Source organism: Gopherus flavomarginatus, chromosome 4, assembly GCF_025201925.1.
Source record: "Gopherus flavomarginatus isolate rGopFla2 chromosome 4, rGopFla2.mat.asm, whole genome shotgun sequence".
Lineage (NCBI taxonomy): Eukaryota > Metazoa > Chordata > Testudines > Testudinidae > Gopherus > Gopherus flavomarginatus.
The window spans coordinates 113,397,520-113,541,698 of record NC_066620.1 but is presented as its reverse complement, the minus strand read 5'-3'; the positions used below and the strand labels follow the sequence as shown (position 1 = coordinate 113,541,698).

At 41.2% G+C, this 144,179-nt stretch overlaps 3 protein-coding genes across 5 annotated transcripts in view; all 3 read right to left on the bottom strand.

The window, feature by feature from the left end:
- ALDH8A1 (aldehyde dehydrogenase 8 family member A1) overlaps positions 1-17,356 on the bottom strand; it is a 22,180-nt gene extending 4,824 nt beyond the window's left edge. The window contains exons 1-4 of the mRNA XM_050949733.1: positions 17,219-17,356; positions 4,435-4,582; positions 3,405-3,560; positions 194-343 (exon numbers count right to left, since the gene is read on the bottom strand). Of these exons, the coding sequence (XP_050805690.1) occupies positions 194-343; positions 3,405-3,560; positions 4,435-4,582; positions 17,219-17,356 (592 nt within the window). The remainder of the gene's footprint in view (positions 1-193; positions 344-3,404; positions 3,561-4,434; positions 4,583-17,218) is intronic.
- A 13,400-nt stretch (positions 17,357-30,756) lies between these two features.
- Positions 30,757-141,539, bottom strand: LOC127049158 (HBS1-like protein). 3 transcript variants are annotated; one of them, XM_050949655.1, is made up of 18 exons: positions 141,357-141,539; positions 136,103-136,168; positions 134,032-134,169; positions 122,189-122,383; positions 69,204-69,312; positions 59,906-60,165; positions 59,230-59,395; positions 57,071-57,188; positions 52,510-52,656; positions 51,526-51,600; positions 45,880-45,997; positions 45,608-45,676; positions 43,282-43,386; positions 39,608-39,698; positions 37,457-37,565; positions 36,322-36,422; positions 32,824-32,968; positions 30,757-31,557 (listed from the first exon to the last, which is right to left on the bottom strand). In XM_050949655.1, the coding sequence occupies exons 1-18, from the start codon at positions 141,397-141,399 to the stop codon at positions 31,546-31,548; spliced, it is 2,067 nt and encodes a 688-aa protein (XP_050805612.1). In that variant the 5' UTR covers positions 141,400-141,539; the 3' UTR covers positions 30,757-31,545. The 3 variants fall into 3 exon arrangements, with proteins under 3 accessions (XP_050805612.1, XP_050805610.1, XP_050805611.1); XM_050949653.1 differs by lacking the exons at positions 136,103-136,168; positions 141,357-141,539 and adding an exon at positions 122,905-123,041 and having other exon boundaries at positions 134,032-134,129; XM_050949654.1 differs by lacking the exons at positions 136,103-136,168; positions 141,357-141,539 and having other exon boundaries at positions 122,189-122,357; positions 134,032-134,130.
- Positions 116,171-121,971, bottom strand: LOC127049271 (uncharacterized). The gene is made up of 2 exons (XM_050949881.1): positions 121,455-121,971; positions 116,171-120,779 (listed from the first exon to the last, which is right to left on the bottom strand). Exon 2 carries the CDS (start codon positions 120,749-120,751, stop codon positions 119,939-119,941), a length of 813 nt encoding a protein of 270 aa, XP_050805838.1. The 5' UTR covers positions 120,752-120,779; positions 121,455-121,971; the 3' UTR covers positions 116,171-119,938.
- Positions 141,540-144,179: the final 2,640 nt, after the last annotated feature.

Sequence of the window (144,179 nt, the reverse complement as noted above, 5' to 3'; positions counted from 1 at the left end):
GGGGAGGGAAGATATGGGAGAGAGACTGGGATAGAAGTCATTTCTCCAGGGCAGAATTCAACTGCCTTAACCCTGTGATTATCCTTTCTCCTCCCGCAATCCCCTGCCTCATTCACTGTGCACCTTCCAACTTCTGCACGAAAGGAGGCAACAGACAGCAGGGATCCCTGTGCCGAAGGTGTTTCCAAATTACCTGCTCTACCCAGAAGTTTGCACATCATCCAAGCAGTGACAGATGTCATCTCACTGGGCTTGGCGATGACAGTGTTTCCAGATGCAATGGCTGGGGCTATTTTCCAGGTCAGCAAGTGAAGTGGCAAATTCCAAGGACTTATTAAACCAGCTACAAAGGAAAAAAGGACAAAATCAAGAGGCCACATGTATTGGGACAGGAGATCTGAATCTGATGCCCAGGCTTGACATCTCCTACCCTGAAGGAAGTCAAAGTTTCAGTATGGCAGGACAATGAAGGAAATTTTACACCTCTACCTTATTCTTAATGGTACAGTGAACCCTACAATCAGAGCCATTTCTAATGGCCAACACCTTCTAAATAACCTGCCTAAACTATGCCAAACATTTACAGTGCAAATATATTTGACCACCTCAACTGGACAACTGATTTTTGCTGTACTTTTGTCCCAGCGTAGCAGAGAGATATTGCAGTAGGAGCTCTTTCATGCTCTACAGACAGGTCCAGGTGTTCAGAATTCACAAATCAATGATATATGCAAATTGAAATTTGTTTTGTTTTGTTTAACAAATATGCATCGATTGCCACTTCTGGCTCTTGTCAAACATTAGAGCTGAGTGCATCATGCACAATGAATAATTTACCTGATGAATTTAGTCCAGAATAATAATAAACAGACTGACTTCCTCAAATTGCAGTGCTATTTAAATGTATTCAATTACTATCTTCATGAATATTTTTACTTTGTGTATTTATCACAAATATTTGAAACCCAAGCTGTGATGCTTAGTTGTGATTGGTCATGTGATATTCCTTGTTGCTAGATAGGTCCATCAATAGCTATTAGCCAGGATGGGCAGGGATGGTGTCCCTAGCCTCTGTTTGCCAGAAGTTGGGAATGGGCAACAGGGGATGGATCACTTGATGATTACCTGCTCTGTTCATTCCCTCTGGGCAGCTGGCTTTGGCCACTGTAGGAAGACAGGATACTGGGCTAGATGGACAGTATGGTCGTTCTTGTGATTGAATGAGTGAACAGCGTTCCAACACAAGCATGTGTAATGAATTTACAATTTGATATCTGTGAATATTTTTGGTCAGTAAGACTCAGATTCTCAATTGCTCATGGGAAGAGAACTAAACAGGTCAAATGTATTAGACAAATGTATTAAATAATCAAACTGATATAAAAATATTTGCACCATTATTCATATAGCTCTAAAACAACACATATATTCAAACATTCTCTGAAGTGACAGTGCCATCTTGTGGCTAGCTTTCCAAAAATAATGGATTTAAATGTGTCAAGTATCAGGGGGTAGCCGTTTTAATCTGTATCCACAAAAACAACAAGGAGTCCGGTGGCACCTTAAAGACTACCAGATTTATTTGAGCATAAGCTTTCCTGAGTAAAAAAGCCTCACTTCTTCAGATGCATGAAGAGAAGGGAGTACCTCACAAGTGGAGAACCAGTGTTGACAGGGCCAAATCAATCAGGGTAGATATAGTCCACTCTCAATTCCAGGAGAGGCAAAACTGCTTTTGTAATAAGCCAGCCACTCCCAGTCCCTATTCAAGCCCATATTAATGGTGTAAAATTTGCAAATGAATTTTATTTCTGTTGTTTCTCTTTGAAGTCTGTTTCTGAAGTCTTTTTGTTCAAGAATAGTTATTTTTAAATCTGTTATAGAACGTACAGGGAGATAGAAGTGTTCACCTACTGGCTTTTGTATGTTACCATTCCTGATGTACGATTTATGTCCATTTATTCTTTTACATGGGGACTGTCCGCTTTGGCCAATGTACATGGCAGAAGGGCATTGCTGGCACATGATGACATATATAACATTAGTAGATGTGCAGGTGAATGAGTCCCTGATGGTGTGGCTGATGTGGTTGGGTCCTCTGATGGCGTCGCTAGAGTAGATATGGGGACAGAGTAGGCAACGAGTTTTGCTACAGGAATTGGTTCTTGGATTGGTGTTTCTATGGTGTGTAATTGCTGGTATTTGCTTCAGGTTGAGGGGCTGTCTATAAGCGAGAACTGACCTGCCTCCCAAGTCTGTGAGAGTGAGAGATCGTTTTCCAGGATAGGTTGTAGAATGTTGATAATGCTCTGGAGAGGTTTTAGCTGGGGGCTGTACGTGATGGCCAGTGGTGGTGTTAATTTCCTTGTTGGGCCTGTCCTGTAGTAGGTGATTTCTGGGTACCCGTCTCACTCTGTTAATCTGTTTCCTCACTTCCCCAGGTGGGTATTGTAGTTTTAAGAATGCTTGATTAAGGTCTTGCAGGTGTTTGTCACTGTCTGAGGGATTGGAGCAAATTCAGTTGTATCTTAGGGCTTGGCTGTAGACAATGGATTGTGTGATGTGTCCTAAATGGAAGCTGGAGGCATGTTGGTAACTATAGCAGTCAGTAGGTTTCCGGTATAGGGTGGTGTTAATGTGACCATCACTTTTTTGCACTGTAGTGTCCAGGAAGTGGATCTCTTGTGTGAACTGTTCCAGGCTGAGGTTGATGGTGGGGTGGAAATTGTTGAAATCCATGTGGAATTCTTCAAGGGCCTCTTTTCTGTGGGTCCATATGATGAAGATGTCATCAATGTAGCTCAAGCAGAGGAGGGGCGCTAGGGGACGAGAGCTGAGGAAGTGTTATTCTAAGTCAGCCATAAAAATTGGCATACTGTGGGGCCATGCGGGTACCCATAGCAGTGCCACTGACTTGAAGGTACAAGTTGTCCCCAAATCTTAAATGGTTGTGGTTGAGGACAAAGTCACAAAGCTTAGCCACCCGGCATGCTGTGGCCTCATGAGGGATACTGTTCCTGACAGCTTGTAGCTTCTACCTGGATTTCAACAATTTCCACCTTACCATCAACCTCAGCCTGGACCAATCCACAGAAGATTTTGAGGATGGGAAATGTCCTACTGTGGGAAGAAGGAAATTTTTAGGATAAATGTTGTAATTGTTCACTGATTTTGCGGTATGCAGGTGCCAGAGTGCACAGTGGAGTATCCAAGCTTAGCATGGGATCTAGAAGCAGTAAACATTAACTTTATGATAATCCTTTCTCCCTCTGCCCTTGAAAATGCTGCCTGAAGTTAAAAAAATAAGCAGCAGAGCTCAAGGCCCCCCTTTTTCTTATATTTTTCCCCTCTCTTGGCAGACAATCTGCCAAGCTTTTCAGCATTTGTCCTTTGAGAATACCCACCAATGCCTACTGGAGTTCTCACGGTGTAATGCATACAGTCCATGTAGTCCATCTGAGTGCATTCTGTGGTATGGTGAAGGATAGAAGATGCAAAGAACCGGAAGTTGTATGCTGCCCGTGGGATGTCCACTGTTCTAGCGAATGTAATTGTTTTTCCTGAAAGAGAAAAGTAACAAGCATGTTGTTGTGTCATTGTCATGCACTTTCTCTCAGGGGAAAAACTAACGTATTTATATAATGCCATAAGTGTACATACTGCTGTAAACACACAGGAAGACAAGCATCTGCCCTGAAGAGCTTCCAAATCAAACTGGAGCTCTGAACTAGGATTCCTACCCACTACCTAGGGAAGAACTTTGTTGGTGATGATAAATGGTGAAGCAATTAGATGCCTGGAAAGCATCATGATTAGCATAAGTATAAATTATAGCGTAAACAGACATTTAGATGATAAGAAATTTGGGGGCAGAGACCATGTTTTTGTTGTGTGTGCACACATTGTGCCTGGCACAATGAGGTCCTGGATTCTTGTCTGGGAGCCTCTAGGCACCACTACCACTATAGATTAGATAGATGATTTTATAGTACCTCCATAGGACTGGTAATGCTTTGCTCTTTGGCAGTATCCTCTATCTGAGGACCTCAAAGTGCTTTATGAATATTGATTAAATTAATCTCAGCCCCTCTGTGCCGCAGGAATTGCCATCCTTATTTTGTAGAGAAGGAAACAGAGGCATGGAGGAGTTAAGAGGCCCACATTTTCAAAACCAGCCTCTAGTATTGAGTGCCCAACTTTAGAAACATAACACCTCTGAAAATCAAACCCAAGGACTGTCTAGTTAGGCACACAAAATTTGTGGCAACTTCAAAAATTTGGCTCTAACCGACCCAATCACACCGACAGCCTGCATTAGAGTCAAGAATAGGACCTGGCCATTGTGACTCAGTCCTGATATTTAACAAGACTCTCCTTCTCCATAACCTCATTTGGGGACAGACAGCCAAAGAGATGGACAAATTGTGCCTTTACCTTGATCTTTTGATTCTGCTTGTGCAAATGCCTCCAGGTCATGCTCTATCAGGTCTGCTAACTTGTTCATTATCTGAGATCTTTCCTGAAGGCTTTTGGAGGACCAGCTTAGAAAGGCATCTCTGGCAGCTGTGACTGCAATTTCTACCTGAAAGAATAAAGCAGAGATGGCAAACTTCAAGAGTGCTTCACGGGGGGAAACAATCAATAGAGCCATTGACATTTGAGAGAATAAGATCTTTTGAGTCAGTTTGTCCTTGCAGAAGACTGTTCCTGCCTTACATTATAGTCTCAGGCAGTGTGTCCCGTTGGCATCCCTCAAAGTTCTCAAGAGACAACCCACAATCTAACCATCATTAAGAGGGCATTTCTTCTTGACACTGCCTAAAATTTAACACTCGTCTTTCTTCTAGTTATACTCCTTTTTATCACTTCTTGATGCTTACAGCCTTCCATTTTTTTCTGTGACAAGTTACTTCTCTTTTCTTTTTGTCCCAGTCATTTAAACAAATGAAACATATTTAGTTCTTTAAAATCTTTCCTGTATGTCAGTCCCTCTCATCTGGCTAACCGTTGCAGTGGTGCTTCCACAAATTCCTTCCAGTTTCCTGACATGTCTAGAAAAAGACGGTTACTCACCTTTGTAACTGTTGTTCTTCGAGATGTGTTGCTCATATCCATTCCAGTTAGGTGTGCGCGTGCCGCGTGCACATTCGTCAGAAGACTTTTACCCTAGCAACACTCGGTGGGTCGGCTGCGTCGCCCCCTGGAGTGGCGCCACTATGGCACCGGATATATACCCCAGCTGACCCAACCACCTCTCAGTTCCTTCTTGCCAGCTACTCCGACAGTGGGGAAGGAGGGTGGGTTTGGAATGGATATGAGCAACACATCTCAAAGAACAACAGTTACAAAGGTGAGTAACTGTCTTTTCTTCTTCAAGTGATTGCTCATATCCATTCCAGTTAGGTGATTCCCAAGCCTTACTTAGGCGGTGGGGTCGGAGTGAGATGTGGCAGAGTGCAGAACCGCTGAGCCAAAGGCTGCATCATCTCTAGATTGTTGGACCAGAGCATAATGCAAAGCAAAGGTGTGGACCAAGGACCAGGTAGCTGCGTGACATATTTCCTGGATTGGTACATGGGCCAGGAAGGTGGCTGATGAAGCCTGAGCTCTGGTAGAATGTGCAGTGAGATGGCCTGAGGGAACACGAGCCAAGTCATAGCACATGCGGATGCACGCTGTCACCCAAGAGGAGATCCTCTGGGAGGAGACAGGTAGGCCTTTCATCCGGTCAGCCACTGCAACGAAGAGTTGGGGGGATTTACGGAAGGGCTTCATCCAATCGATATAAAAAGCGAGCGCCCTACAGACATCTAAGGAGTGTAACTGCTGTTTCCATAGGGATGAATGAGGCTTCGGGAAGAAGACCGGAAGGAAGATGTCCTGATTGGTATGGAAGGCCGACACCACTTTAGGGAGGAACGCCGGATGTGGTCGCAACTGTACCTTATCCTTGTGAAAGATAGTATACGGTGGGTCCACCGTAAGTGCTCGAAGCTCAGAGACTCGTCTGGCCGATGTAATGGCTACTAGGAAAACTGTCTTCCAGGACAGGTATAGCAGCGAGCAAGTTGCCAACGGCTCGAATGGTGGAAGCATAAGCCTGCTTAGGACTAGGTTGAGGTCCCAAGTAGGGGCAGGGTGGCGTACTTGGGGGTAGAGGTGCTCCAGACCCTTGAGAAATCTAGTAACTATAGGGTGAGAAGTCACGGAGTGGCCACTCTCTCCTGGATGGAATGTGGAGATGGCCGCCAAGTGCACCCTCAAAGAAGATACTGCCAGGCCCTGCTGCTTAAGGGACCAGAGGTAGTCCAAGATAGTGGGGATCGAGACCTCAGAGGGAGTAGTATTCTGCGTTTCACACCAGCAGGAGAAACGTTTCCACTTGGCCAGATATGTTGACCGAGTGGAAGGCTCTCTGCTACTCAGGAGTATATGTTGTACCAGAGCGAAGCAGCGTAACTCCGACCTGTTTAGCCATGCAGTAGCCACGCCGTGAGCTGAAGGGCCTGCAGGTCCGGGTGGTGGAGACTGCCATGGTCCTGCGTTATGAGGTCTGGGTGGAGTGGCAGGGTAATTGGGCTGGCTATGGACAGGTTGAGCAGTGTGGTGTACCAGTGCTGTCTGGGCCATGCTGGCGCAATCATGATTAGGTGCACTGTGTCCCTGCGGAGTTTTATCAGAACCTTGTGAACCAGTGGGAAAGGTGGGAAAGCATAGAGCAGCCGGTGCTTCCACGACATGAGGAATGCGTCCGAGATTGATCCCGGTGAAAGACCCTGGAAGGAGCAGAACGTTTGGCATTTCCTGTTCATGTGAGAGGCGAATAGGTCTATGTGGGGAAAGCCCCACTTCTGGAAGACCGAATGAATAACGTCTGCTCTTATCGACCATTTGTGACACAGGAAGAATCTGCTCAGCTGATCCGCCAGAGTGTTCCAAACCCCTGGGAGAAAGGACGCTATCAGGTCTATCGAGTGGGTTATGCAGAAGTCCCAGAGTCGGATGGTCTCCTGACAGAGGGGGGAAGATCGAGTCCCTCCCTGTTTGTTTATATAATACATGGCCGTTGTGTTGTCTGTAAACACTGAGACAACGGCCGTGTAGATGCTGCTGGAGTGTCTGGCACGGCAGGCGGACCGCTCTCAGCTCTCGGACATTTATGTGAAGCGCCAGTTCCTGCGATGACCAGAAGCCCTGGGTACGAAGGTGTCCGAGGTGAGCCCCTCATCCGAGAGATGACGCATCTGTCGTCAGGGACAGTGAGGGTTGGGGTGGATGGAACGGTAACCCTGCACATACCAGGGAGGGGGTTAGCCACCAGTCGAGGGAGCGTAGGGTGCTCGGGAGAATGGTGAATATTGTGTCTATCGGGTCCCTGCCCAGACAGTATACTGAATTGAGCCACGTTTGAAGAGGTCGAAGGCGGAGCCTGGCATATTTGGTCACATATGTGCAGGCAGCCACGTGACCTAGGAGACCGAGACAGGTGCGAGCCGAGGTCGTTGGGAAGTTCTGCAGACCTCGGATGATTGTTGCCATTGTCTGGAACCGCGGCTGAGATAGGTAGGCCTTGGCTAAATTGGAGTCCAGGGTAGCTCCTATGAAGTCTAGCCTTTCTGGTGGATTTCTCCACATTGAGCATCACGCCTAAGTGTGTGAAGAGGTCCCTGACAATGCCTACATGTTGCGTGACTTGTGTCTCAGAAGTCCCTCTGATGAGCCAGTCGTCCAGATACGGGAATACGTGTATCCGACGTTGGCGGAGGTGTGCGACGACTATGGCCATACACTTTGTAAACACCCTTGGGGCCATGGAGAGGCCAAAGGGAAGGACCTTAAACTGGAAATGATGACAGTTGGCTACAAAGATATCTCCTGTGCGGAGGAAAAATGGCGATGTGAAAGTATGCATCCTTCATATCGAGGGCAGCATACCAGTCTCCAGGATCCAAGGACGGGATAATGGTCCCCAGGGAGACCATGTGGAACTTCAACTTTATCATGAACTTGTTGAGGCCTTGCAGGTCTAGGATAGGCCTGAGGCCTCCTTTCGACTTGGGGATCAGAAAGTAACGGGAGTAAAACCCTTTGCCCTTTTCGCCTTTTGGTACCTCCTCTATCGCTCCTATGGCAAGGAGCGTCTGCACCTCTTGTAGGAGGAATTGCTTGTGAGAGGGGTCCCTGAAGAGGGACTGGGTTGGAGGGTGGGAAGGCGGGGTTGAAACAAATTGGAGGTGGTATCCTTGTTTCACCGTGCATAGGACCCAGAGGTCTGAGGTCAATTGGGACCACGCCAGGAGGAAGTAGGAGAGGCGGTTGGAGAAGAGAGGAAAAGGATTCTGTCCTGAAACTGGTACTCCGTCCTCGGGCGTACCTTCAAAAGGCAGACTTTGGTCCAGCTGGTGGTTTCGCGGGACCGTGGTTTTGGCCCCCTTGGGGTCCTGACTGGCGTCTACGCCCACCCCACCTGCGCCGTCTGCTAAAGTCTTGCCTGTGTCTGGGCACAAAGTACGGGCAGTGAGTCTGGGGACGGAAAGGTCTGTGTTGGGTCACAGATGTATGCATGCCCAAAGAAAGCATGATGACTCTATTGTCTTTCAAGCTTTGTAGCCTGAGGTCAGTCTTCTCCAAGAATAGACCCTTACCATCAAAGGGTAAGTCCTGGATGGTATATTGTAACTCCGGTGGGAGGCTGGAAACCTGTAGCCATGAGATGCGCCTCATGGTGATACCGGAGGCCAGAGTTCTGGCTGCCAAGTCGGCCGCATCTAGTGAAGCCTGGAGGGAGGTTCTGGCCACCTTTCTCCCTTTCTCTAAGAAAGCAGCGAATTCGGGGGGAGTAGTTCTGTGAATCTACCCACCTCCACCCAGGTGTTGTAGTTATATCGGCTCAGTAGAGCCTGCTGATTTGCCGCCCGGAACTGTGGGGCGCCTGCCGAATACACCTTGCGGCCGAGTAGGTCCATTCACCTAGCCTCCTTTGACTTTGGGGCTGGCGCCTGTTGGCCATGGCCCTCCCTCTCGTTGACTGATTGGACAACTAGCGAGCAGGGTGGACATACAGATACTTGTACCCCCGAGAGGGTACCATGTATTTATGCTTGATCCCCTTTGCCGTAGGGGGGATGGAGGCTGGGGACTGCCATAAGGTGGCGGCATTGGCTTGGATGGTCCTGATGAAGGGCAAAGCCACATCCGCCGACAGGATGCTCACTACAGGGTCCTCGACCTCCGGGACCTCCTCCACCTGGAGGTCCATGTTGAGCGCTATCCTCCTGAGGAGGTCCTGATGGGCTCTTAGGTCTATTGGAGGCAGCCCTGAGGAGGAAGTCCCTGCCACTGCCTCATCTGGAGAGGAAGAAGAGGAAATGCTGGGGACGAGCGGGTCCTGTATGGCCTCTTGCTCTTGCGCCAGTCCTGCTCCAGCGGTACCGGGGAAACCGGTGGGTGGACTAGCGCTTCTTCTGTCCCAGGTGGAGGAGGATGGCTAACTGTGGCCTCTGGTGCTCGGTGCTCTGACGAAGCAGAGTGGGCCAGAACTAACAGAGCACCTTGGGCCTGGTGGTAAGCCCAAGGTGTCCAAAAGGACCACTGGTGAGGTCTCGGGTCCTGAGACTGGGCTTCTTGGAAAACTCTGGTGGGCACATCCGAACCGTGGTCTTGGGCGTAGTAGCTGTCCGAGTGGGACGACCTGTCTGGATGGCCATGGAGGAGCGGAGAAGCCTTGGGCAGATGTTCCAACGGACTTCGCTCCACTAAGTATCAGGGACCGGTGCTGGGAAGCATATCGGTACCGGGAGCGAGATCGGGACCTGCGACCAGATCGGTGCTGGGAGGTCGACCGAGATCTCGAACCCCGGCACCGTGAATGGCTTCGGAAGGCACAGTGCCTGGAGCGGTGCCGAGATCTGGAGCGGTGCCGTAAGTAGTGAGCCAGTGAATGGGATACCGATTGGTGCCATGAGTCTGACTGGTACCGTGTAGCGGAACAGTGCCGGGACTGCGAGTGGCATCGAGAGCGGGAGCGCCATCTGGACCTGGAGCATCTGCGGGACAGCGATCATGAGCGGTGCCGGTCCGCTGTGCTGACAGAGGGTGGTCTAATCAAGGTTGGTTTGCCTATGGATTGAATTACCCACACCTGCAGTGCCAGGGGTAGAGGCAGTGCCAAGTCTGTCAAGGCGATCAGGTCCCTCGCCGCTGAGAACGTCCCTGGCATGGACGGTATGGTGAGCTCTACCGCGGCACGCGCCGGGGAGCTAACAGGCGCCGTACTCGACGGCCCTTGTGGGACTGGAATCAATGGTGCTGACTTAGTCGGTGCCGTTGTGGATGTTGGCGCCGGGCGATCCAACTTAGGCGCACTCTCTGGCTGCGGTGCGGGTGGTGCCGAAGCAGCAGGAGTCTTGGCCTTCCTCAACCTCGGGGAGAGGGAGCAGCGTGAAGCCGACTTCGGTGCCAGCGACATCCGGTGCCGAGAGGCTTTGGCTGTAACGGTGCAGTCCGGTGCTGAGGAGGCGCTTCTGCTCACTGACTGACCAGCGCTCGGTGCCAAGGGTGGAGGGGTTAGAGCCGCCTCCATGAGGAGCTGTTTAAGTCTAAGCTCCTTTTTTGTTCATGGCTTGAAAGCCTTGCAAATGGGGCACTTAGCTGCCAAGTGTGCTTCAAGTGCAGATCTCCTGTTGGCATCGGCGTGTGGCAGGCAGAGCACGGTTTGAAACCTGGTGAGCCGGGCATAGGCCCCGGCACCGGGGAAGGGGCTAATCCCCGAACCCCGCTAACTATTACTAAACTAACTATGCTATTAAAGTAACTAACTAACTAACTATAACTATATATATATATATATAAAAGGATTATAACTATATACACAATAACGAACAAGAAACTACGAGTAGCTCGGGAAGTGGAGGTCAGCTAAGCTGCGCTCCACTGTTCCAACGACCGACATGGGCGGTAAGAAGGAACTGAGAGGTGGCTGGATCAGCTGGGGTATATATCTGGTGCCATAGCGGCGCCACTCCAGGGGGCGCCCAGCCAACCCACCAAGTGTTGCTAGGGTAAAAGTCTTCCGACGAACGTGCACGCAGTGCGCGTACACCTAACTGGAATGGATATGAGCGATCACTCGAAGAAGAACATGCGCGTTGCCATACCAGACTAGACCTATGGGCCATCCACTGCACCATTCTGTCTCCAGCAGTAGCCAAGACAAGATGCTTCAGAGGAAAGTGCAAGCAATACAGTTATGGAATAACCTGCCCCAAAAAGTTTCATGCTAATCCTATCATTTGGAACTTCACTTATGCCCCAAACCAAGAGAATTTCTCTCTCCCTTCCAAAGCACTTGGGTTTTTCATTCTTACTAATGTGAGGTGCCCAGGACAGTACACAGCCTCTCTCAGTTCCTTCTAGGAACACTGCAGTACATTTTGCAGATGCAGGCCCCTCATTTGAGGCCGTGCCTCCCCCATTACCTTGTCTGACCTCTGCCAACCTCTGAGGAGGAAGATAATACAGAACCATTACATCATCTATTCTGATCTCCTGCGTATCACAAGCTCTTAAACTTCACCCAGTTACCCCCATATTGAGCCCTGTTTGGCTAAAGCCTGTCTTCTAGAAATGCATCCAGTTTTGTTCTGAAGACATCAAAAGATGGAGTTGGTAGTTTGTTGCAATAGCTAATCACCCTCACTGTCAAGGCACAAATTTTTATTTCTAATTTGCATTTGTCGGGCTTCAGCTTCCAGCCATTGGTTCTTGTTATACCTTTCTCCGCTAGATTAGACAACCCTTTAATGCCTGGTATTTTCTTCCCATGTAGGTACTTATACCCTGTAAACCAGTCACCTCACAGTCTTCTTTTTGATAAGTTAAACAGACTGAGCTTCTTTAGTCTCTCACTGTAAGGCATTTTCTCCAGCACTTAAATCATTTTTGTGGCTCTTTTTTTATACCCACTCCATTTATTCAACATCCTTTTTAAAATGTGGACATCAGAACCGGATTCCTGACTCAGTATCACCAACGCCGGTTATAGAGGTGAAATCATCCCCTTATGCCTGTGTGCTTCTTCTCTACTTATATATGCAAGGATCACCCTAGCTTCGGATGGCTTGTTGGTCTAGGGGAATGAGTCTCATTAGGGTTTAAGCAGTCCTGTGTTCAAATCCTGGGCAAGCCCAGTTTTCAGGCTGGAAATAGACGTAAATCTTTAACAGTGAGTAATTATCCATTGGAACAAAGTACCAAGGGTCATGGTGGATTCTCCCTCAATGACATTTTTAAATCAAAATTGGGTATTTATCTAAAAGATGTGCTCTAGAAACTATTTTGGGGAAGTTCGGTGCGGTACAGGAGAGCAGACTAGATCACAATGATCCCTTCTGATCTTGGAATCTATGAAGCCCTCTTTTTGCCTCAGCATCACACTGGAAGCTCATATTGTTATTTGCCCTCTATGCCTCTGAGATTCTCTTCAGAGTCACTGCTTTCCAAGATAGAGCCCCACATTGGGTAGGCCTTCATTCCTTACCTCTAGAGATATTACTGTCACTTGGCTGTACTAAAACATTTTGTTGGAATAGGGCCAGCATCGCCAGCAATCCAGATAGCTCTGCACGACTGTCCTATCCTGACTCTGCTAATCTTTGTGTCATCCACAAATTTTACCAGAAGTGATTTTATATTTACTCCCAGATCATTGCTGAAAATTTTGAATTGCTTCAGGCCTATTACGGATCCTTATAGAACTCCATTAAAAATACCCCCAGTGGAACGATTCCCAATTGATGACTACCTTTTTTATATCTGTCAGTTAGCCAGTTTGTAGTCTATTTAATGTCTGCTTATTGACATTGTATAGTGCTCATTTTTTATTCAGAATGTCATACACTATTACATCAAATGCCTTACAGAAGTCTTTTACATCTAGGCACTTACCATTATCAACCAAACTTGTAATCTCATCAAAGAATGAAATAAGGTTTGCTTGTCAGGACCTATTTTCCATAAAACCATGTTAAATGACATCAATTATATACTTATCCTTTAATTCTTTCTAAATCTGATTCCCCCATCAGCTTTTCCATTATTTTGCCTGAGATTTATATCAGGCTATAGTACTGGGTTACCTTGCTTGCCCTTTTTGAATATTAGCACATTAGTTCTCTTCCAGTCTTCAAGAATTTCTCCAGTATTCCAAGATATAATAAAAATGAAAATCAGCAGGCCAGAGATCTATTCAGCCAATTCTTTTAGCACTTTTGGGGGCAATTAATCCAGATCTGCTGATTTAAAAATGTTTATCCCTAACAGACGTTTTTAACATCCTCCTTTGTTACTAATGTTGTTCATTATCCTTTGTTCATCATCCTCACGATATAAGTACATGATATACTGCTTCTTTTCTAATACAAAAAATATTATATTTCTGAATTAGTAACAATTTCACCATCTCCATATAGTAATGAGAGTATATCTTTTATAGGATTTCTTTTGTCCCTAGTATATATAAAAATTCCTTATTGTCCTTAGCTCTGCCAGCCATGGAATTTTTCTGGTGTCTTTAAGCTTCCCTTTTCTATTTTTTACACTTCATAGCTTCTAATTTATATCGACTGCTATCAATTTCTCTTTTTATCCATTTCTTATAGGGTGTTTTTTAATTCTAATTACTGCCTTCACTTTGGCACTGAATTAGAATGGGCTTCATTTCTTGATTGGGGACTCATGACTTTTGGCCATCTAATAAACTATTCTTAAAGAGTTGCCAATATTCATTCACATTTTTTTGTCTATATTATGATTCCCAGACAATTTCCCTCAGCTTTAGAAAATTAGACCTTTTTAAAGGCGCGTGCACACACAGGTTGGGACTGCCTTCTCTTTGCCCATACTGAATGTAATCAGGTCAGTATCACTGGTATCAAGGTAACCACTAACTTCCAGTCCTATGATTAATTTATTTTTATCTGTCATGATGAAGTCCAAAATAGAATTGCCTTGGGTTGGATGCAATACAGTTTATGTCAGGAAATTATGTTCTATGAACTCTAATGGTGTTTTACTACTGCTTGCATAACTGCTGACTGGATCCAGTACGCATCATTTAAATCGAAGTCCCCTGTAACATACTGTTCCTTTTCATACATTATGGTGAGGTGATGAGCTTACCATTTAAACAGATGAGACAAAGGCTGGAAGAAACAGGGGCACAGGGAAGTGAAGTGTCCTGCACAAGATCACACAGCAGGTCACTGGCTAAGCCAGAAACAGAACACAGGGCTCAAGACTCCCTATTCATTTGACCGCATTGTCCCACCTCCAACTCCTTTTTTAAAATAACCTACTCTTCCGCCCTTCCGCCACTAGGTGCCATCCTGCTGCTGTGGCTGCTTCTCCATTTCCTCTTTTCGCTGCCACTTCCACACCATGTTGTATGCCTCAGTGCAGTAGCTCATCAGAGGAGGAAGCTGCCTGATCCAGAACTAATTGCCCCATGTAGCAGCCAGAGATCCCCCTCTCCCTGAACATTTTGGTGATTTTTATAGGGATGGGGTGTGAGCACTACAGAGGGATTCTCCCAGGCCGAGAGGGGAGGTCAGCCTGTGGAAAAGAAAAAAAAATGTGGGGGCAAGGACGAGAGATGAGGAGAAGGAAGTGGGAGGGACTTAGTGTAAGGAGAAAACAAAAAGGAAGAGGAGGAAAAGGAAGAAGAGGTACGGAGGTAGAAATACAGTGAGGGGGAAGGTGCAAAGAGTTATAGAGAAAATAGACTGAAATTGATTGAGGGAAAGAATCAGAGAGAGAAGGAAAAAAACAAAAATTGAGCCAAGACAGACAATGTGTGTAATCAAAATGTAATGATAAATCTATTTTTATTTTCATACATACTTCCCTGCCCTCCTCCTTCATATAAGAAAATAGAAGTAACAGCCTAAAAACCAGAGACAAAGCACAATTTAAAAAAAGCTGGATGTTAAAATGTTAGCCAAAGTACACATGGTAAAGTAAATTTGTTTCTCTCCATCAGGAATTGTAGGAGGGCAAGAGCCTTTAGGATAAAGGGGTTTTGCCAGATCTAGTTGTCCATGGGAACCAGTGTTCCTGTATGTGAATGAGGGGGAATAACCTACTTAGTAGGGTTAAGTTTGATTTTGGCTGTTTGAATGTTTATATGTGCGCATGTCTGGTGGGGAATATGGGCCCAATCCTGCGAACCCTTATACATGTGAATAGCCTTACTCATATGGCCACTGACCCAGTACTGAATTCTAATACAGTAGATGCTTATTTTCATTTTGAATGGTCTTAATATCTCTCCTAAAATGCAGGCAACTGGACCTGGTATTTCAATATTTTCCACTGGAGGACTCTAGCCTCTCCCCTAGCTCCCAGTTTTGTAGAGCCTCCCCACTTTTGTTGAGCAGCCCACAGGCCTAAGCAGAAAACGTTTCTTAGTTGCTTGGTGCCTAAGTATAGTTCCTAAGGTGCATGCTGCAGCTCACTCAGGAAACTGAATGAGAAGTTAGTGTTTCTTCAAATATGCATTACCTTACACTTAGGTATCTAGAATTTAGTCTGCTATGACCTCATAACCTATTTTTGTTAGGTCCCTCTGGCATGCTCACAAATCTCCGTTACTGTTATAATTATTTGTGCATCTACTTATGTGAATAAATAGAATGGGGACCAAGGTAGTGTTTATGCATGAAAGAAACAATTCTTTGAGCACAAAGAGGTTTTGGACTGACTTGATTTTACATTAAGCATATTCTAGCAAAGCCAGCCTGGTTACACTTTAACCATTAGTTATCAGCACCTTGCAAATATTTACCCAACCAAAATTATAGTGCTAAAGGTCTCTGCTGAAAAGGGAAAACAAGATCAACATGATTGATACATATGTGAAAGAGGTATTCATGTACAGTAAAAAGTCTTTTAAAAAGACCATTTATTCTGAAAATGAAACAATATTGAGCACTTATTAGTCAACATTTTGAAAGTCCTTGGAGCGTAATACAACTCCTTTCTGTTCATCTGTCCCCTTGCTGAACCCAATGCATTACATTGTACACACCTCTAATTTCGTTGTTTATAAACGGTGCTTTGCCATAAACTAAATGGCAGTTTCCAATATGAGTGTCTCGTTACCCTAACAATTGATGTGGCAAAAAACATACGGCAAAGATTAATTACAGAGCCGAAAAGAAATATTGCATTTCTGCTCTCGTTGATTGGAGCAGGCTACTGCACCATACAGAAATCACATTCATGCAGCTGCACTAAAACGATTTGTTAAACTTTTCACCTGCAATATCAATGCTCTAAACCAGGGGTTGGCAACCTTTCAGAAGTGGTGTGCCAAGTCTTCACTTATTCACTCTAATTTAAGGTTTCGTGTGCCGGTAATACATTTAAACATTTTTAGAAGGTCTCTTTCTATAAGTCTATAATATATAACTAAACTATTGTTGTATGTGAAGTAAATAAGGTTTTTAAAATGTTTAAGAAGCTTCATTTAAAATTAAATTAAAATGCAGAGCCCCCTAGATCAGTGGCCAGGACCCAGTCAGTGTGAGTGCCACTGAAAATCAGCTCCTGTGCTGCCTTTGGCACACATGCCATAGGTTGCCTACCCCTGTTCTAAGCACTCAACATCGATCTGCAGAGATCAAACCCCAGGAAGGCAGTGAGATTTTGATCCTATTCATGGAAAGAGCTCTGGTGTGCAAAGTCCTTTAAAAGAGTAGTAGAAATTAAAGCTATTAAGAGAGAAGATATTAATTTGGATACAGTGTATCCAGAGCTGTTCATGGAGGGGAGATGAACAGCCCCTTTTTTCCTGACTCCAGTGTTATCATCTGCAAACTGCTGATGTGACCATTGCTTTCAACCTGCATCTGCAAGACTCCATCCTCTGCTGGTGTAATTGATGTACCTCCAGTGAAGTCATTGAAGCTGCACTGATTGACACTAGCTGAGGAGCTGGTCCATAGCCTTCAATAGTGAACAGTGTGACAAAAAGGATTTGTTCCCAGAGCAATGTTACCTGGCCTTGTAGTAATGTTAAGAACTTATTCATTTAAACAATTAATCACTAGGACAATCCTCTTCCTGATTTTCCGACCTTCCACCCCACAAACAACTTCACTGATGTTATTTATGTTCCCATTTTTTCTTCACCTTCTGTTAGTGAAACTGCTGTACTCACCTCTTCTTTGCCACTGTCTGGTACTCTGCAATACACGTCTCCTGTGGATGGATCATAGGAGTCTATGTAGGAGGAACAAGGGACAAATTTACCATTTATGAAGTTCTCCAACACTAAGAGAGTCTTTGGGCCAGCCATTGTCAGCAGCTGGCTTAATATGTGATTTCTTTCAGCTGTCAGCTTATATTGCTGGTCTCATATCTAGTTACACAACAACTCTGAGCTCCACCCCTTCTTTCTCCCTCTCCAGTGTGAGAGTGAGAAACCCAACAAATAACCCCTTGTGCACCAACAGAAACAAATGAGCAGAAAAAGGGTTGCTTTTCCTATGGCTCACCAAGAATATTCTGTGTAATGTAAGAAGGGTGGCAGGATCAGCAAAAATCTTGAAGGCAGGACAAAAGAGATGTAGAGCTAAAACTAGAACAGAGCAGGACAAACAGTGGGGGCAGGGGAGGAGAGAAAGCAAATTGCTCCCGTCCAGTACATTTTCTAGCTTCTTTTTCAGTCTAAATCTCACAAGGAGTGGGACTTTCCCTCCTTCCTTTGCATAACTATTCCCCAGTATAAAACACCTTCCCATCAGGAAGTTTCTTCTGTTGTTTACTTAAGCAGTTTTGTTTTACTTGCCTGAGAAATAGAAGCAGACACTAATGTTAATGTCTGCCGAGATTTTTCTCAAACTGTGCAGATTATTTCAATAAGTAAATCCGCCGTCATCAAATTATACAAGCCATCATATTGCTGTATTCAAAATGTATTCCTCAACAACCACAACTTCAAATTCAATGAACAGTGCTAGAACAACAGGGTTAGATAAGTACCTAGACAGCATGCAGACTGGTACAAAGTGGTACGCAATGAAACCCCCACACCTCAGCCCCTGGTTGGAAAGATGGACTGCACCTCCCCACAAGTTGCATATATGCGAACAGCACAACAGTTAGTCAGGCTTTGTGTGGCCACTACCTCACTTGTATAAAGCAAATACATATGATTTATTTACAGATTAGCTTACTTGTTCATTTGTATTTTATCGTAAAAGATGTGTTCATAGGAATAGAGGGGGCAGGGGAGACGATCAAGTGGAATTAGTTGGTAAAGATCATTCAGTACACAGGACTTCTGGGTTCTCCACTTTGCACTGATCCAGGGGTAAAATGGGGATTGGGACCCAAGGAAAAAGAGCACATTAAATGTAATAAAAGCACTTTTAGGAAGAACAATTTTTTTCATCTTTGTAATGCACCAATCACACAAAAGACCACGCATTTTACAAAATAAGGGATACCCATGCAGCCATCCTACAACGGCTTTACATTTTGCAAAGACAGTTTTGTAAACAGTGTGAGATGCATTGCTCATCCCTAGAATTTTTCTGTAACTACATCCCTAAGACAGAGTATTGTTAGATACTTCTATAAGGAAAGTAATCTGGACAGCCTAAAGCTACCAGCTAAAGAGATCTGGGAAATCCTCCTGAATTCCGTTTTTTGTTTAAGAACTGGGAAACAGACAACACACAAGCAATACTTTCACTTTGCCCTCAGAGAGCCATGATTGACCTATTTTAAGTACTATGCTAGGGCTTTGCAAGTCCATCTTCAATAGCACACAGGGAAAAGATGGGGGTAGACTCTTGGCCCCATTTCAGTTAGGCTAAATATTTACCCAGAGTGTCCAGATATTTGACTCATGTTCCACTGGAAACATTTTACCATCATCTTCTAACCCAGAGGTTTTCAAACTGTGGGGACGCAGAGGAAAATTTGGGGGGAGCAGCAACCCACTGCCCCACAGGATTGGGCTCAGAAAAGGAGCACCACCTCCATCTCCTGACTCACCTCAGTGAGCCACCCAAGCCAGTGAGTGTCAACGTCCGCCATGTCCATGCTGATTTCTGCTCCCGGAAGCCTCTGCACCCAGTACTGGCTCCGCTCCCAGAGACCATCATACATGCCTTCCCCAACCCAGAAAAACCGAAGAGGAAGGGGGTAGATATTGTGTCTTTTTTTGTCTGGATTGGGAGAATGCAATCAAAAATTATAACTCAAAGGGGGCAGCAGGGGGGCCTCAGCTCAAAAAGTTTGAAAACCACTGTTCTAACCCAAAATGTACAGAACTCTAAGACATGCTCTTCCTGAGAAATAATAGTAGTATAGTGGAAAAGATGGTTACTCACCTTTGTAACTGTTGTTCTTCGAGATGTGTTGCTCATATCCATTCCAGTTAGGTGTATGTGCGGCGCGTGCATGTTCGTCGCAAGATTTTTACCCTAGCAACACTCGGTGGGTCGGCTGGGTTGCCCCCTGGAGTGGCACCTCCATGGCGCCGGATATATACCCCTGCCAACCCAACAGCTCCTCAGTTCCTTCTTGCCGGCTACTCCGACAGTGGGCAAGAAGGGCGGGTTTGGAATGGATATGAGCAACACATCTCGAAGAACAACAGTTACAAAGGTGAGTAACCGTCTTTTCTTCTTCAAGTGCTTGCTCATATCCATTCCAGTTGTACCAGGTGATTCCCAAGCCTTACCTAGGTGGTGGGGTGGGAGTGAGATGTCGCAGAGTGTAACACTGCAGAGCCAAAGGCTGCGTCATCTCTGGACTGCTGAACCAGGGCATAGTGAGAGGTGAAGGTATGGACCGAGGACTAGGTAGCTGCGTGACATATCTCATGGATGGGCACGTGAGCCAGGAAGGCAGCAGATGAAGCATGAGCCCTGGTAGAGTGTGCAGTGACGTGGCTCGAGGGAACATGAGCCAAGTCGTAACAGGTGCGGATGCACGATGTCACCCAGGATGAAATCCTTTGTGAGGAAACAGATAGGCCCTTCATATGCTCTGCCACCGCGATGAAGAGTTGGGGTGTTCTGTGGAAAGGCTTTGTCTGCTCGATATAAAAAGCGAGTGCTCTACGGACGTCTAGGGAGTGCAATTGTTGCTCCCTGTGCAATGAATGTGGCTTTGGGAAGAAGACTGAAAGGAAGATCTCCTGGCTAACATGGAAGGCCGATACCACTCTGCGGAGAAAGGCCGGATGTGGTCGCAACTGCACCTTGTCCTTGTGGAACACAGTATATGGAGGGTCCGCCATGAGAGCCCGAAGCTCGGAAACTTGTCTTGCCGATGTGATGACCATGAGGAAAGCGGTTTTCCAGGACAGGTACAGAAGGGAGCAAGTTGCTAACAGCTCGAATGGGGCCGACATAAGTCTGGTAAGAACCAGGTTGAGGTCCCAGGTTGAGGCAGGGCGGCGTACCTGGGGGTATAGGCGCTCCAAGTCCTTGAGGAATCGAGATACCATAGGATGTGAAAACACTAAGCGGCCATTCTTCCCTGGGGGGAAGGTAGAGATGGCCGCCAAATGTTCCCTCAATGATGATACCGCTAGGCCCTGCTATTTAAGAGACCAGAGGTAGTTCAAAATGGTGGGAATTGAGACCTCGGCAGGAAGAATGTTCTGCTCTCCACACCAGCATGAGAAACGCTTCCACTTGGCCAGATATGTTGATCTAGTGGAAGGCTTTCTGCTACCCGAGTACTTGTTGCACTGGGGCAGAGCAACGCAACACAGACTAAGTCAACCACTTAGGAGCCATGCCGTGAGATGGAGGGACTGTAGGTCTGGGTGGTGAAGTTTGCCGTGGTCCTGAGTTATCAGGTCTGGGTGAAGAGATAGAGGGATGAGATTGGCTATTGACAGGTTGAGCAACATGGTGTACCAGTGCTGCCTGGGCCACGGTGGACCGATCATGATCAAGCGGGCTCTGTCCCTGCGTACTTTCAGCAGGACCATGTGGATGAGCGGAAACGGTAGAAAAGCGCAGAGCAGGTGAGTCGTCCATGGTATCAGGAAAGCTTCTGCTATCGAACCCTGGGAGAGACCTTGAAAGGAACAGAATATCTGGCATTTCCTGTTCTCGCGGGACGCGAAGAGGTCTACACAGGGAAATCTCCACTTCTGGAAGACCGAAAGAATAACGTCCGGGTGAAGCGACCACTCGTGAGAAAGGAAGGATCTGCTGAGGCGATCCGCCAGAGTGTTTCAAACCCCCGGGAAAAAGGACGCTATGAGGTCTATAGAGTGGGCTATACAAAAGTCCCAGAGTCGTATGGCTTCCTGACAAAGGGTCGAGGACCTTGTCTCGCCCTGTTTGTTTATATAGTACATGGCTGTTGTGTTGTCTGTGAATATTGACACACAATGGCCTTGCAAGTGCTGCTGAAAAGCCTGGCACGCAAGGCGGACTGCTCTCAGCTCCTGGACATTGATGTGCAAGGCCAGCTCCTGAGATGACCAAAGGCCTTGACTGTGTAGATGTCCGAGGTGAGCACCCCAGCCGAGAGATGACGCGTCCATCGTCAGGGACATAGAGTGCTGGGGCGGATGGAACGGCAGCCCTGCACACACCAGGGAGGGGGTCAGCCACGATTCAAAGGACTCTAGGATGCTTGGGGGAATGGTGACTATCATGTCTATGGCATCTCTGCCTGGTCGGTACAGTGAGTTGAGCCACGATTGGAGGGGACGGAGGCACAGTCTGGCGTGTTTCGTCACAAACGTGCAGGCTGCCATGTGACCCAGGAGACTGAGGCAAGTGCGAACCGAAGTCAATGGAACAGCTTGCAGGCTCTGGATGATGGCCACCATTGCCTGGAACCAGGGCAGTGGTAAGCAGGCTCTGGCGAGATTGGAGTCCAGGGTGGCGCCAATAAAGTCTATCCTCTGAGTGGGAATCAGAGTGGATTTTTCCGCATTGATCATCAGGCCTAGATGTAGGAAAAGGTCCTTGACAATGCCTCAGAGGTCCCTCAGATGAGCCAGTCGTCTAGATATGGAAAAACATGTATCCGACGGTGGCGGAGGTGGGCAGTGACTACAGCCATGCATTTCATAAATACTCTTGGGGCTGTAGAGAGGCCAAATGGTAGGACCGCCAACTGAAAACGTTGGCGGTTGGCTACGAACCGGAGGTACCTCCTGTGAGGAGGGTAGATGGCTATGTGAAAATATGCATCTTTCATGTCAAGGGCGGCATACCAGTCTCCGGGATCCAGGGATGGGATGATGGTCCCTATGGATACCATGCGAAACTTCAACTTTATCATGAATTTGTTGAGTTCCCGCAGTTCCAGAATAGGTCTGAGACCCCCCTTTGCCTTGGGGATTAGGAAGTAGCGGGAGTAAAACCCCGTGCCCCTTTCGTGTTTTGGTACCTCCTCTATGGCTCCTTTGGCAAGGAGCATCTGCACCTCCTGAAGGAGGAATTGCTCGTGAGAGGGGTCCCTGAAGAGGGACGAGGAAGGGGGGTGGAAGGGGGGGCATGAAATAAATTGGAGGTGGTACCCAAATTCCAGCGTTCATAAGACCCAGGGAGCGGACGTTAGCTGGGACCATGCAGGGAGGAAAAGAGAGAGGCGGTTGGAGAAAGGAGGGAACAGAGCCTTTAATGAAACTGGTATGTTGTCCTCGGGCACACCTTCAAAAGGTGGGTTTTGGCCCTGTGGGTGGTTTGAGGGACCTTGGTTCTGGTCCCCTTGGGTGCCTGACTGCCTCCAAAGACTGGTTCTACCCCGCCTTCTGGCAAAGCCCTGTCTTTGTCTGGGCTGAGTGTAAGAGCCGTGTGGCTGGCGGCAGAAGGGCCTGCGCTGCGTCACTGGCATGTGCATGCCTAGTGAGTGCATAATGACCCTGTTATCTTTTAGGCTTTGCAGCCTAGGGTCTGCCTTTTCGGAGAAGAGGCCTTGCCCTTCAAAGGGGAGGTCCTGGATTGTATGCTGGAGCTCCAGAGGAAGGCCTGAGACTTGCAGCCATGAGATACATCTCATAGTAACTCCGGAGGCTAGGGTCCTGGCTGCAGAGTCCGCTGCATCCAAGGAAGCCTGGAGGGAAGTTCTAGTCACCTTTCTTCCTTCGTCCAAGAGGGCCGCAAATTCCTTCCGGGAGTCTTGTGGGAGCAACTCCTCAAACTTGTCCGCCGCCGCCCAGGTATTATAGTTATAGTGGCTAAAGAGGGCTTGTTGATTAGCCACGCGGAGTTGGAGCGCCCCTGCAAAGCAGACTTTGCACCCCAGCAAGTCCATGCGCCTCGCGTCCTTTGATTTCGGGGCTGGGGCCTGCTGGCCATGGAGTTTTTTCTCATTGACCGACTGGACAACAAGGGAGCAGGGAGGAGGATGGACGTATAAGTATTCGTAGCCCTTGGAGGGCACCATATATTTACGTTCCACTCCCCGGGCAGCAGGTGGGATAGAGGCCAGAGACTGCCAGATCGTGTTGGCATTGGCCTGGATCGTCCGGATAAAGGGGAGGGCCACTCTCGTGGGGGCATCAGATGATAAAATGTCCACAACTGGGTCCTCTACCTCTGGGACCTCCTTGACTTGCAAGTTCATATTTAGTGCCACACGCCTGAGGAGGTCCTGGTGGGCCCTCAGGTCAATTGGCAGAGGGCTTGCAGATGATGTTCCGGCTACTGCCTCATGAGGGGAGGAGGATGAGGAAAGACCAGGGACAAGCAGGTCAGTTGAGGCCTCTTCTTGGTGGCCAGCCTCTGTCTCCCTTGGGATCTGAGAGTCTTGTGGCTGGACTGGCACTTCCTCTGAAGTAGAAGGAAGTGGCTTCCGGCACCCGGTGCTCCGATGTGGCAGAGCGAGATGGGCCTGGATGTGCACCTTGGGCCTGATGATATGCCCAAGGTGTCCAGAATGCCCACTGGCGAGGGCCATGATCTTGGGCCTGGGGCTCGTGGAATATCCTGGCGGGCACATCAGAGTCTCTGTCCTGGATGTACGAACTGTCCGCCTGCGAAGACACAGATGGGAGCCGGGACGGCCAGGGAGGAGCTGAAAGATCCTGATAAGAGTCCTTCTCTCTCACCGTTGCTGATCTCCTCGGCACCGGGGATCAGTACCTGGAGCCATACTGATAACGAGAACGAGATCGGCACCTGTGACCTGCACGGTTCCGGGAGGTCAACCTGGATGTCGAAGGTGTGCGCCGGGCACAGCTGCAAGAGTTGTGGTGCCGGGAGCTGGAGTGGTACCAAGAGTACTGAGCCAGAAGCCGAGACGTCAGTCTATGCCACGAGTACGACCAGTACCAAAGAGGCGAGCGGCGCTGGGACTGCAAGTGGCATAGAGACCGTGATTGTCGATGGGACCGCGAACGGCACCGGGACCTGGATCGTGATCGGTGCCGATCTGCCGGGTCAACTGAAGGCGGTCTCATTAGGTCTGGCTTGCCTATCGAGTATAATACCCGCACCGGCGGTGCCAGAGGTTGAGGCAGGACAGACTCCGTCATAGCTATGGAGGTCCCTGGCTGTGGAGAATGTCTCCAGTGTAGAGGAGACCATAAGCTCAACCACAGGCCTCAGCGGGGAGCTCTCAGGGACCGGACTCGACGGCCCCTGCGGGACCGGACTTGACGGTACCACAGCAGTTAGTGCCGCGGCAGATGTAGGTGCCGGACGGTTCCAATGAGACTGCGTCTGCGGCGCAGAGAGCACAGAGGTAGTGGAGGACTTCGACCTCCTCAGTTTTAGGGAGAGAGATCGGTGCCGAGCAGGTCCCTGAGCCGAAGACAGCCAGTGCCGCAGCGTCTTAGCAGTCTGGTGCCGGAGGAGTGCTTCTAGCAGAGTGCTCAGCGCTCGGTGCCAAGGGTGGAGGGTTCAGAGCTGCCTCCATGAGGAGATTCTTTCGGCAAAAGTCTCTTTCTTCAGCCTCGGCTTAACTGCCTTGCTAATACAGCACTTACCTGTAACGTGCGATTCCCTGAGGCACTTGAGACAGGAGTCGTGGGGATCTCCTGTAGGCATCGGCTTGCGGCAGGCCAAGCAAGGTTTGAATCCCAGTGAAACGGGCATGGGCCCCGGCACCGGGTGCGGGGAAGGGGCTAATGCCCAAACCCCGCTTAACTATATACACTATCTAAAGAACTATTAAACTAACTGTAATTATATAAATTCCAACTGTATACAACAAAGATATCAAAGGAGCTACAAGTAGCTAGGGAACTGTAGGACAGCTAAGCCGCGCTCCACTGTTCCAATGACCGACATGGGCAGTAAGAAGGAACAGAGGATTGGTTGGGTCGGCATGGATATATATCCGGCGCCATGGTGGCGCCACTCCAGGGAGCGACCCAGCTGACCCACTGAGTGTTGCTAGGGTAAAAATCTTCCGCGAACACGCACGCGGCACGCGCGCACACCTAACTGGAATGGATATAAGCAAGCACATGAAGAAGAACCTGTACTTTTAAAATAAAAAAATCACTGATCTCGAAGTTGTAGCATATCTTTCCTTCATCTTTTTCACCATTTATTTATTTCTGTCCCTTGTACTAACCAGCTGTAACACTTGGGTCAATTTGCACTTTTAAGGAGAAAAGAATCTATGATGTATATGGTTCCTAGTGCACACGAGTCAGGAACTAGACTGAAATTTTCTTCCACTCCCAGCACTTCAGCTCTCCTGGTATTTCAGATCTATAAAGGGTGTTACCTTGGTTTTAAGTAAGTCTACTGAGGTGGCTTACCACAGGTGTTTGGGAGTATGAAAGCTCTGGAATCTTGTCAGCCTCAGGACTGCTGCCATAATGGTTTAAGTGCAACTTTAAGGACATGCATTGTTAAAGATCTATTGGAAGCCATAATTAATGGTTCTGGTATAATGGTATAATTCACAAGTGTTCAGTTCTGAGGGTAATAGGCCCAGAAATTCATGTAACTTGAGATCAACATGGCCTGTCTGGTTAGAAACCAACTTTGGTTTACCATGGGCCAAAACCTGCCCACTTAACACTGAGGATGTAGGCAAAACCATTCAAGTGCTGATAGCACTACAGTGCCATTCTCACAGTTCCCCCGAAGGACAGACAAGTTCTCCCACAACTGATGCAATTGACTGTGAAACAATATTAGTGTCTCTCGCCACAAAGAACCATAGGATAAGCTCCCAGGACACACATGGCTGAGTGCAAGAACAGTGATGACATTCATACCTGGACTAGGCTAACATCGGTGCCAATTACCCATATTAAACATGCAGTGAAGACACATCTTTAGGCTTCAATTCTGCAAACACTTATGCACATGCTTAACTCGACACACATAAGTATTCCCACTGAAGTTAATGGGATAATTCACATGTAAAGTTAAGCACTTGTACAAGTATTTGCAGAACTCGGGTCTATTCGTTTGATTGCAGTCAAAGTGACTTCCACCAGTATTAGAAGAGTAAAGATAGATGAGCATAGGTAGATGCCTATAGGAATGTTTTTGCGCAACCACTTGAATCAAATTATGAGCCCAGTCTTCAGTGCTCTTCACATCTCAGAGAATGTCTTCATTGCAGAGTTAATCCAGGTCATCGCATTCACGTCTGGGCACCCAGATCAGACTGGGGGCTTGGCTACACTGGAGAGTTGCAGCGCTGGTGGTGGCTTTACAGCGCTGCAACTTACTCACCATCCACACTTGCAAGGCACATATAGCGCTGTATCTCCTTGGCTACAGCCCCACCTCGGCCTGGGGAATGACGACTGCAGCGCTGGTGATGCAGTGCTGCTCCACCAGTGTGGCCACCAAAAGTGCTGTTATTGGCTTCCAGAGATATTCGGAGGTATCCCAGAATGCCTGCTCAGCCACTCTGCTCATCAGTTCGCACTCTACTGCCCTGGCCTCAGGTGACCCGCCCTTTAAATGCCCCGGGAATTTAAAAAATCCCCTTCCTGTTTGCTCAGCCAGGTGTGGAGTGCAATCAGTGAATCTTTCCAGGTGACCATGTCTCCACGCGCCAAACGAGCCCCAGCATGGAGCAATAGCAAGTTGCTGGACCTCATCAGTGTTTGGGGGGAGGAAGCTGTGCAGTCCCAGCTGCGCTCCAGCCGTAGGAATTACGATACCTTTGTGCAGGTATCAAGGACCATGCTGGAAAGGGACCATGACCGGGACGCGCTGCAGTGCAGGGTTAAAGTGAAGGAGCTGTGGAGTGCCTATTGCAAAGCCTGCGAGGGAAACCGCCTCTCCGGCGCTGGTCCCACTACCTGCCGTTTTTACAAAGAGCTGGACGTGATTCTTGGGGGTGACCCCACCAACAATCCAAGGACCATGATGGACACTTCAGAGCGAGGAGGGAAGGAGGAGGAGGAGGGGGGGAGAGGAGGAAACCAAGAGTGAGGGTACTGGGGTGGGGGGAGACACCCCGGAGTCCCTGGAGGCATGCAGCCAGCTCTTCTCAAGCCAGGAGGAAGGTAGCCAGTCGCAGCAGCCGGTACTTGGTGGAAGACAAACAGAGGAGCGGATTCCCGGTAAGCGGCTTTTATTTTTAGGATGGAAATTTTTTGGGAGAGGAGGGAGGGTTCTGCATGCATGCATGCATGCTTAGATGTGGAATAGCGAGGGGTGGGAGGACTATTGCTGCACACAGGTAAGCTGCATAGGGGCCAGGGCGGAATCCGCACTGCTGTAGAAGACCCTCCCACTCTTCCCAGGTGACCCGCAGCAGCGAGATATCTTCCAGGATCAACTCCTGTGGAAAATGCTGGGAGAGTGTTCAGTATAGGTGCCCCCTGCAGCTGTTTGCTTTCCCCAACGCACAGAAACCCCGAGGACAGTACAGCCCTGAAGCAATCAGTCCCCCTTACACACCATTTCGGGGCTCCTGTGGGTTGTGTGCGCTCTCTTTGGTATGGGAAAATTATGCTATTGTGAAGAATGTTACTCCTTCACTGTGTGGGAATAACTGTCTGAGATATAAACAATGCTGCCTCTGTTAAGTGTTGCCTTTTTTGCCTTTCCACAAGCAACTTTGAGTTCTCAGCTGCCCGTGTTATCAATAGCCCAAAGACTCCAAAACCTCCGGAAGAAGCCGCGAAGAAGATCTGCTGCAAGCAGTTATGGATCACTCTGACACAGAGAATCAAAAAGTGCAGGACTGGAGGGAAAGGGAAAGCAGGATCTGCCAGAAAAACGCAGCGGCCAGGAAGAAAAGCACAAAGCAGCTGATAAGCATCCTGGCGCGCCAAGTGGACTCTATCCAGGCGCTCGTAGCCATGCAGGCAGAGCACTACTGCGCCACCCCCTACTCCCCTCCGTCCCAAAGCTCTTTCCCTTGTGTCCCAATATCAGCACAAAACCCCCTTCCCCAGCATCCAGGTTCTTACCACCACCAGCTGCCCCCAACACCTGTACATTCACCAACCGGCCCTGAGAATGACGACCCTTACCCTCTGCACTCAATCCCCATCACCATGCAATATAGGCATCCTGAAGTGCAGCAGTCATTGCACAGCACTATAGACAGGACATATTCAAACTTGTGACTGTACAGTTCCCCACCACACCCCCCTGCCCTTTTAGGTTCCCAAAATGTTGTGTGTCTGTCAAGAAAGTTATTTTCTTTTCAGCAAATGAATTCTTGGCTTTGAAAACAGTCTTTATTATTGCAGAAAGTCAAAGATACCTTAGCCCAGGAAAGAAACAGATATTGCAAATCAGCTGAGGAAAAACAGATTCCTACCACCATTGTAACCACTGTACTTCACTCCTGTGCAAGGCACCAAACATCACTGTTGGTTTTCAGCCTCAAATTCTTCCCTCAAGGCATCCCTAATCCTTGAAGCCCTGTGTTGGGCCTTTCTAGTAGCCCTGCTCTCTGGCTGCGCAAATTCAGCCTCCAGGCGTTGAACCTCGGAGGTCCATTCCTGACTGAATCTTTCATCCTTCCCTTCACAAATATTATGGAGAGTACAGCATGCAGATATAACTGCAGGGATGCTGCTTTCCCCCAAGTCTAGCTTCCAATACAGAGATTGCCAGGGCCCCTTTAAACGGCCAAAAGCACACTCCCACAGGCATTCGGCACCGGCTCAGCCTGTAGTTGAACCGATCCTTGCTTCTGTCAAGCTTCCCTGTATACAGTTTCATGAGCCAAGGCATTAACGGGTAAGCGGGGTCTCCAAGGATCACAATGGGCATTTCAACGTCCTCTACTGTGATCTTCCGGTCTGGGAAAAAAGTCCCAGCCTGCAGCTTCCTGAACAGGCCAGTGTTCTGAAAGATGCGTGCATCATGCACCTTTCCAGGCCAGCCTGTGTTAATGTCAATGAAAAGCCCACGGTGATCCACAAGTGCCTGGAGAACCATAGAGAAATACCCCTTCCGATTAACGTACTCGGATGCTAGGTGGGGTGGTGCCAGAATAGGAATATGCATCCCATCTATCGCCCCTCCACAGTTAGGGAAACCCATTTGTGCAAAGCCATCCACAATGTCCTGCACGTTCCCCAGAGTCACAGTTCTTCTTAGCAGGATGCCATTAATGGCCCTGCAAACTTGCATTAAAATGATTCCAACGGTCAACTTTCCCACTCCAAACTGGTTCCCAACCGATCGGTAGCTGTCTGGAGTTGCCAGCTTCCAGACTGCAATAGCCACCCACTTCTCCATCAGCAGGGCAGCTCTCAATCTCATGTGCCGCAGGGTGGGGGCGAGCTCAGCACACAGTCCCATGAAAGTGGCTTTTCTCATCCGAAAGTTCTGCAGCCACTGCTCGTCATCCCAGACTTCCATGACGACGTGATCCCACCACTCAGTGCTTGTTTCCCAAGCCCAAAAGCGGCATTCCACAGTGCTGAACATTTCCATGAATGCCAGAAGCAATTTAGCGCCATACGCGTCAGGCGACTCGCTATCATCGTCAGACTCCTCATCACTTTGTATCTTAAGGCATCGCTCAACTGCCAAACGTGATGTGCTGGCGAGACTCGTCAGCACACTCCTCAGCAGTTCGGGCTTCATTTCCCACAGAAATCATGCAGCGCAGAAACCGCTGAGAGTCAAGATAGCGCTAAACAGATGGAAAAAAAGGGATTGCTGGGATGTGAAGCAATGCATCACGCGGCACTGGGACAGGAAGCAGAATGACTCGCACCCTCCCACAACCCACGGCGCAAAATGGGACGAGGTGCTCTGTGGGATAGCTGCCCATAATGCACCACTCCCAAACACGCTGCAAATGCTGCAAATGTGGCCACACTCCAGCGCTTTCCCTACACAGCTGTACGAAGACAGCTTTAACTCCCAGCGCTGCATACCTGCAAGTGTAGCCATGGCCTGGAACAGTCGCACTGCAAAGTCCTACCCAAGTTACTGTGTCCTGCACTTGCTAGGACTTCTGGGGTCATATCCCACGGCTCTTTGTGATGCAGCAAGCTTAGTCGCTCTGGGCCCAATGAACAGTGGGACAACTTGCCTGCTCTTCAGGGCACACAGGGTGAATTGTGGGAAGACACTGAAGGACTACCAGCACTAGAGTGGTTTAGCATGCATCCTCACTCCAAAATAAGCAGGTTACCAGCCCAACTGAAAACAGCATTCAAGCTATAGCGTGTACCCCAGGACAGGATGCTCGTGTTGAAAGAACCACTAAAATCAGATCAGTGGGTTTTTCTGATGATGGGGGCGTGTTGGTGCTATGTGCAAGTAAGAGCCTGGACTAACTCTGCAGTGAAGACATACTCTCATATGCTAAGTATGCAGTTTCTAGTTTTATTTTATAATGTTTACATAGAAGCATTTTGTCCTAAAAATTACACTCAGTTTAATGGAATTTAGCAAGGGTTTAAATTAAATAATATGGTTTGAAGGAGGCAAAACATATTATGCTTAGACCAGGCTACTTTATTATATTTTTATACTTCAAAAATAAAATTAGTCATTGTTGGCACAGCTTCCACTACACATGAAATTAAACTTTCTTTTTTAAATAAATTTTGGGATGAGAGAAATAATCTTGTGGCTGACACTACATACCATTCTCTGAAATTGAAGGAAATGGTTATTTTTTCCCTGAAAATGCATCCATCTCAAACCTTAAAATATATTAGACCAATTAAGTTACTTTCTGGATTAATGTGCAGCAATGAGCAAATCAAAGAAAAAAAATGTAAACAGTCTATGGCTGGAAGTAGAAAGATGGTGAATCATCATGAAACAATCTTTTCTTCTAATGCATCTTTCCAATCAAGTTTCCATAAAGCTCTGTGAGCTGCAAATGTGGGGTGAATTTCACACAGAGAAATACAGAAATTTTTGAAATGAGATTGTGCAACATTAGCATTTCCATGTCAGTTGGCATTTTGTTTCCCAGTAGGCAGAGACTGATAAAAAGTTCACTAAATGTCCAATGTGGATTTAAATTTTTTTCTTTTTTTAATTTAATTGCACTTAGTTCCTTCAACTGAAGTAACTGGATTCGGAAAGCAGTTTGGATGGCTGATTGCATTTTGGTTGGGTCATGGAAGCCTTAGCACCACTGTCATTCTTTAATCTAAAAAGAAGAAAAGAAGCAGTAGGTTTTCTTGTCACTTCATAAAAAAAAACAACACAAATGAAAATACTACAGCAAAAAACAACAGACCACAAAAAAGGGTCATAATGGATACATAACATATACATTTAATAGATTATCTATCGATACGTTTTCAGTGATAGTAGTCTGAATTTTCTATGAGATTCTTTGAAACAACACTGAGTCCTACAAAAAGTTATTTCCAAAGAAGAGCCTAACAAGCCACAAGCTTATTTAGGCCCCAGCCTACAGGCACTTAGGCATGTGTTTAACTTTAGTAGTATAAGGAGTCCTGATGAGACTCCTCACAATAGTTAAGTTAAATGTGTGCAAGTGATTTATAAGATCATGGCCCCAGCTCAGAGTCCTGTGTAAACTGTAACAAGAAAGTATGTTAAGACACCTTTGTAACATAGTTCACAAAGCCTCATGAGCTCTGGGAATTTGTTTTAAGCATAGAGAGAAGAGTTCTAATTCAGGCTCTGTTACTGACAAATTATTAAACCATGGGCTTCTGTATAAAAGTGGGATGATACCACCACCTTTCCATAACACACTAAACACAGCTGGAACTAGAACTCCAGTTCTACAGATCCAAAAACACAGGCCTCAAAAAAGATGACTTTACCTGTCAGTTTAGAAGAATCTTTATATTTTCAAAGGTGCAATCCTGATAACAGAAGGCAAAAAGCCTTTACGCATGCGCTAAGTGCCTATCCCTGCATCTTTTGAAGTTAACAGCAGAAAATGCTTACAAATATCAGTGGGAGCAGGATTCGATTTACAAGCCCTTTAAATTCAGGACTGGGCCTAAAGCTACTGGCAACAAAAATTAACAACGTTGCTTAATTGCAACCTATTTTCTTTAAACATCACTGGGGGAAAAGTTTTTAGGGAAGTTTGTCTATATGGAAACTTTGAAGGGATGGTAATAAGCCTATTTTTAGTTGGAGTGATATGAAGAAGAGAGATTTTAAAATTTCAAACCATGGTTCTTTTCGTTTAATGACCTGTAATTCAAAGAAAACAGTTAGACAAATATTCCTCAAAACTTTGCAGAAATGTTCTCCTTTGTTTTCACAGTACATCTGACAATTTTCAAATCAAATTAATTTTCCAATCCATAGTAATAGGGCTGATAAAATAGGGCTCTGTCATGGAAGCTGACTTCAAACCTTTATTATGGAGAAGCTGCCACCTCTCCATAATCAACATTCTAGAAAGTCTGTTACAAAAGCATCGTACCTCTGTGACAACTCCTGCAGCAATAGTGGATCCGCTGTAGCGTAACATAAACCTTCCAAGTTCTTTAAAGTCTTTGTACAATTCCAGGGCAACAGGCCTTTGTGTTTGTAGTTCTATTAAAGCATTCTGTCCTTTAGTCAGGACCCTGCAAATAAAATATTAAAACATCCAATTTTTATATCTATCAATATATCTATAAAATAATAATGAAACATCTGTCATCAGATATAAAATTTAATCCAACTGCAACCTATAGATTAATATATTATAAGGCCAGCAGGGACTACTATGATAATTGAGTGTGACCTCATGTGGTCACTGTCATTGTATCTTTTAGAAAAACATACAATCTTCATTTAAAAATTCTGAGTGACAGAAAATCCACTATCCCCCTTGGAAAATTGTTCCAATGGTTAATTGCCCTCACTGTTAAAGATTTGTGTCATATTTCTAGTCTGAATTTGTCTAGCTTCAACTTCCAGCCACTGGATCTTGTCATACCTTTCTTTATTGGACTGAAGAACCTTCTCTTATCAAATTTCTGTTCCCCACTTCGGTACTTACAGACTGTGATCAAGTCACTCCCAACCTTCACTTTGCTAAGTAAAATAGATTGAGCACCTTGCGTCTATCACTATAAGGCATGTTTTCCAATCCTTTAATCGTTCTCATGGTTCTTCTCTGAACCCTGTACAATTAATATCTTTCTTGCATTGTGGATAGTAGAACTGAATACAGTATTCCAGCAGCAGTCACACCAGTGCCAAATATAGCAGTAATACAACCTTCCTAGTCCTACTCACTATTCCTCTGTTTATACATCCAGGGATAGCAGTAGCCTTTTTGGTCACAACATTGCAATGGAAGCTCATGTTCAGCTGATTACTCACCCTAACTCCCAAGATTTTTTCAGAGCCATGGCTTCCTAGGATAGAGAACTCCATCCTGTAAGTATGACCCGTATTCTTTGTTCCTAGACATTATGAGTGTACATTCGGCTGTACTAAAATGCATATTGTTTGCTTGCACCCAGTTTACCACGCCATCCAGATTGCATTTGATTGGTAACCTGTCCTCTTCATTATTTGCCACTCCCTCAAATTTTGTGTCATCCACAAGCTTTATCAGTGATGATTTTGTCTTTTCTTCCAGGTTACTGATAAAAATATTAAATAGTGTTGGGCTAAGAACCAATCCCTGTAGGACTCTATTAGAAACACATCTGCTTGATTATGATTCCCCATTTACAATTACATTTTGAGACCTATCAGTTAACCATGCTTTAATCCAGTTAATGTATACCATGTTGATTTTGTATAAATCTAGTTTCTCAATCAAAATGTCATGTGGAACCAAGTTAAATGCCTTACAGAAGTCTACATATATTACATCAACATTATTGTCATTATCAACCAAACTTACGTTCTTACTGAATAAATATAGCAAGTTAGTTTGACAGGATCTGTTTTCCATAAACCATGCTGATTGCAATTAGTTATATTAGTCTCCTTTAATTCTTTATTTATCAAGTCCTGTATCAACCATGCCATTATTTCAGCCAGGACTGAAGTCAGGATAACAGACCTATAATTACCAAGGTCATCCCATTTCCTCTTTTTAAATAGTGGCAAAATATTAAGCTTTCTTTCAGTTCTCTGGAACTTCCCCAGCAGTCCAATACTTATTGAAAATCAGCATTAATGGTTCAGAGAGCTCCTAAGCCAGCTCTTTTAAAACTCTTGTATGCAAGTTATCTGGACCTGCTGATTTTAGTAGCTGCTTGCTAAATAACTCCCAATTATCAATCATATTTTTCTGTTTAAATTATTTCTCCCAACTGATTTTGCTAATAAATTGTTTTCAGCTTTATGAAATTGTCCCTTTTAAAGCAGACAATTCTAGTTAGAGAATTTTTGTAAACTCCAGCTGAACTAAGAACTCTCTGTGCATTTTCCTTTCAGATTACTTAAATATTGCTTCATCTATTCATGTTCTGAAATAAAATGTAACTCTTAAAAGCTCTCTCCCAACTTTTTCTGCTATTACTAAATGCCACACACTGTAGATAATTTTTTCCACCAGCTAGATGTGCAGTCTCTTTCTAAATTGCTGTTAATAATTAATGATGTTCCATTTACATAGCATTTTTCATCTAGGTGCATGTCAAAGTGTGTTACAGACATTAGAAATTACAGAAATTAAATACTTCAATGTGCGGAATAACATGAAACAACTGTTTAACAGTACACAGTACTACCACACAACAGCTTAGGGCAAAAAGAGAAAAATGTTGTGTCCAACTGAAACTACAGGTTGGATTTTTAAATTCAATCAAGCAGAATGTAATTACCCAAGAGGGACATTGGTTAAGCACCAAGGCTAATAATGCTACTCTTTCGAAAGATCAAGGGATCTTTAATTACCACAAGCAGTAGGATCTCAGTTTTAAGTCTCATGCGAATGACAATACTGCCAAGCTGGAACACTGATTTAATACTGCTTTAGACAGATGAGTGGCCTCTACTGAATCACCATCACCTCCATTTTTCCCCTAGTGGTCACCCAACCAAGTAGTGAGTCAGCCTATCTCTGCTTAGCAGAAAAAAAAAAATCAGCGTGAGACAGAGAGAACAGTGCATAATACTGAGGGGCATCAATGTCATCTCTTTTCTAGAGACAAAACACAGATTTTTGGGGGGGATTCAGGATTTCCTCTGCATTTCTTTTCAGTGAGAGGTCCACTGGTGATGTCACAGCCATGCAACAATATGTCAACCAGAGTTTGGCTTTAATCAACCAGTATCCAAAGCCATACTATAGACCAGGGGTTGGCAATCTTTCAGAAATAGTGTGCCAAGTCTTCATTTATTCACTCTAATTTAAGGTTTCGCATGACAGTAATACATTTAAATGTTTTTAGAAGGTCTCTTTCTATAAGTCTATAATATATAACTAAACTATTGTTGTATATAAAGTAAATAAGGTTTTTAAAATGTTTAAGAAGCTTAATTTAAACAAATTAAAACACAGAGCCCCTGGACTGGTGGCGAGGACCCAGGCAGTGTGAGTGCCACTGAAAATCAGCTTGTGTGCCACCTTTGGCACGCATGCCATAGGTCGCCTACCCCTGCTATAGACTCTATCCTGTTTCAGGAAGTAAAACTACAGGAGCATGGTCTAATGAACAGGGCACTGAGGTGGGAATCAGGGAATCCTTGTTTTATTTCCGACTCTGCTAATGAGCTGTTGTGTGACACTGGGCAAGTCAATTCACTTCTCTGTGCCTTAGTATCTGTAAAACAAGGATAAAGATACTTACCTTGCTTTATAAAGTGCTTTGAGCTCTACAGATGAAAAGCAGTATACAATATGTAAGTATATTACTTTATCTTTAAACAGAATTTGTTCAGTAATAATACGATCCAATTTGTTTTATATTAACCAATTTGAATCTGTCAAATTTCTATTGTAATTAATGTCCACCTCACAAATACTTACTTAGGTTTTTTCTTTGTAACTTCGCCAGTACTCTTGTGAAGGATACTCAATAATCGTCTAATAGTGGCAGGCTCACTTACGGTTTGATAGTGTAAAAGTACCTAAAATAAAAATAGTTTACTTTTTTTCAGTTAGTAACCTACATTTTAAAATTCTATATTTACACCTACCTACATTTTAAGAGCCTGAAAGATCCTCAAGGTCTCAAGTTTGACTTCTGAAAAATTCTGTCTACTGATGCACATGCCAAAATAAAGGACTGGCCCAGTAGTAGCACACATGCTGGCATGCTGGAATCAGTATAAAATCCCTTGCTTTACTTATGGACATTCCTCAGTGAAGCATTTGTACCTCATGATCACAAACCCTCTCACTGCAGCACATGTAGACATACTTGAGCCAGCAGTAGCTCAAGTAACAATAGCCATGAAGCAGTGTAAGCAAGGGATAGCCTCTTGAGTATAGCAGACTTATACAAGCCATACTGCTACGGCTACACTGCTACTGTTACTCAAGCTAGCTAGATCCAAGCTAACTCACGTGTGTCTGTGCTTGCTGCAATGGCACCTCAGATTATAATGTAGACAAACACTGTTCTTTCAGTCAGAGCTTATCTCCTGGGGAGCCATATCCTGGATTTTATGGGATCTTTGTGGACATGACTGCTAGATCTCTCTTACAGGTTATACTTTTACACATTACAGTAAATACTTCATTCACTCTAAGTTTTTCAGTTACTATTCATTTTTGAACCCTACCACATCAGTGCAGTCCTGTGGCAGGTACTGTGATTTTTAGGTAATTTACTGCCAGGTAAATTTCTACAGTCACTCATATATTGTCTTATTAATGACAAGCCTGGCTGAAACCAGTGGGTGTAACCCCCACATTCTCTGAACAGGGCATATCAACATATCAGAAATCAGCAGGCACAGGCATCTGCCTCCAAAGCCATAACTCTGCATCCTCTTTAAACTAGAATCTAGAATTTCAAGAGAATGCCACTGATTTCGCAATTTTGTTGACTAAAGTTTTTCCTCCCCTTGAGTATGAAATTCGTTTTTATCAACAAGAATACTGAGCCATCTAGAAAGAAAATCAGAACATTCAAAGAGAAGAATATTTCAAGACTTACAGGGAATCCTTTAGTAATGGGGACATCAATATTAAAGATGAGGACTCGAGCTCTGAAACGAGTGCAGGCTTTGATGGGTTCCTTGAGACCACAAAATATACAGCCAACACTACAAGAGGAGGAAAAAAGACAAATATTCGGATAGCACATTGGAAAAGTGATAAGCAGTGTATTTTGAAGTAAACACTACGTAAAAGAAGTGACACATTAATATGCTCTATGTCAGAGGTTGGCAACCTTTCAGAAGTGGTGTGCCGAGTCTTCATTTATTCACTCTAATTTAAGGTTTCCCATGCCAGTAATACATTTTAATGTTTTTAGAAAGTCTTTTTCTATAAGTCTATAATATATAACTAAACTATTGTTGTATGTAAAGTAAATAAGGTTTTTTAAATGTTTAAGAAGCTTCATTTAAAATTAAATTAAAATGCAGATCTCTCCGGACCGGAGGCCAGGCCCCAGGCAGCGTGAGTGCCACTGAAAATCAGCTCGCGTGCTGCCTTTGGCACATGTGCCAAAGGTTGCCTACCCCTGCTCTATGAGAAAAGAAAACGTCACACTATTAAAGCACCCAGTCAAATGCATACTACAGGATATAAAAGCTGTTTTGTGGATGAGCACAAAGAATTATGGCAAGATCCAAATGGACAAGTACCTCCACTGCTGAAATTCTTCTGAAATGACATTTGGTGAGAAGAGACACTCAGGAGAATAAATTAGCATGTCACCCAGAGGTCATCTCTCGCCAAGATGGGATGGGTAAATTTGCAGTGCTGCTGCCTATTATTTACCTGTTCTGTGGCTTGAGGGCTTCCATCTGCAGCATTGTCAAACCTCACAACTTTCATCAGCACTATGTTCAGTTATAAAATATAAATCCACCTTCATAAGAGAACTATATTGAATCTAAGAGGAGCAACTGGTAGTGTTAAATCAAGAAACCATATTTTTGTGGGCAAAGGGAGATAAGGTGAGCAATGCCTGTGTCACTCAATATTAACCAGATCTCCACTAACACAAAAACATACAACAATTACATCAGTTGTACCCTTTTAAACAAGACCATAAAAACAACTTTGGTCAAAGGGTCTGGGCAACGCAGCCATGCCCTAGGAATTGGACAGAACAAAATACCAACAATTTCAATATATCTAAAACTTAAGGACCTCTACTTCCCAAAAATGTACATCACCCAAGACAAACAACCTACAGAACATGGACAGCACAAATCCCACACTAACTCCATTTGACAACAGCACGAGGACTTTTCAAGGGAATATAACCATTGCAGTGATGGAAATCAAAGGAACTGTCCTCTTTCCTTTCAGAAACAAAGTATAAATGTGCACAAATATAGAGGCTAGAAGTGTTTAGTCAGCCAACCTGAAAGATCCATGTGAGTTTGGCTGTCTGACCCAGAAGCAGAAAAGAAGCCATATGAATTATGTTACCAACTATGTTGCATGAATAGCAATTTACAAATAGCCAATACTCATTGCAACAGTTGTGGCAAACACATTGTTAGAAATGAGTAGGCTGAAATATACTTATAAAAAAACATTTATTAAGTAAGCTTAGATCAATCAATTTATTTAAAAAATTGACATCTGTTTCTCAATAATTTAGAAACAGAATAAGGGGCTAAATTTATTGAATGAATTGTTCACTACAAATAGTTTGGCCATTTTTAGTTACTAGTACAAGATTTGTATGTGCTAGCAATTTAGACATGCTTTGTTGTCTGAATGATTTACAGTTTGGTGAATTCTTGGTAAATCTTTTATATTATCATCTAAATTCTAAATATAATATTAGAGTAGTCTCTGAAGTTCCATTTAGCAATTAAGATGTGTGTTTTAAGATTCCAAGAATGGGACGCATAAGCAAAAGGCTTTTACAATCACTTCTGCCAGTATTAGGGTGAATTAATCACGAACACTAACACTGTTCTTCTGAGGTTGCCGTTGCACATGCAGCAGATGTTTCCAACGTTTGTACATGCAGGCCAGGTGATATGCATCACTTTGGTTTTAAATATCCTGGTAACCAAATCATTCTTCAAGTAAACCGCTGACTGTAAAGTGTAGTAGTTAAAAGGTATTTCATTAAAAACAAACCGTTGCTTACACTGAAACTCAGATTTGGACTCACTTGATTTTGATGATATCCATGCCGGTCAAAGTGAGACTAACGTGATCTCCTGCTGCAGCCCAATCAACTAGTTCATCATGCAGTGTGATTCCTGGAAATGAGTAAGAACAGAACCACACAGTGAAGTACCTAGGTTCTGAGCTACAAACAAACAGCTCTGTTTGGGCCATTTGTGCTTCATCAACCATTACTCATCAGTTTTCAATATGAATGGGCTGAGAGTAAAAGCTTTTGACTAAAAGCATAGAGGAAACAATTTTTTTCTGTCAGGACTAATTGCTTTTACTCCACCCTGTATATTAATATGGCTTTGTCTAAGTCATGGGAGTGGACCTGCTGCCAGTCACACAGCGCAGATGATGCGGTCTCGAAAATACTACTGTGCACTAATACCACAGTGCTTGCCCCACCCATCCGCTGATGCACATGCATATTTTACACCACCTTTCATGTTCCTTAAAGGCTCTAGTGGCAACTTTCATTTACCCTAAGTGGGTTAGCGCTCTCTCTCTCTCTCTCTCTCCGTCATAGAAGAATGCAACAAATGACTTTGGATTGCAGCATCAGGTTATCTATTAGAAAGCATTTAAATAGGTATTCTATTCTGTCTGTGATGTATACACTCCTGGGTGTAGACCAGTGGTCTCCAACCTTTTTACACCCAAGATCACTTTTTGAACCTAAGGGCAACCCAGAATCTACCCTTCCTCTTCCCTGAGGCCCACTCCTTTCCCAAAGCCCCGCTCTGCTCACCACCCACCCCACAATCACTCACTTTCCCCTGCCCTCATTCACTTTCAGCAGGTTCAGGTAGAGGGTTGGGGTTTGGGAGACAGTGAGGGGTGCAAGAGGAGGCTCTGGGCTGGGGCAGAGTGTTGGGGTACAGGAGGGGGTGTAGGGTGCTGGCTCTAGGAGGGAGCTCCAGGCTGGGGCTTGAGGTGTAAGTGGGGGTTCGTGGTGAAGAAGGGGGTATGGGTTACTGGCTCCGGGAGGGGGTTCAGGGTAGGGCTTGGGGTACAGGAGAGGGTTTGGGGTGCAGGAGGCAGTATGGGGTGCTGGCTCCAAGAGGGAACTCAGGGATGAGGGTTGAGGTGCGGCCTCCTGCCAGGGCCGGCTCCAGGCACCAGCATTCCAAGCAGGTGCTTGGGACAGCAATCTGCAAGGGGCGGTGGTCCATGTGTTTTTGCCCCCAAGGAGCATGCCGAATTGCCACCACAGATGGTGGGGGCAGTCCGTGTGCCGTTAGGGCGGCACATGTGTTTCCGCAGAGGCAGCAAATTTGGTGGCAGCTTCAATTTTCAGCTGTCTGCAGCAGCGCAGCTTCTGTCTTCCAGCTGAAGACAGAAGCTGCCATCGCGGACACGCACATGCTGCACTAACGACAGATGGACTGCCCCTGCCATCTGCGGCAGCAATTCGGCACGCTGCTTGGGGCGGCGAAAACAGTAGAGCAGGCCCTGCCTCCTGCTGGACAGCACTTACATCCGGCAGCTCCCAGGCAGTGGCAGGTGCAGCAAGGCTAAGGCAGGCTCTCTGCCTACCCTAGTCCCACACCACTTCCGGAAGGGGCCAACGCACCTCTCTGGCCCCCTGGGGGACAGGCAGGGGGCACATGGCTCTGCGCGCTGCCCCTCTCTGCAAGCACTGATCTCACAGCTTTCCCGGCCAATGGGAGCTGCGGGGACGGTGTCTGCAGGCAGGACAAGCGCATGGAGGGAGACCCCTACCCCCCCGCCGGCAGGGCTGTGGGGCTGCACTGGTTGCTTCCGGAAGCAGCCACACTGCACAGCCAGAGATCGCGATCACCTGGGAGATCTCTAGGATCAATCAGTCGATTGCGATTGACTAGTTGGTGACCACTGGTGTAGAGTTATGGGTGAGAATAAAAAATTCATCATGACTTTTAAATGAATTATATTGATCAGAAGATAGATAAGTGTTAGGAAAAGTTTTCATTTTATAAATACTGCACGCACCCACAGACCTAGGTCTGTTTCCCTGCAGATCACAACAATTTAAACAAAAAACATTTCATGTTAACATGTACCAAACTGTATTTCTTCGTTTGCAAATCTGTCTCTCTTGCTCCCTTCCAGAATAGGCATACAGTGTCATTCAAATTCAAGCATGTCAGTGTCATGAGGAACTACTTTGTTAAGCCATGTTGATAATTACTTCACCTACAGGTGGCACTCCCCTACACAGATAAATGAAGTTCAGACTTTTCTTTCTGTTAGAAGTGATAAGCTAGTAAGCATACCATATACAAGATAGCATGCCTCAAGTTTGTACTGAAATATAAATATATTACATTTTCTCCTCCTTACATGTAAGCATTTAATAAACAATGGCTCCAAATCCTCAGTTACATTTGAGCCACTATGTGATGCTCCAGCCCCAGATGGACCTTCCCAACATAGGATGGGAGATCTTCAGATGATGCAGACCTCTCATAGTAGTTTCTGTGCTACCTCCTACTCTCCTGCAAAATGCGTAGGCAAGTGGCCAGGGTATCCCCGCACTTAGCTTGTATATAGCATACTCTGACTGCTGTAACTTTCCCTTGGACTCTAAGTTGCACTAAGAACCAGAGCAACAGAGTGCACTGGAGAAAAGACACATATAAACATATGTTTTAAACTATTGTTATTTTTCATCTAGTTTAAATATATATAGCAAGGCATATCTATGCACTTTGCTACTGCAAACTGTATGAAGATTTTATTCTAACACATAATAGTGTCATGTTTTTCACTTCTGTTCCATGTAATGGAGAAGTATTTGCAGCTTAACATTTTTAAATGTACCAGCCATTACTTTGCATATTAATATCAGTGGACAAATATTCTGAATTTTTCTTCATGAGGGCTAAATTGTTCAGTCATTAGCCAGTGGTACAAAACAAATAATAAATTTAGCATCAACTCTTTCATATGACCAAATCAGAAAAATAGGTTTTAATTTCCCCCATTGCTGAACACTGTACACTTCATTGTTGACACAAATAGATATTCAGCAATTTTCCTCAGTTATGCAACTTTTTACCATCATCAGAAAAATACACTGAAACAAAACTTATTTTCAACACAAATTTATTCTCCCTTCCATTTGTTGATACAGGAATTAAGAAAATTGTGAAAAAATAAAATTAAATGCAGAAAACGTATTTGGCGTTGTTCCTTGAAATTTTTAAGACTGCAGAAATATATTTGCAATTCTCCACTGAGCACCTGGGATCCAGTTGAGCTGCTAAGTGCCTCCCTCCTCTAGCAAGGAATGTCTTACAGCACATAAACTTCAAAAGCTAAGATTTACCTGCAAGGGCTGTTTAAAACCCACACAAAAATAGCAATGCTCATAAGTAAATCTGACTACTAACGATTTTGTGTTTCATACATTTTACAGCTATTAACTGCAGAACTCTCACATTTTCACTGAAAAAATCATGAGGCTGACAAATTTGGAATAACTAGCACTGTAAAAATGATGAAAAAACATATGAACTTTCACATATCTTTCAAAGACAGATATTTATACTGTCATATCTAAAATTCGTTTATGCTTTCACATGTTATGTTTGACAGTTAGTATCAGTTTGACAACCTGTTACCATTTCAGTAACTGTTTCTAGACCAGTATTGACCTGAAAGTAAACAAGCTTTTGAATACTATACCTTTTGCTGTGCAAGTTTCATTGGGAGGCATAGCCAGAAGTCGGTCTCCAGTCTGAATATAGCCTGCTTCTATTTTACCAGTCACACAAAATCCTGATCCTTGGTCTGTAATAAGCATGTTAATCATTTAAAATAAAAAAACAACTAACTATATGGTAAGGTGCGTTTTTATATACAATTAACCCATTAGCAAAGTAGACAGATTTTAATGTAATAAAAAGCATTTTTCTCAGCTGAGTCAGTATTCATTACTTGTAAAGTCACCAGTTTTACATCATACTGAAAACAAACCATTAATTCCAAAACCCCTTGATCTGATTTTTTTTTAACTAAGAGCAGAAACTCTGTACTTTAAAATTGATGTGGTTGCATAAAAATCCAGTTTTTAACTTTTTGATACAAGAATTAGATCATTAGCCTATTTGATTTTAAGCAGCCAAACGCTATTTACAGATAAAAATATTTACTGAGACACCTTAATAAACCCCCATGCATTCATGCATGTTTATTGTCCAATGAACCAGAAATTCTGGAAACTCTATTGGCATATTTTATACACTCAGAAAGTCAGCTGAAGATTGGTTTACTACCCAAACGTACCACAATAATGGTGGATGAGTATGGCATTTTTTATGAATAAAGTAGTAGTGGATTTACAAAGTATATTTCTCATTTTGAAAGTCTACATACTGGTGGGTGCATTTCTAATCATATGAATGTTCACACTGGTTATTTATTAAAAAGTGAGCAGTATGCTACTGTTCTTGCTCTTACTGGTACACTTGAAGCAAAGTTCTTTCTCCAAAACTATGGAGACTGCATATATGCAGGTATGTTTGGTTTGGTTTCAGACAAAATATCTTTTTAAACAAAGTTTCTGAAGTTTCAGTGTGCATCTGGAAACATTTCTTTTATGTATGTATGCTATATTCAGGGAGCACAGAATAACACTTTCTCCTTTCCTACCTACTCACTGCCATTATTGTACGGTGCTCCAGCATATGTACCTAGAGAAGCATTACCAGATGTGCCAATGGGATATTTTTTCTTCTCCATTTGAGCAAACTTATAGATGAATTACCATGTTGGTCAAATGATAAAAAAATTTTAACACCCCAAAAGTGTGGAAAGTGAGAGAGCAGGGAAAAGAAAAAAAACAAAAAAAACTAAAAACAAAAAACTAAAATCAAAAACTATGAGCCCAAATTTCAAAGCTGGATGTTTGTTCAAAACTAGCCTTGTATGAAAAAATTCTTGGTGTGATCTGTACGTGCAACTATAATAATATTAACTATTTAAACAACAGACCCTATATCTGTAAACAAGGACATATTTCCCATAATTACCACCAAAAATAAATTTGACAAATGCACATTTTTATAGAGTAGGTTTATTTGAAATTATTCATTTTAGTTCATTAGTATATCTGTAAAATTAAGCTCAATGCAAAATTAGTTATTGCAAAGAATAAAGCCTTTCATCATAAAGATTCTCAATTAGCTTTACATACTATATACATATAGCAACACTGTAATGACGTTTACTCTGGTATGCACCACTCAGTACACTCATGGAAATTTTGGCCAAGGTATTGGGACAAACTCTAATCTAGTATTCCAGTACTTAACGTGAGATTTTCAATGTTCTTGCAGAGCTGACAGGTCCTAAGTTTTTTTAAGGTCTCTTTGAAAAAGACCCACTCCCAATCTGCATGGACTGCATTTTTCTACCATTGCCAATATTTGAACATGGTTCCATTTTCACTGGCTTTTTAAACCTGATGTTCAGATTACTATACTATCACTCTAATTCCAACTGTGTACACACTATACAAACAATATGATAAATTCTTAAAGTTTCGACAGTAAAACAATACAATTTATGATGTGGCAATAAATTAATGGTTACTATGTCAGGTTGGATATTAAATCTCAGATCACGGTGTCACTTAGTTATGGTCTCAAGGAGTAAAAACTGGATTGGAAGCCAGGACCCCTGATTACTATTCCCCATTCTGCAACCAACTCATTATATGACCATGAGCAAGTCACAATCTTTTACCTCAGTTTCTCTACCAGTAAAGTGTGAATAATATACACAATAATAAACATGCTTTGCACACAGAAAAGAAGTATAATCCCCTAAACAGAAGTCTCTTTTTACACTTATTTTATGGTCAGATTTTTAACAGTAATAAGAAATATGATTTTAAAATAATTTAAAATTATTTCAGCATACATACACACACATATAATGTGTGTGTGAGGGTGAGAGATTTATTTACATCTTCAAAATGATTGGTCAAATAAAATTCAGTAAAACCAACCTTTAAAAACATCAGACACGCATAATCTAAATGGTTTATCCACTGATCTCTGTGGTGGCTTGAAAGAATCTGAAAAAAAAAATTAATACCTTGAGACTTTCCGTATTTAGTAATCAAAATGACCATCTCACAATTTCTCCCTTAAGTAATAAACTATATTGCATTCTATTTCCCCACACACACTTCCCTCCCCCCCAAAAAAACCATTTTTGACATAAACAACATTACAATGTACCAAATAAATATTAAATCAAGCAGAATGGCACACTCACCAATTTGTTCTAACAAACATTTTCCCTTATACCATTCAGTGAGTTCACTTGATTGACAGACTGTGACTAGATTTTCACCACCAAGACCACTTGTAGGGATATAAGCTACATCGGACTCCTAATTAACAAAACAAAACAAAAAAACTCTCTAAAATAAATATACAGTGTATCTCTAAAATGGTACCTTTGTGAAAATGCAGCAGCAAAGAGCACATTTTCAGTATAGTAACCGTTTTTAAGTTTATGGACACTTTGCTTACAATTCCACATTTCCCTGGAATGAAAAAGAAAATATTTTGCCCAATAACACCCAGCCTCTATTAAGATGGACACTCAATCAGCCTTTTTGGCTGATCCAGCTTCCTTCTATTTACTCTACATCAAAGCAATGTGACAAACACAGAAAGATAGGTTACATGGCAAGGCTGCAACTTTATTAACTGTAATCAACAACTGTACTCAGTGAAGAACGCCCTAACCCTATCCCCTTCAGCTGGCAGGAATAGTCCGGCGCAGGTTGCTAGTTTGCCACAATGGCATAAATTCACAGATTCCAAGACCAGAAGGGACAACTTTGATCATCCAGTGTGACCTTCTGTATAACACAGCCCATAGACCTTCCCCAAAATAATTCCTAGAGCAAATCTTTTAGAAACACATCCAATCTTGATCTAAAAATGGTCAGTGATGGAAGATCTATTACAGCTCCTGGTAAATTGTTCCAATAGTTATTCACCTTTACTATTTACAGTATGTATTTGTCTAACTTCAACTTCCAGCCATTGGATTATATTATATATCTTTCTCTGTTAGAATGAAGAGCCCATTATTAAATATCTGTTCTCATGCAGGTACTTATAGACTGTAAGCAAATCACCTCTTACCCTTTTCTTTGTTAAGCTATAAATAGATGGAGCTCCTTAGCTTATCACTATAAGGCATGTTATAATCCTTTAATCATTTCTTTTGACTCTTCTCTGAACTCCCTCCAATTTATCAACATCCTTCTTGAATTGTGGGCAACAGAAATGGACACAGTATTCCAGCAGCGGTCACACCAGTGCCAAATACAGAGGTACAATAACCTCTCTACTCCTATTTGAGGTTCCCCAGTTTATGCATCCCAAGATCACAGTAGCCCTTTTGGCCACATCGCACCAGAAGCTGATGTTCAGATAATTATTCACCATGACCCCCAAATATTTTTCAGTATTCTGCAAGAGGAGGTGTGGAATGTCCGGGAGAGAGATCATTGGGCATGATGCAAGCTGTGACAGGTAAGTCTGTCTCAGCCAAATAGGGTCAATCAGAATGACGTAGGGTACCTCTTTTGGGAAGCCCAACAAATGAAGCCACGACGTTCATCACATCACCGCAGCCATGGAGACGGACCTAGCCGCCGTGTCGAGCGCAGACTTCAGCAATGTCTTTGCCACTGATTGGTCTTCCTGGATAATGACCTTAAACTGGTTGCCATATGCTTCTGGCATCTTTTCAATAAAGTCACTGAGTTTTAAGTAATTTATGTAATCATATTTTGCTGTGAAGGCCTGGTAGTCAGCAATATAAAATTGTAGAGTGGCTGACCAAAAAGGGACTGGGAGTAGCCCTTGACTGGTGTTGTCAGCCCTGGGAGTTTATGGAGTCCACAATGATGGGGTTGGGTGGCAGGTGGGAGAATAGGAATTCAGATTCCTTAGCAGGGACATAGTATTTTTTGTCTGCTCACTTGCAGGTTGGCACCACTGATTCTGGGTTCTGCCACACAGTCTGTGCCAAGTCTAAAATGGCCTCATTAATCAGGAGGGTAATCTTTGAGGAGGACGTATAGTGGAGAATGTCAAGGAGTTGATGGTGGGTGTTCCTCCCATGGTATCTTGAGAGTGTCTGCCACTCTCTTTGCCAGCTTCTGGAAGGGTCGAAAGTTGTCTGTCGGAGATGGTGGAGGAGAGTATGATGGCTTCATCTGGAGAAGGAGAAGAATATGGTTCTCGGTACTGGCTTCCTATTCCTCAATATCTTGAAGCAGGAGGTATGCCTGGAAGGCTCTCAGGCAAGGCTTGAAGTTTGAGAGGCAAGCTGGCAATGCACCACCCAGGGGTTCCAATATGGCCATTGGGGTGGTGGTGGCGCCCATGGGTGGACATATCAAGATGGTGCAGAAAGGGGCATCTGCAGGTATATCTATGGGCTCTATCGGCAGTGAGTACCATATGGAGCTTGGGAGGAGTACTGAAACACTGCCTCCTCTGGCTCACTATCTGAACCCTCACTAGAGGGCAGAGGGGCATGGTATGGCAGTGGGGATACTTTCAGTGTTTGGTGAAGAGGTCTCAGTACCAAGAGGAGGGGAATATGGTGCATTCAGCATGCGAAAGTCTCTGGAATGGTAGGAGTCCGCTGGAACTGATTGTCCTGGAGTTGGTGGTGGATGGGGATCTTGCCTGCACTGGTCGCTCCAGTACCAAGCAAGCCGTCATTGGCAGTGCCAATGTGGACTCGCACACTGGGAGCGTCTTTTTAGAGGAGTGCTTACTCCTGTCCTTCAGTGCCAGTGACTTGGTGCACGTGCCCATCAGGTCCGTGGGCTTGTCAGTAGTACTGGTTGCTGCTGGCCTCCATGATCCATGGGTATCTTCGGTATCAAGCCCATAAGATGGTTTAAGTGCCAAAGATACCGAGCGATATGGTGATCGCTTATGGTTATCTCAGCGCTCATTGTGGGGACATCCCTCTCTCTTCTTAGATGATCTATGAGAGGAGTCCGCAGCCTGTTTCCTCGACCCACAGCCCTTAGACATAGAAGGCTGTGGGGAAGACTCATGCCTACCAGCCAACCTGGGTGGGAGAGCTGCCTCCATGAAGATGATCTTCTGGCAGACCTCTCTGTCTTTGTGAGATCTGGGCCAGAGTTGTTGACAAAGACCTCACATTTGTTGCAAGTGCATTCACTGCCTCGGGGAAGACCACAGAGAGTGCTTGTCTGCAATTGGGATTGCCTCTTTACTAGCAACATATTTTTTTGAAGATCGGCATACCAGGCACACCCCGTTTAGGGGAAAGGGTCCCCGACAGGGGATAAAAAGCAGGAAAGAAATTAAAGTCTTTCTCCCTCCCTCCAATAAAATAAGAAAGGAGAAGACGACTACAACTAGAACTAGGAGACTAACTATAGGTATGTAAAATAAAATGATAATCTTAATGGACTGCTAATGGCTCTGCCTCTAGCCAGGGGCTGCTGAGAAGAAATTGAGGGGATTAGCCAGCAACTAGCGCAGCATGAGGAGATACAGCGAGCCTAAGGGACATTGCTACCAAAATTCTCTGATCAGCAGTGCAGGGACTCAAGCACACCTACAGCGGAGCACCCATAGAGACACCACACAAAGAAGAAACCTCACTGCTTAAGACATTGATGCATATACCCCTTGTGACAGATAATGCAATATCCTGGATAAATCTTACAGAATTAAGTTCACCTTACTGAATTAAACGCAATACCTTTGTGGGCAACGGTATTAACAATGCAATTACTTATATGTTGTTGCAAGATTGTATGTAATGTCTCTAGGAGAAGGGGGCTGCTATTAAAATTCCTCTGATAAGCAGCCTCTCAAAGCTTTATTCTGGAGAAGGGAGCCATTGTCTTGCTGATTACCTAAGCACAGTTTCTTCTACGGTTCAAACTGGATTCTCAAGAGACCAGCAGACAAAGAAAGGAGGTTGGGATAAATAATCTGGTGGTGAACTGATTCAGGGCTTTTATTCTGATCCAGTAAATGTGCACGACTTTTGGTCCATGGAAGGCCCCAATCCTTAGGAAAGAGTTGGAAGGTCAGGCTTGACAAAGCCCGGGCTGGGATACTTTAGTTGGGAATTGGTCCTGCTTTGAGCAGGAGGTTGGACTAGATGACCCTAATCTTCAGTGATTCTAAGGATTTTGGCTACTTAGGCTCCGTAAGACTGTGTTCTTGTTCAGAGCAAAGGGTATGGTGAACTTGAAACCACAGGAAATAATCTGGGCAGGGATCTGAAGGACTTCTCTTCACGTTGGAAAGGGCGATCTTTGGTAAGCTTATTAGCATGCACGTGGGCTCTTATAGTTTTTTAACGTTTTCTCTGCGGTGCTTTTGCCTTAAGAATAAAATAGGCTTGGTTAGAAAGAACTGTATGGTGATTTATAACTGGGGCAAATACACAGTGTACAGTCTCCGGGGAGAGAAGCAAAGCATGCCCTGCTTAGGCAGACTGTCTTTTGCTGGGAATAACACAGGGAAGGCAGGAAACTTGTCGGCCTGGAAATACCCTGGTCAGATGGGTCTCTATCTAAGAAAGGCACCAGCTGCAGAGCCGGAAGCCAGAAAGTGGGTGCCCTTGCTGGACCACAGAAAGGAAATACAGGGGCAGTTGCCGGGAACTGTGACACTACAACAGGGTCATCCAAATCCCCGCGAATATATAAGGCAGTTGGCAGAGGGTGCTAATTGACTGAGTAGAGATATAGCTGAGGGGCTAATTGTGTGGAAGGAATCACAGCAACTGTGACTATATACGCAGACAGGAAGGAAGTGCTCGGGAGGAGAGTAGGGAGCCTGAAGGAAGGCAGGACTGGCTGATGCTAAATCCTGTACCCTTCCCCAGAAGCAAACAGAGGAAGCTAGCTACTCTCTGTGAAAAATATGTAAACAACACTCCTGGCTGTGGCCTACTGAAGGGGTACAATTAAGTACAGGCGTGGTTAAGAACAGCTGGAGCAGTTACTGAGGCAGGAAAAGACTCTCAGGAGACCCCGTGACACCCTCACATCCCATCATGTAATTACGTCAGGACCAAAGCCTGCTTCCTTCTCAAAGGAGAAAGGTCCCAAAATTGCACTTGCTAACTCTCAATCTGTACTATCTTGCAACAATCTACAGTAACTCCCCTAAACAAGACCTCTTCGATACCAGAAGGAAGATGTATAAAAGTGAAAAGTGGTTTGTCAATTCTGTCTTGATGAAAACATCCCTTCCAGACTCCAAAGAAGATCTAAAGGAGGAGGCTGGGACTGCTGGAAGGACACCAAACACTTGCTGTCCACACCTGACACTGCCTAAGTACCCACTAGTAGGGCAAGTGGAGTACAATTCAGACTCTACTATGTACCATGAACTTACTAATGGGTTCAGCACAGGGGGCACAGCAAAATACCAGACCTTGCTGATATACCCAGGCAAAACTGATATAAAACTCATCCAATCTTTGCCCCAGTGTACCAGCAAGGTGTGAACAAAGTGCCAAAGACCTGTGAAGGTATAAGGGATGGTATACCCCTTGGTTGAGGTTGGTAGCTGGTTGATTAAATCCTACCCATTGCACCTAGGAAAAGACTGGCAACTTGCACACACGCACACACCCCACACCCACACACATTCAAGAGGCTGTGAAGCATTGATCCCGGTTTTCATTAAGAAGGCTTGAAATAAAAATCCCACAGCGATGAATCTGACTGAAAACTATCCTCCTTGGATTCTGTTATGATCCTAGGCAGGATTTTTCCAGGGAAGGAGCTCGCTCTGCAGGCACAAGCCTGGATCCAGTTGGAAGAGGGTGCTGTATAGGAGGTCCCAAGCCTTTACAAATCTCATAATCTTAAATTTACTTTACCTTAAAGCCAGCTTGTTTAAGAAACTGGCCAAGTTTACTGGTAATTTCCTGAAATCTCTCCTGTTGCCAATTGACCTAAAATAAAAACACATTTTGATAAAAATACTGGATATTGGCATATTCCTCTGTACAAATTATATTGACCTCTTATATTGTACCTTGCCTAAGATCTTCTATGAAAACTTCAGTTCGAAGGTTAAGTCTAATTAATAAAATGTTCATAATGTTTCTTCCATATTTTGAGAAAGATAGCATAGAGCATACTATGAAGAAGATGCATTGAGGGCTTTATTCTACAACGTAGTATGTACCTGAATTCAGTGGGGCTCCGTATAGGCATAGAAATTTGCCCATTTGGAACAAGTTGTAGGGTAAATATGCAGTTCTACTTCATGTCTAAAGATACTGTAAATTAACTTGTTCATGAACAGTACCCCGATTTTGCTTTTTAATTCACACAGGTATAAAGGCAAAACAAAAGCAGACTCAAAAAGGATTTCTCTTAGATTAAATGTACTTAGTAATCAATTAAAACTAAAATGTAAAATAAGGGTAATATTAAACAAACAGCAAGTTTTTGAGCAAATGCAGCAGCATGCCTTACAAGTGACTCACCAGCACCCCAGGTGGCTCTGCAACTGTCATCAGGGTGACAATCCCCATGACAGAAGTTTACTCCAGTAAATTTCAGCAGGATTAATTACAGAGTACCCTTTGAGGAGATTTAAAATAACCACAATAGGAATTCAGCACCTAACTACCCCTTGTTGCTTTTGAAAATCTCCCCCTTCTTGTTTGATATGCTGAGTTCATAGGCTCCAGAAGAATTTTTTCTTTCTGAACACAGACATTATGAGAGCTGGTAACTGTGTAAAGAATGAGGGAAGGACAAACCTTCTGGCCTCAGAACACCTACCCCCTTAATTTAGGGCATACAGGAAGGGACGCAAGACTGTTCACTAAAGAAAACTATTAAGCAAGTACCTGGTCCATTTTATTGACTGCAACTGCAAGCTGTGTTACTCCAAGAGAGCGAACCAATAACCCATGTTCTCGAGTCTGTCCACCAGTCTCGAACCCTGCTTCAAACTCCCCTCTGCTGGCATCCACAACCAAGATAGCCACATCAGCCTAAGTAAGAAAAAAGATGGTTAGGAAAATAATTTCTACAAGAGGAGGAATGGATTATGGATAAATATGGTCCTGACTGGTCACACAAAAACACATCCCAACCTTCTATGCTCACCAAGAGAATATTAGCATGACTTCAACTGAATGAGGATTGATTTCTAGATCACTAATGTGTTCAGGGAAACAATGAGACATGTACACCACAGTGTGTGGTTAAATATAGAGACAGCAACTTTATTAAAACTATTAACCAGCTGGAGCTACTATTAAAACTACCTGACAGAGCTGTTCCAGTGTGGATTTCAAATGGGTATCAAAGGGCCTGGGTTCTACTAACCTGAGAATGGGTATGAGGGCAACGCCTTCTCTGTGCTCTCAGGCCTGTCCAGGAACTCCGGGTTCAAGCCAGAGTCCCAGTTCAAGTCCCAGTTGTGTGGAACTCCGGGTCCAAGCCAGAGTCCCACATAAGTGATAAGAGGGATAAGATGAGGTGAGTTGAGCTACACACCAATTGACACAGAGACATATCATACCTCATCACTCTGTAATGCCGTGCCAATGCCTAAGCAGCCCCTTAGGTTACAGGGAACTCATATCAGACTCTTGTTTAACCAACCAACCACACCTCGAAACTGCCAAAGCTACAACAAATAAATTTTAACCCTCCCAATATCTACAGTTGCCCTAAAAAAAAAAATTACACTTGGGGCTGAAAAATGCATGAACTATTTTATTAGCACTGTGTACTATAAACCAGATCATGGCCTTTGATAGGGCTGCTTTGCATTTTGCAGAACAGCAGTTGGGGATTCCCTCAGAATGGCAAAACTCCCATTTACTGTAGAGCCATCAGAGTCTGTTCTACACCACCTCTTTATAAACACTTCCTGACAGTGCTGGGAGCATACCAAGAGCAGACCTCCAGAAATCTCCTATAGCAAAATATCACTCAAACCTCTAATTACATTGAAGGTTAGAATGGCCCCTGGCAGCCCTAAAAATGGAGGGAGTGTAAGGGAGGATTAAAGATTCCTCTGCCTCACCTAATTATCACCTGCAGACCAAAGCTCTGGTGCATTTGAAGATCTGGACTTGCATATTCTCACCATGTTACTTACTTGTACAGTCACCAATATGAATCAATAATTTAAATAGAATTAAAGAAAACAATAAAGTGCAGCATTTTCCAAAATTTCTGAGATTAAAGATCCCCTTTTCTACCTAAAAAGATAAAATTAAAAAAAAATCACAGACATTCTGTAACGTGCATAAGCACCCACAACATAAAAAAACCCCACAAGCCAGCAGATCTGTCAGACATGTTATATGATTTTGGGCAACTCAATCTCAGTGTGCCACAATTTCTCCATTTGAAAAATTATGATAATATCCACCTCTGTGATGCACTTTAAGACTTTACATAGGGCCCTCTATATCAGTATGGAGTAAGACTCATTATCAAATATGACTAGGGAATTACTTTTCAAACAAATGTATAGTAATGAGATTACAGCCAAAATTTGCTTCTTGCCTGTCACTGAAAATCTGGCAATTATGTCCGCAGAACAGTTTACTCAGACTTTCCTGCAGGCCATTATAATGTCAGTTTCTAAGGACAACTAACTGGCAAAAATATAAAACGGACATTGTAAAATAGGAATTATTTCTAATAAGAAACCAAAACATTACAACACATTTTAACATCTAACATTTGAACCAATAACAGGAATATGGACTGTATTGTGCACAGCAGAAGTAGCATCTCAAAACAGTACTTTGTGCAAAAGAAAACTGACTATCCTGACTTCTCTGTAAGTAGATTATCAATTCTGTTAATAGTTGTTTTTAAATTTTAGTCCATGTTTTTAAAGAAAAAAATTATCACATACATTTGAATGTATATATCCATATTGTGATAGACCCAGGCCAGTTGGGAACAGCAGAGTAGTCCTATTGGCATCCAGCGGGGGTGGGAGGGCAAAGCCCACCCACTTCTAAAGGGCCTCCCCCCAGCCTAAGGGGAAGACCCACAGGTCTGGGACACCAAGTAATCATGGGGGACAACTAATGAAAAAACAGGATCGAGAGTGAGGTCATAGGGCTAAACGAAGGGAACCTGATGGGGACACCGAGCAGAGAACCCCAGACAACGCCCACTGCTCCTCGAAGGCATCAAGGGAGCCAGTGGACGCCGCCCAGAGGAACTCTGCCCGGATGCGTGAACAGACGGAGGAACGGAAATAGGCCTTACAGTCGCAGGAAATCCCGTTGGCAAACCTCCTCTCCCTGGTGTCGTAGATGGCCAGCTTGGCCAGGGCCAAGAGGAGGTTGAGAAGGAGATCCTGCGACTTCGTGGGGCCACGGATGGGGAGCGTGTAGATAAAAAGGTGAGGGGAAAAGTGCAACCAAAATCACAAGAAAATACTCAAGAGGAGCCGGAACAGGGGCTGCAACCTGGCGCACTCCAAATAAATGTGCGCCAAGGTCTCCTTCTCACCACAGAAAGGGCAGGTACTAGGGACGGGGTGAACCGCGCCAAGTACATGCCCGTGCTCATGGCCCCGTGAAGGAGCAACAGCAGAGTAGTAGAAGGGAGATATACTAGCCACTGGATAAGCAGTTTTCTGTTCCCTGAGTGACCAGAGCAGGGGCTGCTCCAGGCTAATGAGAACACCTGACTCCAATTAACCTGTTAAGAGTCAGGTTAGGCTGTTAAGCACCTGACTCTAATTAAGGCCCCTCTGATGCTATAAAAGGGCTCATTCCAGTCAGGCAAAGGGAGTCAGAGGAGAGGAAGTGCGTGTGAGGAACTGGGAGCAAGAGGCGTGCAAGAAGCTGAGAGTGAGTAGGCATACTGCTGGAGGACTGAGAAGTACAAGTGTTATGAGATATTAGGAGAAAGGTCTGGTGGTGATGACAAAGAAGGTGTTGGGAAAAGGCCACGGGGAAGTAGCCCAGGGAGTTGTAGCTGTCACGCAACTGAACCAGGAGGCACTTTAGACAGCTGCAGTCCACTGGGCCCTGGGCTGGAATCCTGAGTAAAGGGCAGGCCTGGGTTCCCCCTAAACCTCCCAACTCCTGATCAAACACAGGAGGAATTGATCTGGACTGTGGCTTCTACCAGAGGGGAAGGTCTCCGGGCTGTTTCCCAACCCACAGGGTGAATCTGTGAGGCGAGCACATCCGCCAATAAGCGCAGGACCCACCAAGGTAGAGGAGGAACTTTGTCACAATATATATAGCTTTGTTAATCTCTTCTCATTCAATTGATTTAATTTAAAAAAATTGATACAAAAGCTGTAGCTGCCCTTACTCTCAATCTTACAACATAAACACACCCAGCAACACCGAAAAACCAAACATTCGCAAAAGAACAAATTTCATTCAGCCCAGGCAGCCAGCAAGAAAAGCTTTCTTCCATTCCTCATCATTCTGAGAACATACCCTCAAATCCTCTCCAAAAAACCCTATTAAATTGATGGTAGCTTTTGAAGCATATCTGGTAGGTCATCAAATTCAGGCTATTCCAGACCACATTGCACAGCAAATTCCAGACCCCAAGACTTTCACAGAGAATACCCTGCTGGCAGTCCTCTTCATTTCATAACAGGAAAATCCAGCTCAAGCACCTCTGCAAGACTGCAACTGTGGCAGTACGTCAAGTGGTGATCTCTCTGGCAGATAGGTCCCAGCCATTCAGGGCTTTGATATGTAACTACCAACACCTGAAACTTCACCCAGAGTCCAATAGATAGCAAATGCAAATCCAAGAGCACTAGTGTCATGTGCTTCCAGCAAGATGGCCCAGTAAGCTAGCCCATGCAATCTGCATCAGCTTCAGTCTCCTGGATGTCTTCACCTGTACACCCACATAGTGTGTTATCTGCTGTTTTCACTCAAAGCTTCTTACAACCCTTTACTCTATAAAACTTTTTCAGCACTGTCAAGCAGTACATACATGTCAAGTCTGGCTATTTAAAGCTGAGCTGTTCTTGGAGTTATCCTAGTGCAATGAAGTATTCAGAATAGTTCATTAACAAACGTGAAAACCTTTTACCTCAATATGTCAACTAACCTAAAATACTGCCTTTAAAATTTCCAGAAAAGAATGTCAGCTTTCAGTTTAGAAAAAACATAAGACATTTCAGTTTTTAAGACTCCTTTCTTTCCTGACAATAAAGACTTACTTTTCCCCATATTTCTTCTACAGGTTAGGAAGCACAGAATAAATTTACATTTATGATATTTTGAACAGAACAGAGTAAGATTAACTAATAATATGCAGTATATAGAGACTCCGTTAAAGATTCCACTACCTTTTTTTTATGTAAAGTTTAGATTCAAATAATTTAGAATACTAAATTATAAAACATCACATTATATTTGATAAGTGTAGTTAAGAAATGTTTGCTACCTGTGCTGCTCCTGTGATCATATTTGGGATGAAATCTTTATGGCCCGGAGCATCCATCAATGTAATAACTTTAGTCTTTGTCTCAAATTTGGTCATACCCACATCCATTGTTACTCCCCTTAAATAAAGCAAACATGTAATACACCATTACAACTGCTTCCAAAGTTCTCCACACAAAGTTATTAGACTTAACAAATCAGAACACTGTGGCTGCCATTTGATTTAACCAGTACTAAATTTTGGCCAATTTAATAAGTCTATTTGTGGCACTGACTTTCCCTTTCATTGGCGAAACTATCCATCTGCATCAGAATTTCATCTTAAAGAAGTTAAGAAAGCATGTGTTGCTGAGAGAAGTTTTACTCTCCTTCCCCTTTATATGCTGCTTTGCTATGTATAAAAATATTCAAATCTAATTCTGCTATGCCAGGCAGGAAGGGAGATGTATAGTCAGCCAAAAAATGCTGATAGGAAGAGAATATGCAAATGGTTGAAGTCCTAGAGGCTGAAAATATGACAGTTGTATACAATAATGGATTATGTCCTCGAATCAAAGAACAAGTAGCAAAGTTCAGAATTAACTACTAAAGCACAAAGCAGCTGTCACATTTTCTACGTCAGTATTCTGAAGTTCTCCACCTCTGCAAAAATAGGCATCAAGAGCACAACCAAGAAAAAATTACTATGTATACAACTACAGGAATAAGATTATATTTTTATAAATGTCCCCCCCATTCACAAATGCCTTTTATCATTTAGAAAGGGCAGAATAGTTCTGGACTCAATTCTAAATTTGACTAAATAGCACCTGTGGAAAATTGCCTTGGCCCGTCTATTTTTTAAATCATGACACAACAAATGACAGCAAAGAACTATCTAAATATTTGAGGAGAGCTTCAGAACACTTTAGTTTTAAATATAGGCTTGAGAGTGGAGAAAGATGAGGGAAAAATCAATCAAGAAGGATGGAAATTGTTTTGAGGGTGGAAATTCTCTAAGTTTCACTTAAAACATGGAATAAGTCTTTTATTTACAGAAATAAAGACAAAAAGACCTTGCTTCCATTATATATATCCTGATGTTTAATAACACTTTCGTTTTAAGGCAACATTTAGAAATATTTTATTAACAGACAGCCAAATTCTATTTTCAAGGTTTTAAACTTTGAGACAAAAAACATTTTTCACGTTTTTGTCTGCAACACTGATTTTTGGTTGACTTATTTTTTTTTTGACCTTTTCACACATAAGCCTATATTGAACACATGTACAGGAAGACTGGCAAATGCAGAAGTTTAGTTATAGGTCTGAACACTGCATAAGTTCATTTCTCTTATTTTTAAAAAAGCTAGTCTCTCTAGAGCCCACTCCACTCCCCATTCCTCTGCATCAGTTTACATTTTCAAGGTTATCTATGCAACCAGAGGAGCTTTATTACCATGATACCATGGGTGATGAGCATGACATAAAAATACAATTACATTAGATAAACAAATTTCTCTCTGTGGTTTTAAATGAAACCTAAGATACTGGTAAACGCCACAAAAACTGTGGTAAGATATTAATTCTACAGTTTAGTTCATGTTTTTCTGAACACAGGTCATTGTCCACAGATCCAATTTATATAGTTTTAAAAAGCCATTTTATTAATTTTTTAAATTATCCACATCACTTCCTCCTCATGTATTTCCTCACTGTAATACAATTTAAAATGCATTACACAGAAAAGTATTTACACATTTTATTTCAATGTAACATCTTACTGGCAGGGACTTTTCAAAAATAGTTCTAATATTAATTTAATGAGTCAGATACAGTAGAACAAAAACTTCACCTTCCTTGAAATCCTCACATGTGCTGGTGCCTTGACCAAACAAATTCTATCAGCTCCTCATACTGAGGATTTTAACAAAAAAACAAGAACAAAAACAAAAACCCAATTTCTCAATGGCATTCCATTTCCATAACCAAGAAAAGACACTGACTTTTCTTTCAATTGTGTATATCTATGTGTACACAGAGGATGAAATATTTCCTACCAAACCTTTTACTCTTAAAACATTTAATGTAGGTAGCACATAGCTAATTAGTAGAATGACATTTAGTAACACGTTACAATCAGAAAGAACATTAGTTCACACTAGAAGATAACTTGCCTACCTTTCTCTTTCTTCCCCAGTTTCATCCAAGACCCATGCATAAGCAAATGAAGCTTTGCCAGCCTTTTTGGATTCCTGCTCATATTTGTGCATAGTTCGTTTGTTCACGTTGCCCAGAAGGTAGAGTAAATGACCCATTAGAGTACTTTTACCTGCATCAACATGTCCTAAGAAGGGAAGTAAACATTAGACTATTACTACTAGACTTGATAATACAGCTGGAAAAGAAACATGGTGGCAGATAGGGGAATCTAATGCCCTGAAGGTTTGTTTCATGCTCATGCAATTCACAGAGTCTGATAATCATACATAGTAGCAGACAGTGATGTTTTCTAGACAGAAGAAATGGGTGAAGTTTGACAATGACCTCTGCTTAACTCATGTTAAAAAGAATAGTGCTAAAAAAATGAGTCAACTTTAAAGTATATTTTATGTTGACAAGATGAGGTTGGGGGATAGGCAGAAGGCCTAGTTAGTATTTTAGTCCATGCAGGTTAAAACTGGCTCCCGCCACAGAGGAAGGGTAAAGCAGATGTGTTTTAGTGCAATCTGAGATGTTTCCTTTCCTAAATGGAGGAGTGTCTTGCTTCTGCATCACTCCCAGACTCAATAAGCACACGTTTCTGGCCCAAAATGTATTTCAATTTGGAATTAAAATAAAGAAAAAAGGGTATTACCTATTACCACTAAATTCAGCAGCTGTTTTCCTCCTTGCCTCTTCTCCAGCTCTGCTTTCACATCTATTTGTTGTCTTGTCTTACTGGACTTTTTCACTGGAGTAGGTACTGTACTCTGCTCTTCGGGAATCTGAATTGTTTGGGATGGAAGAGCTGATTTAGAGACCAACTCAACTACTCCAGAAGTGACACTGGAATCTTCAGATGATGGTCTTTTTTTAGGTGTATTACCACTATGGCCATTCTCTTCAGCAATCACACTAGGGAAAGCAAAGAGAAAACAAAGATTTATAGGGAATGCCACTGAAGCCCTACACAGCATCAGAGAACAAATGGGGTTTCTCTTTACGTAGAGTCCAACCCTTCAAATTAAGAATCTCTGATAAGTAGTTAGAGACTATTAAAATGGAAGTAACAAACAACTGGACATAAATGACAGATATAGGCTCTGAATATCTTGCCTGAAAAGCAGCCAAACAAAAGCAAAATAAGAAAGCATCCCATGTACTATTTGAAATTCAGGTAAGACAAAAACCCTCTTCCTCATGACCACTTCTTTTGATGGAGAGGGAAGAGATAGTTATGAAAAGTGACTAATGAGGGGCTGTCTTTGCTGCAGAGTTAACTTGGACTCTTACCCAGAGGTTGTTCCTAACCTGGCTCCATACACAAGAACCTCTCACCCAACTGTGGTGGTGGTTTACAGAAAGGCTAGCTGACTAGTCCTCGGGTATAGGTTAAAGCCTGAGTGTTGCTTATACTTGGGCTGATAATGCACCCAATTTGTTGCATGCATGCAGGCTAAACCACTCAAGAGCTAGTTGTTCTCCAGAAGTCAGCATGGTTGCCATGTTTATGGAAAGTTGTGTTGGGGAAAGTAGGTTAAACTTAAAAAAAAAAAAAAAAAAAGAAAAAAAAAGAAAAAGGGAGGAAGAAGGATGGTCTTATGATTAAGGCAATGGCCTGGGATTCAGGACATCTGCAGGATGGGGTGTCTTCCCAACTCTACTACAGATCTTCTGCGTGACCCTGGTTACATCATTGCCTCTCTCTCTCCGACTCAGTTCCCCATCTGTAAAATAAGGCTAACGATCCCTAATTCATAGATGTGTCACAAGGATAAATTCATTAATTAGAGTTGCTCAGATAGTTATGGTGATATCCACCACAGAAAAGCTAAACACAGTAAACAAAAATTGAAGACTGAAAAATTTCCCATGCTGGCTTATACATAAAGCTTCAGAAAAATCTGATTCAGTCTCTGTATATGTAAACTGCCTGGTGAACAAGGATGGGATTAATGATCCCCAGCTGAGCGTAAAAGATGACACTTGAGCCCAAGAGGGGACAGAGAGCTGACAGTCAGAAGGACAGGTGAGAGCTGCCTGAAGAAGAGAGGAGAGACGCAGGAGCAGCAGCAAAGAGCTGGTACAGTAAGCAACTGGGAAGAGCAAAAGGTTGATGGTGAGGACTGGCCAGAGCTGGGGAACCCCTAGTAAGTTAAAGGAGACCTTGTGGATCAGCCCCTACAAAGAAGTAGAAGAACTAGCCTTGTTAAGAGAAGCTGAGCCCAGTACAAGAGAGTTGATACTGAAAGACAGATCCAAGGAGCAGGGGTAAGACTCACAGGCAAAGAGGTCTGGTCAGTGGAACACTGCAGGGAGCTCTGTTGTGGGAGACATGACTTGGGGTTATGCGAGAGAAGCAGGTCTTGGAAATCTGAGGCAGGTGGCCTAGAGAATGGGACCTAGACACAGGGGCTAAAAGGAACTGTGACCAAGTGAGTGATGACTCTCTCTGGTAGGTGATTTGGGAACAGTGACCTTTGAATGGGATTGAAGAGCTTCTGCTTAGTAAACATTTGTTTTACTTTAGGATTTTTTAGAAGAATTGCTTTTTTAGAAGATTTGTGGACTGCAACCCTTTAAATGAATAAAAGGGTATAAAACTGCCACTAAGAGAAAATATTACTTTTCACGGGTGGATTTCAAGGGGAAACTGAGGCAAGTGTACACGTTCTGTACCAGCTTGCCATTGGAGGGTGCTCCAGGCAGTGCCACATAACCAAACTGCACTTTAAAAAAATATTCATAGGCGATGGAAGGATGTTACTGCCATAATCATATCTGCGTCCTCCCATCTCCCTCCAAACCCCAATATCCTTTTGCCACTGGCTTTTCTGAAGGCAGATAACTTTATTTATTACTTTTGGCCCAAAAAGCCCTGCCAATGGAAGCTAACACAGTCTCAAGCTGCATCAGAGTGAGTTTTCACAATTCACTTTCCATTTACCTGTCAGAGTATATTTCCCTGTTTCCTCCCCTTCAGCTTTCATAACCAAAACTACTTTTCCATATACATCAGAATTCTGTGATCAGCGTGGTTTTCCGCCTCATCCTTTTATCACATGATGGCATCAAACAGTGTAGCTGATTCACTTTCTGCCAGTTTTCAACCCTGGTAGGAATTTTTTTCTTACTTTAGGCCAATGGTTTTCAAGCTGTGATCTGTGGAACCCCGGAGGTGCACAGATTATGTCTAAGATTTCCAAAGAGGTCCATATCTCCATTTGAAATTTTTTTAGGAGTCCACAAGTGAAAAAAGGTTGAAAACTACTCTGGGCTATTTTCCAGGACACAATCTAACTCAGATTTTCTAACTCTTATAACTGTAGTGACAGAGACAGAATAGTTTATGATCTAGTCAGGTCTCTAACTAAAAGAAATTAAGCCTGGTAAGGACTCATGTTGCACACCTGCAAAGGAAGTCTACCACATGTGATGCAGGAAGTGGCATTGGTGATTTTATAGGTCACACTCTTTCCTCAAATTCAGAACTAAACTAAGTGGCCCAGTACTGTATCAGGGCAATGTGCTGCTGGAGATGCCATCTTCCTGATGAGATCTAAAGTCAAGGCCTTGACTTTTGATGGTCATTAAAGACCCCTGTCCCCATGGCACCCCATTTAGATGTGTGTGAGCTCTTCTGTCTTGGTCACATTCCAACAAAATAAATTCCCCCTGTAATTTAAACTGAAGAAGCTATTCTTCATTTCCTGTGCTAAAGATCTGAAAGTAGTGGATCATCAAAACATTAATATTTAAAAGTAGTTAACGGAAAAAAATGACTGCACAGGAACTAATCTACATAAAAATAAAACATCGGCCATCCATGCTTGCTTTTCCTAGAAAATATTTCAAATCAGCACCTATTCTGCATTGTGTACCAAAGTCCTTCATTTTTTTTAAAGTTACTTAAACAAATAGTATGTCAGGTTTAAACTGAATGCCTGTTCTAGAAACAAACCAGTACTAAGTTCATTTCACGCAAAATCACCTTCCCCAGTTCCTGTCTGTTTAGACATTTATTTCATAAAACAAAATATATAAGTAGTTTTTGCACCGAATACACATGCACAGAGAACTGTAGTGAAAGCACTTTTCCCACTACCTGAGCAGTAGATTTAAATAGCAGAAGTTATAAAGTAGGCCAAATCAGTTTTGACAGAAGAAGTCATGCATTATTTCGGAGTTACATATGTATATATATTTTACTTGTATCAGGCTTTTCCCATCAAGATAAAGACGCTCTTCCGGCCTTTTCTCCGAGATTTTTTTTTAGGTACTTATACATCATAATTTTAACACCCAATGCTTTCAGACTGAAGCGTAACACTTGCACATATTCAAAATAACAGATATACTTTATATTGATCTCCTTATGACATTTAAAGATCTAGAGAGAAGTTATTACATAAGAAAAGAGGTCAAACTTGACTTTGTAGATGGCGACCATTACCTTCTCTTTCATTGTCTGCACAACTTCCCATGCTAATTAAAAACAAAAGTCAAAAGTGAAGAAACTATATGAAACTGCAATTAATACAACCCCAAAAGCAGAATTCAGAAGTTTTTCTGCAGCTTTTCAAGCATGATTCTAGAGATTTTTATACTAAGGCTACCCAAATACCAAGGTAAAGACAAAAAAACAAGAACACTGAACAACAGATTAAAAAATTAATCACAGGTAAGATAAATATAGTTAAGCCAATAAAAAAGTTATTAAAGTCTCAATTTCTTAGCAGTAATCTTTTATGGCTGTTTATTAATAAGAATTTTCTCAGAAAATTAGTCTTTGATAATTACTTAGAAAATGTAAAGCTTCATATTCTAGGGGATTTTCTTTCTTCAGAGTTCTGGGTGCAACTGTAAGTACAGCAGTCTTTAGGGATCTCAAAATGCACAGTCAGAGAGACCATCAATTTGTAAAAGTCATAAATCTCATCACTGGCAGCCTATGTGCACAGCCTCAACTATCCAGATGCCTCCAGCAATACTATGATCCTTTCCAAAGAGGCCCCTAATGGCTGGCTGCCACTTCCCCTACTTAGTCATTAGCTATTTGTCACATAAGTATCTTTACCTATAGTTCACTCTCCATGGGACTGAAGAAATTAAAAACAGAATGCCAAGTCCAGGGTAGCGGTTCACTCCTCCCTTTCAAATTAGTGGGGAAAAAAGCTTGCTGTTAGAAGTTCTCCCCAAAAAAAGGTCCTGCTGCCATGTGGCAAGGAGCTCTGCCTGAGTCCCCAAAGTGTCCTTCCCCGGTAATGCAGATTTGAAACAGTGGACACTTAAACAAAACATTTCCTCATCTCCCTTCTGCTTGAGCTGCATGATGAGAACTGGGAAGGGGACTTGAGAAACACAAGGAGGGAAAGATTTTATAAAGGAGGGTTTGGAGACTCTTGAGGAGTGACACATTAGGTGTGCTGGTTGCAAAGGGAGATGAAAGCACAATAGGGAAGAAAGGAAAGGAGGTGAGGAAAAAGGGGACGAGGGTAAAAGGAAGAGAAGAACTAGGAAAAATGGAATGGAGAAGAATTATGCTGAGGAGCTGATGTAAGATGGAAAAGGAATAAAGAAATGAGAAAAGGAAAGAAAGCAAGTCAAGTCACAATCTTAAGGTTATTAAATGTATTAATTTGTATACTTATATTTCAGTTTGGGTATAAACCTAAGGATAATAAGGGGAGAGGAGATTTGGGAATTCAAGGATTAGGACTGGAGAAGCAGAAGGGAGAGAGATGGTGCAATTGAAAAGGGGCTTTGCAAAGTGGAGAGTCAGGCAAATAGGTTGGGGGACCTGCTTATAAATGGGACAGGGGAAACTGAGGAGCCTGGGAAATAGGGTGAGCAACTCCGTTAATCAAATCCAAGTTCTCAACTTGACCCAAAACTTTATTTCAGGTACTATGATGTCATTGCTAGAAGAGGAAGCACCACAATGACATTTTATCAAATACATGACAATATTGCCACAACATGAGACATTGCTATTACTGATGCAAACCATGATGTGAATTAGAAGCATCAAGATGATGAATCATAGTACCAAACACTCAGAGAGCCTCTGCTGAAAAAACCCAAAGTTGTCTTTAAATTGATCAAACTTCCCTCAAATAGGCAAAAAGCAAAAATCTATGAAAAAGTGAAGCAGTTCAAAACACAGTAGGATGAAACTATTTCATTAAATTTATTGAAGGAAAAGAAGATTCAAGAACCTCTATCCCGGAAGAATTCTCAAAGTGCTTATGCAGTTGAGTGTTCTCTTAAATAATACATGCATACACCACTTTGTGATCTATGTACTTTTAGGGACTGATGTGTTAGAATGCCTGTCTGTCTCAATACTGCAAATTAAGTAAAATGCAATAGAAAACGTGCAGTTCCATCTGTTATGGTCTAATTATGTGAATGCATTACAAAAACATGCAATTTCTTCTGTTACAGTTTAACTAGGGCCAGCTCCAGGCACCAGCTCAGCAAGCAGGTGCTTGGGGTGGCCCACGGAGAGGGGCGGCACGTACGGCTCTTCGGCGGCAGGTCCCTCACTCCTTCTCGGAGCAATGGACCAGCCGCCGAAGACTGAAGCGGCGGCGGTAGAGCAGATCGCGACTTTTTTGTTGTTGTTGCTTGAGGTGGCAAGTTGTTGGAGCTGGCCCTGGGTTTAACTATGTGAATTTCAGTTAAATATTCTTTGTAATCTTCCAGTCAAGATGGATACTAAACCTCTTTTGTACAGCAAGCTCTCTTTGGGAAACTTACATTTATTAAGGAAGCTCTCAAAATCAGTTTGCCCATTCCAAATTACAGCTACACAATTTTGGTAAGCATGGCTGAAAAAATTATCCTCATTTGCTTACATTTGCTCTGGTTTCTTTCATGAATTCATGCACACAGACAGAAAATGGTAATACTGTCTTTAGCTAGTGGAGCAGAGAAGCAGTTTATCAGAAATGAACAAACCATATTTTCACAGGATAATCCCTGTAAAATACTCACCAACCCCAAGAAAGGCAACCAGAACTCTACAAGCAATTCACAACTGCCAATAACCATCCACTTGTTTTAATAAGCGTCTTTAAAGAAGAAAAGATCATATTTTACATTAAGGTTCCATTTACAGAGTTTATAAAGGATTAATAAAGTATTCATAAAATGTTTTAATAAATGTTTAATTGATTGTTATGGAGTCCACCAGATTGCTTATAACCTTTTATAACACTAAAGTGCATTAATGGCTATAAGCACATGCTACTTATCTCTGTAGTGCACTTATTTTAAAACTATTTATTAACCCTTTGTAAGCTATTTATAAATGGAACCTTAACATCAAGAGTGACTAAAGAAAGCTAATAAAGAATTTTTCATAGGTATTATTAAACTTTGCAATTCCCTTGATCCTAAACGAAACTATTATGCTTTCAGTATTCCAGATCATACTAGTGTAAAAGAAAACAGTGTAGTACAGAGACTCAGTGTTGGGGAGGGGAGGTTTGTTTCTAGTTCAGAACTACATGTGTAACAGCTGCAAAGCAATGATAAGGTTGTAAAGCAACACTAATATTTTGGCTTACCACTCTATGTCTAGCTACAAGCGCCGCCACTCAGTTTCTTACAGACTAAATTCTCCATTGTATGGCCTTCTCCAACCTGTCTATGCATGTAAAAACACAAATCTTATTAACTAACCCTCCAAGAAGTGCTCCTTATTTGCCAGGATGCTTCTCTAGCCTTACACCAGGACTCTCTTCAGATCTCACATCTTACATAATCAATAATGACTTTTCCATGACTCCACTAGAGTAAAACTCCATTAAGAAGGTAGGCTCCATTCAAATAATGGTAGCTGTTTTGCACAGAACAAAGCTTTCCCCCACCCTAATTAGCTGCATCACTTCTATAACGTTCCCAACTATTTTTAAATGAAGTACTGCATGAGAAATTAAACCTCTTTCAGAACACTGAGCATTCAAACCCAGCTGGATGACAAGCAGCTATTTCAGAGTTGAGAACTGCTATAATACAAAACAGCACCACCACTAAATGGGAAGCATATACAGTTCTACTTTAGGGTCACTGGAGAATAGAAAGGGATAGCGACAACTCTGACAAAATTACTGATGATTTCAAAAAGAAAATGGAGCACCAGGTGCCTATCCTGAATTTACTTTAGCCTTTGGATAGGGAGTAGTCTTCAAGAGTTTACCTCCCTGTTGCCCCAAGAAATGGACAACACAGGAACTCAAGTGTGGCTGTTGTTCAATTGACAGTACATGCATGATCAGCTCCAAACTGCTTTTTTCATATGAAGAATATTTTTAATTGGGATTTTTGTTAGGCACTTAAAATACAAACTATTCCTACAATCCTTTTAGGACTGTTGACGGATGGAGAGGTTTATCACTTACATCTACTTTTTCTCTTTCTTTTTTAGAAACTTTCTCAGAGCAACGAGTTTTACCACTTCCCATGCAGAACCACAGACTATAAAAGGTACCATAGGAAACGCTAGAGAGAGAGGGTGATCTTCTGTCCGTACTGAAGTAAATGAGAAAAAGATTTCACCCAGAGTCGCTGGTTACTATGAATGTGTGTGTGTCACTGGTTATATCTTATCTCTATTTCACAGATTCCCCAGCAGTACTGGCAGGATTTTGAAAGACTCCAGGAGTTACATGTTAGAGTCATCCTCCAACTCACAGCTTATAAATTGCTCCAGGTAAATAGCTAAAAGTAGTTATTGCCACCTGATGGATATTCAGTGGCCTGTGTGAAATTATAGTCTCAGTGCAGTCCCCCATGAGTTGACACCATATTATAAAACCACTATCACAACTAGAATTAATTGTCCTTACAGCATGTTGGATGGACAGTATAGACAATCCTATGACAGATAGAACTGCCAACTTTCTTGGCAGTTTTAGCAGAAAAACACAGAATGCACATGAACACACTCTGATTTCTAAAATGGTCCCTCCAGGGCAGAGTTGTACACGCTGATGAGCTGTGCAGGGCAGTTTGTTTTGCTGGTTCTTGTGATGTCCTTTTTCTGATTCAGACACCTAACATGCTGCTAAATTTTTCTTATCAAATGAATGAGTTTTAGTATGGAAGAAAGCTGACATCCCACACAATGCTCTCATAGCACAACTTCACTCTCCTTTTATTCCTGATATATTTCTAACACTAAATCTTCAATTAACTTTCTTTTTTAAATACATGAAAGAAGGAATAGCAGATTCTACTGCTGCAGTGTATGACACTTAGACAGCTATTAATCGCTCACTATTAAAGAAATCTCTCTGAATTCAGAATTTATTTTCAGAACTGTTTTCTTTTATCTGTTTGGCCTTTAGTCTGTGAAAGGAAAGACTACTACTTACAACTCCTAATTTAATCTGACTCTCCTAATTTTGCTCAATCATCGTATTATTTTAAAGCAAAACACAAAAGTGTCCAATTTCTGCCTTCTAATATGTGTATAGGAATCCTACCTAAGGCAATGGAAGCTGCATGTGCAATGGAGGGAAATTAGCCTAAAATGATTATTTTCCCCATAAATTATGTTTTCATTGTTTAAGCAATTTCCTTTCAATGAATAACCAATTATAGTTTTTAGTGACTTGTCTCATAATTCCATTTAGAAAATTTATTTTTAAATAAACTAGCCTCCAGAAAGATTAGCATTAGCATTCTATGAAACGGATGTTTAAATAATCTGACAAGTTGATATCTCTGCACTATTCATAATGAAAGGATTTGTTAAACTCACAACGTGAGAGGCCTTCTTCTGAAAGTAATTATGAGTCAAACAAGAAGCCAAGATGGTTAGTTTTGCAGAGTGTACACTAAAAACTCTGTAGAATATATATAAAAAGAAGTAAACTTGCTACAGGTGCACCAGTCTGAAAGAAGAACTGTTAAAGTATCTTGAGGTATGAAGCTTGGTTTACCTTGGAACTTCAAATCCCATAGCTTGTTTCTTTCCAGACACAGTCATTTTGGTAACTTTCGGCACAATTTTAGAATCGATTCTGGTTGACTGGGAATCTCTTGGTTTTCCTAGCAGCAGAAAAATTAAAGTGTGAACTTAAAATTGGAACTAACATTGATGGAATAATAGAAGATTTAACAAGTTACACTCCTAATATACCCCTTTTTTTGGCAGCCCAGAAAGTGTGAATTTCACACTGAAATCAAAATAAAAACATTTTCGTCCTGTATCTACAATGTAATTACCCATGGGACTACATAAACAAATGTATTTCCAGTGAAAGGCTCTATTGTTTCTTCACTGATTTAGACGTAGATGGTGTTATTCAAAAGTCAACCTCAATCTTCTCGAAAAACTCCATAAAATAAATTGCGTATCTTCCCAGAGACAATAAGGAATGAAGAAGAGGTTTTGTAGCCGATTCACTGGCTGACTGAGTGGAGTTGATTTGTTCTTGTTGAATGTATGTATCTTTTTTAATGCTGCTGGGTGTGTTATGTTATAGCAAGATTAAATGAGTGAGTTTCAGGTCACATTTTTACTATTATTTAAAACTAAACAAACCAAACCAAGCATATAATGTTTTACTTTGAATTATGTGAACTGGTATTTCAGCGGTCTTGCAAAACCTAAAAATTTTTCAATCAAATTCCTTTGAACGCTGTACAAAAGGGTCATTGACCTCTGAAAGAGAAGAATCTCACATTCCTAGCAAGTCTTCTTAAGTCATGGCTCTGAGATGCAGTCATATTGTCCAATAAACCAGTAATTCTCATTTTCAACATCAAATGAACTCTTCTTTCTTGATGAATAAGTATTTTAATTGTTCTGCCTATAGTAAGATGAGTTAAGAGTCATTTGATCCTACCACTCAATGGTTACTTTTTATTGTATTTTAAGCATGACAGCTATATCTTCAAAACCACACAATCAAATTGGTATACAGGTTATATATAATTGTGGTCAAGGCTCTTAAAGTTAATGTTTCAGGTGAGGGAACAGAATACCACAGACAGTTCTTTAATAGAGAGTAAGCCAAAAGAGCATGTGCATTTTTTTAAGATCCCACAGCTGGTCACAATATTCAATATTTAATGAGTTTATCTTCAATCTCTTTGCTCAATTTTCCCCACCTGTAACATGGGGATAATTATGCTCACTTTTATTTGTAAAGCATTTGGAGATCTATGGGTGAAATGTGCTTATAAGAGCTAAGTATTATTAATACAAGGATTAATATTTTTATATATATGCATGCTGACAAAAACTGCAAATTTTTAGATTTAAAAATCTTTATTCAAATATGAAAAATAATAATTGGTTTTGATCAAACATACACACGTATCCAGAGTGGGTGTAAATAAGGGATAAAATAACAAAATGCAAGAAAATAAAGGAGTGATAGACATGAAAAGCTCAGAGTTACTTTTGACATATGCATGAGATGCTATTAAGTTTATGCATCATACACAAATAGGATGATGCTAGTAATGCATAAATTACACAACTGTCTAAAATAAATGGTGTGGATTGAAAACTTCTCACAGGTCATGGACCACTGGTTGAAAACAAAGTGTTTGTTTGGTTTTTAAAGCACTTACACAGGTCAACTAAAGACTAAACAGAGCTATTCAACCTGAAAAATTACGTCATTCTTATTACTATTTTGCTTTTTCTCTTCCCACTTTAATTCTGACATCTCTCTAGCAGCCATATCTCAAAATGCTTATTTAATTTAATGTTATTATTTCTTGACCTCGTTAATGCCTTAAAAGTTAAAATTTAAATCCTAACGAAAAATCTGATTCTAGAATCTGTACTTATATATATTTTTTGTGGCTCTCAAAACTGGTATCCAGTTCCCAAAGAAAAGTTTTAACATAAGAACGGCCATACTGGATCAGATCAATGGTCCATCTAGCCCAGTACTGTGTCTTCCAGCAGTGGCCAGTGCCAGATGCTTCAGAGGAATGCACAGAACAGGGCACTTTATCGAGTGATCCATTACCTGTCATCCAGACCCAGCCTTTGGCACTCAGAGGTTTAGGGACACCCAGAGCATGGGGTTGCATCCCTGATCATCTTAGCTAATGGCTATTGATGGACCTATGGTCTATGAACTTATCTAATTCTTTTTTTGAACCAGTTATATTTTGGGTCTTCACAACATCCCCTGGCAACAAGTTCCACAGGTTGACTGTGCATTATATGAAGGAAGTACTTCCTTATAAGTTTGCTTTAAAATTGTTGACTTATTGATCTCATTGGGTGACTCCTGGTTCTTGTATTCAGCGAAGGAATAAATAATACTTCCTCATTCACTTTCTCCACAACATTCATGATTTTATAGATCTCTATCCCCCCTGTTGTCTCTTTTCTAAGATGAACCATTCCACCCTTTTTAATCTCCCCTCTTGTGGAAGTGGTTACATACCCCTAACCATTTCTGTTGCCCTTCTCTGTACTTTTTCCAGTTCTAGTATAACTTTTTTTCAGATGGGGTGACCAGAACTGCACACAGTATTGAAGTTGTGGGAATGCCATGGATTTAAATATTGGTATTATATTTTCCCCTTATTATCTATCCCTTTACTAATGATTCCTAACATTCTATTAGCCTTTTTTTCTGACTGCCATTACATATTGTGATCTTTTCAGAGAACTGTCCACAATGACTCCAAGATCTTTGGGTGCTAACAGCTAATTTAGGTTACATCATTTTGTATGTATAGTTGGACTTATGCAAATTACTGTGAATTTATCCACACTGAATTTCATCTGTCATTTTGTTCCCGAGCCACCAGTTTTGTAAGATCCCACTGTAACTCTTTGCAGTCTACTTTGGACTTAACTATCCTGAGTCATTTTTATCCTCTGCAAACTTTGCCACCTCACTGTTTACCCCTTTTTCCAGATCATTAATTAAAAAAATTGAACTGCATCGGTCCCAGCACAAATCCTCAAAGGACTCCGTTTTTACCTCTCTCCCCTGTAAAAACTGACCATTTATTTCTACCCTCTGTTTTCTTTTAACCAGTTACTAATCCATGAGAGGATCTTCTCTTTTCCATGACAGGCCTACTTTGCTTAAAAGCCTTTGGTGAGGAACCTTGTCAAAGGCTTTCTGACAGTCCAATTATACTATATCCAGTGAATCACCCTGGTCCACATTTGTTGAATCCCTCAAAGAGTTCTAATAGATTGATTAGGCATGATTTCCTTTGACTCTTCCCCTTCACATTGTGTTCATCTGTATAGTAAAGAACAGACGTATCAATTTCCCTGGTACTGAAGTTAGGCTTACTGGCCTGCAATTGACAGTATCACCTCTGGAGTCATTTTTTAAAAATACGTGTTACATTAGCTACCCTCCAGTCATCTGGTACAGAGACTGATTAAGCAACAGATTACACACCACAGTTAGTAGTACTGAAATTTCGTATCTCAGTTCCTTCAGAACTCTTGGGTGAATGCCATCTGTTCCTGGTGACTTTTTAATTGTTTAATTTACCAATTTGTTCCAAGATGTATGCGTCATGCACTTTTCTGGACCAGCCTGCATTAATGTCCATGAAACGTCCACGGTGATCCACAAGTGCCTGGAGAACCATTGAGAAATACCCCTTGCGATTAATGTACTCAGTGGCTAGGTGGTCTGGTGCCAGAACTGGAATGTGCATGCCATCGATCGCCCCTCCACAGTTAGGGAAGCCCATTTGTGCAAAGCCATCCACAATGTCACGCATGTTGCCCAGTGTCACAGTCTTTCAGAGCAGGATGCGATTAATGGCCCTGCACGCTTCCATCAACACGGGTCCAACGGTCGACCTTCTCACTCCAAACTGGTTAGCGACCAGTTTGTAACCTATCATTTAAATCAGCTTCTGTACCAATAACTGGAGGATAGCTAATGTGACACCAAATTTTTAAAAAGGGCTCCAAAAGTGATCCTAGCAATTACAGGCTGGTAAGCCTGATTTCAGTACAGGGCAAACTGGTTGAAACAATAGTAAAGAAAAAAATTGCCAGACACATAAATGAACACAATTTGTTGGGAAAAAGTTAACATGGTTTCTGTAAAGGGAAATCCTTCCTCATCAATTTACTAGAATTCTTTGCGGGAGTCAACAAGCATGTCCACTGGATCCCCCCAACAACAATGGGGATCCAGTAGATATGGTGTACTTAGATTTTCAGAGATCCTCTGACAAGGCCCCTCACCAAAGGCTCTTAAGCAAAGTAAGCTGTCATGGGATAAGAGGGAAGGTCCTCTCATGGACTGGTAACTGGTTAAAAGATAGGAAACAAAGGATAGGAATAAATGGTCAATTTTCAGAATGCAGAGGCATAAATAGCGGTGTCCCCTCAGGAGTATGTACTGGGCCCAGTTCTATTCAACCTATTCATAAATGATCTGGAAAAAGGGGTAAACTGTGAGGTGGTAAAATTTGCAGATGATACAAAACTACTCAAGATAGTTAAGTCCCAAGCAGACTGCAAGAGCTACAAAAGGATCTCACAAAACTGGGTGATTAGGCAACAAAATGGTAGATGAAATTCAATGTTGATAAATGCAAACTAATGAACACTGGAAAACATAATCCCAATTATACATTCACTGTGCAGCAGCAGTCAAAAAAGCTAACAGAATGTTGGGAATAATTAAGAAAAGGATAGATAATAAGACAGAAAATATCTTATTGCCTGTATATAACTCCAAGGTACACCCACATCTTGAATACTACATGCAGATGTGGTTGCCCCATCTCAAAGATATATTGGAATTGGAGGTTCAGAAAAGAGTAACAAAAATTATTTGGCATATGGAATGGCTTCCATATGAGAAGAGGTTAATAAGACTGGGACTTTTCAGCTTGAAAGAGAGAGGACTAAGTGGGGATATAACAGAGGTCTATACAATAATGACTGGTATGGAGAAAGTAAATAAAGAACTGTTATTTACTTCTCATAACACAAGAACTAGGGTTCACTAAATTAAATTAATAGGCAGCAGGTTTAAAACAAAAAAGAAGGGTTTTGTTTTTTTTTTAAACACAACACACAGTCAACCTGCAGAACTCCTTGCCAGAGGATGTCGTGAAGGTCAAGACTATAACAGAGTTCAAAAAAAGAACTAGATACATTCATGGAAGATAGGTCTATCAATGGCTATTAGCCGGGATGGTATCCCTAGTCTCTGTTTGCCAGAAGCTAGGAATGGGTAACGGGATGGATCACTTGATGATTGCCTATGGAGCACCTAGCATTGGCCACTGTCAGAAAACAGGATACTGAGCTAGATGGCTCTTTGGTCTGATCCAGTATGGCTATTCTTATGTTCTGAAAATTACACCAGTCAGTTTAATTTTGATATTTGGAAAGATACTGGAATAAATTAGTAAACCATCCATTTGTAAGTACAGGGAGAATACTAGGTGTATAAGGAATAGCCAGCATGGATCTGACAAGAACAAATCATGCTAAACCAATATAATTTCCTTCTTTGATGTGGTTAGTGGTCTTGTGAATGAGGTGATAGAGGGGAGTAGATGTGACATATCTTGAATTTAGTAAGGCTTTTGACACAGTCCCACACAACATTCTAATAAGCAAAATAGGGAAATGTGGTCTAGATGAAATTACTATGAAGTGGGTGCAAAACTGGTTGAAAGATTGTTAAAGATAAAGAGTAGTTACCACTGGTTCATTGTCAAACTAGAAGAGTGTATCTAGTAAGGTCCAACAGAGGTCAGTCCTGGGTCCAGTCATCATCATGATGTTCCCTTTATGCCTCCGGCCTTTAGGGTAGCGATGAAGCTCCTCCACTCCTGTCTGTTTCTGGCTAGTCTTTCAATGGTTCCTCAGCTGTGCCCCCGGTTTACTATTCAATATTTCATTAATGACCTGAATAATGGACTGGATAGGACGCTTATAAAATTTGCAGATAACACCAAGCTGGGAGGGCTTGCAAGATTTTGGAGAACAGGACTAAAAATCAAAACTGAAGAATTGGTCTGAATTTAGCAAGATGAAATTCAATAAAGACAAGTGCAAAGTACTTCACTTGGGAAGAAAAAAAATCAAATGCACATCTACAAAATGGGAAATAACTGGCTAAATATTAGTACTGCTGAAAAGGATCTGATGATTATAGGGAATCACAAATTGAACATGAGTCAACATCACACAGCTGCAAAAAAGGCTAATATGCTGAGGTGCAGTAACAGCAATGTCGTATTTAAGACATGGAAAGTAATTGTCTCAATCTACTCTGCACTGGCGAGGCCTCAGCTGGAGTACTGTGTTCAGTTCTAGTCTCCACATTTTGGGAAAGATGTGAACAAATGGGAAATTGAGTCCCGAGGAGAGTGACAAATACGATAAAAGGTTTTCTAACTTGATCTATAAAGAAACGTTAAAAAACTGGGCATTTAATCTTAAGAAAAGACAACTGAGGAAGGACCTGATAACAGTCTTCAAATGTGTTAAGGGCTGTTATAAAGAGGATGGTGATCAATTGTTCTCCATGTCCTTTAAGACAGGACAAGAAGTAATGGGCTTAAACTGCTGCAAGGGAGATTTAAGTTAGATATTAGGAAAACTTTCTAACTGTAACAGTAGTTAAGCTCTGAAATAGGATTCAAGGGAGGTTGTGGAATTCCCATTACTGGAGGTTTTTAAAAACAGATTGGACAAACACCTGTCAGGGATACTCCAGGCTTACTTGGTCTGCCTCAGCACAGGGAGCTGGACTTGACTTCTCAAGATCCTTTCCTGCCCTACATTTCTATGACTATTCAATATAAGATTAAACGTTTAGGGCCTACTTTGGTAGAAATATTAGGGTCAGATACAATGGCCCAGAATTCTATTGAGCCAAAGATCGTTTTGGCAAAGGGGAGAAGTGGAATATGAAGGTGTTAATTAGGACTCCTTGATTCTCAGGGCCAGTCCCAGCCCTGATGTGACTCAAAGCAGCCCAACAGCAGAGGACACAGGCACAGAACTTGCTCTACTATATTTGTACCAGCAGGGGAATTCTCCAATAAGGGAATTCTTTGCTGGATATCGAAAGCCAGATTATAGCCTCTCTGCTCTGCCTGAGCAGTTAAAAGGCTCTGCTACACAGAGAATTTGGACTAGGGTGACCAGACAGGCGGTGGGGGGGAATAGGAGCCTATATAAGAAAAAAAAACCCAAATCAGGACTGTCTCTATAAAACTGGGACTTCTGGTCACCCTAATTTGGACTAATATTTACATCCTACTTGTTTCAGTGGCAACTGGAAGCTGCAGTTACATCACCTCAAACTGTTAATATCACTATACACAAAAACACTAGATAAAGGGTAAATTTTTCAAAAGCACGTAAGTAATTTAGGAGCCTGTGTTCCGTTTTCAAAAGTGTCTTATACTCCTAAGTGCTTACAGCCAATGAAATGTAGACTCCTAAGTGTCTAAATTAGTTTTGAAAATGAGACAGGTGCTTCTGTAAATTTTACATCAATCTATATTCCCTTTATTTTACTTTTACATATGTGGAACTTCTATTTTCTACTTTTAGCAACTGTGTGTAAATGTAATGCCCTTACAGAGTGTAACACTGACCACCTTGGAGACTGAAGACCAGTTTAATCACAGAACAGAGCCAGCAGCAATGCAACCTTCCCCAAACATTCAGCATGTCTCTCTCAACCCTAACCTGGAAGGACCTCCTCTAAGAAGAAGAGTATGATTCAGTTTCAATGCCCATTCAGTCCTTGGACTCTCTGCTGAGATTACCAAAAAGCAGTGGCAGTTAAGATAGTGGTTATGAACATTTGTGCACTGAAAACTCATATATTCACAAATTCTAAGGTCAGAAGGAACTGCTAGTCTGACCTCCTGAAGGCCATAAAACTTCCCCAAAATAATTCAGTGTGTGTATTGTATTGAAAAAAATCTAATCTTGATCTGAAAATTGTCAGTGATTGTCAAATATATTTATCAGAATCCTCCTGCCAAGAAATGAATTTAGGTTCATATAAAATACATATGGATGATGTGAAACTGATTATTGGAAAAGCAGCAAAGAATCCTGTGGCACCTTATAGACTAACAGATGTTTTGGAGCATGAGCTTTCATGGGTGAATACCCACTTCGTCAGATGCATGTAGTGAAAATTTCTAGGGGCAAGTATATATATGCAAGCAGGCTAGAGATAATGAGGTTAGTTCAATCAGGGAGAATGAGGCCCTGTTTTAGCAGTTGAGGTGTGAAAACCAAGGAAGGAGAAACTGGTTCTGTAGTTGGCAAGCCATTCACAGTCTTTGTTTAATCCTGAGCTGATGGTGTCAAATTTGCAGATGAACTACAAACTACAAACCCAAGAAAGAAACCAACAGGACTCCACTGGCCATCACATACAGTCTCCAGCTAAAACCCCTCCAACACATCATCAGGGATCTACAACCCATCCTGGACAATGATCCCACACTTTCATAGGCCTTGGGTGGCAGGCCAGTCCTCGCCCACAGACAACCTGCCAACCTGAAACATATTCTTACTAGTAACTGCACACCACACCATAGTAGCTCTAGCTCAGGAACCAATTCATGCAATAAACCTCGATGCCAACTCTGCGCACATATCTACACCAGCGACACCATCACAGGACCTAACCAGATCAGCCACACCATCACCGGTTCATTCACCTGCACGCCCACCAATGTAATATACGCCATCATATGCCAGCAATGCTCCTCTGCTATGTACATCGGACAAACTGGACAGTCTCTACGGAAAAGGATAAATGGACACAAATCAGATATTAGGAATGGCAATATACAAAAACCTGTAGGAGAACACTTCAACCTCGCTGGCCAACTATAGCAGACCTTAAGGTGGCCATCCTCCACCAAAAAAAACTTCAGGACTAGACTTCAAAGAGAAACTGCTGAGCTTCAGTTCATCTGCAAATTTGATACCATCAGCTCAGGATTAAACAAAGACTGTGAATGGCTTGCCAACTACAGAACCAGTTTCTCCTCCTTTGGTTTTCACACCTCAACTGCTAAACAGGGCCTTATCCTCCCTGATTGAGCTAACCTCATTATCTCTAGCCTGCTTGCATATATATACCTGCCCCTAGAAATTTTCACTACATGCATCTGACGAAGTGGGTATTCACCCACGAAAGCTCATGCTCCAAAACGTCTGTTAGTCTATAAGGTGCCACAGGATTCTTTGCTGCTTTTACAGATCCAGACTAACACGGCTACCCCTCTGATACTTGATTATTGGAAAGGATACAGAGACTAATTTCTCAGTATATGTTCTGTCTTTGTTAATAGCAAGCATTTGCCATTAAATACTTATTTAAACCTAAAACTAGAACATAAGCCCTGCATATGTACTTTTCCATTATCTCACAAATTACATTACTGTATCTCCAGTCTAGATAATCATGCACTTTCAATCTTTAGAAGAAACATATCAAAACCTAGCACTGATTACTCAGCACTAATGTTGAATTAAACATTCAACAATTCAGAGAATGCAGAGTTAAAGTTGAAAACTGAGCCTTAATTCTGCCCATGCTTGTGACGTGAAATATGATCTCAGTATTACTATAAATGATTTGTCAAATATAATAAATCAGAATTTCTTGCACATTTATAGAGAACACTACAGTACATGGTTTGGCATCTCAATAAGTTCTACAAAACATGCCAAATCTGAAGAAATGATTTAGTAGCTTTTAATTTATTAACATTTAAAGTTGGTAAGGTCAAAACATTAGTTCTTTTTTAAAAAAATCAATTCAATCATTGAGAAGCTATGAATCAGTCTCACTTGTAGGTTCTGAATGTGTAAGTTAAAAGGTGAGGAAGGATGGTCTTGTTCTTAAGGAATGGAATTGAGAACTAGATATTTTGACTTCCATTCATGAGAATGGCCATACTGGGCTCCACCCCCACCCACTCCCTTCCCCCAAATTACCACCCCCACCCAGCTCCAGGCCCCACCCCACTCTACCTTCTCCTAAGACCTCACCATGCCTCTCCCTGTCCCTGCTCCATGCTACCCCATTCCAACCCCTCCCCCGAACCCAGCGCCTCCTGCACATCGCGGAACAGCTGACTGCAGTGAGCAGAAGGTGCTGGGAGGGAGAGCAAGTCGTTGATTGGCAGAACTGCGGACAGATGGGAGGCACTGCAGGCAGAGGGCGGAGCTGGCTGCTGGTGGGTGCTAAGCACCCACTAATTTTTTTCCATGGGTGCTCCAGCCCTGGCACACCCATGGAGTCAGTGCCCATGATACCGGATGACACCAATGGTCCAAACAGCCCAATATCCTTTCGTCTGAGAGTGGTCAATGCCAAATGCTTCAAAGGGAATGAACAGAACAGAGCAATCATCAAGTCATTCATCCTCCATCATCTAGTCCCAGCATGTGGCAGTCAGAGGCCTAGGGACACCCAGAGCATGGGGTTGCATCCCTGACCATCTTGGCTAATAGTCAGTGATGGACCTATCCTCCATGAACTTATCTCATTCTTTTTTGAAACCAGTTATAGTTTTGCCCTCCACAACATCCCCAGGCAATAATCTCTGCAGGTTGACTGTGAGCTGCATGAAGAAGTACTTCTTTTTGTTTGTTTTAAACCTGCTGCCAACTAATTTTATTGGGTGACCCCTGGTTCTTGGTATGTGAGGGGTAAATAACACTTTCTTATTCACTTTTCCATTCACCATTCCTTGCTCTGTCACAGACTTTCTATATGACCATGAGTAAGTAGTCATTTACACTTAGTCTACCTGTATTGTGGCAACAGCCACCAATGATGTAAGTACTTACCAGACTGTGCTCAGGCTCCGTGTAACATAAATCTGTTCCAGGTATGATTTTACGGCATCAAGAAAAAAAGCTTTACCTTGACTACATTAGTGGTGCTGCACTGTTTGTAATATGTTTTTTTTTTCCTAATATAGAAGCACCCTTTCTCTGCTTAATATTTCGCCATCTGTAAAGTGACTATAATGATAACCAAGGCCCATGTCCACAAAAATCCATCCCTTGTCACAGAATGATGCTCCAGAATCCATGCTATCATTTAAAAAAAGTTTCTATGCCATTACTGTTGTAAAAACCTTCCAAACATTAGCATTGTGCAAGATAAAGGATGCAGAGATGTCAGCCTGAGTCTAGTCTGTGTTTCACTTGTGTGAAGTGTAAACTGCACTCATTCATCTCAATGGGAAGTTTACAGGGACATCTACTCATGCAAATTTCAGTATCAACAGAATTAACTATTCCACTGTTAATCACTACAACATCCAGCTCATGTGCATATCCAACAGCTTTCTCTGGGTCAAATCTCCACTGTTCCTTACCCAACTATAAGGACCTCCAGCTTCCTGACAGCTTCTATAATATAATTATGCATTTTCCAATCAAAACTCTGCAGAACAAGAAAAATTAAAAAAGAGACAATATAAAATTGAGTGTTATAACAAATTAAGGAATGAGGAATATTACATTGATTTTTCATGTTTTGTTTTCATATTTAATTCAATAAAACACTCAATTTAATACATTTGAACCTGCCACAAAATCTCCAATCTGCTGTACTAGAATGCTGCCAAACTCAGGAATCTTACTGCACAATTTAGATCAAGATAGCCATGGGACCTCCAATGGCAATTACCTCATTTACAGGGATGCATTGAGGCCCACTTAAGAGTTTGTGCAATGCTCTATAAACATGATCACCAACCGGTCAATCAAGATCGACTGGTCAATCCTGGAGACTCTCCCAGTCGATCGCAATCTCCAGCTATGGCGGTGTAGAGGGGTCACTGGGAAGTGGGGGATGGGTTCTCCGTGCACTGCTCCTGCCTGCAAGCACCACCCCCACAGCTCCCACTGGCCAGGAATGGGGAGCTGTGGGGGAGGTGCCTGCAGATAGGGATAGCATATGTAGCCACGTGCCGCACCCCAGATGCTGCACGGGCACGCTGGCCCCTTCCAGGAGTGGTGTGGCCACATGATGCACTACTGGCTGGCTGGGGGATAGGAGGTGGCCCAGCTCATGCTAGGGAGAATGTGCCGATGTGCCTGAGTGGGGCTGGGGGCACGCAGGGAGCCTGCACCCCAACCCCTTCCTGGAGTCAGCACCTCATACCCTACCCTGCACTCTGAACCCCCTCCTACACTCCAATCCCCTACCCCAGTACTGCCTCCCCACCAGAGGCAGCACCCATACCCTCTCCTGCACCCAGCTCATCCCGGAGCCCCCTCCCACACTCCGAACCCCTCGTCCCAGCCCAGAGCCCACACTCCCTCCCAACCCCCAACCCCCTGGGCCAGCCCAGTGGAAGTGAGTGGGGGTAAGGGAGCGCGAGCGACGTGTAGGGGGGATGGAGTGAGCGGAGTGGGGCTTTGGGGAAAGGGCGGGGTAGATCTTAGGTTGCACTAAAATTTAAAAAAAAGTGTTCTTGTGCATAAAAAGGTTGTAGACCACTGCTCTATAAGTACAAGGTATTAAGGCCAGTCAGCAGTCTTGGGAATTGAGCTCAAAAATTCAGGATTCTCAACCACGTGCTCTTTTTGCCTTGTGACTCAGAATTAGTAGACTACTATTACCTCATCCTCAGCTTTTACAATGTCCCTTCCAAACTTCCTAAAATATTTGAAAGGTTTGCTGAACTTGAATATTTAAAAGTTTACATTCTGCTGAAATATGTTTTACAATGTCCTCATCACTAGAAGGCACTTTTGCCCAAGCAAAAAAACTTAAAAGCAAAGTCCACTGCACGTGAGAAACAAGTACCAGTTGGCAGAACCAGCGCTAGGGGTTTGAGCGCATTAGGCGCACGGCAATTTCGCCGCCCCACGCACTGGTCCCGTGGCTCCGGTGGAGCTGCCACTATCCTGCCTGCGGGAGGTCCACCGGAGCCACATGAGCAGCCGATCGTCCACAGACACCACTGTGGCAGCTCCACCGGAGCCACCTGCCGCCCCCTCTGGCAAAATGCCACTCACCAATAATTCTGGCGCCCTAGGCAATTGCCTAGGCTGCCTAAATGCAAGCGTCGGCCCTGCCAGTTGGAACAAATAGGATGTGGTTTTCAGACAAATATACAAAGTAGTAAAGGACTCCAGGACAGGAAAACTTAAAACATGAAACAGAACAGACTTTTCTATATTTGCCAAGAGGCATCAGCAGCTCTTTAAGGAGTGATAAAACAAACAGCAAAGATACACCAACTAGCTCAAATTTCACACTATAAATATAATAATGTAAAATTCTGCTTTGCAAAGAAAGCTGTTTTTCTACAAATTTAACTTATACAAACTCAAAACTAAGCCATTTTTAGTAAAATAGTCAAAACATTGCAACCGAATACAACATTTATAAATAAAGTACTTGCAATGTACAGTTGATGCTACTGAACATCTGTAACTGAAAACTTGAAAATTTTAAACGGGGAGGGGGGAAAAGGCAGGGTAAGTCAGTCCCACAGTATTGAGATTCAGCTACTCACAAGACATTACTGAAAACAATTCCTCAAATAAGAACACTGAGTTTTGTTTTTCTTTTTAAAAGAAAGGTTATTTCCTGAATACAAACCACAGACGGGGTTTTCCAGGTAACTTAGGCTTGTTACCAACTATTATCTTCTCTGTAAGGTTTCAGTCAGTGAATATATGAAAATATTTTTTAAAATTTTTCAGTGAAACTACCAGTGCGCATTTTCAGTGAAAAATGCTAAAAAATATAACTATGTTTGTGCCTGAATATAGGGATATTTAATTTCAAGAGTGGTAAGGTTTTGATTCAGAAGGTGATACAGGAGGGCACTGAAAACAAATTCCTGTATACCATTAGGATTAGTTTGAATTATCAGAACACACAGCATCCAATCTGAATTCCCCACATTACTTCCAGCATCAGCTTAGGTCTTGAATAGTTCATTACTGTGCAGTATTATAGGCAGAGTCAATAGCACCCCTTACTATCAAAATTGTCCAACGCTTCCAAGTACATGACCCTGTTTTCAGTTGCTTATAACTTTATATAACTATAAATTTCAATTGTTTAGGCAAAAACTTTTTATGTCAGGTGTTTGCCTCAGAATGAATTTTTTTTAAATTTTCAGCCAAAATTATTCACTTACAAGGCTAGTGAAAAATACATTTTGCCCATGTTAAAAAAAAAAAAAAAACCCTGGCAACCTTCTTCTTTGAAAAGTTTAGTACTGACACGCTTTGGGGACTTGAAATTTGGCAGAGAGATTGGCTTAGTGTAAGAGACTAGCTTTTTGCTGTGAAAATGCACCCAAATTTGGACCAAGTTCTAAGCTTTTGAAAAACTGCAGTTGGCACATGCTCAGTATAGATAGACTTTAGCAGCAAAATTCCCCAGATTCCATCTGCACTGGGCATGCCCCAACCTGAGGAGCTGTGTGTTGCACCGTACTGGGTCCAGGCCAATGTTCCCTCTAATTTTTTACATCATTGTGCAGAATGAATTTTGTAATGTGCACCAATATGGAGATGATGTATGACTGGGGTGGGGCCAAGGGGTTTGGAATGTGAGCGGGGGCTCAGAGCTAGGGCAGAGGATTTGGGTGCAGGGAAGGTGAGGACTCTATCTGGGGGTGCAGGCTCTGGGGTGGGGCCAGGGATGAGGAGTTTGGGGTGCGTAGGGGACTCAGGGCTAGGGCAGAGGCTTGAGGTGTGGGGGTGAGGGCTCTGGCTGGGACTGGAGGTTGGCGGGAGGGAGAGGAAAACAAATAGTTGTGGGGGAAAGACTGGCACTGAGAACCAGTGGAGTGCAGGAAGGAGGAGTGGAGGAGAGGTAGACAGATCTGATGAGAAGTTAGGATGCAGGGCGAGAACTGAGCCTGGCTGGGCAAAGAGATTGGGACAAGGAACTGGAGGGAGTGAAAGGGGTGGGAGGAAGATTCATTAAGATTGGATGCAGTAGTACTGGGGACTAGGAGTAGCAGGGCCGGAGAGGTGACTGGAGGCCAGAGTGAGGGGAAGACAGATTGGATGAGGAGCTGGGATTGGGGGAGAACTGGCCAGGCAAGGAGACAGAAAACAAGGAGCTGGGGAAAGACTGGAACTGGGATGGGAGTATGGAGGGGTGAGCCTAACAGGGCAAGAAGACTGGGATGAGAAATCTGAGAAGTAGAGACTGGAAGTGACCAAGTGAAGAGAAAGGACTGGCATGAGGACTCAAGGGTAGGGAAAAGTCAGGACTGGGACAGAGTCAGCTTGGAGGGAATGGGGCTGAAGGGTCATACTTGGGGGAAAATCAGTAGAAGAGTCTGTGTAATTAGACACGCCCCTCCACTGCCTGGAGTGGAATCCAGGATTCCAGAGTCTCACCATTCCCCAGCAAACGTCTATGAAACCCACTGGCAAATTCTGTGTTTCAACCCCCTCTAGTGCTGGTCCCCAGACAGGATGACAGCTTACCACTGCTATCAGTTGCTCGATTAGCTCAAGCAGCAGAGGCCTGTACAATGAACCTAAAAATTCCAACCCTGTCAATGACCCACATGGGTGTCAAGATAATGCCACATAATGAAATGCCACCTAGGAAATTGCATTTAAAAACCATATTAAAAATAATTAAAAAGGTTGTAATGTCAAATATTCAAAAGTTAGAAAATGCCAGAACTAAGGTTGCCTAGGCAACCTTAATTTGGCTTCTTTGTGCACATGCATTTATGATACAGTCTTTAATATACATGATCACATACCGTTTTGTCCACAAGACTCATGCCTCATTCTGTACACAGAATGTAGGGTGCTCTTTTAAACAGCTATTCATATTTTTTGCGTCCTTGTTCAATGCGTCGCTTCATGCCTAATTTCTGTGCATTGTTCATGCTCTGTTCTGAAGACAGAATTATTCATTTCCTCAGAGGCTTTTTCTATGGTGCTCATCACAATAGTATCCAAATACTTCACAGATATGAATAGATTTATTTTCACAACAACAGGGCTAGCTCCAGGAACCAGCCCAGCAAGCATGTGCTTGCGGTAGCTACGGGGAAGGGGTGGCACATCGGGCTCTTAGGCGGCGGGTCCCTCGGTCCCTCTCAGAAGGAAGGACCTGCCACCGAATTGCCACCGAAAAAGAAAGTGGTGCGGTGGAACTGCTACTGATTGCGGCTATTTCTGCCTCCCCGCCGCTTGGGGCAACAAAAACCCTAGAGCTGGACCTGCACAACAAGCCTGTGAAGTGAAGGAGTATGATTATTTCCATTTTACAGATGGGGCACTGTGACAAAAAGATTAATGTAAGAAGTATCCAGAAATTTACAGTGCCCAATTTAAGATACCTAGTATCTGATTTTTCAGAGTACTTAGCATTATACAGCACTTCTTATGTTCAAAGTACAGCTTCCATTGACTTCCGTTGCAGTTGTGAGCGCTCAGTGCTTCTGCAATCAGACTCCACGGTCTCAAGTCAGAATATGAAGAACACAAAAATTAGTGATCAGCTGAGAAAAGTCTGGTTTAAGTGACTGCTTAGCACCACAGGGGAACTTTGCACTTGACACAGGGATAGAGCAATCTTCTCTGAGATCCTTCCTGTCCCACAAACAAAGACAGTAGGCAGAAGATGTTGGAAGTGGATCACTAGCTACGTAAGTGGTGCAGGATTTTGCTTTGGAAAACACTGGTCCACCTTCTATAGGGAGAAGGGGCTATATAGTTTGGACGGCTTCCAGACTCAGTAGATGGGGAATCAATATCCTTGGGGACAGGCTGGCAAGAGAAGTCAAGAGATGTGAGCATTCAGCACAAAATCAAGGATGAGCGAACAAAATTTATCAAGGAACCAAAGGACACAAAAAGAAGAAATTCTTGGATTGCTTATATACCAATGCTATGAGATGGACAACAATCAAGAGGAATTGGAATTGCTCATTTATGAGCGTAAATTTGATCTAGTTGGTATTACTGAAACATGATAGGAGGACTGCCATGACTGGAATGTTAAAATCACTGGTTATAACCCATTTTGAAAAGATCAAGTGGGCAAGAGGGGAGGTCAAGTGGCATTAGATGTCAATAATAAAAATAGATAGATAAAGAATCCTAACAATGATATTGGTTCATTACTAGATGGAAATGGCAGAATAATCAACAAAAATACAGAAATGGCAGCAGTGTTCAGTAAATATTTCCGTTCTGTATTTGGGAGAAAAACAGATGAGATAGTCATATCATATTCTAAGACTCTTCCCATTCCACTAGTATCTCAGGAGGATGTTAAACAGCAGCTATTAAAGTTAGACATTCTTAAATCAGCAGGTCGATTACTTACAACCAAAAGTTCTAAAACAGCTGGTTGTGGAGCTTGCTAGATCATTAATGCTGCTTTTCAATAAGCCTGGAAGCACTGGGAAAGTTCCAGAATACTAAAAGAAAGCTAATGTGCCAATATTTAAAAAGGGTAAACAGGATGATCTGGAAAAAAAGAACAGGAGTACTTGTGGCACCTTAGACACTAATCCTGTCAGCCTGACATTGATCTTGCACAAGATAACAGAGAGGCTGATATACAACTTGATTAATAAAGAATTAAAGGAGGGTAATGTAATTAATGCCAATCAACAGGTGTTTATGGAAAATAGATCCTGTCAAACTAACTTGATATCTTTTTTTGATGAGATTAGCAGTTTGGCTGATAAAGGTAATAGTGTTGATGTAATATAGACTTCTGTAAGACTCATAGACTTTAAGGTCAGAAGGGACATTTGACTTGGTACCTCATGACACTTTGATTAAAAAAAACAGAAAAATACAAAATTAACCTGGCACACATTACTTGAATTACTGGCTGATAGCTCTCAAAATGTATATATAAATGGGGAATCAAATGGCTGTGTTTCTAGTGGGATCGATTACTGCACCTATGGTTATTTAACATTTTTATTAATGACCAGGAAGAAAACATAAAATCATCACTAACAGTTTGTGACTAACAAATATTGGGGCATAGTAAATAATGGAGAGACAGGTCACTGATTTAACTTGATCTGGATCACCTGGAATTCTGGATGCAAAAAAATGTCTTGTCTCTCAATATGGCTAAGTGTAAATGTATACATTAAAGAACAAAGAACAGAATGGGAGACTCTATCCTAGGAAGCAGGAACACTGAAAAAGATTTGGTAGTTGTGGTGGATAATCACCAGAACATGAGCTCCCAGTGTGATGTGGTGTCCAAAAGGGTAAAAGCTATCCTTGAATGTATAAACAGGGAAACCTCAAGCAGGAGTAAAGTGGGTATTTTACTTCTTTATTTGGCACTGGTGCAACAGCTGCTGGAATACTATGTCCAATTCTGGTGTCCACAATTCAGGAAGGATGTTGATAAATTGGAGTGTGTTCAGAGAAGCCTTCAGAATGATTAAAGGATTAAGAAATAAGCCTTACAGTGATAGGCTCAAAAACAAAGAGAAGGTTAAGAGGTGACTTGATTACAGTTTGCAAATATCTACATGGGAAAAGATATTTAATAATGGGCTCTTCAATTTAGCAGAAAAAGATGTAACATGATTCAATGACTAAAATTTGACCAAATTCAGAATGGAAATAAGGCATACATTTTTAACAGTGAGAGTAATTAACCATTTGAATAATTTATCAAGGATCATACTGAATTATTTTCTTTTCTAAAAGGCATGTTCTAGGAATTATTTTGGGGAAATTCTATGGCGTGTTATACAGGAGGTTAGAGCAGATAATCAAAATTGTCCCTTCTGACCTTGAAATCCAATCCTCCCAGGTAGCATTCAACTGCCTTAACCATACCACAACCCTTTCTTTTCCTGCAATCCCCTGCCTCACTCACTACACACCTTCCAACTTCTGCAATAAATAAAGCAGGATCCTACAGATAATAATGCCCAATTCTGGTTCATCCCGAGAGCAGGTCCATCCTGTGCACTTAATGAGGCAGGTATCCTGTGGCAAAAAGTAGGATGTGCTCATGTGAGTACAGACTGTATTATAATGCATATGGCACAAGAGGGAAAAATTCTGTGGCTTAATTTTGGAATTTCCTAACTTTTGAATGCTTGACTTTGCAACATGCTCTTTTAGCACGATTTTTGTGTGTGTAATATGCAAATACCTTAGAAACTCATTAAACTGGACTATATTTCAGTCACATGTATGGAGCATCTGTATACCATACATGCAAATAAGAATAAGTGGGCTGCTATTTCTCATTCACATCTAATATAGTATAAGAAAAGCACTGCTATTAAGACTACAACGCTTGTTTCAAGATTTCCAGTTTCATCAAAGTAGCACTCAAGTATACAAGAGCAACAAAGATCTGCTTTGGATGGGGCACACATGCATATCAGCTGCCTTATCAGATGTTTCTGCCTTGCAGAATCCTAAAGGTCCAGTAGCGAGTGATGTGTCAGCCAAAAGAATTATTTTTTCACTTGTCAATTTTCTAACAAGAAAGTTCCACTGGAATTTCTGGTACCAAATCACTATAGTCAATGGACTAAAATCCAGTAATTAACATGATCACAAGGCAATACAGCTTATTCTGTACCTATGGAAAGTCATGATTTGTGGGATACATGCTTCTTTGCTAATCTGCCTAGTTAGGATCAACAAGATCCTCTCTCGATCTATAACTCCCTACACTTTATCTGAAGACTTAATTTGTTATAAACAATCATTTGTGCATTAAAAATTTACACTCCATACATTTCTATAACAGAACACCACAATATCTGATTCTCACATAGACATACAACCATGAATCGTTAGTGGTGTTTTCTTTTTCAACGTATTTTACTTAAATGACTGTAATATGGCTTTCATTGAGATTTGGAAAAAACTCAGTCCAATATTTCTGAAGTTTAACTCTGACCATAAATGGGCACATAAAGAACAGAGTCAGCATTATATGTGAGATAGCCCTAAAAAGGGTATATCCATTAGCTAGTAACCTAAATTGAAAAGAACTCTATACAGTCGATGCAAATTAACAGAATTTCTGTTGAGACTCTGGTCCAATATGAGTGTGTAAAACTGAAAGTACAATATGTACAAACCAGGTACATTAAATGTAATTTCATTTCCAAAAATAATGCAGTTAGTAATGTCAGGTTTGATCTAAAACTTACATTACAGCACCAGAGGATGGTGCTATTAGTCTCTGTGTTGACAAAATATTTTAGAAACAAAGATGTTAGTGTTTTATGCATATATAGGTATACCACTTACATATATTTTTATTATTTGGATTACAGTATCACCCAAATATGCAAGATGCTGTGCAAATATAAGAACTGTCCTGACCCAAAGCTTATACTTATGCACCAGAATTGCCTTCAGCTGATCCCAAGAAACAGAAGTTAAATTACTCAAATATATTCAAAGTGTGAAAGGTAGTGAAGTAGGATAATATTGGAATAAAGGTTATTTACTAAACAAACAGCAGGATTACCTCAAATCTGCTGTTCAATTTATCTAACATTATTCAATAAACACCTTCCAGAAATGTAATATGGTAGTGGCATATCAATCCAAATTGTAAGATATTAAGTCAGGTAACTAAAGTTACATGATCATGTCCCAAAGAGCTAAGGAAAAGATGATAATCAATCAGCACATAACTGATTTTTTAATTCCCAATCTGAAGACACCCTAACATATAACTGGTTTTAATATTTTACCTAATTTCCTTTATGCCCTGTGAAGTTGCAGAACTTCCACTCTGTTAGTACCCTAGCGTGCACTCTACTGGTGAAATTACAACCACCCTGACCATGAATGGTCAAAGAGCTGACCTATCTGGGGGAAGTGAGTGATGTTCTCTTGTGTTATTTTGATTTTTGCTTTCCACTTGCTCTTATTTCTTTTTACTACTTTGCAAAACCAGGTCATTGTTTATGAAAATTGCACTTACTTGATCCTCCACTACACTCCTCCCATAATTCAAAAGGTGCCATAGAGGCTGCAATGTCACTAGCAAAGTGCATGTTGAGGCATCTCACAGACTGGAAGACTTGTGACTTCAGAGAACTAAAAAAATAATCCAATTATATATTGAAAACCCTCCAATTTTTTTTTTTTTTAAAATACAGTATTTTCAGGCCATACTGTCAGATGTTGTCGCAAAAAAGGTAAAGGCTAAAAATCGAAGTAAAGAAGTACAAAAATTAAGGTTCAAACACCAATATTCATTTGGTGTGTTGTACACTTTTTTGGTAAGTTTAAAAAGTAATATTTTAAGACGTATTTAATCAGAAAAACCATGAACAACACTGGTCCAATGCAAGTAGCTTAATCGTTAGTGTTAATTTTTGCATTTCCTACTTGTGATTTTAATTGTGCAACTTTAACAGTGAATTTACAGTTTTCCCGATTAGTTGCTTAGGGTATTCTTCTAAAAAATTATGCAAATCTAAAGCTACCTGGCTCATCAACTTTACAAATGGCTAACAACATTCTGGACTCTGGAAAGCACTGATGAGAAGCGTTGGAATAGTGAAGACATGAGGAAATGAAACATGGCTAAGGATTTCATTTAAGAGAAAACCGAAGCTGGTAATGTAAAATGGCTATGGTTTGCAGACAGGTGAAATGGTAGGAATAAGAGAAAAACAAGTTCAGGAAATGGACCCTGTGGATCTCCTCAGAGAAGGGGTCATTCTCAAAGACTACAAAAGAGCAATAACAGAAACAGAACTCTCTCTTAAGAACGTAAGAGTGGGCAGAATGGGTCAGACCAACAGTCTGTCTAACCCAGAATCCTGTCTTCCTACAGTGGCCAGTACCAGACACTTCAGAGGGAGTGAACAGAACAGGCAATTTATCAAGTGATCCATTCCCTGTCTTCCAGTCCCAGCTTCTAGCAGCAAGAGGTTTAGGGACACCTAGACCATGAGGTTACATCCTTGAGCATCTTGCCTAACAGCCATTGGTGGACATATACTCCATAAACTTATTTGTTGTATCCTGTTATGCTTTTGGCCTTCACAAGATGCCCTGGCAATGAGTTCCACAATGTGTGTTGTACAAAGCAGTACTTACTTTGTTTTAAACCTGCTGCCTATTAATATCATTGGGTAATGCCTGGTTCTTGTATTACATGAAAGGGTAAATAACACGTCCTTATTCATTTTCTCCACAACATTCACGGATAGCTCAGTTGCTAAACCCAGGGTTGTGAGTTCAATCCTTAAGGGGGCCATTTAGGAATCTGTGGCAAAAAAAAATCCATCAGCGGAGGGTCCTTGCTCCTGCTGTAAAGTTGCTTTACAGGGGACTGGATTCAATGACCTTTCAAGGTTCCTTCCAGCTCTATGAGATAGGCATATCTCCACATAATAACTGCATGCTGTATTCAAGGTGTGGGTGTACCACGTAGTGGCATTATGATCTTTTCTGTCTTATCATCTATCCCTTTCCTAATAATTCCTAATATTCTGTTAGCTTTTTTGACTGCCATTACACATTGAGAATATGTTTTCAGAGAACTATCCACAATGACTCCAGGATCTTTCTTGAGTTGTAACAGCTAATCTAGACCCCATCATTTTGTATGTATACTTGAGATTATGTTTTCAAATGTGCTTTACTTGGCATTTATCAACACGGAATTTCATCTGCCATTTTCTTGCCCAGTCACTCAGTTTTGTGATATCCCATTGTAACTCTTTGCAGTCCGCTTTGGACTTAACTATACTTAGTCATTTTTATCATCTGCAAACTTTGCCACGTCACTGTTTACCCCCTTTTTCAGATCATTTATGAAGATGTTGAACAGCACCCAGTCCCAGTACAGATCCTTGGGAGACCTTACTATTTACCTCGCTACACTGTGAAAGTTGATAATTTATTCCTACTCTTTGTTTCCCTTTTAACCAGTTACTGATCCATGAGAGGACCTTCCATCATATCCCATTACTGCTGACACTGGCATAAGAGTCTTTGGTGAGGGACCTTATCAAAGGCTTTCTGAAAGTCCAAATACATTATATACACTGGATCACCATTGTCCACGTTTGTTGACCCCCTCAAAGAATTCTAACATTGTTGATACATTTTCCTTTTACAAAAGCCATGTTGTCAAGTATCAGAGGGATACCCGTGTTAGTCTGGATCTATAAAAACAATTCCAATACGTCTGTTAGTCTATAAGGTGCCACAGGAAAAAAAAGCCATGTTGACTCTTCCCCAACATATCGTGTTTGCACCGAAGTGCTATTCTAATTTCCTCTAATCACCTTTTGCACGTCTTTGACAGATTTCAGCATAGATTTTCAAGAGAGAACCAGAAATGCCTACATCTGTATAGCGGCAATACCGAATGATGAAGCAGCCCATAGTGTCAAAAGCTGCACTGAGGTAAGCATAAAAGTAGTACCCATAATCAACAAAAAGAAATCACTGAAGATATGCTGGAGGGCCCTTTTGATGCTATAGCCAGAGAAAACCCAAAGAGAAATCTGTCGAAGACAGGGTTGTGCAAAAGGTGATCGGAGGACATTAGAACAGCACTTTGCTTCAAAATGCAGTTTAAAATGAGGCAGTAGTTAATGCCTATATGTATCTTGGCCACAAGAGGGTCTAAGAGAATTCTAGAAAATTTTTGGGAGTTGAGGAAGTTAGAAAAAAATGGAGGTGGTGGTAATCAAAATAAAGGGCGTAACCATTTTGGGGAAACAGGATCAAATAGATGAGACAAAGGAAGGTAAAAGGCAATTTAGTTTTCTTAAGGGTCATCTACATTACCAAAACTACTATGTTGTAACTGGGTCCTCTAACAGTTATATTTCATTAACTAGAGTACAGTAAGCACCAAAGGAGACAAGGCAGGAGCAAAGGAAAGGAGAATTTATTTTATAGCACCTGTAATGTGCTAGCCAATTATGAGGAAAGCATGGTGGCAGCAGGGCTGGATGACACTCAAATTAGGGCAATGAAACAAAAAGAAACCCCTCACACTTTGCCTCTAACTCTGGGAGGATGAGCAAAGAGGGTGGAAACAAGCTGTTAAATATGATGGACATTTCTCTTATTTTAGATAATCATTATCTGAGCTATACAGAATAGGCCCTTATTACTTAATGTTTATATAAAAGGATGAAAATGGGCAATCTATTGCATCTGGCATTTTTTAAAATAACTAACTACTGTATTTTGCATACAGAAATAAGTAGTACATAGAGCTAACTGAAAATTTTCAAAACTAACAGTTTGACTAAAGTTTTGTAATATTTTTCAAAAAATTACATCCTGATGTCTGATCAGGTCTAGTAGTAAGGAAAACTGTCTATACATTGACATTTTATATACATTAATAAATAATACCGCTCCATCACCACCCACTCCCTTTATAGTTAGGCAATACAGAGATGGATTCAATACAAGAACAGTTAGATTAGAAATATGTTCAGTGTTTGTAGCGGAGTGGTCAGCCTGCCCCAGTTTAGAAGGGGTTAAAAACAGTCCTGGGAAAGGGCTGCCCCGGGACCCAATCACGAATGGGCTTGAGGCAGCCAATCAGGGCCCGGCAGGGCCAGTATAAGAAGGGCTCCTGGTGAGGAGGTCAGTCTTGCTCCAGAAGGAGCAAACTGCCTGGTAGAGACAAAGATACCTTGGACAGAGCAGTACTGGGAAAGGGCCGGCTGAGCTGGGGAGCTCTGGCATGGTGACCTCCCAAGCTGAGGCCTTGCAGCAAAGACCTGAGGAGGTACTAAGGCTGCAGGGAGGCAGACAGGGCAAGAAAAGGCAGCAGGTCCAATCCCCTTGCCAGTGATGAGTGACCATTTCAGACAGCGGTTTGCCCCTGAGAGAAAGAGCTACATGATGACTGGCAGTAGCCACTGGTGCAAGTGGGTATAGGGGGTTGGAGCTCCCCTGGGAGGGCAGAGACAGAGTGTGGCAACAAGGTAAAGGGCACTGTGGTCTGGGAGAGATGCGGGGCCTGAATTGGTGGAGACAGAAGGGCAGGGGAGAAACCGGACAGAGGCGGTTGCTCCACAGCTAGATGAGCTAATTCCCAGACTGACCAGCAGGAGGCGCTGCAGCAGTCAGTGCCCCACCTTACTACAGTGTTATTTTAAAACAGATTAAAAGTGTTTTGTCAAAGATCATACTGGGAGTATGAATGAGAGCTGGGATTAGCCTGCTACAAGCTCTCTAGACTACCTGCTATATTCAAAATGTTTAAAAAACTATTGGAAACCTTCACCCTTTGGAAAATGTTTACAAAAATATTTAACAGGCTTCAGTGATTTACAAGTGTCAAAATTACATTTTTGAAAGTTAAAGCCTTAACATTTAACAACTTTAAATATTATTTACAATATATGTAATACAGTGCTTGTGAAATGTAATCATTTAGTAATACCTACTCATTTTGAATAATTTTTAAACACTAAAGTAGGGGAAGATTTATAAAAAATATTCTTAGTCTTTAAAGAACGAAAAAATTATGGTAAGAGAGGAAACATGGGAAATGCATTGTTTTCCTTTGCACATATAAATTAGGTACAGTTAAACATTTCACATAAAATCTGTTCAAAATGAAGTTAGCTGAGAATACATATACCTTTTATAGTATTAGCTTTACTAAAGTTTAGAAAATATGCAGCAGATGTACAACAATTACCTACCCACACAAAATAATCATGTAAGCTTTTTTTAAAAACAAAACTTAAGTGAATGGTTTTGCTATATTTAAAACAGAAATGCAGAGACCTGCATTTTATTCATGTACTGAAGACTGTTTCCATTAATTGTTTCATGTTGTTTTCAGATATCGGAAGGGTTGTTTTGTGCCACTATAAGCTAGGATTTGGTGATGTCTCCATTATGAAATCCTGTTTTTCAATAATTATTTATTTAATTTTAAAAACAGCTCTTACTCCATCCAGAGCAGCATTTATGTAAAGCAAATGTTAAAAATATTGAATTGTGACTATAAAATGAAGATAATTAGCTTAACACATCTGGTTGCTATTATATGTAACCCAATAAAAAGAAATAAAATTTGCCAAGTGAGGCTCATTATATAGTCCAGTCAGTTCTGGTATTTTGTAGAGATATGTAACTCCAATAAATGGCCAGCACATGTTTACAGTATTTGCTTAAGGATTTTATTCCTCATGCTAATATATTTGTTTAAAAGTATTTCAACATGTATTTGCATGATACAACCAAATAAGTGTTAAAACTCCCATACATTATGATTTTTATGCTTCTATACCCTACACCAACTTTAGTTTTCCAAATTGTTTTAAAATGGACAGTAGTCCCAGGCAGAGAACATGACATCTTTATACTTGAGGTGAAAACGACATAGGTCGTTAGGAGGTTCACAATCCAAAATAAAATGTTATAAATTGCTTTGGAGCTGTAAACAGGGGAAGAAAAGCAGTTCTGGCCACAGCTGCCATGCAATCATCTAAAGGCAGTTAAGTATCTAGTATGATCCCCATATTGTAAGCTCAAATGAATCTGTGGATGCACACTCTAATAAAATATCTTTGCCAGATCTTCCAGTTGCTCTCTCCCAACCTGCCAACCACACTTCATTATCTCAATTAAGTTTCATAACACCCCTATTACCTAGGGATGTGCTATTCCTATTTTAAACTAGGAACATGAGGCTCAGAATCTTTCCTCAATGCTACTTCCCACCCCCAAGATGGAGCCTGGAGGAGGAGGCAGAGGGAGGCTGAAATTCTATATGCTTGGTGGACACTTCTCTGATGAATATCACCCCCATGTAACAGTTACATCTACTTAGAACAGGAGAAAGGGCAGACCCTAGAAAAAGTAACTATGTTGTCCTGACCCTGCTACAAAAGAAAAAATTAGATGCTCCAAACATGCTCTGGCATGACTGGATATTTAATGTACTGTAGTTGGCTCCCAAAGACACTGTGGACCTTATTCACAGGACACAAGGTCTGGGGATTCTCAAAGTGACACTTCACAAACGGGCTGACAGGAAATGGTTTGAAACAAGACTCTCTTGAGACAAGTTTTAGTGCTAAATTGTTTTCCTCCTTGATTTAGAGAAAATGGTTCTTTGTTTTTAGCATCTCTTATCAGCCAGGTTAACAGGCTTGAAGATTCACTTTAACTTTTACCTTTCTTACCGCTCATTTCAGCGTCCTGGTATTTTTCTGAAGTAAAAAATTAAAGTAACCAGTTTGCCACTCTCCTCTCTTGCATCCTCACCATCCTGGACTGTATACATATACAGTACATTTGAATATGAGCAAAGTGCAGAGGAAGGGGAGGGCATTAAAACTACTGAGAAAAAGTTTTAGTATTCTTTGTTATTTAAATGTGTTAGTGGCAACACATTTACAGAAAAAAAAGATCTTTGAAATCTAGGTGTGAAACTGCTAAAGCTGCTTTGAATCTAACTTGCAAAACAAAATCAAACTGTATCAATGCAGCAGGCTGATTAAGCATAGTCTGAGTTTATCTGCACTCAACAACTTTTGTGGTATTTAAAAACAATATATTAGCAGTAAAAAGTACACTGAAAAATTCACACATCTCATTACTAGAACTATGGTGACAAACCTTAAATTATGCAAAAAGCTAGGAATGCAGTTTTCTTAGACTAAGGCCTTGTCTACACTATGGGCGGGGAGATCAATCTAAGTTATGCAACTTCACGAACGTAGCTGAAGTCAATGTACTTGGATCTACTTACCACGGGGTCCATACTACACGATATCGACTGGAGACACTCTCCCATCGACTCCCGTTGCACTTCTCATTCAGGTGGAGTACAGGAGCTGACTAGAGAGCGATTGGCAGTCAATTTAACAGGTCTTCACTAGACTCATTAAATCAACAGCTGATGCATCAATCACCGTATGTCAAACCACCAGTAAGTGTAGACAAGCCCTAAAATTATTTATCCAAACACTCAGATAGCACAGATTACATAAGTGGGACTAATGCATTGCATGAAAAATGCATGGTTCCATTAAAAAGCATAGTGTGCCACTGAAGCCACCAGATAGACTGGTGTGTGCATGTATCAGAATTCTGTGGGGAAGCCACATAAGTAAGCATATGGTGAATCCACTGTTAATTTGACTGTTCAAATAACAGAATGGCTATCACTAGTAACTGAAATATCGAACCATAATCTGGTTGCATCTATCAGAGAGAGCGAGCAAGCGCACGCTGGGGGCGAACAGGTTTGGAATCAGACTGGAGAGGAAGATAGGCTATGCTTAAAATAGCAAATGGTATTCAGTGGTGGCATTCTGTGGGGTAGCCACATAAGTAAGCATATGGTGAATCCACTGTTAATCTGACCCCTCTGATACTTGCTATTTTAAGTATCAAAGATTCAAACAATTTCAGATTCACTTTTGTATGAAAACAAAACCTGTAAAATTTGTGTAGAGTGTCCATCACAGAATCATCCTATTCGTTATTATAACCCTATCTGAACAGAAATTTCAGAAATTAGTGTCTTGAGGTGGGTTCTTTACATGCATGGTCTCAAATTACATGTTTTTTTTAAAGCATAAAGTAATCCTTACAGCATTTTTGAGTTATGAGTATTAAATTAAACATTTTCCTTTAGAAATAATTTTATACTCAAAACTGTATCACATTTTAAAAGTTGCTTTACTAAGCTGGGTGGGGGAGCATCTGAGCAACAACCAGCATTCACTGCACTTAACTAAGACCAAATCTTCAAAGTGACATATCCTCCAATTTGTGAGATGGGTATGAAAGCACTATCACTTCTATTCTAGAAATATAAAGGGAACTATTTAGAATTGTGCAATGGTTAACTAGCAGCAATACGAAAAAACAAAAAAAAATGCAGGCTATCAGGAAAAGCTATCTGACACAGATCTGCTAGGCTGTGGAAACCCAATCACTAGTGTATTTTAAAATAGACACATCAAAACATTAGAAAATATACCAGAGATGTATGACTTTGGGATTAAGAATGGTTTATATTCATGTAAGAAACCTATACTGTTACTAAAACAGTCTCTTAATTTAAAGAATGAAAATATTTTTCTACTCTTTTCAACTTTGTTGACTATTGCCTCCTTAGCCTATCCCCTTTACTTCTACTATTCGGACCCCGCCTTGCATTACAACCTCCTTTCAGATGCTCTTCCAGTTTACCCCCAGATGTTTTACCCTGCTACCCAGACTGCAAAATGCCAGAATTCCTCTTCTGCTTCACTGCCTTTCTGTCCCCAACTTCTTCCTCTTCATCTGTTCCATTATGACGACTCTGTTGGTCACTCTCTATCAAAAACGAATTTATCTTGCCTAGTTTTAAATAAGCAAACGTTTGAAAATGCAACAACTATACATAAATGCCAGTGAGAATTAAGGTCAGCTGCAATCTCAAAAAGTACACTGTGTTCCACACAGTTCCCAAACAGGAGCACAAATTTCTAGGAATTCTAGTTTCAATACTGACCAGGAACAGCTTGTAATTTCACTCTTTCGAAAATTTAAGTCAGGAGTCAAAGCCAGACACCATGCAATCTCACAGTCCTTTTAAATCCCTCCTGAATCCCCTTTTTTCCTAAAATCCATCAATGACTTATATTGAAGTCAATATGGAGAAACTAAAATACATATGATGCTACTTTAGCAATACAGGAAGCATATTTAGTGCACTCATTCACATTCTTCTCTCCCCTTCGCCTGATATAATTTCCTCCAGATTCCTGTCTTCTTCATACTCACTGTTGTGCTGTCATTTACAATTCTGAAGTCCTTTGCACCAATATAAATGTATTAATTTCCATTTCTCTTTTTCACAAACTTACTGCTAGTAAGGAATGCATTCCTACTAGCAGTAAGTTTGTGAAAAAGAGAAATGGAAATTAAGAGAGAAGTTTTCAAAAGCACCTAAGGAAGTTAAGAGCACAAATCTCTGACTTTGAATAGGACTTGTGCTCCTAATTCCCTTAGGTGAAAAAGTAAAAGGCACATTCAGAGAGAAAAGGAATCCCCCCCAAAAAATGTTATAGTGGGTACAATATTGTGCATTTCTTCTTCGAATTTCTCTTCTTACATTAGTTCATGTTACAACTTTAATATGGCTTTAATGCTGACCCTGAATCCATGAAACTATTATCCAATTTGCCAGTTCATGCAACTCTGCTAGAAAGATTTGAATTTGAGTAAACCAGATGCAGAAGAAAAAGATAAATAAAAATTCTTATCTATTACTTTGGTTGTTAATGAGATCTTACAATACTTGGTGCCTGGTTATCATACCACAGAAGATGGTAACCTAGCATTAAAGCCGGTTATCAAACAAAGGGCTTGTCTACACCATCGTACGTGGTCAATATAAGATATGTAACTTCAGCTACATGAATGGCGTAGCTGAAGTCGATGTACTTAGATCTGCTTACCGCAGTGTCTTCACTGTAGTAAGTCGACAGCTGAGGCCTGGTCTAGACTACGCGTTTAAACCAATTTTAGCAGCGTTAAACCGATTTAACGCCGCATCCGTCCACACTACAAGGCCCTTTATATCGATATAAAGGGCCCTTTAAATCGGTTTCTGTACTCCTCCCCAATGAGAGTAGCGCTAAAATCAGTATTGCCATATTGGATTAGGATTAGTGTGGCCGCAAATCGATGGTATTGGCCTCCAGGTGGTATCCCACAGTACACCATTGTGACCGCTCTGGACAGCAATCTGAACTCGGATGCAGTGGCCAGGTAGACAGGAAAAGCCCGCGAACTTTTGAATTTCATTTCCTGTTTGCCCAGCATGGAGCTCTGATCAGCACGGGTGGCGATGCAGTCCCAAATCCAAGAAGAGCTCCAGCATGGATCGTACAAGACATACTGGATCTGATCGCTGTATGGGGAGACAAATCTGTTCTAACAGAGCTCCGTTACAGAAGACAAAATGACAAAGCATTTGAAAAAAATCTCCAGGCTACACAGTTCTGCGTGACAAGCGTAACGGAAAGCCAAAGAATCAAATGGACGCTCATGGAGGGAGGGAGGGGGAACTGAGGACTCCAGCTATCCCACAGTCCACAGCAGTCTCCGAAAACTATTTGCATTCTTGGCTGAGCTCCCAATGCCTGTAAGTTCAAACACATTGTCCAGTGTGGTTCAGGGTATAGCTCGTCAATTTACTCCCTCCCCCCCACGTGAAAGAAAAGGGAAAAAAATTGGTTTCTTGACTTTTTTTAATGTCACCCTATGTGTACGGAATGCTGCTGGTAGACGCGATGCTGCAGCAGTAAAGAGCAGTATCCGCTCCTCTTCCCTTCCCGGTGGCAGACAGTACAATATGCTTGATAGCTGCTGAGTACTTCTGGCTGGCCTCAGGTGAGGCTGGCCGGGAGCGCCTGGGTAAAAATAGGAACGATTCCCGGTCATTCCCAGTAGATGGGACAGAACAGCTGGTAACTGTCTTCATCATAGCAACTGGGGGCTGAGCTCCATCAGCCCCCTCCCTTTCATGTGTAAAGAAAAGATTCTGTACTGCCTGGACTATCCTAGCAGCGGGATGCTGGGCTCCTCTCCCCCACACCGCTTAATGTCCTGCCTGGACTATCATAGCAGCTGGAGGCTGCCTCCCCCTCATTTTATCTCACTAACAAGTCAGTGTTTCTTATTCCTGCATTCTTTATAACTTCATGACACAAATGGGGGGGACACTGTCATGGTAGCCCAGGAAGGTTGGGGGAGGAGGGAAGCAGCGGGTGGGGTTGTTGCAGGGGCACCCCCCGGGAATGGCATGTAGCTCATCATTTCTGCGGGATCTGACATGGAGCGGCTGTGCTCTCTGGTTCTCTGATACACTGGTTCTCTAGTACACTTGCCCCATATTCTAGGCAGGACTGACTCTCTTTTTAGATAAAACATAAAGGAGGATTGAGTCGGGGAGTCATTACCATTTTTGCCTTTGCACCCCCGGCTGACCTCAGTCAGGGGCACCCATAATAGCAGCAGACGGTACAGAATGACAGATAACCGTCATCTCATTGCCAATTTACAATGGCAGCAGATGGTATAGAACGACTGATAACCGTCTCTGCTATCATGCAAAAGTAAATGAATGCTGCTGTGCAGCGCTGCAGTAACGCCTCTGTCAGCGGCATCCAGTACACATACGGTGACAGTGACAAAAGGCAAAACAGGCTCCAGGGCTGCCATGCTATGGCATCTGCCACGGCAATCCAGGGAAAAAGGGCGCAAAATGATTGTCTGCTGTTGCTTTCCCGGAGGAAAGAATGACTGACAACATTTACCCAGAACCACCCGCGACAATGATTTTTGCCCCATCAGCCACTGGGATCTCAACCCAGAATTCCAAGGGGAGGGGGAGACTGCGGGAACTATGGGATATCTACGGAATAGCTACCCACAGTGCAACGCTCCAGAAATCGACGCTAGCCTCGGACCATGGACGCACACTGCCAAATTAATGTGCTTAGTGTGGCCGCGTGCACTCGACTTCATACAATCTGTTTTACAAAACCAGTTTACGTAAAATTAGAATAATCCCGTAGCGCAGACGTACCCTGACACTCTCCCATTGACTCTGCTTGCGCTCCTCGTTCTGGTGGAGCACCAAAGTCGACAAGAGAGCACTCAGCAGTCGATTTATTGCGTTGACGCGATAAATCGACCCTCACTGGATCGATCACTGCCCACAAGCCCATAAAGGCAAGCAAGCATCAATTTTCTGGCTCTAAAAAAGAAAATAAAGATATGATCTACCAAAAGGAAAGAACTTTCATGGTGAAAGAACAGTACTGTGGACTCATACTGTAAACAAAACTATTATCTATTTCCAAGATAATAGTACATATGGTTTTAAAAGTCTGAATAACTTTTATGTCAGTCACAGTACTCTGTCCACTTGTCCTCTTCACCGCTCTCCCATTTTCCAGCTTCTAGGCAGGGAGGTGGGGAGGGGGAGGGAAGAGAGAGAGAAGAGGAGTGATGGGGGCGCAGGGGACAGCAACTGGAGAAAAACAACAGTGATTAAACACCTCTGCAAATCTTTTAAGACTTCCCAAATATGACACCAGTAGAACTATGTAGGAACTTACATTATCACCATCTCAGTAGTAGCAAAGTGTTAGTTAGTTAGTAAGAAGAGACAAGGAAATATATTAGAAAAAAGCATGGATAACACCCTCTATTTGTAATAAAAACAAAAAGTTACCTCTAGACCAGAATCAAAACTGAGCTGTGAGAATCTACCGAGATCAACTGTCTTGACAAAATCAAATTACACTATATAATAATGAGAACTACAATGTACAAACTAGTACAGTGAGGTAAATTAGCAGACAGCTAGAGTGAATACTTACAGCTCTATTCCCAGGTGCTGAAATAACAAAGCCTTCCTTAAACTACTGGTAAGGTTATAAATATACTACTTTAGGGAAGGTAATCCTAAGAAAACATAGCAATTAAAAAATTTCAAATATTAGAAGCCAGGCAATTCAAATCATACTTTGCCATGAAAAGTGTTTATGTAAATATTATTGCAACTGCTAAGACGGGGTTCTCAAAGTGGGGATCAGGACCCCTCAGGGGGTCACAAGATTATTACACTGGGGGGGTTGCAAGCTGTCAGCCTCCACCTCAAACCTTGCTATGCCTCCAGCATTTATAATGGTGTTAATAAATTTAAAACTTTTTTAAATATATTAAGGGGGGGGGTCACACTCAGAGGCTTGCTATGTGAAAGGGATCACCAGTACAAAAGTTTGAGAACCACTGTGCTATGATGTTTAGAACAGGAAAATTACAAAGGAAACAATTATCTCTCTGTTTTTCAGATTACTTTGTGGATTGAATAGTCCTTTGTGTATAGTGTCATCATTTCCCCTGTATTGCCAGGTTAGTCAATTTCCTCTGTTTATGTGGGTCAGCAACAGGGAAGAGAAAAACATTTTAAAAATATAGGAAAATGTGATTGTAAAACCACAGAAAGTAGAAGCAGGGACTCAGAAATGGCTGTACTACCTGAAATTATTTTAACTCTTTTTTTGAGTTGTTAACTTTAAATCTAATCAATTCCATTAAATTTAATGGTTTAAACATAGCAAAGTATGAAAGCAGAGCTGGGGCAACCCAAATGACCATAACTATTCCCTATCTTTCCCACGTTGTGTGTCTTGGTAAACAGTAGATATGTATCTATGCTAAGTATCAAAGCTACTTGCACCTTACACTCCTCCCTACTCTCTGGCATTTCAACCGGGAAAATCTTATCACCATGTATTTTGACAGTTCACTTAAAGATTTTCTGTCTATCGTCATAAGGATATGCAGTCTATGCAGAACAGAAATATAGGACTTAAAATGGGACTAATGTACAGATGCCCACTGTGTATTGTAAAGGTCTGGAATGGGGGAAAATGCATGGGACTTATATGAACGAACTACATCAGAAAGTACAGATGAGGTTTGGATGATGATTATTTCTTTATATAAAGCGTGATATCAATAGAATGAACTGTAGTATGTTCTCTGGTGTAGATACAGAAACATACGTAATGGGTGGGTAGTGCTTACAAGTATGTCATGTATGATATAATGTACTAGAATATGTAGTTAATGCTTTCTGTGAGGATGATGCACAATATGCAGCCATAAAGCTGTCTTATGATGTAAGCGTAGGTGGAAAAGAGAATACAAGAGAACGTCAAAGCCTTTTCTTTCTATGTGTATTGTAAGATGCCTAGCACACATGGATACTAAGATACTTGAAACATTATTGTTATTTAAGTCTGTATTTGCATACTTTACTCTTTTTTTTTTTTTAAAACTTACACTTAACTTTGCTTTTCCTGAGTTTGTACATTTATTTTTTAAGCTACAATGTTCTTTTAGGCTATCTTTCCCTTATGTTATTTATACATACTTACAACCTTAAATCCAATTTAAAAGTTTTTCCCCACTCCTGGGATTTCTTAAGGATTTTTGTCCTTTTGATACTTAGATATGCATTACTAGATTCAAAAGCTGGAATGTTTTTGTTTAGATTTGCAAAATATTAATGTGACATAAGCCTCTGTAGGTAGTAACAACATCTGCAAAGTGGACCTCTTCTAATCTTTGGCTGGTTAGCTACACACTTCAGGAGACATCTGTGATCTAACAGCTATGCACAATAGTAGCAAAGTTATGACGGACATTACCAAAGTTTGCCTCAGGCCACATGACTTTCTGAAGATCCATAAGGTCTGTCAGATTTTTTGACTTCAAAACTGAAAAACATTTCTCTCTCTTTCCTAATGCCAAATATAAAAGTAGCTCCATTCTCAAAAAATAATGTACTTAACTTGGCCTAGAAACTTCAGATTTATTCTTTTATCCATCCTTGCTGAGGTTATTAGTTTCTTTTGAGTGATGACATCACAAAAAAGGGACCTGGTAGGGTTCCCCCCCCCCCATTCTCTACTTGAATTTTGTTTAAGTCCAATAACTTATAAATAAACTATCCATTTCACCTCAAAACTTTGGGGAAAAAAGTTCTTCGCCCAAAAAAAAAAAATATCACACATGAAATATGAACTGTAGAGACTTTTCTGAGATACACAATGGAGAAAGAAAAGGCAAAATCAGCCTTATAATGGAAAGCTTCCTACATCCTTAACTATGGAAGGAATGTCCCCTTCCATAAGCTTATGGAAATGGCAAATTATTCATTTATATAGTTGGTCTCTAAAGCGCTTACATATTGGCTTAGTTCTGCAGTGGTCTATATGGTACAGTACTTTGAAATCATGTGATAAAGAACGCTATACAAGTTACTTACCTGTTAATTTCCTCTGAAATATTCAAAGTCATTCTAGACAATAAGACATACGTCATCAACCAGTAGAAGACAGATCTTACTGCTCAAAATTTTGACAATATTACTCTGAAACAGATTAACTGATCTCCCGAGACCGACACCTGTCTGAACAGCAGAGACAAAAATCACATAGAATGAAAAACTAACACCTTTAAGAAATACCTATGTCTATAAAGGGTAGAGGCTAAAGGAATGTATTGCTCATGGAGGTGCTGGATTGACATTAGACACTGTTCTCATTTTATCCACAGAAAACAAAATGCAAGCACGGACGCAATTTAAGCTTATACTTTCTACTCCACACATTTTCTGACACCAATCTAGGGTGCAGAATGTTACTGTCTTAAAGAAAAATTCTGCTCTCAGACACTGCTGGTGGATCTTGATGCAAATAAGATGGGCTCCGTAACTGTACACATTTCCTGCTGACAGCAGGAGAAAAACTACATATATAAGGAGAAAAGCATACTGGAGTCAAGTTCTGCCATAGGCATAGAAGAAAAGCATTTGGCTCCTACCAAAAAAATGGGGAGTGAAGTTTGTCATACTGTGGAAAAATTCAAAGAAACTAAACAGGTTTAAAAAAAAATTCTCCAATCATACTTCTACAATGCTCCAGAACGTCAGGAACCTCACAGTTTAGAGATCAGACTGATTCTTCACTTCAGTGTACAAAACAAAAATGAAAATATTGTTCTCCTGAGGCAAACAGAAAATTACCTGATATACATATTAATCATCTTCTGAAGACATGATCCAGGGGGATACAAATAGAAGGCCACACCTGATTAACAGGAACAGGAATACTGACTGTGCTGGAGATTTTTAAGAAGAGGTTAGTCATACACCTGTCAAGAATGGTCTATGTTTACTTGGTCCTGCCTCAGGGCAGGGGACTGGGCTTGAAGATCTCTCAAGATCCCTTTGAGTTCTGCATTTCTAACTGGATATCAATTTAAATTTTATCCAGGTTCCTTAACTAAATACACAGTATTCATGTGTGCTATAGCTAGCTATATGACCTACTTTGTATAGATTGCTATTCTTTATTTGAAAAATAAACTATACTAGTGTTAAAATGCTGCAAGGCAAAACTTCTCTCTCAGAAAAAAGGCTGGAGTGTCATTTTTTCCAGTGTAGGTGTACAGTATATATGAAGAGAATCTCAAAAAGGTATCTCAGAACATTTTAAAAGCTTTTCACTGCTGATGACACATTTTTCTGTGAAATAAGCCACTTCCTTTCTAAAGCCCACACAGTATTTTAGTGCAGAGATTCAGTAAGTCCTAATGTCTGTGCAGACATATTTTCAGTATACAAAACAGTCTTGAAGTATCTCATAATATCCCATGTTTTAAGAGCTTGTTGAATAATCAGTTATATTGGATTTCAAATGCTTTGTATCAGAGCTAAAACATCAGGAAACATTTTTACACTTATTTATACAGCACCTAGCGCATCACTAACTGAGGCATCTGGGTGCTACTATGACACATGTTTAATAAATAAAAATGTGACCAATAAAAGACCATGACAACATTTCTAGTTTCCTACTGGACAGTTTAGATGTAAATATGAAAACGATTTGCAGACTGGAATGGGTCAGAATACAATGACCAAGCATGATAGTTTCTATATCTTGAACAAAAGCCTTAGGCATCTTAAGCAAACAAAAATATATAATTTACTATTATTAGTATAAGCTTCAGAACACTTATTTTTCCCTGTAATTCCTTGGAATCCTCCCTAGGGATGCAATGTCAAAGTCTAGCATTTGGATGTATGTTTCTCCAGTTTGACTTAGATTTTTAGTTCCCATTATGAACTCACAAAGCAGCCAAAAGTTAATCATAGACTTTAAAGCCAGAAGGGACCATCATGATCATCTAGTCTGATCTTCTGCACATTGCTGGCCATAGACCCTTACTCACTCACTCCTGTAATAGATCCATAATCTCTATCTGAATTATGGATGTCCTCAAATCTTGCTTTAAAAGACTGCAAGTTACAGAGAATCCACCATTTATTCTAGATGAAACCAGTAAGTTACCTGTGCCCCATGCTGCAGAAGAAAGGGGGGAAAAAAACAAAAAAAACAAAAACAAAACCCCTACATCTCTGCCAATCTGACCTGGGGGAAAATTTGATCCTGACCCGAAATATATTGATCTGTTAGAACCTGCACATGTAGAGAGACCCACCAGCTAGACACCGGAGAAAGAATTTACTGTTGTAACACAGAGCCCTTCCCACCTAGTGTCCCATCTCCAGTCGTTGGAGATATTTGCTAATAGCAGGTGAAGCAGTGCCATATACCATTGTAGGCAACTTCATCATATCATCTTCTCCATAAATGTAACAAGCTCAGTCTTGAAACAAAGTTAGTTTTTTTGCCCAGCTGGAAGGCTGTTGCAGAAATTCAGCCCTCTGGTGATTAGAAATCAATGTCTAATTTCAATCCTAAAAACTGATGTCTAGTTTATATCCATTTGTTCTTGGGCCAACATTAGCCCTTAACTTAAATAACTCAACTCCTTCCCTGGAGTCCATCCCTCTCATATATAAGTAGACAGTAATTATATCTCCTCTGAGCCTTCATTGGGTAAGGCTAAACAACCGAAGCTTCTTAAGGCTCTTCTCATATGATAGGTTCTCCATTCCACTGATCATCCTAGAAGCTCTTCTCTGCACCTGTTCCAACCTGAAGTGACCTTTCTTAAACATGGAGGACCAGAATTGCACCTAGTATTCCAGATGAGGACTCACCAGTGTCTTGTACAATGGTACTAACACTTCCCTCTCTCTACTGGAAATACCTCGCCTGATGCATCCTAGGATTGCATAAATCTTTTTTATGGCCACATCACACTAGCGGTTCATAATCATCCTGTGATCAACCAATACACCCAGGTCTTTCTTCTCCGTCACTTCCAATTTATAGCAAAAAAAATCTTGTTAGTCCCTAATTCCATGAGCTTGCACTTTGCACTATCGAATTTCACCCCATTTCTATTACTCCAGTTTCCAAGGTCATTCAAATCATCTTGTATGATATTTCACTCCTTCTCTACACTGGTAGTACCTCCTTTGTGTCATCTGCAAATTTTATTAGCACGCACCCACTTTTTGTGCCAAGGTAATTAATGAGAATGTTCAATAAGATTGGTCCCAACACTGATCCCTGATGAAGTTCGCTAAACCTCCCTCCAGCCTGACAGTTCCTCTTTCAGTATTACCCATTTTAGTCTCCCCTTTAACCATTTTTACACCCACCTTTCAAGTCACATATTAATCCCCAAATTGTACAAATATGATTATTTGCATTCCACTACAGTGCACTCATGAATAGAAAGCTGTTGCAACTGCAATGCGCATCTGGAAGCATGAAAGCCAGACCATCAAGTGTCTGTCCCTGGATTGGGAAACCCCCATCACCATGGAGCAAAGAAGTCAGAATCACTATCATAAGCTGCAGGGGTTAGTGAAGGCACTTCTGTGGTATTTATCTGAGTGGCTGTTTCTTGTTCCAGTGTGTTGTCATACCTAGGCTATGCTGATATGCTGGAAATTGTTTATGGAATAGAATTGGGACAGATTTGATACAGAGGAAGGGAAGAGGTTGAGACAGAGGAATGCGATTAACTTAGAATAAAATGTACAGCTAAAAAAAATATACCACACATCTGTTTACTTTGTTTTTATGTTGCATCCTCTTCTCTTCCCTCTATCCTCAGCCACCACCACCACTCCCTCTTCATCTGTATGTTGGAGATAGAAACTTTTTCTTCAGACATGTCTGTAAAGTTCCCAGAATATTTTACAATCTTTAACAAAAATAATAAATTAGACATTTATATTAATAAACGAATACTGTCTCCCCTGTAGTCTGTATCTCTGCTGGTGAGGCATTAATGACTAGTGGTTAGGGCACTGGGCTGGTTTGCGAAGACTTTGGTTCTATTCCCAACTCTGCCAACAACATGCCACCAGACCTTGGGGCAAGCCACTTCAATTCTCTGTGCCTATTTTTCCCCAACCTTTTGTCTTATCTATTTTGATTTTAAGTATTTTAGTGTAGGGATTGTCCGTTACTATGCATTTTATAGTACCTACCAGAGTGAGGCTTTATTCTTGGTTGTGGTCACTAGTATATAGTGTCTTGTGTATTGTAAATTAATAATTAATATGCATTACAGAATATCTTCAACCATAATATTAAAAAGTGACAATCTAATTTAAAAAATGATTTTGTAAAAATGGATGCAGTAGAATTCCAGTTTTATTGTTTCAATAACTTGCAGATCAAATCTGCTTGTTAGCATCAGCATTTTAGGGATGGATGCAGTGAGTCATGAAGCGATTAACAGCATTTAGGCACCAAAATCCCATAAGCACCTTTGAAAAATTCCAGCTATGTAACTTGCCCAACATTGCACAGGCAGTAGCAGGGGATGTCCTTTATTGGGCTAGCAAATCAGGTGGGACACAACAGCATAAAATAGCTTGGCAAAGGAGGCTTGTAGCATGACCCAGAAGCTGGTGATAAAACTGCACAACAGACCTGTTGCTCCACTAGCCAATCACTGATGCTTCCTGGATAGAGGAAGCAGAAAAAGATCCTGAAGGAGTGGACAAGAAGATTTACAAGATTTTTTTTTTTTGTCAACCCCAAAAATGTAACCCAAGATGTCACTTTCTGGTTCATGCATCACTGAAAATAAAAATCTTACGATCAGAAAGTGGTTAACAATTCTATTAATGAGGCCCAAGATGGAATAGAATCTAGCTCACTCATCAGTATGTATGTGTTTGTGTTCTATAGTGCTAACAGGAATAAAAAAAGTAATGAAAACATCTTAAACAGTAAAAAGCAAGTAGAAATGAAAATGAATATGCCTAGGAAGCACATCCTTTTGACTAAGAGGGTGGTGCCATTTTTTTACAGAAGCATTTTTCAGATGAGAATTATTCTTGAAGTGTTAATTTTTTTAAAGATTTCTCAGAGAAGTTATAAATATGAGGTCAATTTAATTTCAGTACAGTTGCAAATATGGGATCACACCCTGGATCAGTCTATTTCCAATGTTTCAGAAGGCAAAAGATTCACCTGAATAACTGTGCAATGCTACCCATTTGATGGGAGAAAACGGAGCAGGCACATTAACACAATTAAATTTCAAGATTTTATTACCTTTGATTTCCTTAGATAGTATAGCTACACATTTTAATGGACATAAAATTAACCATTTTTAACATTCTAACAGTATTTGCATCCACTTCCTTTAGCAATAAATTTCACAGGCTGACTATATTCTATTAATTCTAAATTTGTCCTTTTTCCATCATGTAGTGTCTCTACAGTCTCAAGAAAGGAAAAAATATCAAATTCTGCTATGCCCTTCATTAGTCTGAGATTTCTGTCTAGTCCCCTTATAATTCTCCTTCTCTATGTAATTTTAGTCTCTGCAATCTGTGGTGTATATTTAACCATATTCTTTGCTCTTCCCTAGGAAAACTTCACTTCTGTTTCCTAAGGTAAAGACCACATGAACACAGCACTCTATTCAATGGTGTATCATTGTCCAATATAGCAACATGAAATGCAATAATTTCTATTCTTTAATGTACTCAAAATATCTTATTTGACCCCAACTGCTAATATACATCAGACACACATTAAATTAAACATGCATAGTAACTTGTATAGCACAGCAACATGCTCTTGAAAGCACTCAAAGTGAGTGACCTCTCTGGAGATAGCAACTTAAAAGAAGGAGAGAAGTGGAGTTCCAGCTGCACAGAAAATGTAAAGACTTATTTCTAAAGATACATTACAGCTGCACAGAGACATATTCCCTTTTTTGCCCCCCTCAGAAAATCCTGCAAGTTTAAAGCTATTAACATATACTATTTGTGCCCACATGCATTACCTTAAACTTAGTTAAGTTTATTTAATCTTCCATCATGATGTCCAATCTTCTATTCCATTTAAATCTAACTACAGTCTCTCTCTCTCTCTCTCTCTCTCTCTGTCTTACATACTTAGGCAAAAACTCATTAGCTCAATTTCCAAAACAATTCTGGCTCAAAACAAAGCTAGCCTCATTAAAAGTAGTACTGTAGCCTACTTTACTTTATTGTGAAGTTATACGTTTTCCGAACACATTCCATGTAATAACCGATGAATACATACTGTAAGACAGCCTCAAGCTTTAAAATTGTTTTCCGCCCAAAAGCATATTATCTGTATCAGTGGTTCCCCAAAGTGATCCCTGAGGGTATGCTGTGGGTTGTGCAGGGGTCCGTCTCTTGAGCCAAAGCTGGAATGTGACAAACAGTATTCCATTGCTTTTGTTGCTGGAGACAAAATGGCATCCTCCATACAGCATAACAGAGAGGTCATGATGGCAGGGGCATTCCCACACTGGCGGAGTCATTCTAGTACCAGAAATTAAAGGAATCTAGAACATTTAGTCAGATGCCAAAGAGATCCTTGGCAGCAAAAAAGTTTGGCAGCTACTGATCTATACTATATAAAAACAAACCAACCTCCATTAAAAGAAAATTAAAGCTACAAAATTAATCACTGAAGTTAAGAAATGCCAGAATTAAGGTTGCCCCTGAAACGCTAAGTAGGCCCCTTTGTATATATTCATTGTGAAAGTAATTATGACCACATACCATTTTTATGCTTCCTACCAATACCATTACAAAGCATGTCTTTCTAAAGAAGTAATTGCAGGAATCATTGTGCAACACAGAATGAAATTGATAGTTCAGAACTTGGAAGCAGCCTCTCAGTGTTCACAAGTATTCAGTACAGCTACCTATTTTCCATAGCCACTGGTTACTCTATCTGTTTTGCAGAGAGGCTTATTTGCAGACAAGTAGTCTAGTGAAAAATACAGTTGAAATGCATGTAATTGGATTGGATAGGGCAGACACAAAATTCCAAAGATTATCTATCTCGGATAGACCTTTGGGCACCACAAAGAATACAGAAATTCTCATGAAGCAGTGTGTGATTCAGAAAGACTTGAGTGCGAAAACCTGTTACTTTTGGGTCTAAGAATCTGAGAATTTCATGAAAAGCTTTTAAAATCATTTTGTTTACAGTATCAGATAAATGAATTGGAAAAAGGAATTATTCTGTATATGTCTATTCTCCAAATAAACCCCATCAACAAACAAGCAGACCTTTTAAGCTTACTGCACTTGCTTCTTGAAGGCAACAGAAAGTCTAAGGCAGCAAGCTTAAGACTTTTTCTTCTTAACTGTCTACAAGACAAAAGGAAAGAGCAAAGGCGATTAATCTTGATTCCTTCAAAAATGAACTAAATGTAAAATATGAACAAGACAAAATTAGTCCACACACCTGCAATCAACTCTGCGTGGGTGCAAGGGGCCCACCCATGTGGAGCCCCATTGCAGAATCATGGTCTCAAAATGCAAGTTTGCTGGGTCAAGGACAGTGTCTTACTGTATCAACATGCTCAGGCCACATTCTTACCACTCTTCTGTAACACATTTTTAAAAGTAATTTACACTGAATATGCCATTTCAAGGTACTGCCTTTTTCCTTCAGACATTGATGACAACGCTTATAAGCACTGATGTAATTTTTACATCTACACAGGTATACTGCAATGGTTTAGGTTAACTACTTTTTTTGTTAGTTTAAAAGGCATCTCTGTTTGCCTTTAAGTCTCATGTTTCAACATCTCTCTTGACCTCAGTATCTTGTCGCAATTAATTCCACGGGTTATTCACGTATCATGCAAAGTAGTATTTCCTTTAGTACACTTCAGATTGGTTGTCTTTCAATTCTTCATTGAATTGCCCTTGTCCTTGCATTATGTAAAATAGTAAGTGCCTGCCTGACCTTCTCTGTATTATTCATTATTTTGCGTGCCTCTTCCACATGCCCTCGTACTCATTTCTTCTCCAGATTAAAGAGCCTCAATCTTTTCAGTGTCATACATGGAAGATTCTCCATGCCTTAAATCAATTTTGGCACCTGTCACTGAACCCCTCCCACATCTAGTTTCTTTTTTGAGACAGTAACTAGAACAGAACACAATATACCAACTGAGCTTGCACTTTGCTGATTATAACATTATAATTTCACTATTCAGTCAATTCAACTGGTATAAAATAAAACACTGATCTATGAATTTACTATAGTTTTATCTTCCTAGGGGATGCTTTTATTATACCAAATTACTTTGCTTTTCAGTGTTTTCTTTGCATATCTGATAATTATGCAAGATGCATGTTCTACAGTAAGAGCTATCCTCAGAAGATCCTGCAGTTAGTAATTTTGCATTTATGACAGTCTTTTTGCTCTATGAATGACTGAGGTGTCAAATTTAGAACTTCACTGAAGGATTAAATAGAACAGACTGTGATAGAGCAGGCTCTTACTTAGTCACAAACAGCTTTGGTAATCAGCAAGCTAACAGGGAAAATATGAAAAACAAGTTGGATAAATTTATTTAAATCTATTTAATTTTTCTGCTTTCTGAAAGTCCTTAGTGTACAGTTTTTATTTGCCAAGTTCAGTTACTGGTTCATGCAAATTACTATAGGTAGGGCCCTACCAAATTCACAGCCATGAAAAACACGTCACAGACCGTGAAATCTTGTCTCACTCCCATGAAATCTGGCCTTTTGTGTGCTTTCACCCCCTCTTCCATCCACGCCCTCCAGTAATCTACAGATTTTTCACAGCGGAGACAAGCATTTCTCAAATTGCAGATCCTGACCCAAAAGGCACTTACAAGCAGGTCACAAGGTTATTTTGGGGGTACGGGGAGGTCATGGTATTGCCACCCTTCCTTCTGCACTACCTTCAGAACTGGGCAGCCAGAGAGTGGTGGCTTTTGGACGGGCACCCAGTTCTGAAGGCAGCGCTCCGCCAGCAGCAGCACAGAAATATGGGTGGCAATACCATACCATGCCATCCTTACTTCTGTGCTGCAGCTGGCAGTGGCTCTGCCTTCAGCGCTGGGCTACTAGCCAGCAGCTGCTGCTCTCCAGCTGTCCAGCTCTGAAGGCAGCGCCACTGCCAGCAGCAGTGCAGAAGTAAGGGTAGCAGTAACGCAACCCCCCCACAATAACCTTGTGATTCCCGCCACCCACCCACAATCTCCTTTTTGGGTCAGGATCCCTAAAAGTACAACACCGTGAAATTTCAGATTTTAATAGGTGAAATAATGAAATTTACTATTTTTAAAATCCTACGGCCATGAAATTGACTAAAACTGAATTTGGTAGGGCCCTAATTATGAGACAGCATTCAAAAGTCACTTGTCAATTACAAATTAAATCTTCCTATGTGACAAGAGATGCTTAACCATTTTATTTCTGTAAAATTTAACCTTTCATTTAAAAAAGTTTCTAGCTCTTATGTTTGCAAAGATAACCTCCTGTACATTAACCCATGCAGCATTTTCTTGCTATGCCTGGAAACCACTCCAGTGTCTATGCTGTTGCTTGTTGAAGAGCTGTCAAAAGCAACATAGTGAAAATGAAGTCACTGATCATGTTCACTGCTGTTATGCTGAGTCTGGTGGACAGTCACAAAATTGACAATCATATCAATGACACTATTCTTACTTAGGAAAATTAGCCCAGTAAAAGCCCTGCACCACAACTATTCAGGAGAGAAAGGAACTCAAAAGCAACAATACCACCGTCCGCTCTCTGAAAACGGCCTGGAGGACAGAAGGGTAGAGTGGCAGAGATTCCACACCTAAACAGAAGTCATGAGGCTCTGGATGAGAGGAGAGGGGGAAAGGATACATGTGCAACCTTATCTATCATTTCCTGATTTTTGGATGTTTCACTGTGCAACCTTAATTTCTCTTACCATAGTTATTTGGATAAAATTCCTAAGTTTTGTGAAACAGAAAAATAAATTCCATGACATGCAACTACTCATTTGTCTAGATATCACTGGAATCCTCTGTATCAGATTCCTAATAAGGTCTACAGGAGGGCATCCTACTCCAGCACACTTTAGACATGCCACAGGAGATGTGGACTCCTTAGGAGCTGTGCAGCTTTTACCTTTCAAGATGCATAGAGACTGAGGCAAGGAGCATAATTAGTCTGCACATATATGCAGTAAAGCCTTCCTGAACTACATACACAAGGTGTTAAAAGAAGTTTATTTTTAATTAATGGACAAAGTTAATTTTCCAATCACCTTGTACTCAGCTTTTTTTTTTTTTTTTGGGGGGGGGGGGGGAAGGAAGGGGCAAGGGGGCTCAATTTTTCCAAAACAACTACACCCAGAGGCAGACACAAAAGCCTGGAAAATTTAAACTTGAAAGATAAAAGTGTCAGATAGTTATAAGTGCCTGAACACCTGTACAACCTTAAGTGTAGCAGCACTGATTGCCCCCACTGTAATGTATGGTCTGAGGGCTGGTCTAATTAAGCCGAAAGTTGACTTAAGTTATGCTACTTCAGTTACATAAGTTACGTAACTGAAGTCGACATACCTAAGGTTGCACTGCACTGTGTTGACAAGAGAGCGCTCTCTTGCTGACTTACCTTACACATCTTGGGGACCTGGAGTACAGACGTCGATGGGAGAGCACTTTCCCATCAACGTAGCGGGTCTTCACCAGACCCACATGGACACTGCTGCGATCGATACGGCAGCGCCGATTTAGCCATAAGTATAAACAAGCCCTGAGAATGAATGTCAGGCATAGAATTTTTTCTTTAGAGCTAGATGGTTATTTCATTAAGATCCTTTCCTTTCTACTTTTTGCTTAGAACTTAGAGAAGTCTAAAAATTCTATCCATAATCTAACTGTGTGAAGGTTCTCAAATACATTTCTAAAAAAGGCAAACTATGACCCCTATCCTGCACCTGGATTCCACATGTGCGGATATATTTGTCTGCATAGAGCCTCAGTCATGTCTGGAAACTTGTATGGGAACAGGGGTACATTTGTGCAAATCGAGTCATACACTGGGGCGTATCTTTTCAAAAGAAATGGCTAGTGCACTGCTAACAGCAACAAAATTTGTACAAGACAAACCACTAGCAAGAAATCATGTGTTATTTAATCAGTCTTTACGAAGTGTTTTATTTTTTTGTACATAAATGAAAAGCAGTATTCACAAAGCAATTTCATTAAAAAAAACTAAATGACACACCGAATTTTAAAAAATTATATATAAAAACAATTTAATGTAAAGTATCTTTTGTACAACAGTCTGAACAGTGTAAGCAGTATATTCCATGTAGCTTAATGCTTTCTTTCATGTATATATTGTGTGTGCATAGACACAAATACTTTATGATTTCAAAATCTGAATATCAATATGTAAGCAATTAATACAAGTGACCCATATACACACATGCCAAGTTACAGGCTGGCTGCAAACCATTAAGGAAATATTTATAACAAACCACCTCCCTGACTATGTTATATAAAATGTAAACAAAAAGTGATTTCACTAACAGATTTTAATGTTCATTAAGTAGAAACATTTTTGGAACCAATCAACAATATGCTATACGAAAATTCCAGGTGCCATAATATCATGCGGTAGTTTAAGAAAATTAAGAATTTTCTGTGGTGAACCACATAAACATAGTTCTTATTGAGTAATTTATTTACACACCCGTTTCAGTTTTAAAAATACAGTAACATGCTACCATTTAGTTAAAAATCAAAACTGTGGGTAAAATTTTCAAAAGTGCCTAAGTGGCACAGGGGCCTAAGTCTCATTGTATTAAATGGAAGTTAGGCTCCTAAGTGATGTAGGATGTCAGTTTAGTCCTTTTGAAAATTTTACCCTCTGTGCATATTTATTCAAGGATCATTTCAGGCTGCAGGATTACAGTCTGGACAGACAATCCCCACCACACGCCGCATGATTTTTATCCTGCTGAACAGCATTATGCATAGCATCTTCAGGATCACCAACAGTACTAAAGCAACAGATCTGAGAAATATTAAGGGTTAGTCACCTAGTACTTACATGTAAAGTTAGACACTGAGGCCCCAATCTGCAATGACATCTGTGTGGGTGGACAGCCATATGTGGTTGGAGTCCGACTGAAGTCAATGGAGCGCGGCATAGGCCCATGGCTTCATCTGCACAGATATCATTGCAGGACTGGGTTCTAAGTGCTGAATTCTTTCATCAGAGACTTGCACGTAACTTGTGATTAAATCAACAGGAGTTCTGTGCAGGTATGATTTGTGCAGAATTTGGCTCTAAAACTGCTAGCAGCATCTAATGTTAAAAAAGGGTTTGGGAGAAGAGTAGCAAAGAGGAAATGAGAGAACAGAGACAATACAATAAGACTAGACAGAAGCAGCAGAAGCAAAGAAACAATTTACTCCACTAAATATAATAGCAATTCTTCCACCAGAGATTAGAAACACCTCCATTAGAAAAGCTAATTCAAGCCATGAGGAAGCGGCAGGAACAAGAAAAGAGCAAAATCACCTAAAGTAAACTAAAAAAGACTGGGCCATTAAAAAGAAAACTATTAAAATGTTAAACAATTTTTTCATCTCTGGTAGCACACTATCCCATTTAAAAAAAATTTGGAGAACTGTCTATTGCACAAATTCTTCAGATAAGACCCAAAATCTTAATAGGAAAAATTGATTCTAGATATCAAGTAAAGGGCTGTTCATATTTAGAGAGACTTCAGAAATCAGATAACTAGAATGAAGATTTTTTTAAAAACATTTCTGAATTATTCTGTGAGTATTTTGAGCCAGCGAATAGCCTCACTCTGATCTATCTTGTTTGCTTATTGTTCAGCAAGTAAAATTGGAGTACTTACTATGAAAATCTTAAATGATAAAAGAACTAGCGTACTTGAGGATTGCCCTGTGATAGCAACAAAAGTCATCTAGAGCTTTCTCTGTTTAAGGTGTGAGACAGCAGAAAGTTCTTCTGATAATTTGAGAAAAAGTGACATCCTTCAGGATAAGGCTCAAGAAACTGTTTCCATGTAGTTTATGTTGGGGAAAATATATATAATTTGTGAGCAAAATAGGAGGATGTTGAGTTTTATTTCTGCTCTTTGATTTACCTAAACAAGCTATGTTTACATTAATTATGTTTTAACCTACTGAAGGCTCCTAAAGGCTTCTGGATATGAGTGACTAAACAAACAAAAATCAAGCTGATCAGTTAGAATATAAACACTGCGGTGCTACCATCTTTATTAAAAGGCACTAGAACCATGAACTCTATTCTGGAGAATTTAGAAGATCAAAAACACTTCAATACAAAAAAAGTCTGATACTCATATGTTTGAAGAATTCCCTAAATAGTGACAATTTACAAATGTCTACCAGCTAAACAAATTAGTGTACAGCAAATGTAATCTGCATTCCAGTGCTTTCAAATACATTTTTATAACTAAACTGACATTGCTACTTAAACCTAGGAACAATACTAAATATTAAGGTTTCTTTTTTATAAATCAACTTATTAAAGCTCCACCATTAAGATTTAACCCATTATTTCATAACAGTTTCCTGGTTATATCTGAATAAAGTTACGGTAAACTATAAACAAGTCTATTTTTCTAGTAATAATAGTACTTGTATAGGATATACTGCAGATTGACAGTTGAAAATACCGACTGGTAGTCCATGAATCCAAGTGAAAAACTACTAATATTTGACAAACACCTCTGTAAAGGTATGACTACCTATAGACAGTATCAGAGTCCAATGACTATTGGATAAGAAATGAAGTTCAAGACCTGACTTTGGCCTCACATATTAAGACTCAAAATAACGAGCACTGGCTCCAGCAAGAAAAGTGAATGCAACATTACACATTTCTATTACTAAAGGCAACTTTTTCCTAAAAGGAGAAATAGCACCCATAGCTTGTCATTCCCTTTTGACTAGGCATGACTAATGCCAAAGGGGAAAAAAAGAACATTTTTCTTCCAACACACTTAAAACAGACTTAAAATAGGTGATGGATTCCAACTGGAAAAAATTTGATGAAATATATACTATGCACACAATTGTTTTCCAATATTCTTTAAATGCCCAGTTTAACACTTGGATGTTTTGAACAGATATAAAAATTGTAACCTTAAGTTATAGTACTTTGTTGTCATAAGAAAGTCTGGTCCCACCAAAAAGCTAGCAAATGGCTCATCATCAGGTATAGTGGTCTGACTGATTTTTCTGGGGTTATTTCTTTTAAATAACTGGAGCTTTTGAGAACATATGATAATTTTCTAAGATTAGTGACATCACTATGACCAAAGTATACAAAAGAATAATGAAATTGAGAATGAAATGAGCAACAGTTGGAAATTAAATGGTGCCACAAGACAGTTTAATTATGTAACCTACCAGAAACTTTAAATTTAAGTACATCTAATAAAATTAATCCAGAGCAATATCGATTCTAGGTTTTGTTCTGCAATATAACCAAACAATAAAATAGAATGGTATAGGTAGGATTTTTTTTCCCCAAATTAAGTCTATTTTTTCTTACTTAGAAATGTACTTTTGTATAGTAGTATTCTATATATGTGCAATTCCTATGTATTAAAGATTAAGAGTTTGTGAAAATTAAGATGTTGTATCTTAATGAAAAGTATGCAAAAAAATAAAAATACAGACACTCAGTGCAGTAGTTTAAAAGTTCACAAATTTTTTGATCACGAAGTATTTGTTGAGAATTATCAAATGTATAATTAAAAAATATAGAATGTGAATTCTAGGTCATAAAGTCACCCAATACAAAATTTATAAAATCATTTCAAAAGGCTCTGAAGGATAAATTCTATTTCTTTCCCCTACTTTACACTAGTCTCTTGTAAAGGCTCTTTTTTGTCCAGCTTTTGCAATGTCATCAGGAGATGCTGATTTAAAGTCAAATGGTGTTATTGATATTAAAGGGTCAATTTCCTTATTTTTTACTTCTTTTACTTGCCTACTGTATAGGAAAGTCTTATGGATATCAATTGTGCGCCTTTTACATCCTTTTGAAGGATAACGGAGACACAATGTTAAAGCAAAAGCTGACGGTCTGGCACAAAGAGCCTTCATCCATGAGAGAGACAGATCCTGGCTCTTAGAAATACGTCCTTTTTTGCTTTTTTTATTTCCTTTAACTAAAATAATACTTTTTCCTTGCTTTGAACTTAAAACTTTAGTTTCTGGGACTATGGTATTTGACTGGCGTGCTACTGCTTCTGCAGATACTTCTGGATTTTTTATAAGGACACTTAAGTCAATGTTTGTGTTTACTCCTGCAGGAGGCCACATTTCAGCTATACTGAACCTCAAACAGTCTTTTGCTTCTTGAGGATTATCTACTTCAATGGTTTCCGCAATTAAATCTGAAAGTGACAAATTCTCAAGTTCTCTTACTGGAGAAGCCTGAGACAATGCCAGAGAAGACAGAGATCCTGTTAATTCTGACATCCCTGTTGCAGCTTGATGTTGACCAGCTAGTTGTGACAATGGTGAGGATCCCAATTTCAAATCTATAAAACTCATAGATGTTTGGTTATAAAGATCAGACAAAGAACAGTGGCTTGAATTACTTTCCTGGTGCTCTTGAAGTAGGTCAGCCAGTGATGGACCCCCAGAGTTTGAAAATGGCAAACTATCCATGTCTGTAGATGAGATCTCTTGCCTGGTACTTTGTAGAAATGAAGGAAAATTTTCAAAACGCTCAGTCTTTCTATTCTGAGTACAGTTTATATCATTATCAAGTGTCAGTTTCCCTACAGAACTCATTAAGCCAGGATTACTATCCATACTTCCTCTACTATTATGATCTGAAGAATTTTGGACCCCAAGCAGTCCCCTGTCTTGGAGACTCAAATAGTCATTAGTTATATTCTGCATCAGCAAAGATTTCAAGTCCTGTGATTCTTTGCACTCCAACTGCTTCCAGGCAGGATTTTCAGACTGACTAGCTTCCAATAACTCAGCACCTACACTAAAGCAAGTTTTGTCTTCATTGCTGGAAATCAAACTTAATGTGCTGGTATTGTCTGGTAGCCGTACTGCTACATGTTTACTGACAGATTCATAACATGATTCTTCATACATATCATTATTGAGGGAAGAATACAGAACTCCTGAAGATTTATTAGACGATTCAGATATTTTCTTTTCTATTGAGGATATATTAGAATGTTTAGCTTTGAAGAGTGTTTTGTCACTTAAAGTTGAAAAGTAACTAGGTGATTTAGCTTTGACTGTCAGGCTACTGAGCTCAGACATGTTGGTGTTTGCTGAAGAGTTTTCTATTAAGTAAGACAAGTTCTCCGAATAAGCAAAAGTTTCTGAACAAAATAAATCTCCTTACCTTACAATAGCCAATAATTTTCAGACAGATGCATGGTCACAACGAAAAATTCCATTTTTTTAAGGAGACAGCAACAGCAAAGTTAAGAAGAAACATGAAAGGCATTTAATTACTAAATGTTACTTGAAAAATTGCATTGCATCATTGTCTCTATAATCAAATAGAACTGAGTTCTGAAGGGCATTTATTCAATCATTTAGCAAAATTATTACAATTATCCACCAAAAGAAACACTATGTTAGTAAGTGAATATCAACTCTTGAGATGTCTGAATCCACACAACCAAGCTATTGTACTAGCTCTACAAAAACAGTCTTGCTATATCACAAGCAAACATTTAAAATGTCTTAAAATTTGCTGTCTCAAAAAAAAAATACAGAAGTTAGCAGTTGGATAACGTAAGTAGTAACATAATTGAAGTATTTATTAGAAAACAATTTCATTGGGAATTGTGGTTGCTTACATTTGAATTTAGGAGGGAGGACCAAGTCTAAAACTAAAACTTGATTTTAAGTTTAGTAAAAATCTACTGTTTCCTATAAAGAGATGTTCTCTATATATCTTAAAAACCATGAAATGTATTTAGAAATAGAAGATTGAGAACTTTGTTTTGTTTTCCAATGAGTAATTTTGATATAACAGTGCAAGTATCTTCCAGTTCTAAAAACTCAAGTATCCTATGCACAGCCAGTGAACTTGAATCTAAACCAAAACATAATTAAATAAAAGCATACCTTTTGTTGTCTTTCCTGTAGTCGCAGCTTCTTCATTCTTGGTCTTCACATTTTGCTTACAGTCTTGTGCAAGCACAAAATCCAAAGCCTTCTGTACATCAAATTTACTATTCAGCACTGCTTCCACCATCACCTGCTCTGGTGCAGTTTCCCCCAGCACTTCTCTCATCTGATCAAGGCACAAATAAAGACGGGCTACAAAAGACATCAGTAGTTATAAAATTATACAAACGCATATTTTCACAAAATGGCGTGATAAATTACTAAAACCATACTTGCAATACATATATTTGGGGTGGGGCAGAAATGGTAATTATAAAATCATTGCAACCTGATTTCTTCCTCTTGCAGGCTCTCTTACCCCCTGCACTGAAGAGTTTTTCAATTATTTCACCAAAACATTACTACAAGAAATACATCTAATGATTTTAAAATTGTCTTTAAAGGGCTGAACACTTAATTATGAGGTGTTACCAACATGAACAGCATTCATGCCAAAGAAGAAATGCAATTATTCAGCTTAAAAACTATTCAAAGTAATTTGATAAGACCATGTGATATCCATTTAACAGCACATTTTAAGTGTTTACAGATACTGTATTTAACTTTTATGGCAAACAGCATCTTTTCAGGTCTTGGAACTTAGCAACTGAATAACCATAAATGCTAGCATCTTTAGATTAACGCTTTAGCATTAAAGCTACTTGAAATCTTACCTTTCCTAGAACTGAGAGGGGTTTCTAGGTCTTAAAATCCATATGCTTTGAAGCCAGACTTCTCTATTAATATTGCGTACATTACAGAAAGTAAAGGGAAATGAAAGGGAGGCTGCAGAATAAAGTGATGGACAATCCTAAAAACAAACCAAAATCATAGAATCATAGGACTGGAAAGGACCTTGAGAGGTCATCTAGTCCACTCCCGTGCACTCATAGCAGGACTAAGTATTATCTAGTCCATCCCTGACAGGTGCTTGTCTCTCTCTCTTTAAAATAAGTAAATTACACTCCGTTTTAAACTGCAATTTCTCTTGTATCTTCCTTCATTCCATCACTGGAGATTTTTAAGAGCAGGTAAGACAAAGTGGGTCCAGTTATTTCTTTTATTGGACCACCCTGTGTTTTAAAAAGGACAGTCAGAAATATCCTCACACTGGCTGTTTAGCACAGATCCCTACTACAGATCTCTCATATGTTTTAAATCAGGGGTCGGCAACCTTTCAGAAGTGGTATGCCAAGTCTTCATTTATTCACTCTAATTTAAGGTTTCATGTGCCAGGAATACATTTTAACATTTTTAGGTCTCTTTCTAGAAGTCTACATACAACAAAAGTTTTGTTATATATTATAAAGTAAAGAAGGTTTGAAAATGCTTAAGAAGCTGCATTTAAAACTATATTAAAATGCAGAGCCCCCCGGATGGGCGGCCAGGCCCCGGGCACTGTGACTGCCATTGAAAGTCAGCTCACAGGCTGCCTATCCCTGTTTTAAATGAATGCTACTTATATATCCATTAGAATAGTATTTCCTACCTCTCCCAATGTCAATGACCTTGCCTTTATATTCTAATATTACGAATATTTTACAGATTGGTAAATGCCTCCCCCACCTCACTCTTGGGGCTGCATACACAGAAACCAAACAATATTATCCTTGACAAAGATAAAAAATTCAGTCACATACCCTTAACCCTTTGTTCAATTTGAGAAAATACAGATGAATCTGGCTGTTATTCAACCCACCCTCACCACCAAAAAAACTCATGGAACTGACATGGCATTTGCTGCCTTCACATTGTAACTCTCATTGTTAATTCTTCTTCCCTTCCCCTACCTTCCCCACCCCACCTGTGTCTGTCTTGTCTACTTAGACCAGGGGTAGGCAACCTATGGCACGTGTGCCTAAGGCGGCACGCAAGCTGACTTTCAGTGGCATTCACATTGCCCAGGTCCTGGCCACCAGTCCGAGGGTCTCTGCATTTTAGTTTAATTTTAAATGAAGCTTCTTGAACATTTTAAAAACCTTATTTACTTTACATACAATAGTTTAGTTATATACTATAGACTTAGAGAAAGAGACCTTCTAAAAATGTTAATATGCATTACCGGCACGCGAAACCGTACATTAGAGAGAGAATAAATGAAGACTTGGCACAACACTTCTGAAAAGTTGCCGACCCCTGACTTAGACTGTCAGCACTTTGGGGCAGGGATCATCTCCTTCTCCATGATTGTACAGTCCTAGCACAATGAGAGGCCTACTTGGTTGACCTTTAGGCACTAGCATAACAAACATCATCACAGTGAGAGTTCTACGATGGACAAGAAAACTTTCTTCATCTCCATTACAGGCACAGCATATATCTTTCAAGATTTCTTTGCCACACATCAATCAGAAAGATGCAATGTGAAACTTCTGATACCGTCTCTCTACCCACTAACTCAAATGATTTATCTGTTGCAGGTTATTTAAATACCAACGCAAAGTTAATAATGTTCAAAATTTAGGAATAAAATATCAGTATTCAAACAAAAAAAGAAAATTACATCCTACTACTATCAATAAAGTGATCCATTATATTTACAGCATTAATAATCAGCAAGCCCTAAGTCCTCCATACCCAGCAGAACAAAAGCGAGCCCTGACATTGAACTGGACAAGGTAATGATTCTGATCATCCTCTTCACCAGTGGTTCCCAAACTGGGGTTCACGAAACGTCACAGGGAGTTCTCGGGAAAAAATTCTCAAATGGCAGATAGAGCTGTCCCTAGGGATCCCAGGCACCACAGGACCAGCCCGGAGCCCCAGGGACTTCCAAGAGCTATGCAGAACAAAGCAAGCATACCTATCACACTGAGGAGATTTAAACTTCAAGACTCCTTATAAGAAATTGAAAGGGAGGTAGATTGTTTTTGCTGTTTTTAAAATTACACAGGCTGCTAGTACTGCTTTTTTAATTATTATGAAGAACAAGTTTAAGCTTTGTGTAATGTGTGTTGTTTGCTTGGACCGCTCAAGACCTGACTGTTGTGTAGGAGGAACTCTATGAGTTGGCTTCTTAAATACCTTCATGCTGTTTCACTCTGATACTCCTTGATGAAAGCCAGGAGCCTTATCTTACAACTGGCTTAATCAAAGTGATACAAGCTGCAAAAGTGAGATCTTGGAAGAGTTAGTACATTATGAAAATGGCAACAAATGCTGTAATGATAAATAATAAATAACTGTGTAATAAGCATGTCATAAAAACAAATTTTATACTTCCAAGATCACTGCTTTTATACTTTATCCTCAGGTAAGGGAGAAAATCCCTGAAAATATTCATTTTTAGGAAGGAGTTCACGAGACTTGACATTTTAATGAAAGGGGTTCACAGGTTGTTAAAGTTTGGGAACCACTGCTCTTCACCAAAACTCTACAATACCAAGATTTAAAGCAATGCCAGCTTTACGTGCTGAGCTAAAACCCAAATGACATGTCTCATGACTGCAATGGCAACCATAAGATCTCTGAGGCTCCTTTTAAGAGAAATTAAATGCAGAAAACTCAGATAACACAATATTAGTGTCCCACAATAAATATTTTAATGTATCAAGAATCACAGAAAGGCTATTTGCTAGTAGCTGTGATTCTTCAGTCACCCTGTGCATTTATAGTTGTGCGAGATGGTGCTCCTGCCACCTCAAACTCATGAACCCCTCTTGAAAATCATATCTGTGGGAGCTGAATGATCATGCCCTTTTTGCAAACATTCAGACTCAATAAGGGAGTGCATCTCCCAGTTGCCTCAGTTCCTTCTCCTGTACCACAGAGTCCTATGCGCATAGAGAACTGTTGGGTAAAAGAGAAGGTGAGAGCTAAGTGTGAATGTGCAGAAGCAACTTTCAAAGAATCGCTGTTACTGGGAGGTAATCTATATTTTTTCTTCAATGGACCCCTGCACATTCTGACTAGTGGGGGACTAGTGACTAGTACAACCCCAGCGTAATGTAGCCTGAAGAGTTCTCAGGAAAAGACTGCGGAACAGCTCTCTTAAACCCATCATTACAGTGTGATGCTAAATTTAAGAACTAGAGTTTACTGAGTTTATAAACAGAACTCTAAATAGCTGTTCTGTACAGTTCAGCAACTGAGATAAGTCTAAGGCATCTCACAGACTCAGCACTGGCCTTGCCAAGTGAGCCTTAAGCCCTGACGGGATATGGACTTCAGCTATGTTATAACAAAACTGTGTAGGATCTAATCCTCTAATAATTTCTGGGTGAATATGGCACTTTTCCTCACATAAGCTAAAACGATCTGTTGAACTGCATAAAGTTTAGTTATTTCCAAATGGAAAGAGAGAACCTTTTTCACAGTAAACATATGGAAACAAGACTCACCTCCATAGGCCACGGGTTTAGGGGAAAAAGAGAGGGAGCGGATGGACTGCTTGATGTGAATGTGTGAAACCCCTTTGGGAATTAACTTAGGATGTGACTGGAGGACCACTGTGTCCTTATTCAGCGGTTCTCAACCCGCAGCCTGCATGCGGCCCAATTAGAACACAACTGCAGCATAGCTCAAGTGCTAAAGGGTGGCCCGTGGGCTAGGGTCCGCCAAGTTCCTGTCTGCCCACCACAGAGGGTGCGGGCTGCCCCGTTGTCCAGCACAGCAGGGACGAGGTCGGGGCTGCTGGCCTGCCTCTCATGGTGGGGGTCCAGGTCAGCTGCCCTGCCCTGCAAGCTCCGGGGTCTGTGTCTAGGGCAGCCGGCCCACCCCACATGGCAGGAGTCTGGGGTCCAGGGCAGCCATTCAGCCTCACCAGCTCTGGTCGGGGTTGGGCCTGGCAACTGGCTGGCCCAGCGGGGGCGGCCCCATGGGGGTCGGGGCGGGCAGCCAGCCAGTCCCAAGCGGCAGAGCTCTGGGTCAGGGTCCACGCTGCAGCTGCCCTTTCACCTGTCCTCTGAAGCCCAGGTAACACATTGTGCATTAAGCTGAGAACCGCTGCCTTATGTAATGTGGTATGAGATTAGCCATCAGGATTTGTAATTTTTCACTAGCTCTCCTGATAGAAGTAATAGTCATGGTCAATGCCATTTTATAAAGATAAATGTGTAAGGGTGCAATCCCCTCTAAGGCAATGTTTGCCAAACTTTTGAATGCTTGGAAGCATTTCTTTGGGAAAATGAAACCAACTGTGCCACCTCTGCTACACTGCCATGTTCTGTTAAAGAACTACATACCTTAAATGTATGCATCTTCCATGATTCTTACCCTCCAGGCACCACCCACACTAGGTTGGTGTTTCCCCAGAAAGATTCACATGATAAGTAAGGCAGACCCTCTGTTTGTAGGCTTCACAACCTATAAAAGGCCTGTGATGGGGTGTACACTGCACAATTGCCCTTATGGGGTTAATGGAAGCCAAATGGGCCAATTAACCTATTAGGCTGAAGGCTGAGGAAAAAAAGCCTTAATTAGAAGAAGCTCACCTTCTGCGAAGGAACTGGCAGAGCCTATATAAGCCAGGAGGCTGGCAACGGAAGAGGCTGCTGGGAAAGGCTTTAATCACTCCGTGGGAAAAGGGAAGAGTGTCTGGAGTCTACAGAGACGTGTAGGCTGCGGTTGTTCCCTGAAGGAGGGAGTGCTGAAGCTGGCAGACCCAAAGACGTAAGGAAGAGCCCAAAGGTTAGGAAAGGACTCAGGGAAATGCAGCAAGGTACAGAGTGAAACAGACCTTGACTGCTGACTAGAGGGTCACTGAACCAGGACCCGGAGTAGAGGACGAGCCAGGGTTCCCAAAGCAGCCAGTGGGAAAGTGCCACCAGCAGGGCAGTATGTAGGAAGAATGCCTGAGCCTGTGTGTGGGAAGAAACTTTCCAACCCCAGGAAGAGGAAGCCAAAATAGTGACCAAGCCAGAGAACCGAGTCACAAAGAGGCTGCAGCAACTCCTGGGGTGAGACATGAGCTGCAGACAAAGAGGCAGAGTGCAAAAACAGCAAGGGGCATTGACCTGGTAAGCTATTCCCCAGAATGACAAGAAGGAAGCCCCAGACCTGCGGTGAATAGAGCACCCCATCACAAATATGCAAGTCATATCCATAGGACCACTTCAGCAACTGGACAGGTCCCTACATAAAATCCTTTCAAACTCACAAGGACAGAGAGGGAGATGCCCCCAAAGTTAGGGACAGCATGCTCTTGCTGACAAGGTGAACATGAATGACCCTCAAATCCCATACTGGATGGCGCAGACAGTTGCCAGTACCAAAACGCAGATTCATGCTAGAGGATTTTGAAACTGTTCCGGGCCAGAAAATAATGTATCTAGAGAAGCTATAATAATAATGGGGATGCTAACATTTTAAACGTGAGTTCAACACTGAGGCCTGAGGATGTGGACAGAGTCAAAGAGATCTGAATAAGAGAAAAGTCTGCTGGTGGTGCTGGGATCACTGCATTGTAGACTCCAGTGCTGGTGTGGTTGCTCTGGAGTATTATCCTTAGAATGGGGCCAATGTCTTTTTTCTGTTTTGAGAGAGACAATCTCTCTTCTCCTTTCTCTTGGCAGGAAAAGTTGAGAGAAATTTGCCAGAGAGATATATTAAAAGCAAGGCAGCTTACATGGGCTAAGTCATCAGTGCCAGACTTCTGGGTTCAAGGAGGCATCATTTTTTCCAAAGGTCTGATAACAAAGTTGTCCAGAGGCCCTCTGAAGTGTCAGGTTTTGTTGGCATGCTGCCAGAACCAGGTTAAAGTGCCAAATCTTAAGACTCTGGAAGAGTCTTAGCAAGGTTCACCAATGCAGACAACTCAGTGGTTTATTGATCATCACATTAAATGGAAGAGTCATGGACTTAGACAAACCTGTGCTCAACCTCACTTAAAGTCTAGTGCTGAAGCCAGCATAAAGGCAAATGACTTGGGCCATTATGTGGTCACGGGCTTCATCACCAAAGACAGACATTGTGGGCCCTGGATGGAACCCTGGCCTTCTGGAGTCTCAGCCTGTGCATTCAACTTTTCTCTCATGAAGTATAGAGTCAGAATTGTCTGTCCCAACAAGCTTGAGTTTCGTGAGCTAGACTGAAGAGCCCATTATTAAATATTTGCTCCCCAAGTAAATACTTACAGACTAATCAAGTCACCCTTTAACTTTCTCTTTGTTAAGCTAAATAATTGAGTTCTTTGAGTCTATCACTATAAGGCATGTTTTCTAATTCTTTAATCATTCTCACAGCTCTTTCTGAATTGTGGACACTAAAACAGAACACTGTTCCAGCAGCAACCGCACCAGCGCCAAATATAGAGATAAAATAACCTGTTTACTCCTACTTGAGGTTCCCCTTTATGCATCCAAGAATCACATAAGCTCTTTTGGCCACAGCATCCCAGTGGGAGCTCATGTTCAGCTGATTATGCCCTATGACTCCCAAACCTTTTTCATAGTCACTACTTCCCAGGATAGAGTCCCCCGTTCTGTAATATGACCTACATTCTTGTTCCTAATTGTATACATTTAGCCATACTACAATATTTTGTTTTCCTGCACCCAGTTTTCCAAGCGAACCAGATTGCTCTTAATCAGTGACCTGTCCTCTACATCACTTACCACTCCCCCAATTTGTGTGTCTTCTGCAAATTTTATCAGTGATGCTGATAGGTTTTCTCCCAGGTCACGGATATAAATGTTAATTAGCTCAGGGCTAAGAACTGATGCTGGAAATACCCATGCCTGATGAAAATTGTATTTTGAGACCTAACAGTTGGCCAGTTTTTAAACCATTTAAAGTACAAGATTTTAATTTTATAAGAGACTCAAGGTGGGTGAGATAATATCTTTTATTGGACCAACTTCTGTTCATTAAAGAGGCAAGCTTTTGAGCTCCACAGAGCTCTTCTTCAGGTTTAATCCAGACAGTTGGTCCAGTAAGAGATATTACCTCATCCACCTTGTGGGTTTCATATCCTGAGACCAACATGGCTACAACAACACGACAAACAACAAAAGTTAATTTTATATCGTTCTAATTTTTTTTTAAATCAAAATGTTGTGTGGTACTAAGTCAAACACCTTACAGAAGCCTAAGTATATTACACTAACACTATTACCTTTATCAACCAAACTTGTTATCTTATCCAAAAAAGATAAAGTTATTTTGACGGGATCTATTTTCTATAAACCCATGTTGATTGGCATGAATTACATTACCCTCCTGTAATTCTTTATTAATCGAGTCCCATATCAGCTGCTCCATTATCTTGCACAGGATTGGTGTCAGGCTGCCAGACCTATAAATTACCCAGGTCATCCCATTTACTTTTTTTAAATATTGGGACAACATTAGATTTCTTCCAGTCTTCTGAAAGTTCTCCACTGTTCCAAAACTTACTGAAAAGCAATATTAACAGTCCAGTGACCTCCTCAGCCAGCTCTTTTGGAACTCTTGGGTGCAAGTTATCAGGCCTTGCTGATTTAAAAATGTCTACCTTTCGTTCTTGTTTAACATCCTCCTGAGATACTAGTGGAATGGAAAGAATGTTATCGCCATATGATGAGACTAGATCTTTCCCCACCCCAACACATCAAATACAGAAAGAAATATTTATGGAACACTCCTGACTTTACTGCATTATTATTTGTAATTCACCATTTCCCTCTAATGATGGATCAATATCATTGTCAGGAGTCTTTTTGTTCCTAACACATTTTTTAAAAACTTCTTAGTGTCCATAACTCTGCTGGCCACAAATTTCTCCATGTGTCCCTTAGCTTCCCTTATTATTCTACAATTTCTAACTTCCAATTTATATTCATTACTATCAACTTCCTCTTCTTGATATATATATAATGTAATTAATGCCAATATATATAAATAATTTTTTTAATTTTGTATAGCTCCCTCCACTTTTCCTCTAAACAAGGTCTGTTTTAAACCAGTAAAACCTTCTTCCTCTATTGTGGCTTTTGGGGCAACCAGTAAGGTGTTCTTAAATGATTCCTGAATTCTCATTCACATTTTTCTGATTAAATTCTTCCAACTAGCTGACTTGGCTCATAATTGTTTTCAGCTTTGTGAAGTTTGCCCTATTAAAACACCAAGTATATATATTACTGGTCTGGACTTTATTCAGCTTGCACATTATAAATGTGATCAAGTGATGATCAACCATACTCACTCAGTCTCTTATACGAGTGCCAAATGGCATTACTCATGCAAAGTCAGAGTGACAGTTTTCAACAGGGTTTGTGCAACCAGCGCACTGTTCCCCTTAAGTGGAAATGTTCAGAGGTTCTCAAAAAAGATGATACAGTATTCAGCGCAAAGTTAACTTGGATAGGTTCTACAGGCTGACTATTTTATGGTATACATTTAACAAACTACATATTTAACCAGAAAACTAACAATGATACATGCGGTATAAGCAATGTGGCTATTTTAACAATAGTGTAGAAACCTTATCTTCCCCATAGGTAGTTAGTGCTAATAAAATACAGGAGAAGGTAATGGTGGGGGTCTTTTACAGACCACCAAATCAAACCAGAGAACAGGATGAATTACTCCTTAAACTCCTACTCTGAAACATGTGGAAAGAAAACTCTTATGGGAAATATATGCTGGAAGTCTCATGCAGATAGCAATTAAATATCATTACAGTTTCTCAAACTTATTTAAGATGGTTTTCTAACACAAAAACATGTACCAATGTCAGAACTACTTTGGACCTCATTATGGTGAATAAAGCTGAATTAATCACTAGACTCAGAGTTTGTGGTTGACTAGTGATCACTTATCATGACCTGATTATATTGCGGGCAAAAAGAAGAAGATTCCAACCAGTAAAATATATACTTGGTACTTCAAAAGTACTAATTTCCCAAAGCTGAGGACAATTATGAGCAAAACTGATTGGGAGGAAAATTCAGAAAGAAAAATGTCAATAAAAATGGTGAGTTCTTTAAGAAGAGTTTATCAGATGACCAAAAAGTTACAATTCTACTATGAAAAAAGAGAGGACAACTTTGGCTAAAACCTGATATAGTGCCAAAGTGGAGGCAGTAATTAGAAATGAAAAAGCAATTTATAACACATGGGAAATAGATAGCAATAGATAAAAATTAGAAGATAAATGTGCTGAAAATTGATAAGGGAAGCTGAAGGCGTCAGGGAAAAATATATGCTTCGCAGGACTGCGGACAATAAAAGGTGGAGGAGTTTTTTTGGTTTTCTGTTTTAAGTATGTAAGCAACATAAGTAATCCTAATAATGGAATAAGCCCATTACTAGATGGAGATGGCAAAATTGTTAATTAGGATGCAGAAAAAGCAGGGTGTTCAATAAATCTTTCTGGCTGGCATCTGAAGAAAAAAAGCAGGATAATGAATTTATAATACATGAGGATGATGAAGCACCTTCCAGTTCCTTAGTAACCAAGGAGGGCATTAAACATTATTTACCAAGGATAAACATTTAAATCAGGAGGCCTAGATGACTTGCATCCAAAAGAGTTGGCTCGGAAGATCTCTGGCCTGCTGATGTTAATTTTTAATATATCCTGTAATACAGAATAAATTCTAAAAGACTGGAAGAGTACTAATGTTGTGCCATTATTCAAAAAAAAGACAAGTGAGATAATCTGGACAATGGCCCACTTAGACTGACATAAATCCTAGGCAAAATAATGAAAAGCTGATACAAGATTCAATTAATAACAGATTAAAGGACAGAAATATAGTAAATGCCAGTAAACATGGCATTAGAGAAAAAAGGTCAAAAAATCTGATTTCACTCTTTGATGAAATTACAAGTTTGGTTGATAAAGGTAACTGTGAAGATAGATGTAATATACTTACACTTTTGTATGGCATTTAGCTCCATATAGCACATCATTCCAAATAAAAAATCAGCACTATACAATATCAGTAGAGCATACACAAAATGGATTAAAAACCGGCTGACAGACTCAAAAATTTTACAACAGGGAATTATCATTGAATGGGAATATTTCTAAAGGGGTTCCAAAGGAATCAGTATTAGACTTTAGTCCACATTTTCAGCAGTTATCTGAAAGTAAATATAAAAACACTAGTGACAAAACTTGCCTGTGATCCCAAAGATTGGCAGAGTAGTAAATAATGAGCAGGACAAGGCAGTCACACAGAAAGATCTGTATCTCTTGGTAAACTGGAGCCATTGAAACAAAATGCATTTTAATACAGCAAAATGCAAAGTTATGCAGTCAGGAAACAAGGAATTCAGGCCGTATCTAAAGAATGGGTGGGGTGTCTGTATTCTAGAAAGCAATGACTCTCAAAAGGATATAGGGGTCACAGTGAGCAAGCAACTTAACAGGAGTTTCCAGTGCAAAGCTGTGGCAAAAAGGACAAATGCAATCCTCCGATAAAAGCGGAGTTGTGAGAAAGAGTGGGGAGGCAGTTTTACCTCTGTATGACACTGGTGAGACCAATAATGGAATATTGTACCCAGTTCTGGTGTCCACAAAAAAATAGTAGTAGTGACTTGATTATAATATACAAGTACCTTCACAAGAAGAAAATACTGGGTACACTAAATGATTCTTTAATCTAGCGGAGAAAGGCATAACAAGATTCAATAGCTAGAAACTGAAGCCTTCTAAAGATCATTTTGAAATGTATTTTTAGATATGACCATTCCTTAGAATTCATGGGTGTTCTACTATTTGGCCCCAAAATGGTGGGCAGTTTGATAAAGTCAGCGAGTAATAAAAGTCGGTTATCAATAAAAGATAATTCAATAGAAGAGGATTTCAATAAAGGTCTTTAAGTCACAGAAGAATGAAAACAAGATTGAACTGATTAACTGTTCTTAACAATTACCTTGGTCAACTCCAGTTAGCTGGTGATTGGATGTAATATTCTTGGTAGGTTCTTCTGCATCTTCATAGCCATACCCTTCTTCTAATCGCTCAGCAAATGCTGAGGGTTTGTCACGTCTTGAGTAAATAAACTGCGCAGCTACAACAAGCAGGAGCAGAATATTAAAAATAGTTTCCCTTCAAACAAGTATCCCATTGTTTGAATACAAAATCTAGCTAAAGAAAATATGTATTAATGGTAGCCTGCATTAATTAATTTGGAAAAAAGAATCTCATTTTGTAATTATTAGCCTAGAGAACTGCACTGGGCAAAGGAGAGTCCATACTTTTATACCCCGGATGGCCCCCTTCCACCAAAAGAGGAGACCCTCCATGCAGAAGTCAATATCCATGTACCTTTAAATATAATGCACAATTCTACCCAGTTCAGTATTCTGTAACAAAAAAATCAAGTTTATGAAGACTTTCAAATGGATAAAAAAAATCTAGACCAAGAGTTCTCAAATATTTTTACTTAGGACTCAACTTATAACTTCATGACCCTAAATCTCAAGACGTTTGCACTGTTTCCGCTTAAAAAATAAGTGCATTGGCCATAATTAGTTTGTTTTAAAGTTCAGTGTGAAGTAGGGTTAAAGTAGCATATACTAGTTTTTATCTATTCATAACAAAGTTTATTCAATTAATTCAGCCCATTTTTCTGTTCTTGAGCTTCAATTTTTTAAAAATACAGGCCATGAATCAAAGTACTTTAGCACATGTTTAAATTTTAAACACATGCATAAATCTCACCCCTAATAAGCAAAGCACCTAAATAATATGCTTAAATGCTTTGCTGAATCCGGCTCCTAGTCATAATTCATAATTTTTCAAAGTTTATGTAAAGAAATTTCAGACTAGGAGTTCTCTGAACATTCATTACAACTATTTGCTATTTATGGTGTATGAGCAGACTCTTGAGACATTTGGTTGTGTTTCTACTTTGTCACTGGATGGCTAAAGTTTTTTAAATGAGAAAAGCCTTGTGCACACACAATATTCTAGCTTCCATACAAAAACAAGAGTTCAGTGACTCTGCAAACATTGGTGTAATAATAAATAATAATAATTTGCACAAATATTCACAAGTAGTAAAAACACACCCCATACAGACATGGTCAAAGAAAACAGCTATTCCTTATCTGACCATGTAATATTCCCACAACCCCAACTTTTATACTCAACACATACAAATTTAATAATCTCATCTTTTAAGAAGTTATAGTCATATCAAATGTTTCTTAAATGCACATCAGCCAATGTTTTACATTTAATCATCTTAGTTGCTGCAACTATTTGCAAAGCTATCTTTCTAGATGTAACCAGCATTAGGCACTTTTAAATAAAAGCTTACTGTTGAAAGATTTTGTAGGGTGCACACAAGCCCCAGCACAGCTATGCAACCCACTTGTTTAAAAACAGAATACATCTAGAGTGCCTTTTCATTTGTTTCAGAGTAGCAGCCGTGTTAGTCTGTATCCGCAAAAAGATTTTCATTTGTTTGTTGGTTTCTTTGTTTACAAGGTGAGAGGACCTCCTCACTCCTTACAAAAAGGACAAAAAAAACCACCAGCAAAGTTTAAAACTCAACACGAAGCAATTTAATTTTAAATAGGGGAACATGAAGAGAAATACTGTAAATACATATCTGTGTCTGCAACTGCTTACTATAGAATAAAGAAAAACCAAAATGACAAACGACCATATTTTTAAAGTCATTTAGTTGCCTAAACAAGCAGATGTGTCTACTGGGATTTTCAGAAGTGCCTAGGACCCTAATTCCAACTGATTTCAATAATGCACCTAAATACTCTTAAAAATCTGGCCCACATAGCTTTGTTCTGGGAATAAATACATGTTTTTGCAACTGCTGCTCCAATCACATTCCAAATATAGCACTACTCAGCCAGCCTTGCCTTGGTTGACTTCTCAGCTCTTTTACTCATCAGAAAATCCTAATCTTCTCTATAATTTATCTATATTTATCCAAATTTCTCCAAATGAGACTTGCATAGACAAACATTTGGACTAACCTGTTGAAGGGGAAATACAACAATCATCCTCTACTGATTGGCAATAAAGATCATCATCTTCAAAATCTAAGAGGCAGAAAAAGAAAGAATTAATCTGCATATAATTTATTTTTTAAATATTTAACCAGTATGGAATGTTTAAAAGCAATTCCTTAAATATTTTTAAAAATCCTCTCCCTGATTATATAATTATTCCATTTTAATATTTCAAAGGTACATCAATAAAAATTGTCTATTTAATCAGCTATAAGTAAGAATAGTAATATATATATATATATATATATATATATATATATATATATAGTTAATACTCAATAGACTATGTATAGGACAGTGAAAAAAATCAAGAACCCTCTGATTCCTTTTCTGTCTCCCTCTAACATGGAACCTAAGCAAATCATGGGACTGTCTATATATGAATATATGTGAAATAAAACAATAGTCAGCATATTTCCTACTAGAATATTTAACTTCAAGGATAAATTTATAAAACCACATACTCAAAGTACTTTCATGTGCATTGAGCGTTCACATACGCAGGATGATTTAGCAGAAGATACAACAGAGCACACTTACACAAAAAGAAAATGTAACTACAACTGTACTTTTATTACTGTACTATATAACAGGGATTGGCAACCTTTGGCACACCACCCACCAGGGTAAGCACCGTGGCGGGCCGGGCTGGTTTGTTTACCTGCCATGTCCGCAGGTTCAGCCAATCATGGCTCCCACTGGCAGCAGTTCGCCACTCCAGGCCAATGGGCACTGCAGCACATCCCTTGTCCCGCGCCACTTCCCGCAGCCCCCATTGTCCTGGAGCGGCAAATCGCGGCCAGTGGTAGCCACAATCAGCCGAACCTGCCGACGCGGCAGGTAAACACCCCACACACACACAACGTGGAGCCTGCTTTAGCGGTGAGGCGCCACTGCCAACCCAGAGCCGCTCCAGGTAAGCGGCGCTGGGCTTGAGCCCACAACCCAAACCCCTGCCCTGAGCCCTCTGCTGCACCCCTCCTGCACCCCAACCCCGTGCCCTGAGTCCCCTCCTGCAGTCCACACCCCTTATCCACCCCAACCCCTTGCCCTGAGCCCCTTCCTGCACACTGCACCCCTTCCACACCCTGTACTCCCACCCACACCCCAGCCCCTAGCCCTAGCCCTAGATTCATGGCCCTGCATGCAATTTCCCCATCCAGATATGGCCCTCAAGCCAAAAAGACTGCTCACCCCTGCCTTATTCTGTGATCTGTTCTATAACTTCTCCCCCATATTTCTATGCATCTCTCCTTCTCCCACTCATTTAAAAAACACAACACAATCAGTTCTGCATTTTTTTAAATTTATCATCTCCTCATATTAGTTATTCCAAGAATAAGATCTTTGCTGGCTTTTAGAGAAGGAATAGAAAATGTTCAGCACTGAGTAAGCATCCTTCCAGCAATGTGATTGCTCATGTTTTTTGTAGGTTTTCCTTCTATTTCCTTTTAAATATGAACTACAATGTCACTAAGTAATAACCATATCCTCAGTTGAATAAACTCTTTGGCCTTCTTAGGAAGAAGCATGATCTATTTTGAAGGAATGAGCATAAGATTGAGAGCCAAAATGTCCTGGCTCTTTCAATGACCGTTCCATCTCTTGCCTCACTTCTCCATCTATAAAATAGGAAAATACTACAAGAGTACTGAGAAGATTAACAGAAAAGCTGTATGGACATGTAAAGCTATGTAAGGGTAATATTAATTATTTCTAATAAATAAATCTAAGTTTACTCGGATCAGGATATGGCTCTCAGAGCTCATTAAAAGGAAGCAAATTATACTAACAACATGGAAAAGGCAAACTTATTTTCAAGGCTCAGTATTTATAAATACATAGTGAACATAATTATAAAGAACAAAATATATACTAAAATATTGTTTAAAATATGCTAGTGCACACTCAGTTTAAAATATTTATATAATTTGTTTTAAAAAGTCATGAACAATGAAGTAGCTATAATGCTAAGAAAACTATACATACTCCTTAATAACAGCTTCTACACCAAAGCAAATGTACCCTTCCCTACAAAAGGCACTCAGATCAATCTGGGGAATTAAAGGCTTATTGCTCTGACTACTTGATGTGACATAGATAGACAAATCAGCTTCTGTAAAGAATAATCATACCTCTTTTAGAATTATTTGGGTATTTCAAAAGGATAATGGAGAACAGGTTGTCATAATTATTTGGACTTTCATTAACCATTTGACAAAGTTCCTCATACACAGCTGCTAAGGAAACTAAGTAGCAGCCATAGGGTGAAAAGTAAAGTACTGTCATGGATTAGAAACTGGTTAATGGCGGCGGGGTGATGTCATTTTTCAACATGGTCAAAAAATAACAGTGAAAAGTGTCCCACAGTTCCACACTAATATATTAATATATTTCCCATTAATCTGGAAAGGGGGCTGAGCGGTGATGTGGGAAATTTTGCAGCTGAAACAAAATTACTGATTTATCCAAGAGGAGAGCAAATCACGATGAAATTCAAACAAAATGAACAAATACACACTGATAAGTGCAATTCCAGTGTTAACAAATGCAAGGTAACACACATTGGAAATAATAAGGTGTCAATATAAGAGAGGGAAAATTGCTTCATTTTCTCTCTCTTGGTATTGACACCGACTCATCAATTATTTGGAGTGGACCACATCCACTCTGACTGAACTGGCCTTGTCAACACTGGTTCTCCACTTGTAAGGTAACTCCCTTCTCTTTATGTGTCAGTATATTTAGGCCTGTATCTGTAATTTTCACTCCATGCATCTGAAGAAGTGGGGGTTTTTTTACCCACAAAAGCTTATGCCCAAATAAATCTGTTATTCTTTAAGGTGCCACTGGACTCCAACAAGACAGATGGACCACTGGTTTGATCTCTTATGGTAACTCTTGTGTTCCTATCCCAAAACCAGCAACAGGTATGTCTAATTTTACATAAATACATGATCTAAACCAAAATTGCATTACAACACAAAAAATAACATTGATCTTCTCTTTGGACATTAACTACCAGATTTAGTCATAAATAAGTGTGGCAATTACTACTATACTCATTTTTACCCATTTGAAAATAGCTCCCTCTCCTTTTGTATTTAAGATTTCTAATTTTTGAAAAAGTAAAGGAAGAACAGCAGAATTATTAAAAAGAAAGCTGTCCCCCAAGAATTCATGCTGCATCAAGTGAGCACAAGAATAGTTTGATTTTGCACTGGGAAGGAGATGGATTTTCTTCTTTTGTTTTCCCCTAAAATTTCCCAATTTTTTCACATTCGATGCAGCTTTAGCAGAGGCAGCAATGATAGGAAAGCTAGTGTAGAGAAAGGGCTAACACCGTCCTGTGATTTAGCCATGGAGTAGTTCAGATATATACTAGGACTCAACCATGGCTACTCTTGGTGGAGCTGAACCAGCAGCAAATTTTAGGACAGAAATACAGTAAAAAAAAAAATATATATATATATATGGTCTCTCCTGACCCTAACTTCCATGATGAATAATCTTCACTACTGGACTGCAAAAGATCTGATATGGCCAGTCCTACAATAGAAGTGATTTTTTTTATTTACCTAGACAAAAATAGAAAATTGTATCATCTATCCAAAAAAGTAAACTCACAGCAAAACCCAACTATGGTACAGGTAGCATGCCCCCATAATGTATGTCCCTCTGTGTGTATATATGTACGTACTTGTATGCATGTATACATACGCAAGCCAAAAAACAAATTTGGATACAACACAATTTGTAGACCAAGTTTCTTATATACATAATAAAATGTTCATTATATGCATATAGCAATTAAAGACCACAATCCAGCAAACACTTGCGCAAGTAACTTTAGATGTGTGAGTAGCATAGTCTCAATTAAAAGGATTACTCACATGTAAAGATATCCATGTTTGTTTGCAGGATTGGGACCCAAGTGTTTCATAGGAAAACTGAAAACCACTTAAAGGCAGGGACATTTGTAGAGTTTAGCCCCATCGCAGACTAAGTGAAACTGACAATCTCCAAGGGGTGAAACAATCAAGCAGAGAAATCTCCAAGCAAATCTTAAGATTTGTCTATGTTAGGTTAATTTGCATCAGTGATGCAAACTCCTAATGTAGATGCACTGACTGAAGTAATGTCACTTACACTGGTGTAGTTTACTCTAATAAGCTATAAATGCCACTGGTGACTACATGACCTGAAACTCTTATTTTCATAATATAGTTTAAGGGTGAACAGATATAAATTAGACCTGAATTGCTGCAGGGAGCTACAGTCTCTGGTAAAAAGAAGTGCAAAATCATTATTTAAAACCACTGATATAGTTACACAGGTATGAGCACCTAATATAAATTGCAGTGTAGGTAAATGAGATAGTATACCAAAGAAAGCTGCACTAACGCAAGTGTTCATAAGAATATAGTTACATGAAGGCAAACTTAAAATACATTGAGCCTAAAATACTCCCATTTTAAGACAAGTTGTCAGCTGCTTTATTATATGCCATGCAAATTCCCTGCACGTCCTCCCTCACAGATTAGGGACATCACCCAACCCTAAAACACAGAGGAAGGCAACTGACACCTCCTTGATGTTTCAAGTGGTTGTGATGTCATACATTGTTCCGGGAGACACACTGAACACTCAGTGCACAGCAAGGTTAGGTGAAAATAAGCTTGTCTTAAGTTTTAAGGTAGCACTACCACGTGAAACGTCGTCAGTTTCAAACAGAGCTGAAAGTTGTACGGTACCACACAGCCCACCCTGTCTTCCCCTGCCAATTTCTGTGCTTTTAAAATGCGTTTCTACTTCTTAAATATTTGTCTCCCCCATGCCATGCTGTGAAAGTCCCACACGGTGATGGAAACGGGTGAACTGGTTTCCGCAAAGGAGAGAATTAAACTGAGGTCACTCAAACTGCTGTCAAATGCGCTCCCTAAAGTTAGAGTAAAAATTGTCCCCTCCAACTCCTACTCCCCTGGGGCCTAGCGCCCACACATCCCATGCACGCCACTCCTGTTCCCGGGGCCTAGCCCCGTCCACGGCCTGGCATACACACCGCAGCCCCTTCCCTCCCCCCGAGGCCGCCTGGGAAACGTGTTCATGCCGGGGGCGCTTCCTGCCGCCAGGACCGACCGCGGGGGGGGGGGGGGGGGGGGGGGGGGCCTGATTACTGGTAGGAACCGGAGATGTGAAAGGCGAAGGCTTCTGCTACCTTCGTCGTAGTTATAGCCTCGGACGTTCCTGTGCCGAGCCATGACGGCAGCGACGTCGCTCACACTCGGCGGCGTTGGCGGCCGCAGCGTTAAGCCGCCATCTTGGTCTCCGCCTGGCCTCTCCCAATCGCTATGCGCAGGCGCCAAACAGCCTCCTCCCGCTCGTTTTGTCTGCGCAGGCGCAGGCCCTCGCCGACTGCCCCGCCGAAGGAGCTGCTCTGAGTGCGAGTTTTCCCCTGCCCCGCCCCCTCCGGCCCGTGCAGCCTGACCCCGCCCTGCGGCCAACGCGGCTCGCCTGGCAGCACTACCCAGTCAGTGCTCCGCTGCCAGCCCCGCCCCCGGCACGTGCACACCCTGACAGGCCTGACTTGCATCACCCGCGCCGGCCGTGCTGCGAGCAACGGTCCGGAGACTCTTGTGCTCCCTGCGCACCCCCTCCCCGCCAGTTACTCCAGCTACGGCCCAGCCTACCCTGTGCTGTACCCCACCAACCACCCTGTCCCCGCCCCACCCCACACAGACCAGGTCATCCCCAAGCCCAGTGACTGTCCCTTCCACACACACTGCACCCTGCCCATCTTCCCGGGGTATACCGGACCCCCCAGAACTGCCCCAGCTGTGCCACTGCCCTGACACACAGATCATCAGTCCCAGGGGCGGCAGGTTGGTATAATTTTTGGTGGTGCTCAGAAGGGGTCCAAGTCCTGTCTTCCCCCACCACACTTGCCTAAGGCTCTGGGAGGGTGTTTGGGTGTGGGAGGGGTGTGGGATTTGGGAGGAGTGCAGGCTCTGGGAGAATGCTTGGGTGCTGGGTGTGGGCTCTGGGCTGGGGCAGGTAGTTTAGGAGGGGAAGGGTGCAGAGGAGGGTTTGGGGTGCAGGCTTTGCTTGGGAGTTTGGGTGCAGGACAGGAGCAGGCTCTGGGAGGAAGTTTGGGTGCAGGATTGGAACTGCTCAGCTTGGAAAAAAGAGTAAGGGGGGATATGCTAGAGGTCTATAAAATCATGAATGGTTTGGAGAATATATAGCTTCTGTCTGGACCTTTACTGATGCATCTCAAAATGCTCTAGACAAGTGTTTCTCAACTACTGGTACCTGGACCAGCACCAGTATCCGAGATCGCCCTGACACAGTTTAGGAACACAGTAAGCCTGATATCAAAACGGTTGAGAAACACTAGATGACTAGGTCTTTTCAAATGTTAAAATCTGTGATAAATATTAAACACACTAAAGTAAAAATATCTTTTCTATTTCATATAGCACTTCTGTTAAACTTGTTCATCATATTTTTAACACAAATCTCATCAGTCTCTTACCAATTTATCATTTTGTCACACTTCCTTGAATTTTGATACCACTTTTACTGGCTTATTTATCACTTGTTTAATTACTCCTAATTTCTGGGGACAAAAACCACATATCCTTTATTTGATAACCAAATATAACACTGTTTTCAAGACTTAGGAATTTTTATTTAAAGTGAATAACTTAAATAATGGCACTAGAAAATATAAACATAACTATTCTCCGATGCAGGAGAATCTACATAGTATAATCCTTACATGCGAATAACATGAAGCTTCCCTGAGGCAATAATTTTAATGGTAAAGCAGATGTAATCTTTAAAAAGAACCTGTAGCCTAAAATATTTCTTAGTTTAATGTGTAATTATCACTTAAGAAATAGTTTGAAAAGAAGACCTGACAACAGTGCATTCCAAGTACGATAGCATGCAGAAGTATTATTATTTTTGTACTGCAGTAGGGCTGAAGAGGGCCCCATTTTTGTTCTATTTGGACAGCACCTAGCACAATGGGGTCCTGGTCCATGGTGAGGGCTCCTAGACACCACTGTAATACAAATTAATAATAATAATAATAATTAATAATAATAATAAATGTGCCATAGTCCTTACCTAGGTTCACTCTGAGCCCCATATAAGTATTTGGAGACGATGACCAGCTAATGAACTGTTCAAGAACCATGTGACAGTGTCATATTTTCAAAGCTATATTTAAAGCTCAGCTAGTGGTATTCTTTTAAAGTGAATGTAATGCTCATGAAAAGGTTTGCCTACATTTGAAATGCTACAGTGGCTAAGCTGCGGTGCTGTAACTGCACCACTGTAGTGCTTCAGCGTAGACACTATTTACACCTACAGGAGGGGTTCTCCCCGAGATGTGGTAGCTAAGTCAATGGAAGAATTTTTTCATCAGCCTAGCATTGTCTACACCGGGGGTTAGATCAGCTTAACTACACTGGTCAGGAATGTACATTTATCACATCAGTGAGCAATGTAGCAGGGTCAACTTAACTTCTAAGGTAGACCAGGCCAAAGATACAAGACTAATAGCAAAGAACAAATTAAAACTTCTGTCTAGCCACAGATCATGTGCAGTATGTAGCAGGAATTCAAGCACTGTCACAGTATCCTGCCAATCTGCCTCCAACATCTTTAACCTGGAGACAGCACCTCTTGAGGTGAGGTGAACAGGTTCATTCTCTATGATCATTCAGACCCTGGTCCCTTCACTGAAACGGCCTTGAACTGATATTTCTTATGTAAGGACCTGTGCGCTAGGAACTGAATTGAGATCACCAATGTATTTCTCAGAGGCCATCAAACGGCCAGCAGATAGTAATGATTTTTTGTTATTAACAATTTTCTGATCTGAACTGTTGACCTAGAAGTATACATAATGCATCAGTAATCATCTGTCATCCAGCTTCCTGTGTTAGTACATTTAAAAAAGTAAACTATCATTTAATGAAAAATTTCATACTAATGTACGCAGCTTATGGGATAAAGCTTCTGGATGGGT

Coding starts and splice junctions, on each gene's coding strand:
- LOC127049271 (XM_050949881.1), bottom strand. CDS start 120,751: ATGGATAGTTTGCCATTTTCAAACTCTGGGGGTCCATCACTGGCTGAC.
- LOC127049158 (XM_050949655.1), bottom strand. CDS start 141,399: ATGGCTCGGCACAGGAACGTCCGAGGCTATAACTACGACGAAG. Junction 57,189..59,229: donor ACTGGGGAAGAAAGAGAAAG/GTAGGCAAGTTA, acceptor GCTTTATTTAAG/GGGAGTAACAATGGATGTGG. Junction 45,677..45,879: donor ATGTTTGTTAGAACAAATTG/GTGAGTGTGCCA, acceptor TTTTTTTTTCAG/ATTCTTTCAAGCCACCACAG.